The sequence below is a fragment of the Dendropsophus ebraccatus genome, chromosome 4 (assembly GCF_027789765.1).
Source record: "Dendropsophus ebraccatus isolate aDenEbr1 chromosome 4, aDenEbr1.pat, whole genome shotgun sequence".
NCBI classification, from domain to species: Eukaryota; Metazoa; Chordata; class Amphibia; order Anura; family Hylidae; genus Dendropsophus; species Dendropsophus ebraccatus.
The window spans coordinates 31,112,464-31,256,642 of NC_091457.1; the positions used below are offsets into that span (position 1 = coordinate 31,112,464).

Here is a 144,179-nt window from a genome sequence, read left to right on the forward strand (position 1 = left end):
CGGCATGTGGTGGAAAGGGTGGATAAATTACTTGGGGGGGCTGGGGATGACCCAGCTGTCGTGGTCCATGTGGGAACCAATGACAGGATACAAGGTAGGTGGAGGTCTATTAAAAATAATTTTAGAGAACTAGGTGCTAAGTTGAAGGGAAGGACCTCCAAGGTGGTATTCTCTGGAATACTGCCTGTGCCATGCGCATCGCAGGAAAGACAGCGGGAGCTTAGGGAGTTAAATGCATGGCTCAAGTCATGGTGTAGAGGAGAAGGGTTTGGGTTTTTAGAGCACTGGGCTGACTTTTCATTGGGGTACAATCTGTTTTCCGCAGATAATTTGCACCTTAATGGAAGGGGGTCCGCTGTGCTGGGGGAGAGAATCCTAGAAGGGGTGGAGGGGTTTTTAAACTAGGGATGTGGAGGGAGGACAATGTAGTATGTAATGTAGTGGCAGATAGGTTAAAGAGGGGACAGAACAATGAGGAGGGAGGAGAAGGGTCCTGTGGGGGGAGGATAAGAGCAGTGGATAGGGAGATCCATATGTTGCGGATGAACAGTGAGGATGATTGTAGCCACAGCACAGTAATAAATCCCATTTCTTATAATGAAGCGGTTAAACTCGATGGTAATATAAAGTGTATGGTTACTAATGCCAGAAGTCTAGCCAGCAAGATGGGGGAGCTAGAGGCCTTGGTTCTGGAGGAGTCCATTGATGTGGTTGGTGTGACTGAGACATGGCTGGACTCCTCACATGACTGGGCTGTCAATATTCAGGGATTTACGTTGTTCAGAAGGGACCGGGTGGGCAGAAGGGGAGGAGGAGTATGTCTGTATGTCAGAAATGATACTAAAGTGAGTGTAATAGATGCAATAGTGGGAGATGACTGTGATGATGTGGAAGCATTGTGGGTAGAACTACAGAAGGAGGAAAAGAGGGAAAAAATTATTCTTGGTGTAATCTATAGACCCCCCAACATTACTGAGGAGGTAGATGGCCAGTTGAATAGACAAATAGAGCGGGCTGCCCGGGAGGGAACAGTAGTGATAATGGGGGACCTCAACTACCCAGATATAGATTGGGGTCACGGTTCAGCTAAAACCACAAAGGGGAGGGAATTTCTTAACCTCCTGCAGGATAATTTTCTGGGCCAGTTTGTGGAGGAGCCAACTAGAAGTGATGCCTTGTTGGATCTGGTTATTTCTAACAACGCTGAGCTGGTTGGGGATGTCACTGTCCATGAACACCTGGGTAATAGTGACCACAATATAGTGACTTTTAGCTTAAAGTGTAGAAAAGAAAAGCATGTTGGGAGGGCAAAAACTCTTAATTTTAAAAGGGCCAATTTTCCTGGGTTAAGGGCAGAACTTCAGGGCATAGACTGGGAGCGGCTGCTGTCACATACGGATACAGCTAATAAATGGGAAATCTTCAAATCCACATTAAATAACTGTACTGCCAAATATATTCCTATGGGTAACAAATATAAACGGTTAAAATCCAATCCCACATGGCTTACAACCGAGGTTAGAAGGGCTATAAATGAGAAAAAAGGGGCATTCAAAAAATATAAATCAGAGGGGTCAGCTGTAGCATTTAAACATTACAAAGAAGTCAACAAAACCTGTAAAAATGTAATAAAAGCAGCAAAAATTCACAATGAAAGGCAGGTAGCTATAGATAGCAAAAGAAACCCCAAAAAATTCTTCAAATATATTAATGCAAAAAAACCAAGGTCAGAGCATGTAGGACCCCTAAATAATGGCGACGGGGAATTAATAACTGGGGATCAGGAGAAAGCTGAGTTACTTAATGGGTTCTTCAGTTCTGTATATACAAAAGAGGATGGAGCTGTGGTGGGTGGGGCCAGTACTGAGGTGGGTGGGGCCAGTGCTGCTAACACATGTAATGTACTGAACTGGTTTACTATAGATATGGTCCAAGATAAATTAAACAAACTCAATGTAACCAAAGCTCCAGGGCCTGATGGATTGCACCCCAGAGTTCTTAGGGAACTCAGTTCTGTAATTTCACTTCCCTTGTATGAAATATTCCGTGATTCTTTGCTTACTGGTATTGTGCCGAGGGACTGGCGTAAGGCAAATGTAGTGCCGATCTTCAAAAAGGGCTCTCGAACTTCCCCAGGTAACTATAGACCCGTAAGCTTAACGTCCATTGTGGGGAAACTATTTGAGGGGCTTATAAGGGACTACATCCAGGAATATGTGGTGGCTAATAGTATTATAAGTGATAACCAGCATGGTTTTACTAAGGACAGAAGCTGTCAAACCAACCTAATATGTTTCTATGAAGAGGTAAGTAGAAGCCTGGATGGCGGCGCGGCTGTGGATATAGTGTACCTGGATTTTGCAAAAGCATTTGACACAGTTCCTCATGGACGTCTGATGGGTAAGTTAAAGTCTATTGGTTTGGAAAATTTAATGTGTAACTGGATTGAAAACTGGCTTAATAATCGTACCCAGAGAGTGGTGGTCAATGATTCCTACTCCGAATGGTCCCCGGTAATAAGTGGTGTACCCCAAGGGTCAGTACTGGGCCCTCTTCTGTTTAACTTGTTTATTAATGATATTGAGAATGGAATTAACAGCAATGTTTCTATCTTTGCAGATGACACCAAGCTTTGTAGTACAGTACAGTCTATGGAGGATGTGCAGATGTTACAGGATGACTTAGACACACTGAGTGTTTGGGCGTCCACTTGGCAAATGAGGTTCAATGTGGATAAATGTAAAGTTATGCACCTGGGTACTAATAACCCACATGCATCATATGTCCTGGGGGGAGTTATTCTGGGAGAGTCACTGATGGAGAAGGATCTGGGTGTACTTGTAGATAATAGACTACAGAACAGCACACAATGTCAGTCAGCTGCTTCTAAGGCCAGCAGGATATTGTCATGCATTAAAACAGGCATGGACTCTCGGGACAGGGATATAATATTACCGCTTTATAAAGCTTTGGTGCGGCCTCATCTGGAGTATGCTGTCCAGTTTTGGAACCCGATTCATAAAAAGGATGTTCTAGAGCTGGAGAGGGTACAAAGACGGGCAACTAAACTAATAAGGGGAATGGAGCATCTTAGTTATGAGGAGAGATTAAAAGAATTACATTTGTTTAGTCTGGAGAAGAGACGTTTAAGGGGAGATATGATTAACTTATTTAAATATATAAATGGCCCCTACAAGAGATATGGGGAAAAGATGTTCCAGGTAAAACCCCCTCAAAGGACAAGAGGCCACTGCCTCCGCCTGGAGAAAAAAAGGTTCAATCTCCGGAGGCGACAAGCCTTCTTTACCATGAGAACTGTGAATCTGTGGAACAGTCTACCACAGGATCTGGTCACAGCAAAAACAGTAGAGGGCTTCAAAACAGGGCTAGACAAGTTCTTAGAGCAAAATAATATAAATGCATATGTATAGAACCTATCACCCCTCCCCCTTCCCTGTATCCATCCCCTCCTTGGTTGAACTTGATGGACATGTGTCTTTTTTCAACCGTATTAACTATGTAAGAGGTATGAAATTATCGTTGAGCTCATTTTTGATTCATATTGAAAGGTCTCTCTTGGAATCATATGTTATTTAATGTGAATTACCCTATTGCAAATCATTTCGCAACAATGTTTGATGTAATTCGGATTCTTTAAATAGGGGCCAATTAAGCCACTATCCAGTGTCTATTTCCTCTGCTACTAGTTCCTCCAATCTATATGTTGTATCCACTTCCTCAATCCATTCAGATAAAGATGGTGCTAATGTAGATCTCCACTTTCTCGCAATAATAGCTCTGGCCGCAGTTAAAAGAAAGCCCACCAGAGAGTTTTTTAAAATATGTGTTTGCCCTGATATCATGGATAGTAAGGTTTGTTTCGGGTTATTATCAATTTGTACTTCCTCTATCTTATTTTTTACTTTAATTACCTCTGTCCAAAATCTCAATACTGAAGGACATTTCCACCAGATATGGAGCATGGTGCCCCTATCTTTTTCGCATCTCCAGCACAGGTCCTTGCGTTCTGGGTTCATTATAGCCAATTTTGCCGGAACCAGATACCATCTCGATAAAATTTTAAAATTTCTTTCCTGAATTTTGCAAGAGATTGAAGTTGTATGGGCCATGTAAAAGGCCCTGGAGATTTCTTCTGAAGTGAAAGATTAATCTAGCTCCTTTTCCCAGCTCTTAATGTACTCAGGACAAGACTCTACCTCTTCTGATATCAGAAATTTGTAAATTAAAGAAATTGCTTTTGGTGTCGAAGATTCAGAGATGTACAACTCTTCAAATGGCAACAATTTCCTGTTCAATCTAAGGATATTTTTCTGTCTTTCATAAAAAGCTATTAATTGTGCGTATTGATTTTGCACTCTCTCTATCGGTAGCATATCTCTATTTTCTTTAACCCCTTAAGGACAGAGCCTGAAATGGCCTTAATGACAGAGACAAATTTTATGAATATGACCAGTGTCACTTTAGTCATTAATACCTTCGGGATGCTTTTACCTATCCGGCTGATTCTGAGATTGTTTTCTCGTGACATATTGTACTTTACATTTCTGGTAAATTGGAGTCGATACTCATAACAAATCTTTATGAAAAAAACCCAAATAATGTGAAAAAATGTGAAAAAATGCATTTTTCCAACTTTGAAACTTTTTTGCGTATACAGAAAGTGGTTATACCACATAAATTATATATTAAATAGCATTAGCAACATGTCTACTTTATGTTGGCGGCATTTATTAAACTATCTTTCATTTTTTTTAGACGATAGGAAGCTTAAAACATTAGCAGCAAATTTCCAAATTTTCTGTAAAATTTCAAAATCAGATATTTTTAGGGACCTGTTCAGGTTTAAAGTGTATTTGAGGGGCCTGTATGTTAGAAAGCCCCACAAAGCACCCCATTTCAGAAACTGCACCCCCCAAACTCTGCAAAAGCACATCCAGAAAGTGTTTTAACCCTTTAGGGGAGTCACAGAAATAAAAGCGAAGTGTGTAAGGAATTTGAAAATTTTAATTTTCTGTGCAGAGATTTTATTGTAATCCAATATTTTTCATAATTATAAACCTATTACCAGAGAAATGCACCCCAATAATTATTGCCCCGTTTCTGCAGTTTATAGAAATACCCCATATGTGACCCTATTGCGCTATTTGACGCAACCACAAGCCTCAGATATAAGGGAGCGCCTAGTGAATTTCAACGCCTCCGTTATATTTGGTCATTTTTGACTGTACCACTTCAGGTTGGCAGAGGCTCTGGGGTGTCAAAACCTAAAAAACACCCCTAAAGGGACACCATTTAGAAAACTACACCCCTCAAGGAATGTAACAAGGGGTGCGGTGAGCATCTGGACCCCACAGGTGCTTCACAGATTTTCCGAACAATATGGCGTGAAAAAAGAAAAATTTATTTTTTACACTAAAACGTTGTTCTAGCCTTCAATTTTTCATTTTCTTAAAGGGATAAGAGGCAAAAAAAGACAAAAAATGTGTAGCGCAGTTTCTCCCGAGTACAGAAATACCCCACATGTGGCGATAAAGTGCCAAGGGGGCGCAGGACGAGCCTCCAAAGGGAAGGAGCGCCAATTGGCTTTTGGAAGCTGGATTTCACTGAAAAGGATTTCAAGGGCCATGTCGCATTTACAGAGCCCTCGTGCTGCCAAGACACTGGAAACCCCCCACAAGTGATTCCATTCTGGAAACTACACCCCTCAAGGAATCTAACAAGGGGTGCAGTAAGCATATGGACCCCACTGGTGACGGGCACAAATGTGGAACAATGTGACGTGAAAGGGAAAAATTTCATTTTTTCACTTTCATGGCACAAATGTGTCCGTCATCAAGGGGTCCATATCCTCACTGCACCCCTTGTTAGATTCCCTGAGGGGTGCAGTTTCCAGAATGGGGTCACTTGTGGGGGGTTTCCAGTGTTTTGGCAGCACGAGGGCTCTGTAAATGCGACATGGCGTTCATCATCCATTCTAGCCAAATCCAACCTCCAAAATCCAAATGGCGCTCCTTCCCTTCGGAGGCTTGCCCTGCACCCACATGGCGCTTTATGTCCACATGTGGGGTATTTACGGACTCTGGGGAAATTGCTCTACACATATTGTGTGTTTTTTTCTCTTTTAACCCCTTGTGAAAATGATAAATTCAAGGCTAAACCAACATTATAGTGTAAAAAATGTAATATTTCATTTTCATGCCACATTGTTCCACATTTGTGCCCGTCACCAGTGGGGTCCATATGCTCACTACACCCCTTGTTACATTCCTTGAGGGGTGTAGTTTCCATAATGGGGTCACTTGTGGGGGGTTTCAACTGTCTTGGCAACACAGAGGCCTTTTGAATGCAACATGGCCCCTCAAAATCCATTCCATCCAAATCCAGCCTTCAAAAACGAAATGGTGCTCCTTCCCTTCGGAGGCTTACCCTGCACCCGCATGGCGCTTTATGTCCACATGTGGGGTATTTACGGACTCGGGGGAAATTGCGCTACACATTTTGTTTTTTTTCTCCTCTTTTAACCCCTTGTGAAAATGATAAATTCAAGGCTAGACCAACATTATAGTGTAAAAAATGTAATATTTCATTTTCACGCCACATTGTTCCACATTTGTGTCCGTCACCAGTGGGGTCCATATGCTCACTACACCCCTTGTTACATTCCTTGAGGGGTGCAGTTTCCATAATGGGGTCACTTGTGGGGGGTTTCAACTGTCTTGGCAACACAGGGGCCTTTTGAATGCAACATGGCCCCTCGAAATCCATTCCATCCAAATCCAGCCTTCAAAAACCAAATGGCGCTTCTTCCCTTCGGAGGCTTACCCTGCACCCGCATGGCGCTTTATGTCCACATGTGGGGTATTTCCGTACTCAGGGGAAATTGCTCTACACATTAAATGTTTTTTTTTTATCTTTTAACCCCTTGTGAAAATGAAAAAACATGACAAGATTAATAATTTAGAGTAAAAATTTTACAAAAATTACACTAAATGTTGGTCTAGCCTTGATTTTTTTCCATTTCCACAAGGGGTTAAAAAAGAAAATGAACACAAAACGTGTAGGGTAGTGTCCCCTGAGTACGAAAATACCCCACATGTGGGCATAATGTGCCATATGGGCACAGGGCAAGTCACCAAAGGGACAGAGCGCCATTTAGAGGCTGGAATGGAGGATGGAGGCCATGTCGCAATTACAAAGCTCCTGTGCTGCCAGGTCAGTAGAAACCCCCGACAAGTGACCCCATTCTGGAAACTACACCCCATAAGGAATCTAACAAGGGGTGCAGTGAGCATATGGACCCCACTGGTGACGGGCACTTACGTAGAACATGTGCCGAGAAAATAAAAAATACAATTTTTTTCATTTTCACGTCCCAAATGTGGCCGTCACCAGGGGGCCATATCCCCGCTGACCCCCTTGTTAGATTCCATATGGGGTGTAGTTTCCAGAATGGGGTCACTTGTGGGGGGTTTCTACTGTCCTGGCCGCACAGAGGCTTTGTAATTGCATCATGGCATCCTCTAATGGGAATGGCGGCCATACCTATTTAGCTGGGGAAAAAGGGACCATTCTAATTTATTTGGGGGTATTAGGCCAATTATTAGTTTATAAGGTTGAAAATGACAGGTGTCCATCAAATTCAACCTGTGTTGATCCAGAGGAAGGCAAAAAACCCTCGTAATGCAGACGACAGTAGCCTCATCACAGGGGAAAAATTCCTTCCCGAATCCATAATGGCGATCAGAATAATCCCTGAATCAACGTGACCCCTGAAATAGGAGTAAGGGACAGAATTTAGATAATGTAGAACCCCAGTGAGGTGTGGTGCGCCTTGGAGCGATCCAATATGCAGAGGCCGGGGGGATCAGGACAGGTGTCACACGGGAAAATGGTGTCCTTCCTGATCCCCCTGTTACCCCACACTCTGCACTTCTTCTGGGGTCTCCTGTTCTCCAGTGTGGGGGACGTCACCTGGAGAATGTTGTCCTGGTGCGATACGGGGTCCCTCATATCCAGAAGTGCTGGGTCCGCTCCATGGCTATTACTACTTCTGATATTTACGGATCGTGCCGCAAGCTACAGGGCAGCGAGGGACCGGAAGAGGGGGTGCTGGTATAAAAGTTATCCCCGTACAGGTGGTGGTGACCTTTATCCAGCAGTGGGAAGATCAGTTCCCGGACGATCTCCCCATTAACTCCGAGGATGGGGGGGGAGGGGGCATCTGGGGGCATCTGGGGGCTGGATTCGGCTGTCCCTTCCTACATACACTCTGGGGCTGGGTTCACACTATGTATATTTGAGGCTGTATTTGTGAGGCTGTATAGCAACCAAAACCAGGAGTGGATTGAAAACACAGAAAGGCTATGTTCACATAATGTTGTAATTGAGTGGATGGCCGTCATTTAATGGCAAATTTTTGCTGTTATTTTAAAACAACGGCTGTTATATTGAAATAATGGCAGTTATTTACCGTTATATGACGGCCATCCACTCAATTTCAACATTGTGTGAACAGATCCTTTCTGTGTTTTCAATCCACTCCTGGTTTTGGTTGCTATGAGGACCTGACTTGAGGACCAAATACTGCCTGAAGTATACAGTGTGTGAACCCAGCTTAAGGCTGGGTTCACACACTGTATACTTCAGGCAGTATTTGGTCCTCAAGTCAGGTCCTCATAGCAACCAAAACCAGGAGTGGATTGAAAACACAGAAAGGCTCTGTTCACACAATGTTGAAATTGAGTGGATGGCCGTCATATAACGGTAAATAACTGCCATTATTTCAATATAACAGCCGTTGTTTTAAAATAACAGCAAAAATTTGCCATTAAATGACGGCCATCCACTCAATTACAACATTATGTGAACATAGCCTTTCTGTGTTTTCAATCCACTCCTGGTTTTGGTTTCTATACAGCCTCACAAATACAGCCTCAAATATACATAGTGTGAACCCAGCCTTAGGGTACATGCACACTGCGGAATCGCGACAGATAACCCTTCGTGCATTCCACAGCTGGCACCCGCCGGCGGACTGATGCGGGCGCACGTCTCCACACGTGTCATAGACTCCATTCTATGCACGGGCGGATTCCGCTCTCCGTCCAACGTGTTCATTCTTTGGATGGACGACGGATTCCGCCCGTGCATAGAATGGAGTCTATGACACGGATAGAGACATGCGCCCGCATCAGTCCGCCGGCGGGTGCCAGCTGCGGAATGCACAAAGGGTTATCCTTCGCCATTCCGCAGTTTGCACGTACCCGAAATCTGTAAGTGTACCCTGAGGTACTCTCACAGAGTTTGTAGAATTTCACACCATACCGCCATCTCTTATTGGGACGGTACTGGCGGAAAAGACGTGTCTGGGGGGCAGCGTACGCTACGCTACCCCCAGACACGTCAATGGATGATGAGGATGAATGGAGGAAAGAAGGATCCCCCCCATTCATCCTCACTGGCTGTTTCGGTGTCGGAGGCAATAATAACGTATCCCTCTGACACCGAAAACACCCTGGGGGCCATCTTTATACGGGGATTGGTATATGGGGTATGTAGTGGTGTAGTGTCAAACTTTATTCAATGTAGTGTGGTGTAATGTAGTGTTTTTTACGTGTTTTTTTTACAGTAAGTATAAAAAAAAACCTACGCCAACAAAGGAGTTGCTGATAAATGCCGCACTTATGTGCGGCACTTATAAGCAGACCGTGGCAGTAGAATATAGAAAAAAAACACCCTACGCCAAAAAGGAGGAGTTGCTGATTAGCAGCGCACTTTCGTGCGATGCTGATCAACACTCAGCGGCGATAGGGTGCGGAAAATAGAAAAAAAAAAATTTGGGAAAAAAAAATAATTTTTTTTTATATTCTGAATATCCCTGTAGCGGCTGATATGTGTAATACACTTATCAGCAGCTACGGGGCAGCAGAGCGCAAAATCCGGAAAATGACGAGGCTGGAGCCGAAAATAGCCGAAAGAAGACGACGAGGACCGCCGGAAAGACCCGAAGACCGAACGGAATGACGGAGGACGCCGCGAACCCGGAAGAAGCCGATCAGGAGCCCAGGACAGGTGAGTAATGTACAAATACCTGCTCTGGACCCCTCGGCTCTCTAGCTGAGGGGTCCAGGGCAGGTATTTACTATTTTGTGGGACTCTGATCGCCGTGCCACCGGCCCGATCGCCGTGAACGGCCGGCCGGCCGTTCACGGCGATCGGGCCGGTGGCACGGCGATCAACATTACTTTTTACAGTAATGGCGGTCGGTGCCGTCCTCGGACAGCACCGACCGCCATTTTTTTCCGGGTCATCGGGTCACCGATGACCCGGAAAGGTTCCGATCGCCGCTATTGGCTGATCTGAATTGATCAGCCTATAGCGGCGATCGTAAGCATGGGGGGTGTTAACCACCCCCCGTGCCGTGAAGCTAAGATGGCCTGCTATACATTATAGCAGGCCATCTTCCCCGACCGCTGTGTGTGAACACGCAGCGATCGGGGAAACATCGGGCGTACCCATACGCCCGTTTGCGTTAAAGCCCAGGCAACGGGGGCGTATGGGTACGCCCGATGTCGTTAAGGGGTTAAAGGGAAGGTCATCTATCTGTTTTATGCCCTCTTTATTTATTAAAGCATGAAATGTAATGCCCTCCTCTACAGATATTCCTAAAAAGGAATTTCTGTGCAAAGATGGAATAAATCTAAAATTCTTACATAAAGGGATAAGTGGACCATCGGGATGAAATTGTTTTGATGACAAATGCTTAGGAGAATTTATCAGAGATACGATAGAGGCGCTAATCGGTGAAGACTGTATCGATTTAATATCTTTTAGGATTTTCTTTGGAGTCCAAAGAATAGCTGCTGGGTCGAAATTTGTAATAAACGTTTCTAAACGGACCCATAAATTTGTCTTTTTTATGTTTAAAGGCATCTAGTACCCTATTTAGGATAGCGGCTTGGTAGTAGGCTTTACAGCTCGGTAAAGCTAATCCTCCATCTAATTTGGGCCTAGTTAGAGTTGTGGTTGCTATACGGGCTGGTTTACGAGCCCATACAAATTTCTTTAAGGTTGAATTCATTCTGGATAGGTGGCATTGTTTTAGGATTACCGGTACTGCTTGAAATAAATATAATAACCGTGGGATGACATTCATTTTCAGGATATTAATCCTACCTATCCAAGAGAATTCCTTTTTCTCCCAATCTCGATAAATCATTTTTTTTTCTTCATAAGAGGATCAAAATTATCTTTAATTATTAAGTGTTGTGCAATTGTTATCTGAGTTCCAAGATAACTCAATGCGTTTGTTCTCCAATTGAAAGGAAAATTATCTACCAAATTTTTCCTACTCTCGTTTGGAATGGCAATAGTAAAGGCTTCACTTTTATTCAAGTTGAGTTTGTAATTACTATGCCTTGAGAATTCATTAATAGTGGCCAGTAGAGACGGGAGGGATATATGCGGGCGTGTAATAAATAGAAGTAGGTCGTCCGCATATGCGGAACAGACGTGATGTCTTTTCCCTATTTGGATTACTTCTAATCGCATTTAAAAGATGTTCCATGCATAATATATATAACATCGGAGAGAGGGGACATCCCTGCCGCGTACCATTTCTAATATTTATTGGGTGAGATAATGTGCCATTAATTTTGATTCTGGCTGATGGGTTGTTATAAAGAGCCATTATTTTACTAATCATGCTTGGGCCTAAACCAATTTGTTTTAATGTGGACTCTAGGAACCTCCAGTCGATTTTATCAAATGCCTTTTCGGCGTCTAAGGCAAGAAATACGGTATTAATTTTTGCGTTATGAGCGTAGCTGGCTAATTCAACTGCTCTAATTGTTTTGTCTCTTGCCTCTCTATTTTGTACAAAGCCAACTTGATCTAGGTCTATTAAAGGTTCCAGGAGTCCCATCTATTAGCTATGGCTTTCGAGTAAATTTTGGTATCTACATTTAATAAGGATATGGGTCTATAATTGTTACACGAATTGGGATCTTTGCCTTCTTTAAGTAGAACGGTGATATAGGCCTCTAAGAAAGATGGGGTAAATTTTTGTGAATCTGAAATCGAATTAAATGTTTTCAATAAATACGGAGTAACAACGTCTGGGAATAATTTATAAAATTTAGCCGTAAAGCCGTCAGGACCAGGACATTTGCCATTGGGTAAATCTTTGATAATTCCTTTAATCTCTTCAGGAGTAAAGTCTTTTTCTAATTGTGTACTGTCCTCTGGACAGTTTATATATATATATATTGTTTATATAGTCCAATAAAGTATCAGCGATTGATGATTTGTTGGTAATTGATAAAGTTTATCATAAAAATCATAAAAAGTATCAGATTTCCTCTGTTTTATGTGTAAGTACTCCCTTTGTAGTCCTAATGGAAGATATGATGTTAGATGTTCGTTTATTTTTTAGGGCATTCGCTAAAAATCTACTAGGTCTATTGTTCAACATATAAAAACTCTTACCGCAAATTTAAACCGTCTTCTTGTATTGACTATGGATAATGTCTTTAATTTTGCCTCGGGTCTCATTCAACTCTAACAACGTTTCTGTCAATAAAGATTTCTTATGGGTAGTCTCTAATTTATGTAACTTATCCAACAAATTATTAAATTTATTTGCCTTCTCTCTTTTCAATCTTGCACTGTGTGAGATTAAAATACCTCTAGCCGATGCCTTGAAAGCTTCCCACTTAAAAATATCTTTTGTAGTATCTTTTTTATGTGCCTGCTCAAAGATCTCAAATGAATTTTTTTGTGCCGCAGCACATGCTAAATCATCCAGTAATGATTCATTCAATCTCCACATCGGAGCTAGCTTTTTTTTAGGCAGGAGAGAAAAAGTAGTATGAACCGGCGCATGATCAGACAGTATTATGTTGCCTATTATTGAGTCTCTAATGGATTCTAGTGAAGAATGTGATACAAAGATGTTGTCCAATCTGCTGTAAGAGTTTGTGGGAGCAGAATAAAATGTATAATCTTTATCTGTTGGGTTTGACAACCTCCATGAATCAGACAACCTACAAAGTCCTGTCTACACAATTGTGCTGCGCAACAACAAACCCAAGGAAACCAAAAACACTTGCACAACAACTATAAATATACAAAAAGTCTTTATTGAAGCTCAATCAATTCATAAAAGCAGCTAAAATAACATATGGGATAGAACACAGAGGTCAAAACCAGAGGGGGAGAAAGACATCAGTGTGGTATTACATGAATGAATAGAAAAGAGTAGGTGGTTGCTACAATGTAATCATGTTAGAGCACTGCCATCTAGTGGTCATTACTAGTTATGGCACAAAAAAACAGGCTTCTAAAACATAGAAAGCCAATGGTGACTAAAATTACTCAAAAAGGATATTTCAAAAAATATTACAAATGCTGAGGGAAACTGGTATGTAATCCCAAAGGTAATTTTCAAAATATAGGTGGGTAGATACAGTAGTCAACCCACCATAGTATACAGAGATTATACACTTATGCCGTTCATGATATCAATACCACATAACCACCACTGAGGTCTTACCCCCCGTCCAGCACAGCAGCCCGACGTACGTTTCGCTCACTTCATCAGGAGCTAATGGACTCACTTCAGATACTGCAGCTATATATACATACATACATACAAAAACACACCTATAATAAATTGGTATCACTTACAGCGTGTGGATAATGGGCCTGAATACAACAAAATGGCGGAGAATACCGGAAGGAGAAGGTAACAAGGCCAAGGGCCAATGAATTATAAGAGGAGGGCCGAAGGTCACATGGCACCAATCAGGGACCCATATACCCGCCCACTCGACCTATGCACATCTCAAAGCCCTTCCCCTGACATGCAGAAACCACCAGCTTACATGGCGTCCATAGTCCAGCCCCCTCCCGCCTACGTCATTACGTACGGCATGGTGTACGGGAGCGTGCGTCTCATATGCGTTCCATCGGCAAACTAGATGACACGCACGGCCATGACACCGTGCGAGTCAGCTAGCGCATGCGCATTACAATCAATGAATACCGCAGCGCACCAGAATACACCGCCATAGTGGCAATGCAATACCATATCATCACGGGGATCTTATTAAATTAAACAGGTGAACACAAGAGCGATTTTAAATACACGATGCCCTGTCATCCAATCCACTTGATTACATTCCGATAATATACAATACCTTTACATAAATCTTATTTAATCATAACAGAATAAATATATAAAGTGACAAAGTGCTAGTATAATAAATCATTATTATTTATATTAGTATTAATGTTTTAATTTAATTTTAATTTTATATATATATTTTTATAATATTTTAATATATAACATACCCTCTATGTGTATAAAAAATTAACTTTGAAAAGTTTATTTAAAGTGCTGAGAAACATTATATATAATAAAATATTAATTAATTTAGTAATCAAATTACCACCTAACCTTATATACATGATTTACAATATCATATACATAATCACAAACAACCAAAAATCATTTCATTATATATACACACAAAGTGATAAAAGAAAAAGTGAAAAAGTGCCAAGTGCGCAAGTGTATCCGTGACCGAAAACCAAACCAAAGTGAAAAAATGAAAAAATAAAAATTTTATCTAAAATTCATAATGAAGTGAAGCAACCAAGCCGTGATCGGCATTGTATATCATCCAGTATCAAGTCACTATATATATTATTCGTGGTCATCCATTGCACTTTCTTCCGGACTTTTTCTTCTATACTGTTTTTATGTCCTTCGCCTGTGAAAAAACAAAAACATGAATCATATAATTTAAAATCCTTTAACCCCTTAAGGACAGAGCCAATTTCGATTTTTGCGTTTTAGTTTTTTCCTCCTTGTGCTTAAAAGGGCATAGCACTTGCATTTTTCCACCTAGAAACCCACATGAAGGATGGGGGGTTAGTTTTGTTGTGTTTGTATGTTCAACTTAAAAAAAAAGGGCACGCTTTCTGTGTGTGGAAAACTGCTAATAAAAATAATCTGATTTAAAAAAAAGAAACCCACATGAGCCCTTATTTTTTGCGTCACTAATTGTACTTTGCAATGACGGGCTGAATTTTTGCATAAAGTACACTGCGAAACCAGAAAAAAATTCAAAGTGTGGTGAAATTGAAAAAAAAAAAAAGCATTTTGTTTATTTGGGGGAAATGTGTTTTTACGCCATTCGCCCTGGGGTAAAACTGACTTGTTATATATGTTCCTCAAGTCGTTACGATTAAAACGATATGTAACATGTATAACTTATATTGTATCTGATGGCCTGTAAAAAATTTAAACCATTGTCAACAAATATACGTCACTTAAAATGGCTCCATTCCCAGGCTTATAGCGCTTTTATCCTTTGGTCTATGGGGCTGTGTGAGGTGTCATTTTTTGCGCCATGATGTGTTCTTTCTATCGGTGCCTTGATTGCGCATATATGACTTTTTGATCGCTTTTTATTACAATGTTTCTGGATTTGATGCGACCAAAAATGCACAATTTTGCACTTTGGGATTTTTTTGCGCTGACGCCATTTACCGTGCGAGATTAGGAATGTGATTAATTAATAGTTCGGGCGATTACGCACGCGGCGATAGCAAACATGTTTGTTTATTTATTTATTTACTTTTATTTATAACCTGGGAAAAGGGGGGTGATTCAGACTTTTATTAGGGGAGGGGGCTTTTTACTATTAACAACACTTTTTTTTTACTTTAACACTTATACTAGAAGCCCCCCTAGGGGACTTCTAGTATAGGTGCTTTGATCTCTCATAGAGATCTTTGCAGCATAGATATGCTGCAGAGATCCATGAGATAGGCACTCGTTTACTTCCGGCTGCTGCAGCCGGAAGTAATCGAGTGCCGAGCTGGGGACGGCGCCATCTTGGAGCGGTCCCCGGCCGGCTTCAGAAACGGAGATCGCTCCTCCGGGATAAGATCCCGGGGGAGCGATCTCCGCCACTAGACACCAGGGAACAGCTGAATCCGGTAATCGGATGCAGCTGTCATGTTTGACAGCTGCATCTGATTACTGTATTAGCGGGCACGGCGATCGGACCGTGCCCGCTAATACCTATGGTCCCTGGCTACAAGCGGCACCCGGGACCGCCGCGGTTCAGAGCGTAAATATACGCCCGATGTCGTTAAGGGGTTAATGCATTTTGTATTTTTTAAATTTCTTTACAGGCAATTTTTGTTTTACCTGTCGATGTATCCATAAGTGGGTTAAAAGGGGTGTTAAAATCTCCTCCCAAAATAATCTGGCCTTTTGAAAAACTTTGTAGCTTATCAAGCGTCTCTATAATAAATTTAGCTTGATTTTGGTTTGGGGCATATATATTTGCTAACGTAAAAGTTTCTGCGGCTATTTCACAATTAACAAAGATATACCTTGCCTCCTTACCCACTTTAAAATCCAGTAACTTATGTGGAAGGGATTTATGAAATCCTATTGATACACCTTTATTCTTTTTATTAGGAGAAGTGGCATGGTACCATATTGGAAAATATCTATTTTTCCCTAGGTCTGGAATTTTATCTGCTTTGAAATGCGTTTCTTGAAGCATAATAATGCTGGATTTTTTCTTATGTAATGAGTATAAAACGTTAGAGCGTTTCTCAGGAGTATTAAACTCATTTACATTTAGTGTAGTGATAATTATATCTGACATTATATTTATAAGATACTTACAATTAAAGGCTAGAAGGATCGAAGATGTAGCTTTCACCTCTTACTTCACTAGAAATTCTCTGTCTTGTCAAGGACTCTCTTTAGTAAAACCGCAGGGGAAGGAAACGGGTCAAGAAAACAGAGGAAAAAAGGGAACGGGGGTAAGGGGGATAAACACAGGAAAAGAAAAGAGAAAGGGTAAGTGAATACAAAAACACACACTACACAAAACTAAACTCGTGTGACAATTGTCACTAAGTCTTGAAAAAACAAGACCAACTATGGGGTGGGTTGGTACGTTGATATACGATTCACTATCATAGATGTCTTGGCCTATCCTACTTCCTGATAATATATGGAGGAATTTAGTATGCTAATAGTGATGAGGAAATACTGTTAGATCGAATAGTGAGATATTCGAATATTCGATATTCGTACGCACGAATATTCGATGAATATTAGATAAGCGTTCAAATCCCCCAGCTTCCGGTTTTACCCTCCAAATGGTCAAATAGATGTTTTTCACTAATCGAATACTTCTTCCCATAGACTTTAATGGGATTGAATATGTGATCGAATATTCGAATATCTCACTACTACTCTCAATATCTCTCAATACTACTACTATGTAGAGGTAGTATAAATTACTATCTATAAGAGAATGAAGGCAAAACAAATATAAAACTATCTTACTTTAAAGGAGAAGTCCGGCCAAAATTTATGTGGACGAAAGACCCAACCTAACACCTCTACCACAAAGAGAAAAGAAGAACCCGAGGAATCAGCAATCTGGACTCCGCTAAGAATATCATTTAACTTCCTTGTCGTTTACTGGTCGCTCTTTTTACTGTTGCTCTTTCTGTTACTTTCTGAGCAGTAATACTTTTTGACGTGTAGTATGGTTAATATAATAAAGTGGTTTTGTTAGATAAGTCTGTTAGTATGGTTTAATATAAAGTTCTGTAGATAAAAATTAGGACAACTTACCTAGTTATTGCTATAAGTGTGGATACATCTTTTAGACGTAAGATCTTAATATAACCTAATGGAGTGTTATTAGACAACGTTAAGTAACATAGAATCCTTTTATCATTTATAGTTAGGGGGGTCAGAGCTTTAACTTTTTATTGGCGAATAGCTTCTTATAGAAATGTACTTAAAGGAGAAGTCCGGCCAAAATTTATTTTTTATATGTTATTACGGATGGAAAGTTATACAATTTTCTAATGTACATTAATTATGGGTAATGCTCATATACTGCTATTTCCCTTAATTTAGTGTATCAGAAAGTGTTAGAATTATCTCTGAAGCAGTGACGTCACGACGAAAGGTGTAATTCCTATGGAGTGTCCAGCAGGGGGCGCACTATATATAGAAGTCAATGAGTACCTTTGACTTCTATATATAGTGCGCCCCTGCTGGACACTCCATTGGAATTACAATGGATGTGTATGTAAATGTAGTATACAGTGTTTTTGATTAAATACATTTATGAAATACTTTAGGGAGCAAGTGTCTTTGCTCCCCAAAGTATTCCATAAATGTAAGCAATCAGTACATAACAGTAAGCCAGCCGAACCGCCTCCGCCCGCCCTCCAGCCCGCCGCTCTGGACTACTGAACTACTACTCTCCCCACCTGCTCATAGCATGCACAGGTGATGGGAGAGTAGTAGCTGGGTTATATCGCTGAGATCGCCGCCACCGCCGCTGATGCTGCCGTGCAGGGGAGCCGCTCATCACTGTAGACATCATCCCCCTCCGCTCCCCCCTCCTGCTGCTTCCTTATACTATCTGATGGCTGATTCCCCGCCCGGCTGCCGCTTTCCGATCACAGGTGCCGGCGGCCGGGCGGGGAGTCAGCCATCAGATAGAGTAAGGAAGCAGCAGGAGGGGGGAAAAGGAGGGGGCTGGCTGCAGTGATGTGCGGCTCCCCTTCACGGCAGCATCAGCGGCGGCGAACTACTACTCTCCCCACCTGCTCATAGCATGCACAGGTGATGGGAGAGTAGTAGCTGGGTTATATCTCCGAGATCGCCGCTGATGCCGCGCAGGGGAGCCGCTCATCACTGCAGCCATCATCCCCCTCCTGCTGCTTTACTCTATCTCAGAGATATAATCCGGCTACTACTCTCCCATCACCTGCGCATGCTATGAGCAGGTGGGGAGAGTAGTAGTTCGCCGCTGATGCTGCCGTGCAGGGGAGCTGCAGGGGATCACTGCAGCCATCATCCCCCTCCGCTCCCCCCTCCGGCTGCTTCCTTACACTCCTTCCTTCCTGATGGCTGACTCCCCGCCCGGCCGCCGGCACGTGCATCGGGAAGCGGCGGCCGGGCGGAGAGTCAGCCATCAGATAGTATAAGGAAGCAGCAGGAGGGGGATGACGGCTGCAGTGATGAGCGGCTCCCCTGCACGGCAGCATCAGCGGCGGTGGCGGCAATCTCAGCGATATAACCCAGCTACTACTCTCCCATCACCTGTGCATGCTATGAGCAGGTGGGGAGAGTAGTAGTTCAGTAGTCCAGAGTGGCGGGCGTTTGTTAGCGGCGGGAGGGCGGGCGGCGGTTCGGCGGGCTTACTGTTATGTACTGATTGCTTACATTTATGGAATACTTTGGGGAGCAAGGACACTTGCTCCCTAAAGTATTTCATAAATGTATTTAATCAAAAACACTGTATACTACATTTACATACACGTCCATTGTAATTCCAATGGAGTGTCCAGCAGGGGCGCACTATATATAGAAGTCAATGGTACTCATTGACTTCTATATATAGTGCCCCCCCCTGCTGGACACTCCATAGGAATTACACCTTTCGTCGTGACGTCACTGCTTCAGAGATAATTCTAACACTTCCTGATACACTAAATTGAGGGAAATAGCAGAATATGAGCATTACCCATAATTAATGTACATTAGAAAATTTTATAACTTTCCATCCGTAATAACACATAAAAAATAAATTTTGGCCGGACTTCTCCTTTAAGTACGTTTCTATAAGAAGCTATTTGCCAATAAAAAGTTAAAGCTCTGACCCCCTAACTATAAATGATAAAAGGATTCTATGTTACTTAACGTTGTCTAATAACACTCCATTAGGTTATATTAAGATCTTACGTCTAAAAGATGTATCCACACTTATAGCAATAACTAGTTAAGTTGTCCTAATTTTTATCTACAGAACTTTATATTAAACCATACTAACAGACTTATCTAACAAAACCACTTTATTATATTAACCATACTACACGTCAAAAAGTATTACTGCTCAGTATTCTTAGCGGAGTCCAGATTGCTGATTCCTCGGGTTCTTCTTTTCTCTTTGTGGTAGAGGTGTTAGGTTGGGTCTTTCGTCCACATCTGGATTTGTGGCTCTGGGTCTTGATATGTAATAAGATGATGAGAAGATGTAATGGAAGATCACACCATTCATTTAAATAAAGGTTTTGAAGGTTTAGAGCTTTCAGAAAGTCTGGCAAGTCTTTAGGTTCCATCAGGATAAGAGTGTTCCCCCCATGTCTCACGGACAATGAAAAAGGGAATCCCCACTTATATTGTATGTTAAGTTCTTGAAGTTTTCTTATAAGAGGTCTGAGAGTAGCTCTTTTCCACAGTGTCAACAGTGATAGATCCGTATAAAGCTGAATTTTGGCTCCGTTATAGTCAATATTGTAAGTTTCCCTCGCCTTCTTCATAATTTCTTCCTTTTGAGAGTAATAATGTATTCTGCATATTGTATCTCTGGGTCTTTTTTGGATCTTTCCCTTTTTGTTTCAACGCTCTATGAACCCTATCAATCTCTATATGTTCATCTAACGGTCTTCCCAAAATTTTGTTAAATAATGAGGTAACAGCTCCATGTAAATCGGCCGATTTAATATCTTCCGGTAAGCCTCTGATCCTTTATATTATTACGACGACTTCTGTTTTCGACGTCGTCTAGTCTCAAGGTTATAATTTTTTGGGATATTTTAAGGGTCTCTGTTGTATATGTGTATTCCACCTATTTCAACCCTCTCTCTCTCTCTCTCTCTCTGGGTGCCCACCTGCTGTTTCACTAGGTGTGGGGCTTCCTTATTCTCCTGCCATGAGACTAAAATATTGTGTTCATGCCTAGGAGAAATAAGCCACTCAGAAAGAGAAGGAGAAATCCAAACCTCCTACCCCACTTGCAAAGAGGTGCATTAATTGCAACACTAGACTACCATCGTCCTTCAAGCGGAACATTTGCACGTCCTGCATAAATAAATTTATTAAAGAGGATAGATCATCTTTCTTATCTGACATAAGACAAATGATTAAAGATGAAATTAAAGGTTCTAATCCAGTCGCTCAGCCTGTGGCTACAGCTCCTGCCCCAGAACAATCCTTCCTCCTCCACGGGTTGATCCTCCAGCTCTACCGGTTGAGATTACTCCTGCAATTGTGGTACCGGGATGTTCGGGATCCTCGGTGTCTTCTGTTACATCAAAAAGACACAGGTCTCAATCTACCTCCTCTGTCTCTTAGGTCGAATCGGGCCAGATTTCTGACTCAGGAGTTCGGTCTGAGGCCTCTGACTAATTTCAGACGAATGGAGAAAACCTGAGAAGAGAATGTCAGTTCCCTCAGATATCAGGCGGCGTCTTCCCTTTGATTCTGAGGAAACTGAAGAATGGGAGGTCCCTTTGGTTGATGCCCAAGTTGCAAAAGTCTCAAAATAGACCATTATATCATTTGAAGACTCCACACAACTCCAGGATCCAATGGATCGCAAGGCGGAGAGTTTATTGAAAAAGTCCTGGGAGACAGTAACTTTTTCAATTAAAAATAATATAGCGGCTACTTTGTGGCCAGAGCATCTCATGTCTGGATTAACCAGCTAGAAGAACATCTAAGGAGCAATACTTCAAGGGAGAAGATAATTGACTCTCTTCCTCTTCTAAAAGACGCCATAGGCTTCTTAGCAGACGCCTCGGCTAAAGCTATACGCGTCGCTGCCAAGGATGGAGCCCTAATCAACTGGGCCAGACGGGCCTTATGGCTGAAAGATTGGACGGGAGATAATATCTCTAAATCCAAACTTTGTGGTCTACCCTTCAAAGGCAAGTATGTGTTTGGGTCAGCCTTGGACAAACTACTAGAAAAATCATCCGACAAGAAAAAGGCTCTCCCAGAGGAGAAACCCCAAAAGAAAATGGAGCAGACTCAACGTCCCAAATATCAGGACAAATACAAAGGGAAATCCAAGAGAGGTCGTTGGAGCTATTCTAAAGGGGACAAGAATTCTAATATTTTTTGCAAGCCTTGTGATGGAAAAGACAAACAATGACATAGCCCCAGTTGGGGGGACACTGTCCAAGTTCTGGGAGTCTTGGACAGAGATCAAAAAGAATCTATGGATTCTAGACGCAATCCGAGAAGGATACAAAATAGAATTCATCCAATCTCCTCCCAAGAAGTTCAGAATCTCCCAACAAACCTCTCTATCCCTTCAGTTGGAACTTATTCAAAGTGTCAAGAACTTGATAAGCTCCAATGTAGTGATCCCGGTCCCAGTAAAGCAACTTGGGAGGGGACACTACTCGAACCTATTTTTAGTTCCCAAGCCCAATGGGACCTACAGACTCATCATCAACTTGAAACCTGTAAACAAATGTGAGATACAGGAGGTTCAAAAAGGAGTCAATAAAAAGTACGACTCCTCCAATCCCAACAGACGCCATGATGGCGTCAATCGATTTAAGAGACTCATATTATCATGTCCTGATTCATCCGTCATCCCAAAAATACCTAAGGTTTGCCATCAAGATGGACGGGAAGGTACAACACTATCAATTCAGCGCCCTTCCTTTCGGGATTTCGTCAGCCCCACGCATATTCACCTGCTTTATGAGCGAGGTTACCTCCCATCTACATCTGCAAGGTATCAACGTGATTGCTTACCTAGACGACCTTCTTCTAGTAGCAAACTCCTTACAGAAGCTCCAAGAAGATCTATTGTTTACCAGGAACCTCCTCCTCTCCCTGGGATGGTTCCTGAACGACAAAAAAAATTGGACCTCAACCCAGGCACAGAAAAAATCTTCCTGGAAATTCTTTTGAATTCAGTAAAACAAATGTCTTTTCTTCCCTCAGAGAAAGAGAAGGCTCTCATAGAAAAGATATCTTTCTTTCGCAGGAAAAAATCATGCCGTATCAGAGAAGCTATGTCAGTTCTGGGGTCCATGACTGCATGCATTCCAGTGGTACCTTGGAGAAAGACGTATTAGTCTTACCGGTAAGACGGCTTCTCCGAAACCTTCACGACGGCACCAACACCCCCCCTGTATTGTATGTTATATTATATTAATGTATGATACTCACGTGGTGCTAAGTCTTGGTTATAATGCATTGGTGTCTGGGGGAAGGGGAGGGGCTTTTAACCTCTCACTGTGTGCTTTTCCTGTCCCTAGGGCAAGAGTTAACTCCTGTGGTGCCGTCGTGAAACAGTAAGTATTACCGGTAAGACTAATGCGTCTTTTTAATTGGAGGTAAGGTTTCTTCGTCGGAGTCGTTTGGGGTTAGATACTCTTCTGAAATATCGGATTCCTGAGGTCTTCTCTTGTGTTGTGTGGGTTTATATATTGGGCTAGAGTAATGTACTTTGTTTTTATTTTTGCCATACATATGTCCAACTTCTTCATTATATGTCTGTTCTTGGTATAGATTATCTTTTTGTGTAGAATTGCGAGCATATGTCTCTTCAGTAACAAAAACATCAGTTTTAGCTATCTGTATCTCTTTTCTGTTTGCCTCCTCTATTATGACCGCTTTTGTGGGTCTTTCTAAAACTGTCTCTCTTTGTATTTCAATATCTGCTGTTGTGTTCATACTGGTGTTATGAGGCTGCTTAAACATTTGTGGGCTACATTTGACAGTTGTTGAGCCAGTCTTTGGCACTGCACCTAATTCCCTCAGAGTCTTATGAGGCTTTCCTGCTATACCCGAATCCAAACTGGCCGCCGTTCCGGCCTTCTTGTCGGCCGGTTCCTGCTGTTTAGGTTGTGTCCTCGATAAGCTAATAACAGATTCAGGGGTCGGACGGGCTTCTGTAGGGTCACTACTCACCGCGTGTGACTCACAGACAGCTATTGGGTCTTTGTTTTCCTGCCGCTCTGGTTCTCCCTTTCGGCCTGTTAAATCCAAGATGGCTGCGCTATCTTCATTAGCGGGGCTGCAGCTGTTCTTCTCTGCTATTTCTCCTTTCTTCTTCTCTGATCCTCTGGAAAGTTGGCTCATTTTGTTCCCAGAGATTTCCTTTGTCTTTGCCTTCTTCTTTTGCTTCTTGTTATCCGACAGATCGGCGCTTTTTCCTCTCTAAGCTGAGGCCTTTGGACGAAGCTCGCTTCACACGCTGTGTATCATCTGCGTGCCAAGCCACGCCCCCAAAACAGTATATCCCATGTAAGATAATATCAGATAAAGTCCTTACTGTGGGACTCAACTTCAAAGATAAAAGATGCTTGACCATAATATGTGAAATGAAAAAATTTTTTTTTCAAAAAGTTCTTTACTTTATTCCAATATCAGCATTACAGGTAGAGAATACAGCGTGCTGTGTGGTGTTACAGGTAAAGAATAAAGTGCACTGTGTGTTGTTAGTTTCATTTTTAAAACCTCTACCTGGAGTTCCCCTTTAACTAAACTGAAGCATGAATGGACCGGTGGGGGCCGGTGAAGGAATGGGACAGGAGAAATACATTAGGTCACAATGACAAGATTTGTAAGGCCTCAGGCAGCTTGTAACAATGAAAAAAATTGGTTTCTAAAAAGTTGCCCCAATCAGGTCTCCCACTATTGTCTCATCACATCAACATTCCCTGTAGCCAGCCATACAGGGCCGTATTTACCACTAGACACCTATGGTCCGGTGCCTAGGGCAGCAGCACCAGGGAGCAGGGGAAAGAAAAAACCTTTTTTTTGTTTTTTTATTTTACTCTCCCACCTCCCCTTTAGACTTGCCAGTAAATCTGGTTTGTTTTCAAGGTAGTGGTGTTGGGAGTATGCATGTGGCGGAAACCACGCTCCCATTTCTTCCCCAGTAGTCATGTGCTGTTACCAGGATTGTTGACTATACACCTATTGGTTACCGCATGAGGGTCTGGTATCTGCTGCATGTGGTGACGTATTGTAAATGTGTGAACGCAGCCTAAGACTGATCAGATATCAATGTGATGGGGAGTAAAGATGGGGCGTCTTCAGGTTAAGTGCCTAGGGCAGCAGCAGCTGTTAATACGGCCCTGCAGCCATACCATAAAAAATGGATACAGCATGAACATACGGGGTTGGGAACCGTAAGAAGATGGGTGGCCTGACTAAACTATAATGTCAATAATAACAAAAGTTAGATCCAGTCTACCACAGTCTGTTTAAGACAAAATCCGCCTCGTAATCCTCATGTACTCAGAGGGCCATGTAAGTGGTGGCGAACAGACTCACTGAACACCATGGTAGAGAAACACAAACCGTTATGTACTCCTGTTAAGCCATCTGCCAGGAGAACTCAACAACAAAGGCAGATGGCGCACAGTTCCATTGCCAATACTGGGCCAACATGTGCTGCTTTGAGTTTTAGGCACAAAGTGGTTTTGGCATTGTTCACTCAAGACGGTCAAGCTTCAAGCCTCCCCTGGGAGAACCACTGAGAGGTCCCCTGCTGTATCATGCTAAATGGCTAAAGGGCTGGATCTGGAACGGTCTCCCAAAAAGTAGCCAGTTGGGTAGTGGGAATGCTGGTATGTTCAGGAAATTGAAAAGAGCCTCAGCTTTATCAGGGTGACGTTGCAAGAACGCCAGCAGCCGACTCACCCTGTGACCATGGTAGCAGCAGCTCCTCAGACATGCAGCCGATCTGTTGCGTGGACGCCATCTTTACTGCAGAGGCCTGTACTGCGGCTGGGCTCGGTGACCGGCAGAACTGCTCCAGACTAGGACAGAGAGACACTGACAGGGCCAAGGGCTGTGGGGTCTTCTGCACTGACCGGCAGCAGTGTCTGGGAATTACAGGAAGCTGTTAGGAGGGTCGGAATTGGAGTGGAAGGTTGTGCTGTGTGCGGAGCTTCTTTTAAACACATCCTTACAGCGCCAGGGCTAAGTGCCGCCCCATCTTTTACTAACTTCTGTTCTCCTCTTACTGCTGTATAATGTCCACCACGCTGCTAGTTCTGATCGTGAGATATAGGGGTCTTGTTCTGCAGTGTATGGGAGACATCAAAGCAAATAATTTCCACCCACTAGCATCTAAAAATTGGAAAAACTGCTGAGACCTGCAGGAAACTGGTCATAAAATAGTAATAAACTTAACACAAGAATTAATGATGTGCTGTTTTGGAAACATATGTAACTAAGGTGATATTTATTGTGGTTCTGTGCTATTACTTTTCTTTCTTTCTGTAATCTTGCTCCTAATAGGCCTCTGTGCATCATACGTGCAAAGAATAATCAGCCCATTTGCCACTGCAAGGCTGTTTCTTTTCCACTTGCTACACCCCTGAGGACATGGCCATCTTACCAATGTCCTAAACCTCTATATATACTTCTTTTTAGTGAACTTTTATTTTGTCCCCTTAGTAACCAACTCCATCTTGCCTCCATGAGGACCCGGGAAAACCTAGAAACGCGATGAAGGGTAAGGGACCACTTTGTTCAGGTTGTTTTTTTTAGGGTGATTCAAAAAGAGGTACACCAGAGTAGAGGGTCACACTTTTTAGGGCCAGTGACCTGATCCATCCAAAACAAGCAGGGGTAGTAACCCACCTTTTCACTGGATAGGGTACAACAGGGTCAGCCAGGCCCGAACCCAGGACTTGAGGCATACCATCACCTCCTTGTCAAGCTTTCTATGGATGTTACAGTTGGTTGTTTCTTCAATAAAAGGACGTTATAGTGGAAGTGCTGACTAAAGGGTTTATTTTCATACCATCCCTGCAACACCATTAATATACATAATCTGTGACTGCAACAAACATCAGGAACTGATATCATCTGGTGAGATAATCTTTTCTTTATTGTGTAGCATAGGTTATGGTGGTTGATACATCATAGTCTGTGTATCACATGGTTTGGCTTCTGGTGGCATTGTGCCAAAGTCTGGATTTGTGTTTTGTGGGAACTTTATTTCCTTTATTCTTTTTCGTCTATAAAATAAAGTAACACATTTTCATATATAAAATAAAGTAACATTTTCCAAGTCCACATAGGCCACAAAATTACAATAAACATTTCTGAAATGCATTATACATTAAGCATAAATAGAACCTTGCAAGGTGTAAGTCCTTTTACCTAAGTGCAACACAAGTTATATCCCACCTTCCCCAAACCTGTGTGAGACAGGCAGAGAGAGGGGGGGGGAGAATTCAGCCTCTGTGGGGACAATTTAAAAGTTTTATATTAAAGGTTATGTTTTAACTGTGTATACATACCATTCTGTGATGTTTGAACATGTGCTATGCTGGCTACTTCATCCATTCTCCAGGCCTGACTTACCATTCAGAACAAAGTATAACTGTCTGCCTATGCTGCGAGCAAGAACATCCAAACTGAATCAGGAACCACTAAGCAGGATTGAAAACCTCTAAAGGCATGTTCACATGGTTAGATTTTGCAATTGTTTGACACATGGATTTTTCCCCATGCAAAGACATACTGGAGAGACTTTAAGAAATGATGATGTTGTATTAAACAATAATTTTACATTTATTTCATATTCTTTAGAGACATGATCCACAAGTACAAATTTACTGATGACTAGTCAAACATGCCCTGATATAGTTGTTTTTCCTTTGCCCGGGAAGCATTGATGGTGGACTCTGCCAGTCGTAAATACCGTCTTATGTTTATATCTACACAAAAAAAAAATGGAGAAAGTTGTTTTTTTAATATCCTCATTTGCTTTATTAATGCAAAAAGAATTTATGAAATTACTAAAGAATTACAAATGTTATCATATTACTTATAATAATATTGCTAAGAGAAGTCAAGTCCATTTTTCTAAACCCCTGATTAAAGAATTGGAGAGCAAGAGTAAGATATAGAACAAGTTGAGATTGAGTAGGGCAGAGAAAATTGTACTCTCAAAATCAGTAATTCTTCCTTAAAGTGGTATTCCCCCCAAAGCTTAAAAAAATAAAATGCTCGCAAGCCTAGCTGGTCTTATTCACCAAGATCCTCTGAGTATTTTAAGCCATCTCCCGTCTTTCTAGCTGCTTCCATTCCATAGTTACAAGTTTTTAAAAAAGCCGATGTATATCCAACATGGTGCTGGCCAGAAAACTACATCTCCCATCATGCAATGCTTATGCCTGATTGGTCCATGATGTAGCAGAGCTGATATCCACAAGATATAGCAGAGTTGAGGTAGTGACATAGCAGAGTTGAGGCAGCGGCATAGCAGAGTTGAGGCAGTGACATTGCTGTGGGTGAGCAGGGTGCCGCACTGGGCGGGGCGGGCGGGTGAGCACAGGGGGTCGCACTGTCTCAGTGTACTCCTTCACTTCAGTGGGCTGGGTTGGAATCGCTAACCCAGCCCATTGAAGAGACGGAGGACACGTGGGAGTGGTGTCGGGTTGGACTGAGATTTGATGATTCTATGTGTTTGGTAAAGGTGAATGTATCTAGAGAACAGCAAAACTGTGCAGAATCCATAATAAATTGATATTGGAAAGATGTAAACCTATGGGTGGGCAACATATTAATGCAAAAATAATTTTGACTACTTTATCTATTTGTTGCTTCCCCAGTCTGGTGTCTGGTTTGAGGATGGGATTTTTAGAGCAATCTGCTCCATTTTCAATTCAGTTATATGGGGTAGAAAAAGGGTCCGTATCAGGCTGGATATCCTTCCCTGATGTTAGGCTGTATTTTCTGGCATCTCAAATTCAGTTAATTATAAGGAGGGTAAAGGTAGACTTCTTTGACATTATTATTAGTAGGGTAGAGGTCAGCCAGGTAATATAATCGAGGTACTGAAGATGGGTCTGATTGAGAGTAAGGACTGGGCTAGGAATCCATCAGCTGTATTGACTGTAAAAAGCTGGAATTACTTCAGAACAGTACTAGGGAAGGAAGGTATTTTTGATACAACCCAGATATGGTGTATTAAAAAATGGCCTGAAATTTGTAAGCTGCAGGAGTCAGAAGAGCCACAGATTTATTGGAAGAGGGCAGAATTAAAGTGACTCTGTACCCACAATCTGACCCCCCCCAAACCACTTGTACCTTCGGATAGTTGCTTTAAATCCAAGATCTGTCCTGCGGTCCGTTCGGCAGGTGATGCTGTTATTGTCCTAAAAAAACTACTTTTAAACATGAAGCCCGTGCCAAACGGGAGTATCTGTGCCCTAACTTTGCACCATCCATTTGTCCCTCCTCCCCACCCTTCTCATCATTAGGAATGCTCCAGGGAAATTGCTTCCTATTCCCCACCTGTGTCAGCCCGGCACGGAGCATGGAGAAAATGTTCCTGTGGCATTCCTAATGATGAAGAGGGTGGGGAGGAGGGACAGAGGGGTGATGCAAAGTTAGGGCACAGATACTCCCGTTTGGCACGGGCTGCAAGTTTGGCAGGTGATGCAGTTATTGTCCTAAAAAACAACTTTTAAACTTGCAGCCCGTGCCAAACGGGAGTATCTGTGCCCTAACTTTGCATCACCCCTCTGTCCCTCCTCCCCACCCTCTTCATCATTAGGAATGCCACAGGAACATTTTCTCCATGCTCCGTGCCGGGCTGACACAGGTGGGGAATAGGAAGCAATCTGCCTGGAGCATTCCTAATGATGAGAAGGGTGGGGATGAGGGACGAAGGGGTGGTGCAAAGTTAGGGCATGGATACTCCCATTTGGCACGGGCTTCAAGTTTAAAAGTTGTTTGTTTAGGACAATAACAGCATCACCTGCCGAACGGACAGCAGGACAGATCTTGGATTTAAAGCAGCTATCCGAAGGTACAAGTGGTTTGGGGGGGTCAGATTGTGGGTACAGAGTCACTTTAAATCTTGGGAAAGACTACAATTGGAGTATGGAGTATCAAAAAAAAAAAAAATACGGGCTGGAATATTGGGCCTTAAAGCAGGCTTGGGTTAAATCCAAGAAGAAATTAAAATTTCCCATCAAGAGAGGGGAATATAAGAGATTTATTTTTATCCAAGGCTGTAGAGTTGGTAAGCCGCAGCTCCGACTCGGACTCCTGCATTTTATCAGGACCGACTCTGACTCCCGACTCCAGCTCCTCCATAAATGGCCAGTCAGACACCAGGGGAGTTATTTATCACACTGGTGTACAGTAGATCTGGCTCAGCAGCTTCAGTGTAATGTCCTACATGATCCTGGAGTGACTTCTGAGTGAATAAGGAAAGAGGGAGTCAAATATTGCAGATGCTATATATATATATATTCCTATTGCACGGGGTATGTGCAGCAGGAACATATATATACAGATTGCTGACGTGAAGGGGTTATTAAGGAACATTTATAAAAACCATGTGAAAACTCAATTATAACATTTTTAAAGATTTCTTTTAAAGCTGGAGTCGGAGGCTGTACATTTTTTTCAACTCTAGCCAAAACTAGCTCTGACTCCACAGCCCTGCTTTAATATATTCCAATTTAAGGGGCATGGTTCAGGAAGACTTTGTTATTAGGAGCCAAGATAAATGGGAGAAAGACTTTGGGCCGGTGGCTCAGAATCTATAAGAACATTAATACAGTGTCTGTAAATCTTAATTACCAAGTCACTCAATTTTATATTGTACAATCGACTGTATTATGACTCAAAGTCCCTATATAAAATAAAAGGGCACGATTCTAGATGTCATAGGTGTGGTGAACTTATTTTCTAGTTCTGTAGGGATATTGAGATATATTGGAGAATTTTTGAAGTAGTGAGTAAAGAGTAGAATTTTTTTGGTTTTCTATATAAAATTAGGTTGTTACTAAGTTTATATGAGTAATGAAATTAGAAAGTAAAAATTTTTTTTGTAACCTCGGTGGCCTCTCACAGAGGTATAGAGTTAAAGGGGTATTCCCCCCAAAATCATTTTTGCTTTAATAAATTGCCCACCCATAGCTTTTCATCTTTCCAATATACATTTATTAAGGATTATACACAGTTTTGCTGTTTTCTGGGTGCACTCACTCCCTCTGGCTCCCTGCTCCTGGCCGCCTCCCTTCGAGTCGGCATCACGTGTCCTCCATCTCTTCAATGGGCAGGGTGAGTGATTATAACCCTGCCCACTGAAAAGAGGGATGACAGTCTCCCCCTGAAGAGAGACACACAGCTGGCCCATCTCCCTCTGTTGCCCCCCTCTCCATATGTTATGTGACACCCGCCGCCCCAGCCGATAGTGCCCTCAACCATGTTATACTATAACCAGTCCGACGGCTCCAGCTCCACTCCGCCACTACAAACCACCCCACCGCCGCCCCCGCTGCTGTTCTTCCTGGCCCGGGGCAGACAGCACAAGCATCCCCATCTCCCTCCACCAAAGCCTCCACCCCGCCCGCCACCGCTGCTCTCCCGCACAATCATCCCCATTCAACCCCCCTCCCCGCCCGCTACTGCTCTCCCGCACTGGTTCGGCACAATAATCCCTGTCCCAACCCCGCTGGCCACACACTGCGGCTGCTCTCTGGCACCGAAAGCGCAATCATCAACCCTCGCCAGACCGGTGCGGAAGAGCAGTAGCGGGGGCGAAGAGGGGGTGGGATGGGGATGATTGTGCTGGGCGGGGGGACCAGAACGAGAGGGCAGTGGTGCCAGACGGGGGTGGGGGATGGGGTGTGTGTGTGCTAGATGGGGATGATTGCGCTGTCAGTGCCGGAGAGCAGCGGCGGCGGTGGGTGGCGGGCGGATGGGGATGATTGAGCTGTCGTGCCGGTCTGGGGAGGGGAGAGTGGTGGCAACTGGGACACCGACAGCACAAGCAGCCAACATGCTTACATTAGTTTCCCCCACACCGCAGCGAGACCACCCCCAACCCCCATGTCAGCCTTCTACATATATCAGGTCACAGAACTTCTGTAGAACAGGTCCCAGCAAGCTGCTATTCATCCACATCAATATATCAGGTCACAGAGCTTCTGTTAAACTACAGGTCCCAACAAGCAGCGAGATCACTGCATGCTGGGAAATGTAGTTTCCTGGCCACCGCCATATTCTATATAGACGGCTTTTAGAAAAACTTTTTCTCTGGAACGGCAGCAGCTCCAAATACTCAGGGGGACTTGGTGAGTAAGACCAGCTAGGTTTGGTGGCATTTCATTTTTTAGCTCTTGGGGGGAATACCCCTTTAAATAGTGTGATTGGTAGGAGTCTGGGTCGAGTGGTCTGTCGGGTCTATGGCACGGGGAAGCTGGTCAATTCTTACGAGCAGAGAGGCACGCAAGCCCTCCCATAGACAGCCTGTATGACACTGAGGTTGGCGGGATTCTGTGGCGGAGAGATCAGTCGCGGAATTCCCCGAGTTTTACTTCATGTGAACTGGTCCTTAATGTATGGGATAATTGTAATTGATAATTGTTTATTTTATAAAGATTTTTTTTTAAATAATCAAAAGAAATAAAAAAAACAAAAAAACAAGGATGGTCAGGAAATCAGAGCTCACTATTTGGCAGCTTGTTTATGAGCTGGAAGAGTCCATGGTGTGTGGGGAACCTGTAAACACAGGGGAGATCTGTGCTGTTCTCTTTCTGGATGATTGTATCTGAGCAGCAGTGTAATGTGAAGATATTCTGTGTAATATAGAGTATAAGAAGGAGGGGCCATAAGAAATGTAGCAGTAATAGGTAATAGAAATTAAATGGGTACTCCGTCCAACAGTGAAAATCCAGTGTGTGTGGGTGGGGAGCAGTGGGAACATAATAAATAAGTCCTACTTATCAGTCCCTTTGCCCCACTGGAGCCCACTCTGAAATGCCTGCTCAACCAATCAGTGACTGAGGCGGGACACAGTTGCAGTCAATGACTGGCTGAGCGGGTAGTTCCTGTGGGGCAGTGATGAAACAGGAACTTCAGAGGTTCAGAAGCTGGGACTCTGACAGAGAGCTGATGACACTGCGCTGAGGGGGCATGGGGATAGGTAAGTAGGACTTCTTTTTTATGTCTCCTCCCCCCCCCCCACACTGATTTTTCAATGTTGCCCGGAGTACCCCTTTAACCCTTACAAGCAATAGATGTCCTTAGCTGTAAATGTTTATTCTGTTAGATAAGTCTTAACTTAGTTTATAAGTGGTCAGATCTGCCTTTATCTCTACTGGGAAGGGCTAGTCTCCTGAAAATGGTTGCTCGCCTATTATAACAGCTACAGATAATACCTCTTTAATTGAAACATGTAGACTACCAGAGGCACCAATCTTCCTTTTTACAATTTCTATAGCAAAAGAAGTGTCCCAGAATTGCGTATACCAAACTGGCTTTACCCAAATTCCTGGGAGGTTTAAAATGACCTCTTCTAAGGGGATATAATCTAGCAGCTCTCCTGAGACATGCCAAAGATTGGCTATATGACACTTGTCATTTTTCTAATCTACCCTAGAAAAGACTCTGGCGAAGGGTCACAGTCTTGGAGCACTCCTGCACAATAAATATTCTGAATTACCAGCCGATATAAAATCCAGTGTTCTTTTGAGGGAGACGATTCACGCTTGGAAAGTGGTAAGAGGACTTTACGGCTTGCCTTATAGTCTATCCAGATTTATGCCCTTATGGGATAACCACCTACTGCCACATCAGGTAAGCAAAAAACTATTTCTACAATGGAGGCAAGAAGACACAGAATAATTTGAGAGGTGGGAGGTCATCTCCTCTAGATATGGACTTGGACCCCAACATTTTTTAGTTTATGCACAAGTCAAAGACTTCTGCCTTTCCAGGGTTAGGCTTCTAGCCAAAGCAGAAAGCCCAGGAGACTTTGATAGCCTATTTGGCTCAAAAGAAAATGTAGTTACCATTTCACCAGGGTGGTTCTGGAGTTAGGGCTAAGGGTTAATATCATATGTAGGATGATTAAAGAATTAGGCTCTCGGACTATTACTGTCATAGATACAGGGCCTGTACTGAGAACGTCATTTCCCATACCATTATCCAGAGTTAAAGTTGGTTCTGGCGAGGCGAAGGACTATATGAGAGGGAAGTTGGCTCTTATTTTAATTAATAAATATATGTTCATTGTTTTTTTTTAAGAGATGCTACTCCTGCGATTGTAAGCTATGCACCTCATATATATTGTATTGAATCAATTAGCAGTACTTGATCATTCTGATTGTCATAAAAATTTATTTAAAAAAAAGAAACAAAAAACGTAGTTTATAAAGCTTTACGAAGTTATCCCCCCTTCACACTTGGTATCTCCCAGACCAGGAAAATCTCAGCAGATTTTGCTCTCTCTCTCTCTCTGCTGAAGGTAAATTCTCTTTCCTTGTAATACTAAGAAAAATCCTCCAGCTTTCTTTACAGGAATAGTTGAAAATAATCGCAAAAGTAGGAACAAAACATTCACAGGGGGTGCAGCATGGAGGGGAGGAGGCATGGCCCCCTCTTGCACCTGATTTATCATTATTTAAACCTGCTAGCAGCTGTAAAACATGCTGAAAAGCTATGCTTGCTCTGGAGCAGGTGTAGATTTTCGCAAGCCAGTAGCACATGGGGGCCAGGGCCGCATCTGCCATGAGGCGAGGTGAAGACTTCCCCTTAAAGGGGACCCTGCACAGTAAGCAGCCATGCATACAGAAGCAAAGAGATCAGCAATAGACTCCTTTATGCATATTCCTTGGTGCGCTGCGCTAATAGTGTACAACACAACGGAATATGCATACAGAAGCAGGGACTCCATTCTGACAATGGACTTCCTGCTTTTGCACTGTATGGGGCGCAGCTGCTGTCAGCTGTGTCTGTGTTCTTTTAAGTGCGCAGAGACAGCTGACAGAAGGCACAGAGCAGGAAGCGATCAGCTCTCTGCTCTGTGCCTTTCACTTCTAGATCAAAGGCTGTATTAGGCCTATGATCTAGAAGTAATCTAAAGCAGCCAGTAATGTCTTCCTGACCAAGTATGCTCCATAAGATTGGTGTGAACCCTGAACCAGGAAGCATCCAGGGGGACACAGCAGCATTGGAGCCTCTGAAGAAGTGGGCAGTGTTTTTTTTTTATGACTAAATGAGAATACAGAAGGGAGGATTATGTTTACATGAGGAGACAGGAAAGTAAGATTATAACTACTTGGGGACACAGGAGGGGGGGATTATGAATAAATGAGCAGGGGCAGTGTGTTATATTTCCCATGTATAGTGGTACGCCCGTATGATCAATCTGGGCCTATGTCTGACCTCTAGATCACTTGTATCTGGCATTGCTAGCAGTTTTTCTTTATGTAGCAAAATATTTAGTTTATACAGTTTTTCAGGACATGGTGGGTGGAGACTAGCTGCATTCACTGCACACACACCAAGAGTAGTATCTGCTTATGTTTGCCCTATTCACCTAAAAGTAGCCCCAGAATCAAGTAGGGCATTAAAAAGACATGCTGCTGAGCCAGTTCTACTTCACACCAGTTTGATAACTAAATCCCCTGGTGACTAACTGGCCATTTATCAATGAGTTTGTGCCTGATAAAATACATGAGTTGAAGCTGAAGCTTACCGACTCCACAGCCCTGACTGCAACTCAGGTCCCACTGGAGTGAGAACTGAGCTGCAGTAAATAATGACCTGCAATGATCTTGTGTGAACAAGTCTATCTTATAAAGACAAGCACCTTTCAAATGCAATAGTAGAACATAAATTGCCAATAAGGGTGCCTTCACACACACCGGATTTGGTCAGTTATTTAGATCACACGTACAGACCCGCTGCGTAGAACTTGCACAGAACTTGCATCAAACTCGCATAAAAGTAGCTGCGTTTTTTTGTGGTGTTGAACTTGCCTGTGAAAATCATGTGAAAATCAAAATTCATTATGTGAAAATCAAAGAATACACATACATTGACTTGATAGCAATCAGTATCGCTATGGATTTATGTGCGAAAAACTCACAGCGATAAATACGCAGCGAGTCTGTACGTGTGAACAGACCCTTAGGCTACAAACCCACTTGCCGGATCCGCAGACTCACTGTGGATCCCGGCCCTATACTTTCAATGACAGACAAACACGACGAAAAGGTTCTAAAGATTCCTACCTTTGGGTTGCTGGGAAGCAGCTTTTGTTAAATAATTGTGTGCTGTTGTATAGTCTTGCTGGTGATAGCTGGAGACACCAGCTCGGTATAATGCCTTCACATTAAGCGGCTGTATTTTTAGAGCCTGCAGGCTGCATTCATAAACACGATCATATCTTGGAGGTTGATTCTGTAGAAGACATGCTAAAATACAAAAAAACTCGATAAGAATTGGGAGTATGGCATCATTCACACTTGGAGACTTTATTTCTAAGTTTGATATGGTACCTGCTAAATTATTATAACAATCTGCTTGAAGATTTTTGAGATTTTCCATTTGCTGAGGTGTAAGCTCGGCTGAAGAAGGGAACAGTCCAGGCAGAGGATTAAGTAAACTGGGGTCCACACTCCGAAGCTGGAGAAGGGCACAGTGATACAAACTCACAGCCTCTCGAATGCGGTGTCCAGAGTAGCACGCATTACCCTGAGACTTGAACAAACGTGCCTGTGAGAGACGCTGTTCAACAATTTTATACTAGGATGCACAAAAAAAAAAAAAAAAAAAAAAAAAGAGGGGTATATAAATACAATTTACTTACAAGACAGTGAAGTAGATTGCTAGATACATGAAAATGACTAAAAACGTAGTAAAGAGAAGAAAAAACTAAATCACTTGAAACAAACAATCCATAATCCCCAAAATGCCATACATGAAAACACAGAGATTATTGTGGCAGAGTAGCCAATTCTGGTTTTGGGGGGGATCACTAAAATTCTTTATGTGAACCTGGCCTAATTCTGATTCTTGATGTCAACAGCAATGACAATATCTAAGGGGTTGAACAGAGAGCAAGGACTCTCCATAGATGCCATTGCATGCCAACTGTAGGCTACCCATTTTCCCATAAGAAATAACCGAAACGCAGACGCTGTATGCTAGAAGATTATGTATGAGCAGCTGTGTAATATAGAGAAGGAAAAGCCATAAGTAGTGTAGAAGTAACCTCTGTCCTCAACGGGGTGTTTTCTCTCTGGGAGAAGATTGTTTTTCTTCAGTGTGCTATGGCTGCAGCTGACTGTGTGTGTGTTAGAGAGAGGTAGAAAATAAAGGGGCATTCTGGGCAACAGTGAAAAATACGGGGGGACAGGGGGTGGTGGAATTATAAAAATCTTTTTTTACCCGTTCCCGTGCCCCTGGAGTGCAGCGTCACTGTTCATGGCCCCCCATCCTGTGATGTAACGGCCCCACTCAGAAACGCTTACTCAGCCAATCAGTGAAGGGGGAAACAGCTGTGGTCACTGACTGTCTAAGCAGGTAGCTCCTGTGGTGCCACAATGATTCAGGAGCACAGATGCCATAAGAGAGCTGATAAATCAGGCCTGTCTCTATATCACTATGGCTGACCTCTATATCACATGTATCTGGCATTGTTAGCAGTTTTCTTTTGTGTATGGTGAATATTTAGAAGCATAGAATATTGTTAGCAGGAAAAGACGACCTGGTCCATCTACTCTAGTTTTGAGTTCTTCAAAACATAGTGGCTGAAGACTAGCTGTATCCACTGCACACACACAAAAGAGGAGAATTTGCTTTATATCTTTGCCTTATTCACTCAGAAGTCACCCCAGGATACATGTAGGACATTACACAGAAGCTTCTGAGCCAGATCTACTTTACACTAGTGTGATAAATAATTCCCCTGATGTCTGATTGCCCATTTATGAAGGAGCTGGAGTCAGTCCTTGATAAAATTCACGAGTTGGAGCTGCCGCTTACCAACTTAACAGCCCTGGTATCAGTAATGAAGGGGTTAATCAGTTTGAAGGGTTATCCATGGCTACAAAAACATGGACCCTTTCTTCCAGAGACATCTCAGCTCTTGTTTGGGTGGGGTTTTGCTATTCAGTTCCACTGAAGTGAATGGAGCTTAAAAGGGTTATCCAGCGCTACAAAAACATGGCCACTTTTCCCCTTTTTTTGTCTCCAGTTTAGGTGTGGTTTGCAATTAAGCTCCATTTGCTTAAATGGAACGGAGTTCCAAACCCCACCCAATCTGGAGACAAGAGAGGGGAAAAAGTGGCCATGTTTTTGTAGCGCTGGATATCTCTTTTAAAGGGGTTATCCAGCGCTACAAATACATGGCCACTTTCCCCCTACTGTTGTCTCTAGTTTGGGTTGGGTTTTGAAACTCAGTTCCATTGAAGTAAATGGAACTTAATTGCAAACCGCACCCGAACTGGAGACAATAGTAGGGGGAAAAGTGGACATGTCTTTGTAGTGCTGGATAACCTCTTTAATTGCAAAGCACACCTAAACTGGAGACAAGAGTCATGTTGTCTCTAGAAGAAAGTGGCCATGTTTTTGTAGTGCTGGATAACTCCTTTAAAGGCCCTATTACACGGAACGATTATCGGCCGTATTTGGCCGACAATCGCCCTGTGTACTAGAAGACAACAATCAGTCGACATGAACGATGTCGGCTGATCGTTGCTGTCGTTTGTCTTTCAACATGTTGAAAGACAAACGACTGTGATAGCAGCGATCTGGTGCCATCGCTCTGTGGAACAGGAACGGCGGCAGCAGACCGCAGCTATCCTCTATGGGCTGCCCAGACGATCTAGTGATCACCCGGGCAGCCCTCCCGCGGCCCCTCCTGCACTTACCCGCTTAGTGCCGCCACGTGCAATAACTGCGCCAGCGAGCAGGGAACGAGGAACAAAGAAGCGCTGACAGCACTTGTTTGCTCCTCACAGTCGCCCCGTGTACTTTCCTTCCACACAACTCCCCAGGTGGCTGCAAACCTGCTTGTGCCAGCTGCCTGGAGCAGCTATTAAGGGGTTAATTCAAGGGTCAGAGGGAAACAGCGGTGATGGGGACAGGCACCAGAGGAGGGCTGGAAGGCGTCTGATTACCAGGAGAGCTGATCAGATAGTATTATGCTGTGTTCACACAGAACGATTATCGTTCGCACTTGAGCAATAATCGGTCCGTGTAAACACAGCAAACGATCAAGCGACGAGCGAGAAATCGTTCATTTTGATCTTTCAACATGTTCTCAAATCGTCGTTCACTAAAAATTCGCAGATCGCTTCGTGTAAACAGTCTTTCAAAGATTCACCCTATGTGAAACATGGGCTTAAGCGATCTTAAAACCGATCGCAATAACGATTTTTCTTACAAATTTTCTAACAATTTATCTAAACGCTGATATATAAAACAAGGAGTTTCTTCAAAGTCGTTAAACGATCAATTGGGTGAATTATCGCTTTGTGTAAACGCAGCACTAGGTTAAAATTAGAGGGCTTTCTACCCAGTTCAGTATTAGGATGGGGACACAAGGGTGATTATATTACCAAATCTTCCTTGTTTACCAAGTTACAATTTTTTTTTAATTGATAGCATGTCTTGAAAAAAAACTCTCAAACCAAGTTAAAGTGACTGTACCACCAGGCCCAGGCTGAAGCACTGGAGGCGGGCCGACCCACACTTAGTAGGAGGAAACCCTAGCCCCTCGATGATAGGGTTCCATTGATTTTAATGGACTCACGTCATGGAGGGGCTGGGGTTTCTTCCCAATAAGGGTGGGTCAGCCGCTTCCAGTGCTTCAGCCTGTGCCTGGTGGTACAGTCACTTTAAGGGTACAAACACACACACCGTATACGCAGATCTGCAGCAGATTTGATGGTGCAGATTTGATGCTGTGTTCAGTTGTTTAGATCTAATCTGCTGCGTATCGCAGCAGAAAATACGCTGTGTATACGGTGTGTGTGTTTGTACCCTAAGGGTACAAACACAGGGCGCGTATTTACTGCTGCGATACGCAGCAAATACGCAGCAGATTAGATCTAAATAACTGAACACAGCATCAAATCTGCTGCAGATCTGCTGCGTATACGGTGTGTGTGTGTGTGTTTGTACCCTTAGGGCCCTATTCCACCGGACGATTATCGTTCAGATTATCGTTAAATCGTTCGAATCTAAACGATAATCGTTCGGTTGAAATGCAGTAACGATTAACGGCCGAACGAGAAATCGTTGATCGCTTTATAAGACCTGGACCTATTTTTATCGTTGCTCGTTCGCAAATCGTTCGCATTGAATAAGACATCGTTCGGTCGTTCACAATAGATACGAACGCAATAGCGAAGAAATACGGAAGAAGAAACGATCGCAATTACGATCATAAGTAACGATTATCGTTCCATGGAAATGAGTGAACGTTTTCAGGTCTTTCGCAATAGCGGTCGTTTGAGATCGTTAATCGTTAACGATTATGCTAACGATAATCGTCCGGTGGAATAGGGCCCTTAGGCTCTATTACACAGTAATAAGGTCCATTTACACAGAAAGATTTTCTGACAGATTATCTGCCAAAGATTTGAAGCCAAAGACAGGAATGTATTTGAAAAGAGGAGAGATCTCAGGCTTTCTTTTATGACCTGTTCTCTGTTTATAGTCTGTTTCTGGCTTTGGCTTTAAATCTTTGGCAGATAATCTGTCAGAAAATCTTTCTGTGTAAATGAACCGTAGATCTGCCCAATCAGACAGAATATCCATTAGCCAAAGAAACAATCATCGGCTGATTGCTGTCTTTTAACATGTTGAAAAATCATCGGCCGCCGACTGTGCATTGCTACATGGCTGATGACAGCGTAAAAGAAAAACAAACAAAAAACTTTATACATACCCCTCCACACTCCCTGGTGTTCATCTAGCTTATGCCTGCTCCCCCCAGTTGCTGTAACCTCTGAGCTGGTCGCGCAAATGACAGGCCGCTCAGCCTATCACTGGCCATGGTTTCCCATCTCTGTCAGTGGTTGGCTGAGCTGCCTGAAAGGTGTAAAAACTTCAGTGACTTCAGTTCCGATCAGCTGGGAAGAGGCCATCAGGGAGCAGGGACAGGTCAAGTATACGTTTACTATTCTCTATATTTGATCGTTTGCTGTGTTTACAATAATACGATTATTGCTCAAATGCGATCGTTTAGGCGAAAATTTGAACGATAATCGTTCAGTGTAAACGCAGCATAAGAGAGACTTGTATACACACCATAGAAAGCAGCAAATTACTGTGAACATACCTATAGGCTACGAACGCACAATGTCCTTTAATGCACACGCATAAAAAAAAAAAAAAAAAAAAGGACATTGAAGGAGATTTATCAAACATGGTTTAAAGTGAAACTGGCTCAGTTGCCCCTAGCAACCAATCAGATTCCATTTTTCATTCCTCACAGACTCTTTGGAAAATTAAAGGTGGAATCTGATTGGTTGCCGGGGGCAACTGAGCCAGTTACACTTTACACCATGTTTGATAAATCTCCCCCATTGTGTGAACATAGTCTCAGGCTGCTTTCACATATGTGCTGCTCTGCCCCCCACAAGTACCATTTAGATGATTACAGGAATGAGTAAATGACTTTTAGTTTAGAAATGCACTCTGTATACCTGAACTGTTGAAATGTGAGCCCACCTCAAACACCAATGTGATAAGCTGCAGTAGAACACCATGAATGAATCCCTGAAGGGCATGCTGGGAGTTGTAGCTGCACAACGGCCGAAGAGCCACAGGTTAGGGATCCCTTTGAATTGCACGATAGTTTAGGCCTGGACTGAAAACCGATGGAGGTGTATAGCACGTGTCCAGGCGGGTAGTCACTCCCTCTCTTATAGAGACAGCATTTGGAAAAGTCAAACGCAGCTAAGCGCTCTATCTCTTTGCGAACCATGGACTCTCATAGGCAATAACTGCATATAGATGGTGTGAAGGAGTACGGCAACTACACTCTACCTGCTCAGCCATGCTGTTCCTGCCCACAGGCGGAAGCTAGTTCTGTGCCACAAGATTTAAATAACTTTATATTCTTGGCTCACGGACACTTCAACACACAACATCCGCGAGACTGAGGACCGTTTATGCAGAAAAAAACCGTTTCACATACAGCTAGTTGTTGTTTTCGCGACACATTGCTTCTATCACCGAATGTATTAAACGTAACGCAAATTTAACAAATACCATAACCTGACGAATCACACGCTGCCACGTCACTCCAATACTAAAAAAAAAAAAACCGCTGAGAAAGGGCGGCAATAATGGAAAGAGTCACCTGATACAAAGAGCCAATCATACATTGCGGCACCAAAGGGTGGGGCAGCTATCTGTTTTACCAATCACAGGGCGAAACGTTACATTGATTAGCATAAAGGGGAGGGGACTGCAAATAACGCTTGGCCACTATTGTCTGCAAATATCGTTTAGCCACATGTATCGGTTGTGTGGTGATGACTACAGAGGTAGGAACATGCACACTGCGGTAAGCATATAGCGGAGCCAAGGTCCTCTTCCGTAAGCGTACCGCCCACTTCCCTCGACTTCCGGGGCGCGGCCTTTGGACCGTAGTCCACTTCCTGTGTGTTGAGAGCACATCCGCCCTGTGTCTTTATCTGTGATCAGCGGCAACATGAGCGGCCTGGACCCGCGCAGGATGAAAGTGACGGAGCTGCGAGCCGAGCTGCAGCGTAGAGGGCTGGATTGTCGAGGACTGAAGGCCGAGTTAAGCGATCGGCTGCAGGAGGCGCTGGATTCAGAGATGCTAGGCGGAGAGGAGGAAAGAGCGCCGGGCAGCATGGAGGAGGAGACCGAGGAAGAGCGGGCGCTCGATCTTGGGGAGGGGGAGGAGGAAGAGGAAGCTGCGGCCGCCGAAGAACAGTTGGAGGATGAAGAGGAGGAGGCCGCGCGCAACGACCAGGAGCCCGAAGCCCAAGAAGAGGCTGCGTCTCCACCTGCAGAGGGCGCTGCTCAGCCGGCCGAGGAGATGGATGTGGCTCCACCTGCTGGCGATGGAGCAGGCAACCTTAATGGAGCAGCGCAGAAAGAGGAGGAGGAGGGGAAGGATGGCACAGTGAAGGCGGGAGGTAGGCACCAGCAGCCTGCCAGAAAGCACTTTAGAAAGCATAGGAGCTCAGTGGTGGTGCATTCTGGGAGTTGTTTTTCTGCTGTTGGAAAGTCAGGATGGCATGTAATTGTCATTCTGTAGGTTCAACTACATTGGGGGCCAGCCTGGAGCTTCCAGTTGTTGTAAAACTACAACTCCTATAATGACTGGAGTTGTAGTTTTGCAACAACTTAAGTGCTGCAGGTTGGGGAACAATGCCCCTTATATTGTGTATTTATAGTTACAGGACTTTTTACCTGGACTCTAATGCTGGCACCACTCTGCTTTCTAGCTGATCTCTCAGCCACTGTAGTTGCAAGATGGCTTTTTATGTCTGAGGACGTGTTAGATGGATTTATACGGCACTATTCTGACTCACAAGCCCTCCTTTTATATTTATGTCCTGATTGTGTTACAGAGGGACTGAAGGACAAAAAGGAGACGCAGTCCAAGAATGCAGGAGCCATGTGTCAGGGGGTGAAGAGGGTGCGCGAGGAAGAGCAACGGGGGCGTACATATCACGAGTACAAAGAAGAAGGCTACTTCAGTCGGTAAGATGAACAATGGGGTATATTTACTAAAATGGGCTGATTCTAATACAGTACAATACAGAGTGCATCAGATTTATTACAGTGGTGAGGTTTCTGATAAATCTAGCTCATCTTTAGGCTGTGTAGCCTTCTACATGGGCTGACTGCTGCCAGGATATGAGCCCTGATTGTCTGATACTCATTTAACCCCTTCATGACCAAAGGCAATTGATGCACGGAGGTCCAGGTCACATTGAAACAGTGTTCCTCTTCGCCCTCTAAGAGCCCTATTACCTTTATTTTTTTCCACCTACAGGGCTGGTAAGGGAATTTTTTTTTTTTTGCGACATGGATCTTTGTTTTTTTTTAGGTAGCATATTGGTGTAAAATAATTTTTGATCTGCAATCCTGTTGTTTTTTCTCCTCTTTTTGTATGTTCAGTGTAGGAATAAAACATAGCTCAGGGTGATCAGTGAAAAAAAATACAATAAAGTACTCACTCAGTCTTCATTGATACATTTCAAATATGGGGTATGTGGAGCCTCAGTTGTTGCGAGTATTGCGACATTTTGCCAGGCATCAGTCCACAGACAGCTTTTTCAGGGTATTTGCCCCTCATCAGTGTGGAGCAGGATTCTGCCTAACGGGGGCACGTATCAGGGTGGTTTGGTGATCTTGGTGAACATTTATTGGGGAGTTTTTTTAAGGCAAACTATCAGCAAGTTAGGTGAGTCTCTGGGGGCTGTAATCCGGCCCCCAGTGCTCCAAACAGCCTTACTAGACGTGGTATTAAACTATGCCCAGAATAAAGGTAATAGACTTGCCTTCATCCTCACTGCCCTTCGCGCTGTGGGGAGCTATCAGCCAGTTAGATTTGTCTAACCTGGTACTTCTCCTGTCACTAACTCCCTTAAAGGGAACCAATCACACACAAATTGGCCATAAAGATAAGGAAACGTGCTGGTACATCAGCCAGCACGCTTCCTAACCATCCCCCTGTCCCCTCCGTCCCATGAACATTCAGCCCGCAAAGTTAGTTTAATAGTGTCCCGCGCTGTATGCAAATTACCATGTAAGTAGTCAAGGTGGGCGGGCGGCTGGTCAAGTAGTCCCGGTGGGCGGGGGCTTCCTCATGTAGTCACAGGCTCCTGGGCCGCCTCCGTTGCTGTAATCACGTCCCTCCGGGCGTGTTGTAAAGCGGCTCCTGGTGACGTCACTCGGGGGGGCCGGCATTGCACGTCGGCCACGCCGACGTCTTTACTAAGCTGCGCATGCGCAGTGCAGCCTGAGAAGACGCTGCTGTACTGCGCTTGCGCGGCGTAGTACAGCAGCGGCTTCACCCACTGTACTGCGCACGCGCAGCTTAGTAAAGACGTCGGCGCGGCCGACGTGCAATGCTGGCCCCCCCCGAGTGACGTCACCAGGAGCCGCTTTACAACACGCCCGGAGGGGCGTGATTACAGCAACGGAGGCGGCCCAGGAGCCTGTGACTACATGACAAAGCCCCCGCCCACCGGGACTACTTGACCAGACACCCGCCCACCTTGACTACTTACATGGTAATTTGCATACAGCGCGGGACACTATTAAACTAACTTTGCGGGCTGAATGTTCATGGGACGGAGGGGACAGGGGGATGGTTAGGAAGCGTGCTGGCTGATGTACCAGCACGTTTCCTTATCTTTATGGCCAATTTGTGTGTGATTGGTTCCCTTTAATATAGGAAATGTCACCTGAATTACTGATTAGACTCAGATACTAAAACAAATTCTATTACAATCTGTTTCTATTTTCTTAGTGTCACTGTCATATTTTTTTTTTCCCCCAGAAATCAATAGTACAGGCGAATTTAAAGCGACTCTGTACCCACAATCTGACCCCCCCTCCCCCAACCGCTTGTACCTTCATATAGCTGCTTTTAATCCAAGATCTGTCCTGGGCTCTGTTTGGCAGGTGATGCAGTTTATGTCCTAAAATTAACTTTTCTCTTGCTGCCCCATGCCCAACGGCCGGGGTTTAGAATGTCTATGCATTAGGCTTTCACAACCTCTCTGTCCCTCCTCCCCGCCCTCCACATCATTAGTAATGCTCCAGGCAGATTGTCTCCTATTCATCAGCTGTGTGAATATGGAACATGGGCTGGATCGTTAACGCACCTGTGCTAAGTTTAGACAGGAGAAAATGTTCCAGTGGCATTCCTAATGATGAAGAGGGTGGGGAGGAGGCACGGTGGTGCAAAGTTAGGGCACAGATATTCTAAGCCCCGGCCGTTGGGCACCGGGCTGCAAGTTTTAAAAGTAGTTTTTTAGGACTAACCGCATCACCTGTCGAACAAACCCCAGGACAGATCTTGGATTAAAAGCAGCTATCCGAAGGTACAAGTGGTTTGGGGGGGGGGGGGGGTCAGACTGTGGGTACAGAGTTGCTTTAAGAAACCTTGTAATTGGGTTTACTGGGCAAATATGCCATTATCTGCATTGAAAAAGACTTTCCCCAGGTCCTCTCTCTTATTCACTGCTCATTATCAGGAAATCTCAACTCTTTTACATTAGTCTGTTCTATGGGGAGGAGGAGAGCAGAGAACAAAGGATTACATAGCCTGTTGTAAATTAACTCTATGTTGTCCTGTTTTGGTGCCTCATCTCCCTCAACCCCTCCCCTCTCCATAAGAGAACAATGAAGACGGGGGAGAGCTTCAGACTACCTTTTCATGATAAAAATGCATTTTTCGGCTAATAAACCCAATTACTACGTTTCTTAAAATCGCCTGTACTATTAATATCTGCAAAAAATATATAAACAGTGACACTATAAATTTTAACTTCTTTTCACTTTTTGTACATAGTTACTAGGGCTGCCATATTGCCTAGTCTGTTTTAAGCATTTAATGACATGCTTTACAGCAAGACACTTAGACATAGAGGGCAGTAGACACTCTGTCCCCTTCAGATGAATGTACCTAATTGAGCCTACTCTGACCTTTGAAAAAGGCATTTTTAGAGAGCTGCTATTGCCTTGTCTTGATGCGATCTATCTACTATTGTCACTTGTAGCTGCAATACTGTACAGATCACTTTACAGCAGCCTCATCTTATCACTACAGACTAGTGATGTCACGATAGCAAAATTTTGAGTTCGATACCGATACTAACCTTTTTATTTCGATACTCAATACCGGTTCGATACTTAGTAAAGTATAAAAAAAACAAAAACAAAACACAGCGGTAGAAATATTAATACCCCCTAGACAGCAAATATAATAAATCGGAAGTGTTATCTATATTCTTCAGGTCCGCACTGTTACAGTGATAACAATTTATGGACTACTTTTATTTTATGGCTTTAAAAATAAAATTTACATTTTCCAAATTTTGGTTAAAACTGTCCTATTCTAATTCAGCTATCAGGCTATGCTGGGGGTTTTAGCTCAGTCAGCCACAGGCTGGGAATACTATGAGATGCAATAGAATCTAACAGTCTGTACTTGTGATTATCACCACTATCCAGAGTCTGATACAGTAGCTGCAGCTGTCACCATCACCAGGGACTGTGCCCAGATTCTATTGTATGCACTAGCACAGCTCTGCTAAACCAGGTGCCATGATCACTGATACAGCTCTGCTAAACCAGGTGCCATGATCACTGATACAGCTCTGCTAAACCAGGTGCCATGATCACTGATACACTAGTCATTATCATTAATACAATTCTGCACTTCCAAATAGCCTTATCACTAAAACAGCTCTGCTACACCGAGCGATCAGACAGCTCTGCCGCACCCCCCACCACTAAGACAGCTCTGCCGCACCCCCCACCACTAAGACAGCTCTGCCGCACCCCCCACCACTAAGGCCCCATTCACACGTCCGTGTCAGTTTTTACTGTCAGGAAATCCTGATCAGGAGGCCTTAAATGTCATCAGGAAAGTATCAGGATTTCCTGACAGTAATCCGTTTTTACCTTCAGGAAACCATCAGGAAAAACCTTCAGGATTTCCTGATAAGAAAAATAGGACATGTATTTCTGCAAACTGGATGGTCACAGCTTTCAGAATTACAACTCCCATCATGCTTGGCTGACAGGTCATGATGGAAGTTGTACTTCTGCAGTCTGTGGTCACCCAGGTTGCAGTACATGATGGGAGTTGTACTTCTGCAACCTGGATGGCCACAGGCTGCAGAACTACAACTCCCATCATGGCCTGTCAGCAAGGCATGGTGGGAGTTGTACTTCTGCAACCTGGATGGCCACAGGCTGCAGAGGTACAATCCCAATCATGGCCTGTCAGCAGGGCATGATGGGAGTTTTAATCTCTCCTGGCCGCCGGGGGAGGTGCCGCGATTGGCCGTGGGGGTGGGGTGGGGGTGCCGCGAGTGGCCGCGGGGGGGGGGGGGGGTGATGGGTGACGCGAGTGGCCGCGGGGGGGGGGGGGGGGTGGTGAGGGGTGACGCGAGTGGCCGCGGGGGGGGGTGACGCGAGTGGCCGCGGGGGTGACGCGAGGGGTACCTGCAGACAAGGATGCGGACGAAGAGGCAGCATTAGGCCGGGGCAGAGGCGGAAGGTGAGTGGAACTCCGGACGCTTTCCTGATGTGCATCAGGAAAGCGTCCGGGGCCCGGGCGCTCCCATAGACTCCTATGGGGGCGTCCGGGCCGGATTTCCGGACGAAAATAGGACCGATTCTAAAAAATCCGGTCCTATTTTCCGGAACTGACACCCTTCCGGAAAATTCCGGAAGGGTGTCCGTGTCCAATGAAGGTCTATGCGTCCGGAAATCTGTCCGGATTTCCTGATAGGAAATCCGGGTGTTTTTTCCGGACGTGTGAAGGGGGCCTAAGACAGCTCTGCCGCACCCCCCACCACTAAGACGGCTCTGCCGCACCCCCCACCACTAAGACGGCTCTGCCGCACCCCCCACCACTAAGACGGCTCTGCCGCACCCCCCACCACTAAGACGGCTCTGCCGCACCCCCCACCACTAAGACGGCTCTGCCGCACCCCCCACCACTAAGACGGCTCTGCCGCACCCCCCACCACTAAGACGGCTCTGCCGCACCCCCCACCACTAAGACGGCTCTGCCGCTATCTGCACTAGTTACCAAGATTTGCGGAGTAAGAGAAGAGGAGGTTACACAGGATCCCACACTCTACAGCCGATCTTATCTGCTCCTCTCAGCCCCGGCCACCTCCCCCACCTGCCAGCCGGCTGGATCCTCACATGTGCTGCACATCCCTCGGCCTCCTCTCCTGGATCTCACAGACTCCCGCTCTCCCTCTTCAGCCTACCCACCTCCAGCCTTCTCCGTCCTCCTCTCCCGGACCTCCTGCTCTCCCTCTCCAGCCTTCTCCTCCTTCCTCCTCTCCCTCTCCAGCCGCCCAGATCTCCGTGCAGCTCCGGCTCCTCTGCATATCATCTCTCTGATAACAGAGTCTGGTGGAGCCGGACTCTGTTATCAGAGAGACACCAGCAGCGGGGGTCTGTTACACACAGTAACCGACCCCCGCTGTATATGGAGCGGGCTCAGGAGGGGGGTAATGCCGCTGTCAGTGTGACAGCAGCATCTATACACTTAGCTATTGCTAGTGCCGGCTATTTGAAATTGGCGCCAATGGGAGCGGAGGGAGGGACAGCAGAGGAGGAGACTGCAGAGGGCAGGGAGAGGCACATAGAGAACACGGCCGGCGCTCAGCTAGCCGCCCACTGTGTTCTCAGCTTAACTTAAAGTTTCTATACCAGGAAATCCTGTTTTTTTTGCCCGAAATTTCGATAGTAGTATCGATATTTCGGTGCATCGTGCATACCTACTGCATCTACGTCATCTCGTCGTTAGGAGAGATCAGTGTAGTTGTATTAGAAGTCCCCCTAAGTTTTACTAAGTTAAAAAAAAAAATTGTTCCTATTAGTTAAAAAAAATCCCCTCCCCTAATAAGTCACCCCCCTTCTCCCATTTTTTAAATAAAAATAAAAATCTTTGTTTGCACCAAATCCAGAAAAATTGAAACAAAACGATCAAAAAGACACATATACGCAGTCAAGGTTCCGATAGAAAGAACAGATCATGGGGCAAAAAATTACACTTCACACAGCCCCATACACCAAAGTATAAAAGCGTTATAAGTAGGGATGGTCCGAACCTGCCAAGGTTCGGGTTCGTATGAACCCGAACGCTCGGCAGCAGATTCCCGCTGTCTGCCCACTCCGTCGAGCGGGCGGATACAGCGGGAGTAACGTCTGGAAAACTGGGATACAGCCTATGGCTGTGGCTGTATCCCAGTTTTCCAGGCGGTCCTCCCGCTGGATCCGCCCGCTCCATGGAGCGGGCAGACAGCGGGAATCATTACCGAGGGTTCGGGTTCGTACGAAACCGAACTCTGTTCGGACCATCCCTGACAAGGGGGCATCCTTTACGTCTAGAGGAAACAAGGTTTCACCATTACGGAGGGATGTCTGGCTAGTCCTGTGTTTTGAGACTCTTCAATGAGGCTCCACAGGCTCTTTTGCATATTCATGTTTCCCAGGGGGCAATGCAGCTAGGATTTCACTGCATTGAGCGCTTTCGCTGGCAGTGTTATCATTTGGCTGGTCTCCCTGAGATCAGTGATCTGTTTTTCTTAAGGTTTCACCATCAGCACAGATGCAGATTCTTTACTGTAGGAGCTGAGAGACTATGGAACTTTTTGCCACATGAGGATGTCATGGCTAATTCATTAAATAAGTTCAAGGGAGGCCTGGTTGCATTTCTTGAAAAATACATTAAAAGTTATGGGCATTAGATTTCTGGTGATATGTTGATCCTGGGATTATTAATATTGCTATTGGAGTCGGGAAAGAAATAGTTTCCTTTATAGTAGCCAGCCTAGAATTTAGTCTTATAGTAGCCAGCCTTTCCCAATAATGCCCTAATAGTAGCCATCTCCCCAAGTGTCTCATATAGTAGCCAGCCCTCCTCAGTAGTCTCATATAGTAGCCAGTCCTCCCCATATTCTCTTATAAATTAGGCAGCCTTTCCCATAGTCTCTTATGTAGTAGCCATCGCTCCACAATAGTCTTTTATAGTAGCCAGCCCACCCTGTAGTCTCATATAGTAGCCAGCCCTCTATCATAGTCTCTTATATAGTAGCCAGTCCTCCCCATATGCTCTTATATAGTAGCAAGGCCTCCCCCATAGTCTCATATAGTAGTCAGCCGTCCCCGATAGTGCCTAAATAGTAGGCAGCCCTCCTCAATAGTCTCATAGTAGGAAGCCATCCCCAGTAATCTCATATAGTAGCCAGCCCTCCCCAATAGTCACTTATATAGTAACCATGGTGGGCCAGATGTAATTCAAACTCTGAATTGCCTGGCGGGCCAAAAATAATGCCACTATGGGCCAGATTTGGCCCGCGGGCCAGAGTTTGACATGACTGCTTTGGATCAACACTGTAGGGTTTCTCTAGGTTGAACCTGATAGAATTTGTCATAGTAACATAGTTAATAAGGTTGAAAGAAGACAAAAGTCCATTTAAACTCCACGATCGGTATTGATCACTGCTTTTAAAGGTTTAATGACGATGGCTATGTGACTGCCTGTCTTTATCCCTGGCTCCTAGCACATTAAAGGGGTTATCCAGCGTTAGAAAAACATGGCCAAATTCCTTCAGGGACAGGAACACTCGTCTCCAGTTCTGGTGTGGTTTGCAACGAAGCTCCATTTACTTCAATGGAACTGAGTTGGTAAACCCCACCCAAACTGGAGAGAAGAGTCTCTGGAAGAAAGTGGCCATGTTTTTCAAATGCTGGATAACCCCTTTAACCCCTTAGTGACCGCCGATACGGCTTTCTACGGCGGTCACTAATGGGCCTTATTCTGCTGCCATCAGCTTTTTACGGCGATGGCAGAGAATAAGATTGCGGGGCCGGGACGGCCCCCACCCCATCCCCCCGGCTACCGGAGGTAGCTGAGGGGTTGGGGCAGTGTGTGGGGTCCGTCCCGGCCCCCCCCCCTTACCGACGATCGCCGCTATTAACGTTATAGCGGCGGCCGTCGGTAAAGGGGATTACCGGTGCCGCCGCCACCTTTCATCTCCCCCCGCCGTGAATCTACGGCGGGGGGAGATGAAATAAGTGTATATCAGACCCCAGATCAGACCCCCCTAGTGCCCCGATAACTAACCCCCCTCCCCCGGCGGCCATCATTTCCAAGATGGCCGCCGCCATCGCTGTGAACCGACTAACGTCGGTTCACAGCGATTAAAAAGTTAAAATGAATGAAAGCCCCATGCTCTCCGCCACCGGAGGTAGCGGAGAGCATGGGGCAGTCATCGGGGACCCCCCTGTGGGGTCCCGGTACAAGCGATCAGCGGTATATACTATATACCGCTGATCGCTTGTACCATGTGCTCCTGGCACTTTTTATCCCCTGTCACCATAAATGATTGGTGACAGGGGATAAAAAGTGATGTCCCCCCACCCCCCAAGTCGCCCCTCACCCCCCCTTCCCCATATACTCACCGGAACCCACGGAGCTCCTTCCTCCTCGACGTCCTGGCTGGTTATGAAGTGCGCATGCGCTTCACAACCAGCCAAGCTCTGAAAATTTAAAGTGACAGAGACCAATTTGGTCTCTGTCACTGAACTATGATTACTGTGATAGAAAATATCACAGTAATCATAGTAATACAGTGAAAATGAATGTATAAAGTACAAAAAGTGACAAACATACAAAAAAATAAAACACACACTTTTTATTATAGTAATAATTACAGTTTACTCCCAAATTACCCCTAACCCCTCCCCAGATTACCCGTAACCACCGCACGTTGCCCGTAACCACCGCACGTTGCCCATAACCACCGCACGTTGCCCGTAACCACCGCACGTTGCCCGTAACCACCGCACGTTGCCCGTAACCACCGCACGTTGCCCGTAACCACCGCACGTTGCCCGTAACCACCGCACGTTGCCCGTAACCACCGCAAATTGCCCGTGACCCCCTCCAGATTGCCCGTAACCACCCCAAATTACATGTAACCACCCCAGATTACCTATAAGCACTTCAGTTTATCAGTAACAATCCCAGATTGTCTGTAACCCTTCCAGGTTGCACATAACCCCCCCAGGTTCCCCGTAATCATGCCAGATTACATGTAACCCCCCCCAGATTGCACGTAACCACCGCGCGTTGCCTCTGACCACGCCACGATGCCTCTGACCACCGCACGTCGCCTCTGACCACCGCACGTCGCCTCTGACCACCGCACGTCGCCTCTGACCACCGCACGTCGCCTCTGACCACCGCACGTCGCCTCTGACCACCGCACGTCGCCTCTGACCACCGCACGTCGCCTCTGACCACCGCACGTCGCCTCTGACCACCGCACGTCGCCTCTGACCACCGCACGTCGCCTCTGACCACCGCACGTCGCCTCTGACCACCGCACGTCGCCTCTGACCACCGCACGTCGCCTCTGACCACCGCACGTCGCCTCTGACCACCGCACGTCGCCTCTGACCACCGCACGTCGCCTCTGACCACCCCAAATTGCCAATGACCCCCTCCAGATTGCGGTGCCCATGTCAGATTACAGGTACCCACCCCAGATTGCCTATAAGAACTTCAGTTTATCCGTAACCACCCCACATTGCCCGTAACCACCCCACGTTGCCCGTAAGCACCCCAGATTGTCAGTAAGCACTGCAGGTTGCGCGTAACCACCCCACGTTGCCTGTAACCACCCCAGATTGTCTGTAAGCATTGCAGGTTGCCCGTAACCAGCCCACGTTGCCCGTAACCACCCCAGATTGTCTGTAAGCACTGCAGGTTGCCCGTAACCACCCCACGTTGCCCGTATCCACCCCAGATTGTCTGTAAGCACTGCAGGTTGCCCGTAACCACCCCACGTTTCCCGTAACCATCCCAGATTGTCTGTAAGCACAGCAGGTTGCCTGTAACCAGCCCACGTTGCCTGTAACCAGCCCACGTTGCCTGTAACCAGCCCACGTTGCCTGTAACCAGCCCACGTTGCCGTAACCACAGCAGGTTGCCCGTGACCACCCCACGTTGCCCATAACCACCCCACGTTGCCCGTAACCACCCCACGTTGCCTGTAACCACCCCACGTTGCCTGTAACCACAGCAGGTTGCCCGTGACCACCCCATGTTGTCCGTAACCACCCCAGATTACCTGTAACCACCTCAGGTTGCCCGTAACCACCCCTGGTTGCCCGTAACCACCCCACATTACCTGTAATCTCATTTTTTTTATTTTATTTTAGTAACTGCGCTATTCTAATAACCATTACTAGCTGCGGTTTTGCTCCTGTAAATTGGCGCTCCTTCCCTTCTGAGCCCTGCTGTGTGCCCGTACAGTGGTTTATGCCCACATATGGGGTACCGTTTTACTCAGGAGAACCTGCGTTACAGATTTTGGGGTACGTTTTCTCTCCTGTTCCTCGTCAAATTGAGAAATTTCAAACTAAACCAACATATTATTGGAAAAATTCGAGTTTTTCATTTTTACTGGCCAATTTTGAATACTTTCCTCTAATACCTGTGGGGTAAAAATGGTCACCACACACCAAGATGAATTCTTTGAGGGGTGCTCTTTCCAAAATGTGGTGACTTTTGGGGGGAATCTATTCTGCTGACACTACAGGGGCTCAGCAAACGCACCTGGCGCTCAGAAACTTCTTCAGAAAAATCTGCACTGGAAATGCTAATTGGCGCTCCTTCCCTTCTGAGCCCGGCTGTGTGCCCATGCAGTGGTTTATGCCCACATATGGGGTACCGTTCTACTCAGGAGAACCTGCTTTACATATGTTGGGGTGACATTTCTCTCCTGTTCCTCGTGAAATTGAGAAATTTCAAACTAAAGGAACATATTATTGGAAAAATTCGAGTTTTTCATTTTTACTGTCTACTTTTGAATACTTTCCTCAAATACCTGTGGGGTCAAAATGCTCACCACACCCCAAAATAAATTCTATGAGGGGTGCACTTTCCAAAATGGGGTGACTTATTGGGAGATTTTACTCTGCGGACACTACAGGGGCTCTGCAAACGCACCTGGCACTCGGAAACTTCTTCAGCAAAATCTGCATTGAAAAAGCTAATTGGCGCTCCTTCCCTTTTGAGCCCTCCTGTGTGCCCATACAGTGGTTTACGCCCACATATGGGGTACCATTGTACTCAGGAGAACCTGCGTTACAAATTTTGTGGTACTTTTTTCCTCTTTTTCCTCGTGAAATTGAGAAATTTCAAACTAAAAGAACATAATATTGGAAAAATTTGAGTTTTTCATTTTTACTGTCTACTTTTGAATACTTTCCTCTAATACCTGTGGGGTCAAAATGGTCACCACACACCAAGATGAATACTTTGAGGGGTGCACTTTCCAAAATGGAGTGACTTATGGCGAGATTTTACTCCGCTGGCACTACAGGGGCTCTGCAAACGCACCTGGCGCTCGGAAACTTCTGCAGCAAAATCTGCATTGAAAAAGCTAATTGGCGCTCCTTCCCTTCTGAGCCCTCCTGTGTGCCCATACAGTGGTTTATGCCCACATATGGGGTACCATTGTACTCAGGAGAACCTGCGTTACAAATTTTGGGGTACTTTTTTCCTCTTGTTCCTCGTGAAATTGAGAAATTTCAAACTAAACGAACATATTATTGGAAGAATTTGAGTTTTTCATTTTTACTGTCTTCTTTTGAATACTTTCCTGTAATACCTGTGGGGTCAAAATGGTCACCACACACCAAGATGAATTCTTTGAGGGGTGTACTTTCCAAAATGGGGTGACTTATGGGGGGTTTTCTCTCTGCTGACACTACAGGGGCACTACAAACGCACCTGGCGCTCAGAAACTTCTTCAGCAAAATCTGCATTGGAAAAGCTAATTGGCGCTCCCTTCCTTCTGAGCCCTGCTGTGTGCCCATACAGTGGTTTACGCCCACATATGGGGTACCGTTGTACTCAAGAGAACCTGCATTACAAATTTTGGGGTGCTTTTTGTCTCATATTCCTTGTGAAAATGAGAAACTTTAATCTAAACGTATATATTATTGGAAAATTAAAATTTTCCATTTTTTTACTGCCTAATTGTAAATACTTTCCTCCAGCCCCTGTAGGGTTAAAATGCTCATTATACCCCTAGATTAATTCTTTAAGGTGTGTAGTTTCCAAAATGGGGTCACTTATGGGGGTTGTCAGGATACCAGACTTCTAAATCCATTTAAAAAAAGAACTGGTCCCTAAAAAAATCAGTTTCACGAAAATGTGATAATTTGCTGATAAATTTCTAAGCCCCATAACACCCTAAAAAAGTAAAATATGTTTACCAAATTATGCCAGAATAAAGAAGACATATTGGTAATGTGACTTAGTAACTAATTTATGTGCTACGACTTTCTTTTTTTAGAAGCAGAGAATTTCAAAGTTCATAAAATGCAAATTTTTTTTATTTTTCATGATATTTTGATGTTTTTCACAAAAAACACACAAAGTAGTGACCAAATTTTGCCACTAACATAAAGTGCCATATGTCACGAAAAAAACAATCTCAGAATCGCTAGCATACGTTAAAGCATCACTGAGCTATAAGAGCATAAAGTGAGACAGGTCAGATTTTGAAAAATTAGCCTGGTCATTAAGGCCAAAACTAGCTGCAGCACAAAGGGGTTAATGTTGATGAATCTTTTGAACTGATGCAATCAGTCGTTGAATGACACAGGGCAAGATCACCTTGTTTGGTGTATAATCAGATCATGTAATAGGGCTGTAAGTTTAGATCAGTTATTTGTTGGGTTTATTTGCTGTAACTAAATTAGCTCAGTTCTCATAAATTGATGGCTCGATAGATTGGAGGGGCACACAGACAAGTCCTGAATTGTTTGTGCAGCTAGTTTTGGCACTTGGTCATTGCTATGAAATGAGGATGTGTGGCCAGCAGGTAATTGTTTTAACTGGCCAGAAAAAAAAAATAGATGGCTGATATCTCGCCCTGTTACATAGGGCAATGTCGGCTTGTTTTGCCCGATAATCGCCCCGTGTGACAGGCCATTAGGCCAACATAAGAAAGATTTGCTTTCTGGAAATGAATGGGCCTATTCCACGGGAGCGATAATCAGCCGAATCAGCCTGATTCGGCCGATTATCGCTCAGTGGAATAGAGAAAACTATCAGCCGATCGCGTCATCGGCTGATCGTTTATTTAGGGCCAGACCTAAAATCATCGGTCCCCCACCGTGCGTCGCTGCGGTGGTATAGCGGTGCGCGGCGGCGCCCAACAATTTGAGAAGCTCAGTATACATTACCTGCCTGGGCTTCTCCTCCTCTCAGTCTTCCTCCCCGGGTCCCGCTCGCAGCATCAGCAGCTCCGGTGCGGCCTGACTGAGCAGTCAGACCGCACAGCCAATCACTGGCCAGGACCACCGCAGCCAGTGATTGGCTGAGCGGTCTGACTGCTCAGTCAGGCCGCATCGAAGCTGATGCTACGCCGCGGGACCCGAGGAGGAAGACTGAGCTGAGAAGCCTGGACAGGTAATGTATTGCTGCACCCGCCCGCCTGTCTGAGTTTTGTCTTTTTTTAATAAAGTTTCATGGGAATTTTCCTTTGACGGGGTAGTGCGGCGTTTGACTTTTATTCACTAAATAACGCACATTACAAAGTTATACAACTTTGTAATGTGTGTTATTTAAGTGAATGGCCCCCTTCCCCATGTTCCCACCCACCCCGGAAGTGTTGGTGCATTATATTTACGTGTTCGCTTTTGACCCCAGCTGCCATCTTGTGTCGACGATGTCATGTTCGAGAGGCTGGCCGAACCACTCCAGCTGTCCCACATGCCGGCCCCCCTCTGCCGTGTCATCAGCTGCAAAAGTTAAAGGGAACCAATCAGCCCGTTTGGGCTGATATGGTTCCCTTGAGCATTGTATAAAGCACCTGGAGCGGCCCCTGCATGTACCGTCCACGGCCGCAGCAGGTGCTTTATAACGGAGAAAATGACTTTTATTTCCCGGCTCGTGACTAGATACGAGCGGGGAAGTAGTCACGGTGGGCGGCTCCCCGCTCGTATCTAGTCACTGTGCTCGGCGGGATGATTGACAGGCAGAGAGGCCAGTAACGGACCTCTGCCTGTCAATCATCCCCTCTGAGCGCGCTGACAGGCAGAGCGCAGTGACTAGATAGGAGCGGGGAACCGCCCACCGTGACTACTTCCCCGCTCGTATCTAGTCACGAGTCGGGGAATACAAGTCATTTTCTCCGTTATAAGGTACGTGCAGGGGCCGCTCCAGGTGCTTTATACAATGCTCAAGGGAACCATATCAGCTCAAACGGGCTGATTGGTTCCCTTTAAACGCCGCACTACCCCTTTAAATATAATTTTATTAAAATAAATGCATTTGAAAGCAACGGATTGGCAAAAAGAATTACTTTAAAGGGTACCTATTAGAGATGAGCCTAAGCGCTCATCAAGCGAATCGCTTTGTTTGATCAGCACACCGCTTATGGCAGGGAGCGGAGCAGTTGGGGAAGCCCGGCGGTGTGATCAGCAGAGCGCCGATCAAATGAAGAGATTCGCTTCGCTTGGTGAGCGCTTCGGCTCATCTCTAGTACCTATAGTTTGGAGACATGTCAGAGGTTTGTTTAACTGATAGGTATTAATCCCTTTAAGGATTTGATTGGGTGCTGTAATGTTGCATATCTTGGTTCTCAGCATAATTGTATATCAGATTTTAATAAAACTTAAACTGTTTTTAGATCTAAGTCCCCTGTACCTACTGAGGAGGCTGCAAACGAAGTGGAAGAAAATGTAGTGTGTCTGGATAAATGTGAGTATATCTGGTCTTCATTTTAGGTCTCTTGTATACTTACTGGTATAAAAGGGTATTTCCACCTGAGCTAGCTTGTTGTATGCTACGCATACAATAGAGCTTAACAAGCTGATCGCCGGGGGTCTGACTGCTGGACCCCCATCAATCCTGAAAATGGATAAGCGTCAATTAAATTAAGGAGGCCTCATTTCTGTAATGTAGGATAGTGGTCAAATTACCTTTACTTGGCCTTGGATACAATTATTCTGTATAAATACATTAACTGCATCCTCGGACAGCTTGATCTGTACTCTGAAGCTTTCTGCAGTCTCACAGAAAATGAATAGAGTTCAGTGTTTAACCCCTTAAAGGGAACCAATCACCTGAAAAATCAGTATGAGACCAATAATCTGTGCTAATACCCCCTCTAACACACTTTCCACACGTATATCTGTAATGTCTGCCCCTGCCCTACACACCCCAAAATCATCTTAGAACTTGTCCCGCGCTGTATGCTAATTCCTCTTAAGTAGTCACGTTCAGGCCAAGTAGTCACGGCCCGGGGGTGGGGTTTGGCTGTAATCACGCCTCTATGGGCGTCATTCCCTGCATCATCATCCGGGGAGTGGGCCTGGGCTGTGTAACTGAGATATAGCATAGCGGCTGCCTATCCCCCCTGTACTCTGTATGTCTGATCCGGCCTCTCATACAGGGAGCTGCTGCTTCACTGAGCCACTGCAGCCACTACACAAATCATTCCTCTACTGCTGGCTAGAGAAGGGTTAAAATCATTCATTCAGCGACATTCTTATTCCCCCTTTCCGTGTGTGGCCCCCTTCTCTCTCCTTACATGCTTCTGGTGCCTCTCCGCTCTGTCTTTGATGCTGTAACAGAGGCAGATGGGAAATAAGGAGTGCAGCGACGGCAGGAGGAGGAAAGGAGAGTGGAGAGGGGGGCCGCTGCTGTAACAGCAGGATGGAGCAGCGGAGAACATGAGAGAGAGAGGAGGGGGGGGGGGGGGGGAATAAGAGCGTTGCTGAATGAATGATTTTAACCCTTCTCTAGCCAGCAGCACAGGAATGGTTTTTGGGGTGGCTTAGAATCATTCATTCATGGACGCTCAGTGAAGCAGCAGCTCCCTGTATGAGAGGCCAGGTCAGACATACAGAGTACAGGGGGTATAGGCAGCCGCTATGCTATATCTCAGATACATAGCCCAGGTCCGTCCCCCGGATGATGATGCAGGGAATGATGCCCATAGAGGCGTGATTACAGGCAAACCCCGCCCCCGGGCCGTGACTACTTGGCCTGAACGTGAATACTTGAGAGGAATTGGCATATAGCGCGAGACAAGTTAAAAGTATGATTTTGGGGTGTGTGGGGCAGGGGCAGACGTTACAGATATGTGTGGAAAGTGTGTTAGAGGGGGTATTAGCACAGATTATTGGCCTCATACTGACTTTTTAGGTGATTGTTCCCTTTAAGGACAGCCTGAAAAGGCCTTAAAGTGTCACTGTCGTGAAATTTTTTTTTGCAGAAATCAATAGTCCAGGCGATTTTAAGAAACTTTGTAATTGGGTTTATTATCCGAAAAATGCATTTTTATCATGAAAAAGCAGTTTGAAGCTCTCCCCCTGTCTTCATTGTTCTCCTATGGAGAGAGCTAAAGAAAAGACCAAAACAGGACAACAAAGAGTTAATCTACAAATACCTCACGGGATATCTCTTGTGACAGTCACCAGTGACCTGTCTGAGCTCGGATTACAGCTGTCACCCAGCTCTGTGCCTGTAATCCTCTGTTATCTGCTTTCTGCTGCCGGCTAACTCCCTCCTTCCTCCTCCCCCCTCCCCTCTCCCTAGAACAGACAGGGTACGTCTCCTGCAACAAGTCACAATTTTCAGATTTTTCAGAGTGGATGAAAAAGAGGAAGGGGGGGGGGACCTGGGAAAAGGCTTTTTACATGCAGATAATGGCAGATTTGGCTAATAAACCCAATTACAAAGTTTCTTAAAATCGCCTGGACTATTGATTTCTGCAAAAAAAAAAAATATGACAGTGACTCTTTAAGGACAGAGACAAATTTTATGAATATGACCTGTGTTACTTTATTTATTAATGCAAAAGGACGCTGGTTGACCTCAGGGAGATCAACCAAAACACCGCAGAGACACCATCACGTGTCTCAACGTCAGTGTATTCTAGAACATTGCCCCCTGGGAAATCGAATATGCAAAAGAACACTGCAGAGACACCATCACATGTCTCGACGTCAGTGAACTAGCCAGACCTTCCCTCCGGGAAGGAACAACCAAGCCAAAGCGTTCTCCAGTCAAGGAAACCACCTCAGCAAGGTATCCATCCACAGACAGCTGTTTCGGGGTTTTTTGCCACGTGATGGTGTCTCTGCGGTGTTTTGGTTGATCTCCCTGAGGTCAACCAGCGTCCTTTTGCATGCACATACTAGTCATTGCTCCCACTAGCCAGAAACCTACTCCACACTGATGAGGGGCAAAAACCCCGAAACAGCTGTCTGTGGATGGATACCTTGCTGAGGTGGTTTCCTTGACTGGAGAACGCTTTGGCTTGGTTGTTCCTTCCCGGAGGGAAGGTCTGGCTAGTTCACTGACGTCGAGACATGTGATGGTGTCTCTGCAGTGTTCTTTTGCATACTTTATTTATTAATAACTTGGGAGTGCTTTTACCTTTCCGGCTGATTCTGAGATTTTCTCGTGACATATGGTACTTTACATTTCTGGTAAATTGTAGTCGATACTTATAACGAATCTTTATGAAAGAAAAAAACTAAATAACATGAAAAATTGTGAAAAAAAAAAAAAAAAAAAAGCATTTTTCCAACTTTGAAACTTTTCTGCTTATACAGAAAATGGTTATGTCACATAAATTATATATTAAATAGCATTAGCAACATGTCTACTTTATGTTGGCGGCATTTATTAAACGCTTTCATTTTTTTTTAGACATAGAAAGCATAAAACATTAGCAGCAATTTTCCAAATTTTCAGTAAAATTTCAAAATCAGATATTTTTAGGGACCTAATCAGGTTTAAAGTGTATTTAAGGGGAGTGTATATTAGAAAGCCCCACAACGCACCCCATTTCAGAAACTGCACCCCCCCCCAAACTCTGCAAAAGCACATCCAAAGTGTTTTAACCCTTTAGGGGAGTCACAGAAATAAAAGCAGTGTGTAAGAAATTTGAAAATTTTTATTTTCTGTGCAGAGATTTTGTTGTAATCCAATATCTTCCATAATGTAAACCTATTACCAGAGAAATGCACCCCAATATTGATTGCCCCGTTTCTGCAGTTTAGGGAAATAGCGCAATAGGTCCACATATGGGGTATTTGACGTAACCACAAGCCTCCAATATAGAGAAGCACCTAGTGAATTTCAACGCCTCCGTTATATTTGGTCATTTTTGACTGTACCACTTCAGGTTGGCAGAGGCTCTGGGGTGCCAAAACATAAAAAACACCCCTAAAGGGACACCATTTAGAAAAGTACACCCCTCAAGGAATCTAACAAGGGGTGCAGTGAGCATATGTGGAACAATGTGACGTGAAAGGGAAAACTATCATTTTTTCACTTTCACGGCACATGTGCCCGTCGTCAAGGGGTCCATATCCTCCCTGCACCCCTTGTTAGATTCCTTGAGGGGTGTAGTTTCCATAATGGGGTCACTTGTGGGGGGGTTTTCACTGTCTTGGCAGCACGAATGCTCTGTAAATGCAACATGGCGTTATCACCCATTCTGGCAAAATCCAGCCTCCAAAATCCAAATGGCGCTCCTGCCCTTCGGAGGCTTGCCCTGCGCCCACATGGCGCTTTATGTCCACATGTGGGGTATTTACAGACTCTGGGGAAATTGCTCTACACATTTTCTCCCCTCCCCCCTCTTTTAACCCCTTGTGAAAATGAAAAAATTAAGACAAGATCAATGATTTAGTTTAAAAATAAAAATTTTTTTACACTAAATGTTGGTTTAGCCTTGATTTTTTTTTTCTATTTCCACAAGGGGTTAAAAAAGAAAATAAACACAAAACGTGTAAGGTAATTCCCCGAGAGTACGAAAATACCCCACATGTAGGCATAATGTGCCATATGGGCACAGGGCAAGCCACCAAAGGGATAAAGCGCCATTTAGAGGCTGGAATGGAGGATGGCGGCCATGTCGCAATTACAAAGCTCCTGTGCTGCCACACAGTAGAAACCCCCCACAAGTGACCTAATTCTGGAAACTACACCCCTCAAGGAATCTAACAAGGCGTACAGTGAGCATATGGACCCCATATGGTGACTGGCACATATGTAGAACATGTGCTGTGAAAATAAAAAAAAAATACAATTGTTTTCATTTTCACGGCACAAATGTGCCAGTCACCAGGGGGCCATATCCCAGCTGCCCCCCTTGTTAATTCCTTATGGGGTGTAGTTTCAGAACGGGGTCACTTATGGGGTTTTTTTTACCATCCTGGCAGCACAAGGGCGTTGTAATTGCATCATGGCAAGCCTCTAATGGGAATGGCGGCCATATCTATTTAGTTGGGGAAAAGGACAATTTTTAATTTATTTAGGGGTATTAGGCCAATTATTAGTTTATAAGGTTTAACCTCTTAGGACATATGACGTACCCCTACGTCATATGTCCTCACTTGCACTTCAAAGCGGGGCCGCGCGGCGGCCCCGCTTTGAAGTGCCGCGATCCCAGGTGCCGCGAGTAGCCCGGGACCGCCGCTATTAGCGGGCACGGTCTGATCGCCGTGCCCGCTAATTAGCTAATCGGAGGCAGCTGTCAAAGTTGACAGCTGCCTCCGATTACCGGAGGCAACGTTTCCCTGGTGTCTAGTGGGGGAGATCGCTCCTCCGGGACCTTGTCCCGGAGGAGCGATCTCCGTTACTGATGCCGGCCGGGGACGCGTCCAAGATGGCGCCGTCCCCGGCTCGGCACTCGTTTGTTTCCGGCTGCAGCAGCCGAAAGCAAACGAGTGCCGATCTCATGGATCTCTGCAGCATATCTATGCTGCAGAGATCTCTATGAGAGATCAAAGTATATATACTAGAAGTCCCCCAGGGGGGCTTCTAGTATATGTGTAAAAAAAAAAAAAAGTGTTGTTAATAGTAAAAAGCCCCCTCCCCTAATAAAAGTCTGAATCACCCCCCTTTTCCCAGGTTTTAAATAAAAGTAAACAAATAAATAAATAAATAAACATGTTTGCTATCGCCGCGTGCGTAATCGCCCGAACTATTAATTAATCACATTCCTGATCTCGTACGGTAAACGGCGTCAGCGTAAAAAAATCCCAAAGTGCAAAATTGCGCATTTTTGGTCGCATCAAATCCAGAAAAAATGTAATATAAAGCGATCAAAAAGTCGTATATGCGCAATCAAGGTACCGATAGAAAGATCACATCACGGCGCAAAAAATGACACCTCGCACAGCCCCATAGACCAAAGGATAAAAGTGCTATAAGCCTGGGAATGGAGCGATTTTAAGGAACGTATATTGGTTAACAACGGTTTGAATTTTTTACAGGCCATCAGATACAATATAAGTTATACATGTTATATATCGTTTTAATCGTAACGACTTGAGGAACATGCATAACAAGTCAGTTTTACCCCAGGGCGAATGGCGTAAAAACACATTTCCCCCAAATAAAAGAAATGCGTTTTTTTTTTCAATTTCACCACACTTTGAATTTTTTTCTGGTTTCGCAGTGTACTTTATGCAAAAATTCAGCCTGTAATTGCAAAGTACAATTAGTGACGCAAAAAATAAGGGGTCATGTGGGTTTCTAGGTGGAAAAATGCAAGTGCTATGACCTTTTAAACACAAGGAGGAAAAACCGAAAACGTAAAAACGAAAATGGGCCATGTCCTTAAAGGGTTAAAAAGACAGGAGTCCATCAATGCAAGAAACCCTCGTGAGGCAGACGACAGTAGCCTCATCATTGGGAAAAAATTTGTTCCAGACTCCAAAATCCCTGGATCAACGTGACCCCTTAAATAGGAATAAGGGGCAGAATTTAGAAAATGTTGAACTCCAATGGCCTTGAAGCGATCTTGTATGCGGAGGCCAGGGTGATTAGAACAGGTGTCGCACTGGAAAATGGTGTCCTTCCTGATCCCCCTGTTACGGAACACTCTGCACTTCTTCTGGGGTCTCCTGTTTTCCAGTGTGCGGGACTTAACCTGGAAAATGTTGCCCTGGTGCGATACGGGGTCCTTCATATCCAGAAGCGCTGGGTCCGCTCCATGGCTGCTAAATATCAGGGCTTTATTACTGCTTCTGATATTTTCGGATCGTGTCACAAGCTACAGTAGCTCGGGCAGTGAGGGACCGAAAGAGTAGGTGCTGGTATAAAAGTTACTCCTGTATGGGTGGGAACCTTTATTCAGCAGTGGGAAGATCAATTCCCAAACGGATCTTCCCACTAACTCAGAGAATGGGGGGGCATTCTGGGGGCTGGATTCGGGTGTCCCTTGCTTCATACACTCTAAGGGTACTGCTGAATGGCGAGGATAACCATTTATGCATTCCGCCGGCGGACTGATGCAGGTGTGCGTCCGCCCTCTGTCCAAAGAATGAACGCATAAAAAGACAAAAAACAAAATTGGGAGAAAAAAACTACTTTTTACCCCAAAGCAACTGATCAGTGTATAAAATACACTGATCATCCGCTAAGGGGCAGTAGAGTAAAGCTGACTAAGATGGATGAAGATTTCAGAATTTAGACGACGAGAGAGCCCGAAGACCTGACTGGAGCAGACGGAAGAAGAGGATGCCGCAGACCGCCGATCTTCCCTCCGGACGCCGGGATCAGGTGAGTATAGTGCACCTACACTATACACACCTGTTCTGCACCCCTCAGATACCTAGCTGAGGGGTGCAGAACATGGGGACACTGTTTTTTAACTACTTGATTGCTGTGTGTGCAGTACTGGCCGGCCCATCACGGCGAACGTGAGGGTGGCACCTCTGACAGCACCAATCGCCGTTGCTTTCCGTGCCGGGTTTTAAGTCGATATCGGCTGATCTGAATTGATCAGCCTATAGCAGCGATCGTCGGCATGGGGGGGGGGGGGGGGCGACTAGCGGAGATGGCCTGCTATACATTATTGCAGGCCATCTTCCCCGAGCGTAAATGTACGCCCAATAGCGATAAAGCCCACCCTGCGGGGGCTTACATTTACGCCCGATGTTAAGGGGTTAAAGGTGTTGGCGGCCTAATAGAGAATTAATGCAGTGTTGGCCTTAAGCTGGGATGCATTCTTAAATGGCAACAAAGTCTTTTTGACTATTTTAGTTACTTGCACATGAACTTTGGGGATATTTGACCAGAGCTAGATTGTGTGTCATCAAATACTAATCTGGATTTAAACTCTTTAGGAATTTATAATACTTTCTCAGGTTCCTTCCATTCAGACAAAACTAGGTCTCTCATGTTTTGGTCTATAGGTAAGCTTTTTTTTTTTTTTTTTTGATCAGCATACATGGCATCTTGTGCCGAGAGGGGTTGTTCAGTGTCGTCTAACTCCATCACAGACCTTATTACTTTAATAAGCGCATCAAAATCTTCTGAGGAAAAACAAAACTTCCCAACCTCCATATGGGCGCTTTTTCGGGAAGTTTTGCCCAACTCGGGTTTATAATCACTATCTGTACCAGAATCGGAGTTAGAAATTATATAAGCTTTACGCTTCCTGACTGGGTGTATGTTTAGGAGAAGCAGGCACACCAGGCAGACTTGGGCTGAGTAGAGGGAATCTTAACCCCTTAACGACCTAGGGCGTAAATGTACGCCCCTGCGTCGCTAGGGGAGTTCAGAGGGGGGCTTTGTAGTGACTTTGTATATACTGTAGCAGTGCAGAGTCTGTACGTACTGTGGCAATTTCCATGATGTACGTGTGCTGGCAATGGTGCAATGCCTTAGTCTATACAGGCACTGCCAGCTTCAGTGTGTCTGTGTGTGTATGGTACTGCGGGCAAGAGTAGGGATAGATTTAGCCTACAGTTGAGATTTTATTTTTTAGCCCTTTTGCCCTGCTTTATTATAGAGAGGTAAATGTCATCTATTAGAAGCATCATCCCAGCTAGTGCTATTAACCAAGTAAAAATAACAAACTAAATTTCTGCAGTTTGGTCCGCCCAAACAGGATTTGCTAAAAGGGCGTGTCATAAAAGGGCCCAGTCCTGCCCAAAAACCATAGTAACAGCACATAGGAGCAAGAGACAGAATAAAAAAGTCTTACCAGATTAAAAAGGAACAGGCTCTGCAAAAATTTGGCGCCAATACTGCACTGCAACTGTCAAACTTCTAACGCACGCACCTCCAGAACTAGGCCACAGGAGCACTCTAATAGTGCCTGAGGGCCCACAGTGACTTCATGCTCCCTTGCAATAACTCTGGGAGCAGGGACTGGAGGCACCCAGAGGATGTGACAGATTCAGCACAGGCTACTGGAGGGATCCACAGTTCGCTCCCAACACTCGTCCTGGGATCTGTGATTTAGGTCAGGATGGATAATCTAAGGCCAACTTCAGCCTACGCATGGACCGCCCTTACAGACTAATGTCCAATGTCGCTTCATTAGTATAATTAATTTCATTTAGAAAAAACATTACAAATTGCAAATTATTTCATACATCACGCGATGTTTATCTAGACAGATGAATATTCAAACCTGTGACAATTTCTTCACTTGGTTCCTGGAATGTTTTGCATTGTTTGTATGTTTTAACCCTTAAAGTTAATGTACCATCAGGTACATTCACTTTAAGTGTTGCATATGAATCTGACAAAGAGGGGAAGCCGGTGCCATGTTTTTGTTTTGAACCGTGGCCCTTTTCCCGCGCACAACGCCGGTCTGCTGATGAGCACTGGCCCGTGCTGAAGGCGGGTAAGTCGGACAGTCCGCAGTGGGAGGAAACCACCGTCCCTCTAGGACACGGCTCAATTTTATGCCAATGGAGCTGCGTGATAGAGGGGCAGGGGTTTGCTTCAGCCCGGGCTGGTGCTTGGTAATAGACCAGCGCCGTACACGGAAACAGGGACGCGGTTCAAAAAAAAGGACCCCCGGCACCAGCTTACCTGTGCTGGCGCCATTCTATTCATATACAACACTTCAAGCAAATGTACTTGATGGTACATTTGCTTTAAAGGGGTTATCCAGCGCTACAAAAACATAGCCGCTTTTCCCCCTACTGTTGTCTCCAGTTCAGATGTGGTTTGCAATTAAGTTCTATTTACTTCAATGGAACTGAGTTTCAAAACCCCACCCAAGCTGGAGACAACAGTAGGGGGAAAGTGGGGGAATGTTTGTGTAGCGCTGGATAACCCCTTTAAATATATAACTATATGTGCCTTATCACCTGTGCACGATATATCCAGTTCACCTTATTATAGGTAGCGGCAGTGTAGTAGATACCCCTACTGTTCTGGGGCTTTTCTTTTACAAGTGAATTCCAAAAATAATAAAGCTCTCCTGACTGGGACTGAGGCGGCAACAGAGGGCACTACATCACAACTACACTGCTCAAAAAAAATAAAGGGAACACTTAAACACCACAATATAACTCCAAGTAAATCAAACTGTCCACCAAGGTTTGTTGTGTCTGTCAGTGTAGTGTCCAGAGGACACTAGGAGACGTGCAGGAGGGCAACAGCCCAGCAACAGGACCGCTGCCTCTGCCTTTGTGCAAGGAGGAACCGGAAAAGCACTACCAGGGCCCTGCAAAATGACCTCCAGCAGGCCACAAATGTGCATGTGTCTGCACTCAGGATGTGTCTGCACAAGGAGGATGGTATGAGGGCCCAACGTCCACAGATGGGGGGTTGTGCTCACAGCCCAACACCGTGCAGGCCGCTTGCCAGAGAACACCAGGATTGGCAAATTCACCACTGGCAGCCTGTGCTCTTCACAGATGAAAGCAGGTTCAAACTGAGCATGTGATAGACGTGGCAGTCTGGACGCTGTGAAGATCGTTCTGCTGCCTGCAACATCCTTCAGCATATTCACAGATTTGGCAGTGGGTTAGTGATGGTGTTGGGTGGCATTTCTTTGGAGGGCTGCACACGTGCTCACCAGATGTAGACTGGCTGCTATTAGGTACAGAGATGAGATCCCCAGACCCTTTGTGAGACCATATGCTGGTGATGTTGGCCCTGGGTTCCTCCAAATGCAGGACAATGCTAAACCTCATGTGGCTGGTGTGTCAGCAGTCTCTGCAAGATAAGGCATTGAAGCTATGGACTGCCCGCCCATTCCACAGACCTTAATCCGATTGGAGCACATCTGGGACATCCATGTCTAGCTCAATCTACAAACATCACATTGCACCACACTGTCCAGGAATTGGCAGATGCTTTAGTCCAGGTCTGGGAGGAGATCCTTCAGGAGACCATCCACATCCTCATCAGGAGGATGCCCAGGCGTTGTAGGGAAGTCATACAGGGACATGGAGACCACACACCATACTGAACCTTATTTTGACTTGTTTTAAGGACAATACATAAAAGTTGGGTTAGCCTGTAGTGTGTTTTTCCACTTCCCGCCTCTGTTTCTCTCCTTAACCACCTCCTTTGGCCTTTCACAACTAACCAACGCTCCTATTAGAGCACAACATACTCTTTCTGGATCACTAATATCTGCCCCCTCTTGACCCTCCCTTCCCTTAAATTTACAAAAATCTGCGTGGCATTAACACTCAACTCAGACTCCCTACATTCCTCACAGTCTCTAATCTCATTCCTCACCTGCCCAAACATGGCCGCCAAACACTACCCCAACACCCTGAAAAGTACCCTAGACTCCGTAGCTCCCCCTACACTCTGCACACCCTGCCACAGATGGCAGCAGCCCTGGCACATGCTGGAAACTTGCTTTCTTTGGCGGTGCTCTAGGACTGCTGAACGTCTGTGGAGGAAATCTAGAACTTCAGCGGATTTCTTACATTACAAATTCATTCTCAGAACATACTAATCTGCCCTTCACCTTGCCAAACAAGCTTACTTCACCTCTCATCTCCTCACTGTCAAACAACCCAAAGCGCCTTTTCGCTACCTTTAACTCTCCTCTTAAGCCCAAAGTTCAGACACCCATGACTACTGAAGATCTGGCTTCCTACTTCAAACCAAAATTGACCCTATCCGCTCTGACATCTCCCACTCCCTCATGGCTCTCAGCTTTTGACCAAGTGACAGAGGAAGAAGTATCCAAGCTCCTTTCCTCAGGTCCTACTACCTGCCCTAGTGACCCCATTCCCTCACACCTCCTCCAGTCTCTCTCTCCTGCTGTCACAACTCGCCTCACTAAAATATTCAACTTCTCACTCTCTTCTGGTATCTTTCCCTCCTCTATTCTACTTTTATTATAACCCCACTGGAAAAACCTTTCCAGCCAACTATCGACCTGTCTCTAATCTGCCTTTTATCTCTAAACTCCTAGAACGTCTGGTCTTCTCTCGCGTAACCCACTATCTCTCATAACTCTCTTCTTGACCCTCTACAGTCTGGTTTCTGATTCCTTCACTCCACTGAAACTGCTCTCACCAAGGTGTCAAACGACCTCAAGGACTCTGTTCTCTCCTGGTTCTCTTCCTACCTCTCTGACCTCTCCTTCAGTGTATCCTTCTCTGGCTCTACTTCTTCTCCCTTACCTCTTACTGTTGGGGTTCTCCTCCTCTTCTACCTCTATACAGCACCCATCGGACAGACCATCGGGAGGTTTGGTCTTCAATACCATCTTTATGCTGATGACACCCAGCTATATATGTCGTCCTTTGACATCACCCCTGCATTCCTACAAAATACCAGTGACTGTCTATCTGCTCTCTCTAACACTATGACCTCTCTATTTCTCAAACTCAACCTTTCTAAAACTGAACTTCTTGTATTCCCTCCGTCCAACCATCCTAAACCTGACAACTCACTATCAGTCTGTGGTACTAGCATCACTCCTGTGCATCAAGCTTTGTGTCTGGGGGTTATTCTGGACTTACATCTATCTTTTACTCCCTATGTCCAAGCTCTTGCACGCTCCTGTCATCTATACCTCAAAAACATCTCCAGAATCCGCCCATTTCTGACCAGTGACACAGCTTTGACTCTTACTGTCACCCTGATCCATTCCCGTCTTGACTATTGTAACTCCCTACTATCGGTCTTCCTTTCTCTAAGCTCTCACCTCTCCAGTCTATCCTGAATGCAGCAGCCAGGCTTATCTTCCTCTCCATCCGTTACACTGATGTCTCTCATCTGTGCCAGTCACTGCACTGGTTACCCTTTAAGTCCAGAATTCACTTCAAACTCCTCACCCATAAAGCTCTCCACAACTCTGCCCCTCCATACATCTCCCTCATGTCAAACTATCATCCTCCCCGTGTTCTGCGTTCTGCCAATGATCTCACCCTAACATCTTCTATAATCAGAACCTCACACTCCCGCCTCCAAGACTTCTCTCGTGCTGCACCAGTTCTCTGGAATGCCCTACCCAAAAAACCTCAGACTGATAATCGATACTCAGTTTCAACCGTGCCCTGAAGACTGATCTTTTCAGGCTTACTTATAACATTCCCTAAACTTGTTTCCCCTTCTGTTGTCTCCTCACTGTCTATTAGGTCTTTGACAGTTCTATGCACTTTATACTTTTTACCTGTAACAAGACATTGGCGTGTAACTGGCTTGTCCAGCTTCTCCTATGTACAATGACTGGCCCAGTGGCAAATAAAGCACTTGTGCCTCGTGTTACCCCCAGTTTGTAGTCTGTACGGTATTGCGAGCAGGTGTCAAATCTGTGTTGCATTGTCAGCAGTTATTCCTTTTCATGTACCCTTTTAAAATTAGTGCCACAGATGCTCACAAATGTTGTTTTTGACATTTGGGGGCTTTTCTAACACATGCTCCATTATATATTCCTGTATTGGGATTTCACCCCTACTTGTAGCCTATTGAGCCTGGCTGATGATTATGGTGCTTTGCATGTTGGTTTTGTCTAGTAATTTAATAGTGTCCCTTCTCTGGTTTTAGCTACCTGTGATCTACAGTTTAAAATGGATAAGGATCAGTTTGGTGGGCGACCTCTGTTCTCTGAGAAATTCCCATCTCTGTGGTCAGGATCTCGAGCCACTCATGGAGTGACAAAGGGGAAGGCCTTTTTTGAAGTCAAGGTGAGAATTTTTCTTAATGGTCATACACCTCTTGAGTGGAGTTTTTAATTTTATATTAACGTACATGTACTTGGTGTTATAAACCACCAACAAAAATGAGCATACTTTCCTTTACCAAAAATGTTAATCTTTTATTGATAAAACCATGATTAGACAAAAGTTTACATAAAAAAAGGAGGGAGGGAGGGATGATAACAGTACAAAAGACCAGGTAGCAAAACCGAATTTGGATATAAGACTAATGATGAAGATAATACATTCATGATTAAGGGATAGTACATGAAGCCAGGGCTAGTCAAACAATACAAAAAGTCTCAGTTTATACTACAAGTGTATTGCCACTAAATCAGCATGCAAACAGACACAACCGAGACTTGGTAAACATCATACTCATTATTGCCGTAAGCCCAAAGTTTTAGAACAATGCATCATGAATCATGGCTAAAGTGTCAAGTCTTACCCATACTGCTGTTCACCTGGTGTACCCTGACGCGCGTTTCGAAGGTGACCTCTTTATCAAGGGGCATGATTTACTGCATGTGCTCGCTATACTTATAGTCGAGTCCCTAATGAGGTATCCATAGGCTCCGGAACACCGGCGCTTGCTTCCGGTCATTGGCTGGCAATGCAACATCCGCCCAGGCACTCAGTAGCCGTACGCATGCCCAGATGGTAATATCCTCACACATGCGTACGGCCACTATTGAGGCCATGCCGGTGTGAACTCCGCCTGCCCCGCCCCAAGCAAGCACACTCCTTAAACCAAAATATATAAAAGAAGAAATAGAAGGGAGATACCACCAGGGGAACCGATTACTATAGTAAAGACCAAAATGTATCAATACAAAAATAAACCATATGAAATAAATTAAAATATCCCAATTCGATAGTGTATGCATGATAAATACATAATTAAGACTACCCATAAATGTCAGATCGTGATAACTAAAAAAATGTGATAAACACTTTCACATATCTTTGTAGTTATCACGATCTGCCGATACACTTGCAGTATAGACTCGCTGAGACTTTTTTTATTGTTTGACTAGCCCTTTCTCATGTACTATCATTTAATCATGTAATCATGAATGTATCTTCATAATTAGTCTTGTATCCCAATTCTGTTTTGCTCCCTGGTCTTTTGTACTGTTATCATTATTATTAGATAAGAGATTTATATGACTACGTGATATTTCCCCGCACCTGGAACTATTTTTGGTATTAATGTACTTGGTGTTGCATTGAATCTATGGTAAGCAGACTTTCTCTTGGCTGATGCATTTGTATGTTTATTGACTTAATTTGATGCGCCATTGATAATGGGCGCGTAGTGTTAATGATCCACCATCTTGGCAGATTATAGGGAGGCTGAAGGCCCTTTTAGACGGGCTAACACACACGTTAGTGAACAAAAATCTTGGTGATTAGCACTGGCTTTCACACTTATCTTTGTGCGTTTACACAAAGATTTATCTGACAGATTTTGGAAGCCAAAGCCAGGAATGGATTTGAAAAGAGGATAGATCCCAGTCTTTCCTTTATGACCTGATCCCTGTTTATAGTCTGTTCCTGGTTTTGGCTTCAAAGATCTGTCAGATAAATCTGTCTGTGTAAACGCACCATAAGGGCCCTATTACACAGAGCGATAATCGGCCGCATTGGCCCGATTCAAAAATTATTGATCCATGTGATAGACTATGATCAGCCATCAGCCATGATCGGCTGACCTAAAATCATCAGCCACGCATCGCTATTACATGTAGCGATGTGCGGCTGGTGGCTGACTATTCAACAGTTTGCGTCACCTGCCCATGTTCCCCTTTTTGCTTGTACTCGGCTTCCTACTGAGTCCTGCATGCTGCAGTTTCAGAGCGGCCTGTCTGAGGTGACAGGCCACTCGGCTAATCACAGGCCGCAGCAGACCCGCCCAGTGATCGTTAGCGGTCATCAGGCAATGTATTAGGCCCGAGCGCTGATATAGTAGATTGTGTACAGTATTGATTGGGCTTTGGCCCACGTAGTAGGACCCCCAACTCTGTAATTGTTGGCTGTACATCAGCTGTTTACTCAGGGGAATATGTAGTCAAAAATGATAACTACATAGCCTCGCAAGATTCAGTCAGCCAAAGAATGAGTATTTAATTCTGATTCCACCTTTACACAGGTGAAACAAGCTTTCCTAGGAATGTTTATCTGCCAGATTTTTATTTTTATTTTATTTTTTAGAAAATCATTTTTTTTGTAATAGTGGTAAATCTTTTTGAGCCAAAGCCAGAAGTGGATATAAAGGAAGAACTTATCCCTCCGGCTCAATCCACTTCTAGTTGTGGCTGTGTGTCGAAAGGTAATAGTAGCTTGTATAGTACTTTATCTTCCCTGTTGGTAGTATGAATGACCACTTTCTGATGGATCCTCTCCAAAAATATGTGGTCTCTGGTTGGTTGTTGCTAACACTTAAGGCCAAAAGTCTTAATTTTTTCTTTTTATAGGTGACTGAAAATCTCCCTGTGAAGGAAGGCAGTACAGAGTCTCCCTTGCTACGTGTGGGCTGGTCTGTGATCCGCTCTGCTCCTCAGCTGGGTAATTGCATCATTACTGATTCCCCTCTGTTTAAAGCTGAGCACTACATGTAAGGGGCCATTCACACATCCACAAAATATGGTCTGCACATGGACTATTAACTGGACTGGACATCCCAACTCAAAACTTCATGATTTATTACGATGCCAGGAGCTTTGAAATAGTTAAAGGTGCAAACACACACCGGCTCTGCAGCAGATTTAACACTGTGAAATCCGCAGCAGATCCCTTGCTGGCCTTTTTGGATTAGACATACTCGCAGCGGGATTGACATCCTAACCCCTGCCGACCGGAGCATACGTTACCTGCTCCACTCTCCGGCTTGCTTTAGGGGTTCCCAGCTGGACCTCCCACTCAGCCAATCAGTGCACTGCCCCGCTGCCGCCACTGATTGGCTGAGCTGGATGTCCAGACGCAAATTTGCAACGTGAAATCCGCTTTAGATCCGGTGTGTGTATTTGTACCCTAAAGGGGTTTTGACACCGATTGACTTACATTTACTTTGCTTCATAACAGGTATTTAACCCCTTAACGACAAAGGGCGTATAGGTACGCCCTATTGCCGGTAAGGGCGTTCAGAGCGGGGCCGCACGGTGACCCCGCTCTGAACCGCGGCGGTCCCGGGTGCCGCTTGTAGCCCGGGACCGTAGGTATTAGCGGGCACGGTCTGATCGCCGTGCCCGCTAATACAGTAATCAGATGCAGCTGTCAAACATGACAGCTGCATCCGATTACCGGATCCAGCGTCTCCCTGGTGTCTAGTGGCGGAGATCGCTCCTCCGGGATGTTATCCCGGAGGAGCGATCTCAGTTTCTGAAGCCGGCCGGGGACCGCTCCAAGATGGTGCCGTCCCCGGCTCGGCACTCGTTTACTTCCGGCTGCAGCAGCCGGAAGTAAACGAGTGCCTATCTCATGGATCTCTGCAGCATATCTATGCTGCAGAGATCTCAATGAGAGATCAAAGTGTATATACTAGAAGTCCCCCAGGGGGGCTTCTAGTATATGTGTAAAAAAAAAAATATAGTGTTGTCAATAAAAAGCCCCCTCCCCTAATAAAAGTCTGAATCACCCCCCTTTTCCCAGGTTATAAATAAAAGTAAACAAATAAATAAATAAACAAACATGTTTGCTATCGCCGCGTGCGTAATCGCCTGAACTATTAATTATAAATCACATTCCTGATCTCGTACGGTGAACGGCGTAAGTGCAAAATTGCGCATTTTTGGTCGCATCAAATCCAGAAAAATTGTAATAAAAAGCGATCAAAAAGTCGTATATGTGCAATCAAGGTACCGATAGAAAGATCACATCATGGCGCAAGAAATAACACCTGACACAGCCCCATAGACCAAAGGATAAAAGCGCTATAAGCCTGGGAATGGAGCGGTTTTAAGTGACATATATTTGTTGACAATGGTTTGAATTTTTTACAGGCCATCAGATACAATATAAGTTATACATGTTATATATCGTTTTAATCGTAACTACTTGAGGAACGTGCATAACAAGTCAATTTTACCCCAGGGCGAATGGCGTAAAAACACATTTCCCCCAAATAAACAAAATGCGTTTTTTTTTCCAATTTCACCACACTTTGAATTTTTTTTCTGGTTTCGCAGTGTACTTTATGCAAAAATTCAGCCTGTCATTGCAAAGTACAATTAGTGATGCAAAAAATAAGGGCTCATGTGGGTTTCTAGGTGTAAAAATGCAAGTGCTATGGCCTTTGATGCACAAGGAGGAAAAAACGAAAACGCAAAAATCGAAATAGGCTCTGTCCTTAAGGGGTTAAACCTAATTCCTGATTCAATATATTTTATTGAAAATTTTTCCATTTTTACAAAGATATAAAATGTATAAAAAGTATAAGATATAGAATTAACCTAATTCCAATGTATATTCTATTAAAATAATCTTTCCCTGTAAAGATAAATACCATTCATAACAGGAATGGTGCCTCCTGCTGTTGCTAGTAAAGGATCCTCTGTCCCCTGCAAAGATAGAAATAAAGCTTTTAATTCCATCCTCTTTATCATTAATAAACAAGTTAAGCAATAGAGGCCCCAGTACTGGCACGCTCTGGGTATGATCAGTAAGCCAGTTTTCAATCCAGTTACAAATTAAACTTTCTAAACCCATAGACTATAATTTACCCATCGGACGCCCATGAGGGGCTGTGTCAAACGCTTTTGCAAAATCCAGGTACACAGCTACCAGGCTTCTACTCACCTCTTCATAAAAACTTATTAGGTTGGTTTGATAACTTCTGTCCTTTTTATAAAGCCATGCAGGTTATCACGTATGCTATTAACCCCTATATATTCCTGTATGTAGTCTCTTATAAGCCCCTCAAATAGTTTCCACACAGTGGACAATAAGCTTACTGGTCTATAGTTACCTGGGGAAGTCCTAGAGCCCTTTTTCCTTACTCCAGTTCCTTCGGCACAGTACCAGGCCCTGTTTTGTTTGGAATAGAGATACACAATTGATTATTACTTACACCACTCCACTGTATGAATTAACGGCCTCTTACATCCCAGCTACGTGAACTAATGGCCTCCAGTATCTTTATCCCATGAATAAACTGCCTCCTACATTCCTTTTACTTGAATTTACGGCATTTCACATCATTAAAGCGACTCTGTACCCACAATCTGATTCCCCCAAACAGCTTGTACCTTCAGGTAGCTGCTTTTAATCCAAGATCTGTCCTGGGGTCCGTTCGGCAGGTGATGCAATTAATGTAATAAACTTTTAAACTGGCAGCCCCGTGCCCTTTGGTTGTGGATTACATTGTGTATGCATTAGGCTGGCACAACCTCTGTCCCTCCTCCTCATCATTCGGAAATGCTCCAGGCAGATTGCCTCCTATTCATAAACTGTGTGAGCCCGGCACATGGGCTGGATCATTAAGGCACCTGTGTATTTTTCACTGCAGAGGAATAGGAAATATGGTGAAGAGGGTGGGGAGGAGGGACAGAGTGGTGTGCTAGCCTAATGCATACACAAACTAAGCCATGGCCAAAGGGCACAGGGCTGCCAGTTTAAAAGTTGTTTTTATGACAATAACTGCATCACCTGCTGAACAGACCACAGGACAAATCTTGGATTAAAAGCCGCTATCTGAAGGTACAAGTGGTTTGGTGGGGTCAGATTGTGGGTACAGAGTCGATTTAAGAGTAGATACAAAGTACAACACTAGTGAAACGGACTGTCTATACTGATGCAACTGTGGGGAACACTTTTTGATCAGCGTTTCTCGGGCGGGGCTCTGTGCCTTTTTAAGCAGTTTATGATATCTATCTCTATATCAAATTATTTAACTGAGTATTTCACACTTTAAATTACCTTCTTGTTATATAAGCATTATCAAAAATGATCATGTGGTAACATACCCTCGTTACCCTCATCATTTTTGCAATATTCTAATACCTAACGAGGAGGACCTTTACTTGCTTTTCTCAGTTTTCACTGCTCATCTGCAATAATTCAATTGCTCTTATCCTTCCCCCACAGGTTCCTCCCTCCTCCCACCTCAGTGTTCTGCCCCCTCTCTAACCTATCAGCCATTTTATTATTTACTTCACTGTCTTTGTCTTCTCTCCACCTCCTGGTTTAAAAACCCCTCCACCCCTACTAGGATTCTCTCTCCCAGCCCAGTGAACCCCCTTTCCTTCAGGTGCAATTTATGATTTGAAAACAGATTGTACTCCAATAAAAAAGCCAGTGCTCTAAAAACCCAAACCCTTCTCCCCTACACCATAACTTAAGACATGCATGTAGCACCCTAAGCTCCTGCTTTTTCTCCTGCGATGTGCATGGCACAGGCAGTGTTCCAGAGAATATAACCCTGGAGCGTCACCTCAGCTTGGCACCTAGTTCTCCAAAATTCTTAATGGATCTTTACCTACCTTGTGTTCTGTTGGTTCCCACGTTGACAATGACAGCTGGGTCTTCCCCAGTCCCCCTAAGTAATTTGTCCATCCTTTCAACCACATGCTGAACCCTGGCACCAGGGAGACGGCAAGCCTTTTGGTTTAGGTGGTCTTGGCAACAAATTATTCTGTCCTGATTATAGAATTCCCTACAACAAGTAGGCTGTCTTGGCCTACTTAACAATACCATCCCTCCCACTACTAGTTGGACTGGTCTTCCGGCTGTTAGGGAGAACAGAATCCACTAATTTGCCATTTCTGGCTTTGATGCCCTTGCTCACTGTTGTGGCTTGCTGCTCACAGTGAATATTGAAGCTTGATTTAAGCACCTGAGATCAATTAACCCCACCCCTTGGTGCAAAGCAGACGAGAGGAAAAAAAAACCAGAAGCTGTATTCGGGTGCCTTCACACATACCGACTCGCAGCAGAAATCTCGCTGTGAGTTTTGCAGCGAGATCCTCTACGAGCTAAGGTCCTGGCAGGCCCCTGTGACTACATTCTCGCAGCGGTCTGAAATACCGCTGCGAGTATGTAATGCAGCCGCCCCCTTAATCAGCTCCCACAATGTCTCTATACATTACCTGTCTTCTTGCTGCACGGGGTCCCAGCTTCCTGCTCTCCCACCCAGCCAATCAGTGGCTGCGGCTGGGCAACACACTGATTGGCTAGGCGGGAGAGCAGGAATTCGGGACCCCGTGCAGCAAGGAGACAGGTGATGTATATACAAACCTCGCGGGAGCCTGTTAAGGGACTGCTGCAGAGGCAGTCACTGGCCTGCCAGGACCTTAGCTCGTAGCGGATCTCGCTGCAAAACAATTCAAGTCGGTATGTGTGAAGTCACCCTTAGGCCGCATTTATACTTTCTGTGCGCTGTGCTGTAATGACAGAGCCACGCATAGCTGTACAGTTCCCCTGCTCCCAGCAGCATCAGAGCAGCAGAGATGCTGAGGGTACTCCGACACACGTGTCCCACGTCCGTGTTCTGTGCATGTGAATGCGGCCTAAGTTTTGATTTGATGGCGCTGATTTGAATTTGCAGCAGATTTGATGGTCCAGATTTGCTGTTGCTTCCCCCCCATCATCTGGGCGGTAAGAGGCTGCTGAGGGCAATGACGTCCGTTCACCTCCCCAGTTCCAGTGCAGGCCCGGCCGCTTCCTGGTCTCTGACGCGTACCGTTTGAAGTCCGCTCAGCCAGTCAGTGACTGAGGCGGGATTCCACCTCTGTCACTGACTGGATGAGCGGACTTGAAACTTCACGTCTCAAGTCTGCGTCAAAGACCAGGAAGCTGCTGGGCAGCGGGGAACAGAGCACTGCGATACAGGACTCACCGCTGGAACCCCTTTAACATTGACTTGCAGGCACAATCAGGTGTGCCTGCAAATTAATTAGCCATTTACTTCAATGTAATGTGCGTCCGCCGCCACACGTTATGTTGTGTGAACAGCTATTATTTGCTATTATTTCCATACGCTGTTCACTGAACAGCGTCCTGAAATAGGCAGGTGCATTATTTTAATGCCCATTCTAAAGAACAGGCGTTTACATAACGATGTGTGAACACAGCAGATGGCATTGCATTGGCTTCAATGCAATGCTGCCCCTGCAGTTAAGAACAGACACTGATTTCATTGCAATGTGGGTTGTCATTTTTTGCACCGTAATCTGTGCTTTCTATCGGTACCTTGATTGCGTAAATGCGACTTTTTTAGTCACTTTTTAATTACAAATTTTCTGGATTTGGTATGACAAAAAATGAGCAATTGGGCACTTTGGGGGGATTTCTGTGCTTACGCCGTTTACCGTGCAAAATCAGAAATGTGATAATTTAATAGTTCGTGGGATTACACAGGTGGTGATACCAAATATGTTTGTTTTTTATTTATAAAATGGGAAAAGGGGGGTGACTTAAATTTTTATTAGGGGAGGTGATATATATATATATATTTTTTTTTTCACACCGTAATTAGAAGTGGGAGACTTCTATACACACAGCACTGGTTTATCATAGAGATCAATTCTGTGTATATAATACAGCACTGATTCATTAGATCAGTGCTGTATTACTCTGGTCTGCTGCAGACCAGAGTACAGAGTAGCAGTAAATCCCCATAGAAAAACTATTTTAAGTGCTGCGGAATCAGTTGACTCGATATAAATAAAAGCATTATTATTATTTCCTGCTCTTGACAGTTCCTGTTATGTCAGCAGTTAGCACTGTCAGACTGAAAAGAAAACCGCATTTCCTGCAGGACATACAAGATTTTCGCTAAATAACACCATTAACTCCACTTATTCAAAGCAACTTAGCAGAAAGCCCTAACATGGGGTGATATTTAGACGCGAGTGGGGGAAGCAGTGGGAGGGGCTTACCGGACGATCTTTAGATCGTCCATGTGGCCCATAGAAGATAGCGGCGGTCTCTCAGCATGTTTTTTAAACATGGTGATCGACAACGATCAGCCAACATCGTGCTGGTCATTGCCTTTTAGCTTGGTATATACACTTAACGAGTAACTGTTGGTAATCTGCCAAGTATGGACAATAATCACTTTGTGTAATAGTACCCTAAAAAATAGGCTAAGAAAGGGTAAAAAAAAACACTATGGGCAGCTGTTTTCATATGAGTAGTGTTAAAATTGTGATGGGTATTTCAATCCCCCCCCCCCCCCCCCCCCCCCCCCCCCCCCAATTTTTTTAAACTATTTTGTGGCAGAACCCTTTTAAATATTCACACTACAGTTTTGACACTGAATTCTGGTAATGGCAGTTTTGAGGCCCGGTCTGCAGTATACAGTCTGTACATGGGCAGTATATTGCGGATATGTGAAAGGCCCCTTACTCTCTCCTTTTGAACTTCTGTTTACCCCTCTTGTGTTTCTATTTACCCCTCTTGTGTTTCTAATGTCTTACAGGTGAGGATGACTTGTCCTATGCTTATGATGGTCGTGGGCTCAAGGTCACCAGTTCACATTTTGAGTCTTATGGAGAATCATTTGAAGTCAATGATGTGGTTGGCTGTCTGGCTGTAAGTTCCCCTTTTTACCTTTAGGGTTCGTTTACACATACATGATCTGCAGCAGATTTAAGGCTATCAATGTAACTAAATGGCTGAACATGACTATTAAAGTGACTCTGTATCCCCCAACCCACCCCACCAAATTGCTAGGATCATCTGTTTGATGATAGTAAATCCTTTACTAGTCATTTTTTTTCCCTAAATGTGCCTTGGTTAGAGCAAAATAAATATCTTTCAAACTTTCAGCACTGTAACATACTGCCGTGGCCTAGAGTGTCTGTGCCCCAGGTCTGCGATGCCTCTCCTATCTTTCTCCCCACCCTCCTTTTTCATTAGGAACGCCCCCAGGTAGCATTTCTGTCCACTGCTAATCTAAACCGTGCACATGTGTCGCTATGGCAAATGTGCACTGTTCAGACAGGTGATGAATAGAACAATCATGCCTGGGGCATTCCTAATGATGATGAGGGTGGGGAGGAAGAAAGGAGAAGCGTTGCAGACCTGGGGCATAGAAACTCATGCTAGTACGACACAGTGCTGCAAGTTTAAAAGATAATTTTTTGCTGTAACCAAGGCACCAGGCACATTTTAAAAGTCACCATCGGTATGGGTACAGTGTTTCCTTGAAAATAAGACAGAGCCTTATATTAACTTTTCCTTCCCAAAGAGGCAATTTGTCTTATTTTCGGGGGATGTTTTTTTCCTTTTTACCCAGACGCCCTATGACAGCACCCCTGGAGAGGACCTCCCACCGCATGACAGGAAACCTGAGAAGATAAAAGTTAACACACCTCTCCACACCTTCAGTTCAGGTTTCCTGTCCTGCGGATAGGAGGCCTCAGAAGAGTCCATCCTGGGTAAAGATTGATACACTCCATACCTTCGACTGCAGGTCCCCCGTCGCTGTTGTGGGGCTCCCTGTAGGCAGAAGTCTGTCTACGGACAGCAGCCAGATAAGTCTGGGATGAAGTCCCCGGAGGGTGCAGGGAAGCTCCTGCGGTTCCCGGGAGCCGCTGCTTGTTGGTGGGGGTCTTCCGGGGGCTATGGTCTGGGTAGGCCGTGTTCATCCCACCAGCCAGCTCACATGGGCACGGAGCCGCCATGTATCCGGAGTCGTGGTCACTTCCGGATCACGTGAGGGCGTGCGTACACATGCAGGATGACGTCAGACGCTGCGTTACTCGTCCATGTGACCAGTGGGAACGCGGCGCCGCAAGATGACATCACCCACCGGGACCAGCACCTGCGGAATAGGGGGTACCAGGCGTTAAAAGGCCAGGAGCCCCTCAGCACCGCATCCATGCTCCTAAAGCGTCCAGGAGGAGCACTCACCCAGCCAGCCTAGCGTTATCCTGGGGTAACAGCCTGCCTTAGCCGACAGCATGTCTGAGAGTTCGGGCAAGAGAGAGCGAGGACGCCATGAGAGATCATCCAGATCTTCCAGGGAACACCCGGATAGCCCGGTACCTGAGGGATTAGCATTACTAATTATGCTATATGAATTGTTATTCTTATAGGTGTCTGATAGATCCCATAGGAAGAGATCATCTAAACACCACCATAAAGAGTGAGGGGACTGTGGGAATATGCTGCCAGATGATTACACTAGATCCCTTTGCCAATATTGTGTGGATAAATTGGTGGCTCGGGAAGCTTCTTCCCTGGCGGATAATTTAAAACAAGTGGTCAGGGATGAAGTGCAGCTCTCCCTAAGAAATCTAGGGTTGGATAAACCAGCGTCGGAGCCCCCACTTGTTGCTCCTGTGTTTTCATTATCCTCTTAACCGGTTATGGCACCTAGTGAGGATCAGGAGGAGGGAGAAGTACAACTTATTTCCTCTAATGATGATGATCAGAAACAACCCTCTAGTTCTAAAACTCTTCCCCACAGAGGACTCCGAACAACTGATTAAAGCGATCAGAGCATCCATAAAGATAGTAGGAGGAGGTTTCTGTGTCACCTGAAGATGCACAATACGAGGGGTTAGCACCCAGGAAGGCACGTACCTTCTCACTGCACAAGAGTATAAAGGCTTTAATTGACAAAGGGTGGCAAAACCCAGATCGCAAATTCTTCATTCCCCGCTATTATAAAAGAAAATATCCTTTTGACGAGGGGGAATGTAGCTCGTGGAATAAAGCCCCAGCTATTAATGCACCTGTGGCTAAAATAGCCAGAAAGAATAGCCTTCCCTTTGACTATCTTGGAACCCTTTCTGATCCCATGGACAAAGTCTGACTATTTTTCCCAAAGAACCTGGGAGGCAGTACAGGTGCATTAAGGACCTGCGAATGTGGTTAGCTAGTCTAAAAACTCAACTAACTAAAGAACAGGATACCACTAAAGTGCTTAAGGATTTGCCAGTTATGTCAAAGGCCGCAGACTTCCTAGCAGATGCCTCTACAGATGCTATTAAGATGTCAGCAAAGGTGGCGGCACTATCTAATTTAGCAAGAAGAGCACTTTGGCTCAAGTCATGGAAGGGGGATGTTGCAGCAAAGGGGAAACTATGTGCTATTCCATGCAATGGTGAATTGTTGTTTGGCCCTGCCTTATGGTCCTTTTAGACGGAACAATTATGGTTCGAATTTGCACGATAACTATCGCATTTGAGTGATAATCGTTCCGTGTAAACACAGTGAACGATCAATCGATGAGCAAGAAATCGTTCATTTTGATCTTTCAACATGTTCTCAAATAGTCGTTGATCGTTCGCAAAAAATTCGCAGATCGTTCAGTGTAAACAGTCTTTCAACGATTTCACCTGTGTGAGATAGGCTTAAACTATTGCAAAATGATTGAAAAACGATTTTTCCGTACAATGTATCGTTCCATCTAAATGCTGATCGTTATAAAAAAACACATCGTTCATTCAAAACCGTTAATCGTGCGATCGGGCGAATTATCGCTCCATCTAAAAGGACCATTAGACTCTCTCTTAGAAAAAGCGTCAGACAAGAAGAAATTCCCAGCTCCCCCCAAACAGGACTCTGGGAGAAGACAGTTCAAAAGGTCCTTTCGTTCAAACCAAGATAACAGGAAGTTTAAGGTCCCAGGAAAGGGCAGAGGATTCCTGTTTAATTCAAAAGATAAGTCCAAACCCCCTCAACAATGACAGGATGCCGGTGGGGGGACCCCTGTCTTTTTTGCACAGGCCTGGAGGGACATATGTCCCAGTCCTTGGGTTCTAAATTAAATCTCCTCTGATCCTTTTCTGGAATTCAGGAGCATACCAGCAGATAGGTTGTTTCCCACCAGGATCTTGTCAGATCAGACAAAACAATCAATTATAGAGGAGAAAGTTTTGTCGATGATGTCTAGGAAAGAACGTCCTAATCCCGGTTCCTCTGTCACAACACCAGCAGGGGTTTTACTCCCTGCTGTTCCTCGTAAAAAAACTGAATTGCTCTTACAGAGTCATCATAAATCTGAAAGGTCTCAACAAATTCTTACAGTACAAGAAATTCCGTATGAAGACCTTGAAGTCCACAATAAATCTATTGTTTCCACACTGCGTCGTGGCGTCCATAGACTTGGAGGACGCATATTATAATGTCCCCATCTATCCGATACATCAAAAACTTCTCAGAGTGGCAGTTTCTCTCCTCACCTTCACGACGGCACCATAGGAGGATGGGTTGTACCCTAGGGACAGGAAAAAGCATGAGAGGTTAAAAGCCCCTCCCCTTCCCTCCAGCACCAGTGCTTTTTCCTGTCCTGCTAGGGCAGACACGAGAGGGGGGGATCCGCGTGAAGATGAGGAGTGATCCCCCAAGAAGAAAGAATTAAGGCGAGGGGTCGATCGGGGCCTATGGTCTCCTTCCTCCTCCGCCCCTTGCCTGAGAAGGTCCGGCGTCTCCAGAGACCTCGCTCCAGAACCCAGGTATGGTGCGCATGCGGCCGCATTTGACAGTGCGAGAGGTCCTCCGGGCTGCTCTCCTACTGCTACGGGGGTCCGGCAACTTCCAGATGTAAGCCGCAGTCTCGGCCTTCAAACCGGAAATACGTCAGCCGGACCACATTCTAAGCGCACACCGGAAGCCGCGTCACTGCACTTCCGGTCTGGCGCCATCTTTAAAAGGACAGCGCGAGCGGAACGAATCGTCTGCATGAAGATGGATTCCTCCGCTTCAGAGAAGACTACCTCGGCGGTAACCGTGAGTAACCCCCATTCAGTCACGCTTCCGTGTGCCGATCTCTGCATAACTCTGTGCGCTTCCAATGCCAACTCTGCATCTGGGGCCTGCTGGGATTCCGGTATACACCACACCTGGTTCACTCCCGTTATACATAGTCACCAGGGGATAACGTTATGTACTTATGCACATATATCTGGGTGTATAGAGGGATTCAAATTACTATACTCAATAGATTCTTGGCTCTCATATTTATTTTAGGAGACTTAAGAATCTACTGCAACTACTTCTGCAGGGAAAAAGGTAAAAATTAAAAGCAAAACACCTGCGAAGTTATGTGTATCCTGCAATTGCAGGATCCCATCCAATTACAAAAAGAACATTTGTGCAGGATGTATTGGGGACATTATTAAAAAAGATAGATCTTCCTTCCTGGAAGACATCAGGAAGATGATGAAGGACGAAATAGCGGCATCCTTGGCCAAAGAGCCAACTATGCCTGCCCAGGAGATCCCTTCTACTGCACCTCATCCCATCGCTTCCCCTGCATCTCTGCCGGTGGAACCTATTATCAGGGATACCACCCCTGCTATTCCTCAGCCCAGAGAATCTAAATCCCTAGCACCAGCTTCCATTGAATCAGAGTCAGCTATGTCCGTAGCTTCCTCTTCTAAAAGAAAGAGACACTCTTCAGACTCATCTTGTGAATCTGGCCAGATCCCTGAGTCCCTGGATCTGATGTCAGACGAGACAGAGTATAAAGAGGAGCATAAAAAATGTTTTCCTCTGATCACACCCTGCCACTTCTTAAAGCAGTTAGGAGTGCCCTTGGATTTGAAGAAATTCAAGAGGAGATACCGGCAAAGGACCAAATGTTTCAGGGACTTAGACCAAAGAAAAAATTGATCTTTCCTGTACATGACACATTCCAGGCCCTAATTATGGACGAATGGTCCGACCCAGAGAAAAGGTTACAGATCCCGGGCGAGATCAAAAGACGTCTCCCATTTGGTGAGGAAGATACGGATAGCTGGGGAGAAATCCCGTTAATCGATGCCCAAATGGCTAAGGTGACAAAAAAGACCCTTTTAGCATTTGAGGATTCTTCACAGCTTAAAGACCCAATGGATCGCAAAGCTGAGAGCTTACTCAGGAGATCCTGGGAGACAGCTGCATATTCTATTAAAAATATCGCATCCACCTGTGTAGCAAGAGCTCTGCACCTATCGATAGGGCAACTAGAGGAACACCTGAACAGTGACTGTTCTAGGGAGAAAATCATTAACTCTCTACCTCTATTGAAAGACGCAACAGCTTTCCTTTCAGACGCTACTGCAGAATCTGTAAGATTCGCTGCAAAAGACGGGGCCTTGACAAACACCGCACGTAGAGCCCTTTGGCTAAAAAACTGGACGGGAGACTCCACATCTAAGGCTAAACTGTGGAATCCCTTTTAAAGGAAAATATGTGTTCGGTTCTGCCTTGGATACAATTATTGAGAAAAGCGCAGATAAGGCCATTCCAGAGAGTAAAACTCCACAGAGGAAAGAACAATTTAAAAAGCCCAGATACCAAGACCAAGGCAAAGGTAAAGGGGGTCGCTGGAGCTATCCAAAAGGGGGCAAAGGGAAAAATATTTTTTACAGCCCTAAGGCCTCCTAGGATAAGCAATGACGCTTGTCCCGTAGGGGGGAGACTGTCGGAATATTCAAAAGCCTGGAACAGTATCACAGACAACAGCTAGATCTTAAATATTATCAAAGAAGGGTACCAAATAGAATTAACTTACCCTCCTCCAGAAAGATTTGTCATCTCCCGACAGTCTCCAGGTCCCCTACAAACAGAGATGGTGACGAGCGTACTCAATCTCCATCGCATGAATGTCATTTCCCCTGTTCCCCGAGAAGAAAGGGGATTAGGCCATTACTCAAGCCTTTTTCTAGTAAAAAAGCCAAATGGAACATACCGGTTGATAATAAATCTGAAGCCGCTAAACAAATATGTAAAAATATATAAAGTTCAAAATGGAGTCGATAAAATCTACTACTCCCCTTATAGCCAAGAACGCCTGGATGATCTCTCTGGACCTCCAAGACGCACATTATCATGTGCCAATTCACCCACAATCTCAGAAGCTTCTGAGATTCTCACTGACAATAAACAAAAAGGTATGCCACTTTCAATTCAGGGCCCTTCCCTTCGGGATATCATCGGCGCCCAGGATTTTCAGCAACATCATGTCAGAGGTAGTGTCACACCTACACATACGAGGAATAAACATGGTGCCATATCTAGACGATCTGCTGATAATAGCAGAGTCACAAGGAAAGATCCTACAGGATTTGGAGACCACCCAAAATCTACTCCAGTCTCTAGGGTGGATTATAAATATAAAAAAGTCAGATTTAATACCATCCCCCAGAAAATTTTTTCTGGGGATCCTCTTGCATTCCGACCTCCAAATGTCATTCCTCCTGGAAGAAAAGATAGTAAAATTAATGGAAAAAATTCGGAAATTCAAAGTAAAGTCACTTCCTTCTGTCAGAGAAGCAATGTCCGTACTGGGTTCTATGACAGCTTGCATCCCGGCAGTACCCTGGAGTCAAGCTCACTCCAGATCCCTACAGGCTCAAATATTAAAAAAACGGGACAAGAGACCCAGGGGCCTCGAAAGGACCTTTGTCCTTACTCCCCAGGTCAGGTCTTCGCTGAGCTGGTGGCTTACAAGACGAAACCTGGAGAAGGGAACAGAGTGGAACCCCCAAATGAAACAAGTAGTGAAGACAGACGCAAGTCAGTTGGGTTGGGGTGCCTAGGTAGGGACGAAGATCTTTCAGGGTGTATGGGACCAAGAAACCCTGAAACAGTCTTCAAATGTGAAGGAATTAAAAGCAGTTCAGATATCCTTGATATCTGCTCTAAATATCCTGAAGGGGGCTCACGTGAATATCCTTTCAGACAACGTTACAACCGTAGCCCACCTTCGACATCAAGGCAGTGCAAAAAACAACAGATTATGGAAAATCTCTCAACAAATATTCTCCTGGGCCGAGATTCATCTGTTATCTCTTTCAGCAACACACCTGAGAGGAACAGAGAACATACATGCAGATTTTCTCAGCAGGAACAAAATCCACCCGGGCGAATGGTGCTTAAAGACCCAATTTTTCCTTCAACTAGTGGAACGCTGGGGCAAACCCCAGATAGATCTGTTTGCCACCAGACAGAATCGCAAAGTAGAAAAATTCTTTTCTCTAAATCCTGCAGATCACCCTACCGGAGTAGATGCGCTAACACAGAGATGGCGCTTCAAGATGGCATATGGGTTTCCACCAATCCCATTAATACCCAGAGTGCTCCAGAAGATACGGGAAGAAAACCTAAAAATAATACTGATCGTCCCGTATTGGCCGAGGAGAGGTTGGTTTGGCCTTCTAAAGTCTCTGGCCTAGGAAGAACCGATCCTTCTCCCTCAGTCTCCAGACTTACTGTTCCAGGGCCCAATAGTACACCCGGAACCTCAGAAATTCCATCTATCTGCTTGGATCCTGAAGAGTCAATGTTAAGGAGTAGAGGATTATCAGAGACAGTAATCTCTACTCTGATGAAAAGCAGGAAAAGGGTAACAGCAGCTATCTACCTTAAGGTGTGGAAAGTCTTTTCCTCCTGGTGTCAAACTCCTCCTCCTTTTCCAGCAGAACCCAATGTTTCCCAAATACTAGACTTTTTGCAATCAGGGCTATCAAAAGGTCTTAAACCTGCCACACTAAAAGTCCTGGTTTCTGCACTCTCAGCGATCTACGATACAGACTTAGCGAATCACCGATGGATTAAAAGGTTCATTCGCGCTGCCTCGAGGATAAATCCAACAGTCCAAAACATACATCCACCCTGGGATCTAAATGTTGTATTAGAAGGACTTACAGGAACTCCTTTTGAACCCATAGATGAGACAAATCTGAAGTTCCTCTCCTATAAAACCGTCTTCCTGGTGGCTATCTGCTCAGCTAGAAGAATAGGTGAAATACAGGCCTTAACTATACGACAACCCTATTGTACGATCTCAGAGGATCGTATAGTTCTGAAGACGGATCCCTCATTTCTACCTAAAGTGGTTTCCAACTTCCACAAGTCCCAGGATGTCATACTCCCCTCTTTTTGTCCAAACCCCAAAAATCACATAGAGAGGAAATTTCAGACCTTAGACGTCCGAAGACTAGTCCTGAAATATATTGAGACAACCGCCCCATGGCGGATAGATGAAAATCTCTTCCTACAATTTCAGGGGAAAAATAAGGGGAAGAAATCATCAAAAAGTACTATTGCAAGATGGATAAGGAACGCCATTTCACAGGCATACTAATCACAGAATCTTCCATCTCCTATTAATATACGAGCCCATTCTACAAGATCAGTATCGACCACCTGGGCTGAAAGAGCATCTGTATCTATAGAACAGATCTGCAGAGCAGCGACATGGTCGTCTCCCCACACATTTATGAGACACTACCGGCTACAACTAAAAGTAACGAAGACCTGTCCTTCGGACGCAGGGTTCTTCAGGCTGTAGTCCCTCCCTAAGGTAATTGTTGGTATTACTCCTATGGTGCCGTCGTGAAGGTGAGGAGAGAAAATAGGATTAGTCCTTACCGGTAAGCCGGTTTCTTCGAACCTTCACGACTGCACCAGTTACCCTCCCTAGTATTATATATATAATGTATGATACTCACGTGGTGCTAAGGTACTGTTACAAAGACACTGGTGCTGGAGGGAAGGGGAGGGGCTTTTAACCTCTCGTGCTTTTTCCTGTCCCTAGGGTACAACCCATCCTCCTATTGCCGTCGTGAAGGTTCGAAGAAACCGGCTTACCGGTAAGGACTAATCCTATTTTCCACACTGCGTCGTGGCGTCCATAGACTTGGAGGACGCATATTATAATGTCCCCATCTATCCGATACATCAAAAACTTCTCAGAGTGGCAGTTTGCATATACAGGGAAATGGTCTCACCTACAATACAAGGCTCTGCCATTTGGAGTCTCTCAGACGCTAAGAGCTTTCACCCAAGATTGTTACGGACATGGCCTCTTACATCCGGAAACAGGACATCCTCTTTATACCATACCTAGACGACTTCCTGCTGATAGCAGGCTCGATACCTCATCTTCAATCTCCGATCCAACTAGTGTCAGATATTGTCAGAAAGCTAGAGTGGAACATAAACCTAAAGAAATCAAACTTATGCCCCTCCAGGCAGTGTGTATTTCTGGGCACTCTGTTGAACTCAACAAGAAAAACAACTATCCCTCCTCCAAAGAGAGAGGTCGTCATCAGGAGAGCAGAAGAACTGTTTCTTTGCCACAGACTGGTGTTAAGGCAGGCAATGTCAGTATTGGGTCTTCTTACTTCCTGTATCCAATCAGTTCTCTGGGCCCAGGCCAGAACCAGAGCCTTGCAGTGGGACATTCTTCAGGCTTGGAACGGCAGTCAGCAAACGTTAAACCAAACCTTCCAGTTATCTTCTTAGGATAAGTCGTCTTTGGTGGATGAACCCCAAAAATCTAGAGAGGGGAGTAAGATGGTCTCCTACGCAAAAGCTAAAGTCGACGACGGATGCCAGCCCGTGGGGGTGGGGAGCGCACCTGGACAAGACCTTTACCCAGGGCAGTTGGCCTCCTCATCTCAGACAACAAACTTTCAATTTCAAAGAACTGTACGCAATCTTTCAAGCCCTACAGGACTTAGTCCATTTAGTGTCCTTCAGAGATGTATTAGTATACTCAGACAACACCACCGCAGTCTCTTATATAAACAAGAAGGGGGGGAACACGCTGCCAGACCCTCCTGCAAGTATCTTCCCAGATATTTCAATTTGCAGAGCAACACCTTCTATCCCTAACAGCGGTTCATCTCAAAGTAGACCAGAACATCCAGGCAGACTTTTTCTGAGCAGAGTGAAAATAACTCAGAGTGGTCTCTCAACAAGACTGTGTTTCTGCAGATCGTGAACAGGTTCGGCGCACCAACAGTAGACCTGTTCGCCACCAGAGCCAACAAAAAATGTTTTACACCCTCAGCCCAGGAGACTACCCAGCAGCTCTAGACGCTCTCTCCCAGAACTGGAGCGAAGAGAGAGGTTACGCCTTTCCTCCTCTCAACCTGATTCCCAGGGTATTGAGGAAGATAATGGAAGTCAAAGCCCTGGTCATCCTCATAGCTTCGTTTTGGCCAAAAAGACCATGGTTCACGCTGCTGAGAAAGTTGTCAATCGCCCAGCCGTGGATCCTGCCGGATAAAGATCTCCTCTCCCAGGGCCCAGTACAGCACCCAGTCTGCCCACACTTGCACTTGACTGCATGGATGCTGAAAGGCTAATCCTAAGAGGTAGGAGACTCTCAGACGAAGTCATAAATCGATGCTAGCAAGTAGGAAGGAAGTTACTACTATCTATTTAAGAACATGGAGGACCTACTTGAAGTTTTCCCAGGGAAAGCAAGACCCCTTAGGAGAGTCTAACATTCCTTTAATTCTCAGTTTCCTTTAGGCAGGGCTGGATAAGAATTTGAAACCCAGCACCCTTAAAGTTCAAATTTCAGCACTGAGTACATTTCTAAACTGTGAACTGGCAGATAACTTTTTAGTGAAGAGATTCATCACAGGGGCAGTCAGGTTAAACCCATCGGTTAGAGTTACTATTCCCCCGTGGGATTTAAACTTTGTTCTAGAGGCCTTAACTAAACCACCATTTGCCCAGTTAGTCCTTGTTACTAAAGTTACTAACCATTAAACTCCCCTTTTTTAGCCATTACTTCTGCTAGGAGAGTTAGTGAACTCCAGGCCTTATCGGCCTTTCCTCCTCATACCCTTGTCCTGGAAGATAGGGTAGTTATGAAAACTTTGCCATCCTTTCTTCCTAAAGTCGTCGGTTCCATAAGAACTAGAATATCATTCTCCCGTCCTTCTGTAACAACCCCAAAAATGATAAAGAAAGGGCCTTTCACAACTTGGATGTCAGGAGATCCTTGATACATTACTTAGACTCTACCAAGGAATTTAGGAAATCAGAGAACCTATTAATTGTTCTCAGGCAGGAACAAAGGTACTTTAGCCTCTAGACCAACTGTTAGCAGGTGGATTAAGGATACAATTTCATTGGCCTATACTTCTCAGGGGAAAGAGCCGCCAGCATACTTCTCCGCACACTCCAAGGGCAGTAGCCACATCTTAGGCAGAGAAAGCAGACGCCTCTCTAGATCAGATCTGTAGGGCTGCAACATGGTCTTCCCCTCATACTTTCCTACGTCACAATAGGCTTCAATTAAATCCTTTTTTTGACCTGTCCTTTGGCTGTAAGTCTCTTTCTGCTGTTGTCCCAAAAGCCCCATTACTCGCTTATCCTCCAGGGGTGCTGTCATAGGGCGTCTGGGTAAAACCAGTTTCCCTAAGCCCATGACAGCACCCCTCCGGTATACCCACCCTACTGATCTTACTTTACCTTACTCTTTCTATTTTTCTATGTTACATTTATGATATGATATATTTTATTTTCTCCGCTTGAGTACTTTTATATGAACTGAAAGTGTGGAGAGGTGTGCCAACTCTTATCTTCTCAGGTTTCCTGTCATGCGGTGGGAGGTCCTCTCCAGGGGTGCTGTCATGGGCTTACGGAAACATCATTATCGTAATTCGTAATTAATATCGTAATTAAGTAATTCAGTTTTTTCTCTGGAGCGGCACCAGACAAGCACGTTGAGGAAGAGGGGTGAGCAGTACGGGAGGGAGAGACAATCATGGGGAGGGAGGTGGTGGACGACCTTACTTTCGGGTTGGGGGTGCCTTACTTTGGGCTACTTGGTAGATTAGTTGGGGTGTCTTATTTAAGGAAGATGCCTTATTTTCGGCAAAACACGATATGTGCACACTACGGAATATGGGCTGCGCAGCCTTTGCTTGAACTTCCGCCATTCAATTCTTGGGGCAGACCGCGGAATTTACCAACGAATACCATTTAGTCTATGGGACGGATGGGAGCACGACCTCCGCTTGAAGTCTCTGTTTATTCCGTCATAGAGAGATAGATAATAGATAATTCCGGCGGGCCAGGAGCGGGATGCAGCGCTGCATGACCATCGGGATCGGCAGGTATAGCTTCTTTATTTTGTTACCTTTTTGCATGTAATGAATATTTTCTATTTTCAGACATAAAACTAGCAGGTTTAATCTGCTGTCATGTTTTAGAGCACTAGATTTTCTTTTTTTTTTACTTTCTCTTCCTTGTGTTTAGAAAGCAATTTTTTATAAGACTTTATTTTGCAATAAAATATGCTGCAAGACTGATACAAAAAAATATTTGGGAGGTAAAAGGGGGGGGGGAAGGTAAAGCTATTTTTTAAATTTCTGGTAAATTTCAGTTTTGTGACACTTGCTGTGTGGTAAAACTGACATGTTGACTATATTCAAGTCAGTACAATTAAAATGGTATTCAATTTATGACTTATTTTATTTTACTAAAAAGTAGTGGATGGCCGTCATTTAATTGCAAATTACTGTTAATTTAAAACAACCTTATTTTCCATTAAATGACGGCCATCCACTAACTTTCAACAGTGTGTAAACATTGCCTTTCTGTGTTTTTTAATCCACTCCTGGTTTTGGTTGCAAAATACTGAACAAAAATATTGTGTAAACCTAGCCTTAACATTTTTATTGTCTATAGGGCTGTGTGAGGTATGTTTGTATGTGACTTTTGGATCATTTTTTAAAAATAAATACAATTTACAATCTACAGATGACTTCAAGCGTAACTGTCATTTCAGGGTCATTTTTTTGAAAACATTAAATATCAACAGTACAAGCGATTTTAACCCCTTAACGACATCGGGCGTAAACTTGCGCCCTGGTACTTGGCGCATCAGGGCGTAAATTTACGCCCGATGTTTCCCCGATCGCTGCGTGTTCGCACACAGCGGTCGGGGAAGATGGCCTGCTATAAATCATAGCAGGCCATCGTAGCTTCACGGCACGGGGGGTGGTTAACACCCCCCGTGCTTACGATCGCCGCTATAGGCTGATCAATTCAGATCAGCCAATAGCGGCGATCGGAACCTTTCCGGGTCATCGGCGACCCGATGACCCGGAAAAAAATGGCGGTCGGTGCTGTCCGAGGACGGCACCGACCGCCATTACTGTAAAAAGTAATGGTGATGGCCGGCCGTTCACGGCGATCGGGCCGGTGGCACGGCGATCAGAGTCCCACAAAATGGTAAATACCTGCCCTGGACCCCTCAGCTAGGTAGCCGAGGGGTCCAGAGCAGGTATTTGTACATTACTCACCTGTCCCGGGCTCCTGATCGGCGTCTTCCGGGTTCGCGGCATCCTCGTCTTCGTTCGGGTCTTCGGCTTCTTCCGTGACGTCACGTTCGGCTTCTCTCGGCTATTTTCGGCTCTTTCCGTATTTTGCGCTCTGCTGCCCTCTAGCGGCTGATATGTGTAATACACTTATCAGCAGCTACAGGGATGTTCAGAATTTAGAATTATTTTTTTTTATTTTTTATTTTTTTCAAATTTTTTTTTCTCTATTTTCCGCACCCTATCGCCGCTGAGTGTTGATCAGCATCGCACGAAAGTGCGCTGCTAATCAGCAACTCCTCCTTTTTGGCGTAGGGTGTTTTTTTTTCTATATTCTACTGCCACAGTCTGCTAATAAGTGCCGCACATAAGTGCGGCATTTATCAGCAACTGCTTTGTTGGCGTAGGTTTTTTTTTTATACTTACTGTAAAAAAACACGTAAAAAACACTACATTACACCACACTACATTGAATAAAGTTTGACACTACACCACTACATACCCCATATACCAATCCCCATATAAAGATGGCTCCCAGGGTGTTTTCGGTGTCAGAGGTATACGTTATTATTACCTCCGACACCGAAACAGCCAGTGAGGATGAATGGGGGGGATCCTTCTTTCCTCCATTCATCCTCATCCTCCTCATCATCCTGTGACGTGTCTGGGGGTAGCGTAGCGTACGCTGCCCCCCAGACACGTCTTTTCCGCCAGTACCGTCCCAATAAGAGATGACGGTATGGCGTGAAATTCTACACACTCTGTGACAGTACCTCTGGGTACACTTACAGATTTCGGGTACGTGCACACTGCGGAATGGCGAAGGATAACCCTTTGTGCATTCCGCAGCTGGCACCCACCGGCGGACTGATGCGGGCGCGTGTCTCCACCCGTGTCATAGACTCCATTCTATGCACGGGCGGATTCCATCGTCCATCCAAAGAATGAACACGTTGGACGGAGAGCGGAATCCGCCCGTGCATAGAATGGAGTCTATGACACGGGTGGAGACGTGCGCCTGCATCACTCCGCCGGCGGGTGCCAACTGCGGAATGCACGAAGGGTTATCTGTCGCTATTCCGCAGTGTGCATGTACCCTTAGAGTGTATGTAGGAAGGGACACCCGAATGCAGCCCCCAGATGCCCCCTCCCCCCCCATCCTCGGAGTTAGTGGGAAGATCGTCCGGGAACTGATCTTCCCACTGCTGGATAAAGGTCACCACCTGTACGGGGATAACTTTTATACCAGCACCCCCTCTTCTGGTCCCTCGCTGCCCGAGCTACTGTAGCTTGCGGCATGATCCGAACATATCAGAAGTAGTAATAGCGCCCTAATATTTAGCAGCCATGGAGCGGACCCAGCGCTTCTGGATATGAGGGACCCCGTATCGCACCAGGGCAACATTTTCCAGGTGACGTCCCCCACACTGGAAAACAGGAGACCCCAGAAGAACTGCAGAGTGTGGCGTAACAGGGGGATCAGGAAGGACGCCATTTTCCAGTGTGACACCTGTCCTGATCACCCCGGCCTCTGCATACTGGATCGCTTCAGGGCGTACCACACGTCATTGGGGTTCTACATTATCTAAATTCTGTCCCTTATTCCTATTTCAGGGGTCACGTTGATCCGGGGATTATTCTGATCGCCATTATGGAGTCGGGAAGGAATTTTTCCCCTGTGATGAGGCTACTGTCGTCTGCCTTACGAGGGTTTTTTTTTGCCTTCCTCTGGATCAACACAGGTTGAATTTGATGGACACCTGTCATTTTCAACCTTATAAACTAATAATTGGCCTAATACCCCCAAATAAATTAGAATTGTCCCTTTTCCACAGCTAAGTAGGTATGGCCGCCATTCCCATTAGAGGATGCCATGATTACAAAGCCTCTGTGCGGCCAGGACAGTAGAAACCCCCCACAAGTGACCCCATTCTGGAAACTACACCCCATAAGGAATCTAAGAAGGGGGGCAGCGGGGATATGGCCCCCTGGTGACGGCCACATTTAGGACGTGAAAATGAAAAAAAATTTATTTTTTATTTTCTCGGCACATGTTCTACGTAAGTGCCCGTCACCAGTGGGGTCCATATGCTCACTGCACCCCTTGTTAGATTCCTTATGGGGTGTAGTTTCCAGAATGGGGTCACTTGTCGGGGGTTTCTACTGTCCTGGCAGCACAGGAGCTTTGTAATTGCGACATGGCCTCCATCCTCCATTCCAGCCTCTAAATGGCGCTCTGTCCCTTTGGTGACTTGCCCTGTGCCCATATGGCACATTATGCCCACATGTGGGGTATTTTCGTACTCAGGGGACACTACCCTACACGTTTTGTGTTCATTTTCTTTTTTAACCCCTTGTGGAAATGGAAAAAAATCAAGGCTAGACCAACATTTAGTGTAATTTTTGTAAAATTTTTACTCTAAATCATTAATCTTGTCATGTTTTTTCATTTTCACAAGGGGTTAAAAGATAAATAAAACATTTAATGTGTAGAGCAATTTTCCCTGAGTACGGAAATACCCCACATGTGGACATAAAGCGCCATGCGGGTGCAGGGAAAGCCTCCGAAGGGAAGAAGCGCCATTTGGTTTTTGAAGGCTGGATTTGGATGGAATGGATTTCGAGGGGCCATGTTGCATTCAAAAGGCCCCTGTGTTGCCAAGACAGTTGAAACCCCCCACAAGTGACCCCATTATGGAAACTGCACCCCTCAAGGAATGTAACAAGGGGTGTAGTGAGCATATGGACCCCACTGCTGACGCTGTGGCGTGAAAATGAAATATTACATTTTTTACATTATAATGTTGGTTTAGCCTTGAATATATCATTTTCACAAGGGGTTAAAAGAGAAAAAAACACACAATATGTGTAGAGCAATTTCCCCCGAGTCCGTAAATACCCCACATGTGGACATAAAGCGCCATGTGGGCGCAGGGCTAGCCTCCGAAGGGAAGGAGCGCCATTTGGATTTTGGAGGTTGGATTTGGCTAGAATGGATGATGAACGCCATGTCGCATTTACAGAGCCCTCGTGCTGCCAAAACACTGGAAACCCCCCACAAGTGACCCCATTCTGGAAACTGCACCCCTCAAGGAATCTAACAAGGGGTGCAGTGAGGATATGGACCCCTTGATGACGGACACATTTGTGCCATGAAAGTGAAAAAAATGAAATTTTTCCCTTTCACGTCACATTGTTCCACATTTGTGCCCGTCACCAGTGGGGTCCATACGCTCACTGCACCCCTTGTTAGATTCCTTGAGGGGTGTAGTTTCCAGAATGGAATCACTTGTGGGGGGTTTCCAGTGTCTTGGCAGCACGAGGGCTCTGTAAATGCGACATGGCCCTTGAAATCATTTTCAGTGAAATTCAGCTTCCAAAAGCCAATTGGCGCTCCTTCCCTTTTGGAGGCTCGTCCTGCGCCCCCTTGGCACTTTATCGCCACATGTGGGGTATTTCCGTACTCGGGAGAAACTGCGCTACACATTTTTTGTCTTTTTTTGCCTCTTATCCCTTTAAGAAAATGAAAAATTGAAGGCTAGAACAACGTTTTAGTGTAAAAAATAAATTTTTCTTTTTTCACGCCATATTGTTCGGAAAATCTGTGAAGCACCTGTGGGGTCCAGATGCTCACCGCACCCCTTGTTACATTCCTTGAGGGGTGTAGTTTTCTAAATGGTGTCCCTTTAGGGGTGTTTTTTAGGTTTTGACACCCCAGAGCCTCTGCCAACCTGAAGTGGTACAGTCAAAAATGACCAAATATAACGGAGGCGTTGAAATTCACTAGGCGCTCCCTTATATCTGAGGCTTGTGGTTGCGTCAAATAGCGCAATAGGGCCACATATGGGGTATTTCTATAAACTGCAGAAACGGGGCAATAATTATTGGGGTGCATTTCTCTGGTAATAGGTTTATAATTATGAAAAATATTGGATTACAATAAAATCTCTGCACAGAAAATTAAAATTTTCAAATTCCTTACACACTTAGCTTTTATTTCTGTGACTCCCCTAAAGGGTTAAAACACTTTCTGGATGTGCTTTTGCAGAGTTTGGGGGGTGCAGTTTCTGAAATGGGGTGCTTTGTGGGGCTTTCTAACATACAGGCCCCTCAAATACACTTTAAATCTGAACAGGTCCCTAAAAATATCTGATTTTGAAATTTTACTGAAAATTTGGAAATTTGCTGCTAATGTTTTAAGCTTCCTATCGTCTAAAAAAAAATGAAAGATAGTTTAATAAATGCCGCCAACATAAAGTAGACATGTTGCTAATGCTATTTAATATATAATTTATGTGGTATAACCACTTTCTGTATACGCAAAGAAGTTTCAAAGTTGGAAAAATGCATTTTTTCACATTTTTTCACATTTATTTGGGTTTTTTTCATAAAGATTTGTTATGAGTATCGACTCCAATTTACCAGATATGTAAAGTACAATATGTCACGAGAAAACAATCTCAGAATCAGCCGGATAGGTAAAAGCATCCCGAAGTTATTAATGACTAAAGTGACACTGGTCATATTCATAAAATTTGTCTCTGTCATTAAGGCCATTTCAGGCTCTGTCCTTAAGGGGTTAAGAAACTCTGTAATAGGTTTTATGTACTAAAAGAGTTTCCTTCTGTACTGAAAAAGCGATCTCTCAGTCCCCCCCCCTCACATGAGATGAAGCAGGATTTCTGTGTCCGTTATGTGGCTATGGAGAGGGGAGGGGCTGTTAGGAGTGACTGAGCACGGAGGATTTCTGCAAAGGGCAACACCCTGCAATCTTCTCTCAGTAAGTTCATAGATAAGAACTGACCTTTCTGACACCTGAATTTAGCGTTTTAGGTGCCCAGACAGTCTACAAACAGCTGACCTTCATGTCACCTCTTCCTGCTCCCTCATCTCCCTCAGCCCCTCCCCCTTCATAGGCTTACAATGGAGAGAGCAGAACCAGTCCCAGTCTTCACTGGCTTCTCTGTAATGAAGAAGTGTTTGCCTGATAATGCACAGATAAAAAGTCAGGGGTGGAGGCTGGGAGATTGCTTCTTGAGTACAGAAGGAGGCTTTTTTTGGCTGATGAAACCTATTACAGAGTTTCTTAATCGCTTATACTACGGATTTCTGCAATAAAAAAAAAATGACAGTTACGCTTTCAAGCTCTTCTATACCCATGCTCATTTAGCTTGGACCAGTGTGAGATTGTAAGTGTAAATTTGGAAAATGGCTGTAAGCCATTGCCAGACATTCTTTGGATTCCACCTTGATGAAATTTTATGAAGTGAACAAAAATGTGCAAAAAGGAAGGAGATGTGTTTAAAAGGCTAAATGTTACAATGTGCCTAACATTCTTTTATCATCCCCTCTTCTGTACAGAACCTAGACACTGACCCAGTGGAGATATCCTTTTTGAAAAATGGCACTGAACTGGCTCAAGCTTTTGCTGTGGGCAGAAGTATTTTGGGGGAGCAAGCACTACTGCCCCATATCATGTGCAAAGGCTGCACTTTCCAGGTGAACTTTGGCCAAAGGGAAGAACCGTGGCACCTACCACCAGATGGTTTCTCATTTATGAAAGACTTTCATTCAGGGGACTTGACAAGGACACCTCTTCCACCTACAACTACAGAAGAGTGTGAGGTATGCAGCATAATGTCACAGCCAGCCAATCATAAGTCAGTGCTGTGTCTTGGTGGTAGAAGACTGCAGGGTGTGCATTCAAAAATTGTAGTTTTTGTCTGGGCAACCAGCTCTGAGCAGTTTAACCTGTGAATCCAGTGTTTTCTTTGGTCACAAAGTGCAGGTAGCTGTCCCCTCTTCCTGCTTACTCATCCCCCTCTGCCCCTTCTCCTCCCCATAGACCAGTGCTTCTCAAACAGTGAGGCGGGCCTTACCAGTGAGGCGCCCCCTAGTTGTTGGTGAGGCCCAGCTGGGGAACCAGTTTTCACAAAGTAACTATGATCTGTACAGTCCTTTTTGCTGTTTGAAAAAAATCTCAATTTTAGCAACATTATTAATTTATTTTGTACTTTCTTTATTGGTATATAGAGCTTGGAAGATGGGTGAAAGGTAGCCCTAGCATTATTTTCAGCTTTTAAATGGATTTTCACCACAGATGGTGAGGCCCAGGCATAGTCTTGGTCAGTCTAGTGAGGCCCAGGCATTGCCTTGGTCTGTTGGGTGAGGCTAAAAAGACTAAAAAGAGAAGTGCAAACCAGTCTGTCTTCTCTGATGTAGATGTCTTTTTCTGAATAATTAACAGCTATGTGGGGGAGGAGGTTAGCCGCGTGTGTTCAGAAAGAAGCTTTTGTCTTAAGAAAACCCATTACAGATTTTTATATTATATATATATATATATATATATATATATATATATATATATATATATATATATATATATATATATTTATATATATATATATATTTTTTATATATATATATATATTAGCTTGTACTATTTCTGCAAAGATGATTTAAATGACCGTTACACTTAAAAGGCATTAGATAAACATGCCCACTTCCAGAGACACTCCAGTCTCCAGTTCAGGTGTGGTTTGCAACTAAGCTCCAATTACTTCAGTGGCTCTGAGTTAAAAACCCCCACCCAAACTGGAGACAAGAGTCCGTGGAATAAAGTGGCCACGTTTTTCCAACTCTGGATAATCCCTTTAAGCTTTAACCATGCCAATCAACAATGCTTAATTTTCTCATGTCAGGTTTTCCCAAAGATTAGTTTATAGTTGATGGTCCCTGCTATGTGGTTAGCTTGTTGTCAGCGTGCTATTCGACTAGACTAGACATTGTCAAAAGCATAGAACTCTTTAGAGAGTATATCAGATCCCCCTGACTAGTCTATTTTTAGTAAATACTTGCATTTATCAGAATTCTTTTTTTTTTTTTTTTAAACGGTTTTAGGTTTTACTGATGATCGGTCTTCCAGGCACTGGCAAAACCACTTGGGCCAAAAAACATAGAGACGACAACCCAGAGAAGCGATTTCAGCATCTTTCAACAGAAGCATTAATTGCACAGTTAAAAGTATGTATAGAATTAGTTTTTATGCAACTCCACACATTGGCCCAGATTTATCAAAGGGTGTAAAATATATACACTGGTGTAAACTGCCCACTGCAACCAATCGCAGCTACTCTCTCTTTTACAAAAGCTGAGCTGTGATTGTATGCTATGAACTGTTTACACTGGGGTATATTTTACATCTTAATTTCCCCCATTTTATGTAGATGAATTTGTGCCTTACAGGCTAACTTAAGACCATAAGACCAGCTTTCCACATGCTGGCCTGAAGTGGGCTCCCCCTGCAGGCATAAATTGTAGTAAGTTCAGTGTTGGGCACCACTGTCCCAAACCATGCGCCAAGCCCCAATCACTCTAGTAGTTTGCACAAAAAGTTGCTTTGTATTCTGCTAGATTTCAAACAATGCAATGCTGTGGGATACATTTGTACATAGTAGTAAAACTAAAAGGGAACTTCGGCCGAAATGAAAAATCTGCAGCCAGCAGAGTGCAGGAACATAACGAAACTACATACTCGCCCCTGTGCCCTCACAATGCTGCATCACATACTTCTTGACTGCCACCAGGCTACAGTTTATCCCTTGCTCTGGTGTCCTCATGACCCGGCGGGAGGGGCCCGTTTAGTCTGTCAGTGACAACCCAGGCATAAGCCTGGGTCTTATTGTTTTTAAGAGCAAGAGATCCAGGAGTGCTAAGGCAGCACTGTGGGGGCACAGGTTTCTTTTATTTTTTTTGCACTCCTGCCTGCAACTGATTTGTCATCTTGGCCAGAGTTCTCCTTCATTGGTTCCAAATGGGGTTCCAGGTGTCTTATTTAAAGGAAATCTGTCAGCTCCTGTGCCCTACCTAAGGTGCTGACAGTGTGCTGTAGCTGGCAGTCCCCTTGTGAGCATGGTACCTTTTGGTAATTTATTCGTGCAGTGGGGTATAAGAAACCTCAGGTCTACAACTGTAATGAAGAGTCAAACAGAAGTTCTTTGTGCCACACCTTACCACTCCTTCCTCCTCCCTCTTCATGAATATTCAATGCTGCCCGGTCTCCTGCTCGCTCAGCTTTCAGCCCGTGTCTCTGATTGCAAATCAGTCCTCTGTATGCAGTTTGTCTGAAAGAAACACACAGATATAGTTGAATCTTTGAAACCGAATGTGTTGGAGCTGCGGTCTATGGATAACTCCCCTGTCTAGAGACCTGCCAGCAGTTCATTCTTTTGTTCAAATCCCCGATGGAAATTAAATATAGGTCTTTTTTTTTTTTTTTTTCATTATTATATCATTTTTTTAAAGTGACTGTACCACCTGGCCCAGGCTGAAGCACTGGAGGCGGGCCGACCCACCCCCACTGGAAAGAAACGCCAGCCCCTCCATGACGTGACTCCATTAGAATTAATGGAACCCTATCAGAGAGGGGCTAGGGTTTCCTCCCACTAGGGATGGGTCGGCCCACCTCCAGTGTTTCAGCCTGGCCCTGTTGGTACGGTCACTTTAAGGCTATGTTCACACACAGTATTTTGGGTCAGTATTTTGCAACTAAAACCAGGAAGGGATTGAAAATGGAGGCTATGTTCACACTGTTGGTATTGAGTGGATGGCCGCCATTTAATGGCAAATAAATGCTGTTTTGAAATAACGGATCTTTGCCATTAAATGGCGGGCTTTCACTCAATACCAACAGTGTGTGAACATAGTCTTTCTGTGTTTTCAATCTACTCCTGAAGGCATGATTCGGTGCAGAGGGGGGTTTCCGATTCGGTAGTGTGAATGCGGCCTGCCTTCGGTTTCTGGCTTGTTGAAAATGTGTAACAAACAAAAGCATTTGTTTTTGATTTTCTGTTTCGATGCAAGGCTTTTAATTAAAATCAGAGCCACCTCTGGAATGCTACGTGCACATGGAGCAAAAGGAATTCGCCGCCGCGGAATGCTGCTAGCCTCCCTGTCATAATGACAGTCTATGGGAGGCTCGCACACGTCCTCTCTCCGCGCTGAAGAATGAATATGTTCATTCTTCAGCGCTGGGAAGAGGCACGCGAGCCTCCCATAGACATTATGGGAGGCTCATTATGACATGGAGGCTGGTGGCATTATGCAGCGCAGAATTCCACCACTTTTGCTCAGTGTGCACGGCGTCTAAGAGCCAGTTAACACTGAGGTATCAGCGAAGAAAGTGTTGCCGCTGAATCCTTAAGAAATCCCGCACGGAATTTGAGGAAAGTGTTCCGCAAATTCATTTTGCGATTTAATCAAATGCATTTATTTTTCCGATTCCGCGCCTACTCCGCCCTTAATTTCTGAGCAGTAACTCACTGCTCAATTCATTTCAATTGGATTCCGCCAGAAGAATTGACATGTCAATTCTTCTGGCGGAAAGCTGATCCTCCGCGGAAAATTCTGTGCAGAAATTCTGCTGTGTAAACTGCAGAGCGCAAATTCCATTGAACCCTTTGGAATTTGCAGTGAGGAATTGGCGCTGAAATTCAGCGCTGATTCCTCAGTGTGAACTGGCCCTAATGGTAAAGTAATCCTCTAGTCTGGCTTGTTTCCTCTTTACAGACAGCTGGTCCAGACACCCCAGAGCAGGACCACAAATTAAAGGATCATCTTGTGCAAGTAGCAACGCAATGTCTTATCCGTCTGGTACCAGTGGCTGCACGGAGAAAGGGGAATTACATTATTGATCAGGTGAGAGATCAGGAATCATTGGTTGTGGATATTTTAAGGCCATTGCTTTGTGACTTTTATCCTTTTTAATTTGTGTTACAGTGCACAGTATATAGCTCGGCTCAGCGAAGGAAAATGCACTGTTTTAAGGGGTTTCAGCGCAAAGCAGTTGTGCTAGTTCTCAAAGTTGAGGAATGGAAGAAAAGATTGGAGTCTCGTAAGGAGATTGAGGGGGAGATTGTTCCTGACTATGTGCTCCTGGAAATGAAAGGTATTTGATAACTACCATTGTAACTGCTTTGGTAGACTTGCATAGATTCTTACATCTTTATTTCTTCAGCCAACTTTGTAATACCTACAAAGGGTGACTTTCTCGAAGAAGTTATCTATGCGGAGCTTGGCCAAGAAGAAGCAGATTCTTTGGTAGCTGAAGCTAAAAAGGAAGCTCGCCAAAAGCTACCTACCAACGATAAGAGAGGCAACCGTATGCAAAAGCGGGCCCGTACAGATCGAGGCAGAGGTGGTGGTGGTAAGTCATAATTCAATTCCTGAACTAATGTGTTAATGACTCTACTTGACAAATCACTTGCTCTCCTCCTCAGGGAACTACCAGCAACAAAGAAACTTCAACAATCGAATGTTCATGCACCACTCCAGGCCGCAACCCTATCATCAGCAGCCACCACGTCAATACTGGGGACCCCAAAGAGGGGTAAGTTGTTAGTACTTGAACTGATACCAGGTTAGCTGCATTGTAGGTTTAAGTTTTGGGGGGGAAGTTACCAAGCTATATGACAGTTTTCTGCCATACAAAAGCTGCAAATTATTTTGGGCAAGCCATAGTTCTCTGAACCACTTGCAATTTTTTGTGTTTCTGTGCTCCCCATGACACAAGTGAGAGGGACCCTGCAGATTTACCCTAAATTATGCTTGTGTGTTTATTTTACTTAAGACGCACATCTTAATTCCTTTTTTTTTCATTTGTAGTGCATTAGGCTGAAGAGCTCTGTTTACCTTTAAAAAAAGGTGGAGAGTGGGCATTAAAAGGCAGACTTAATATTTACATGTGTATTTTTGTAAAAGGCATAATGTGATCTCTTAAATATAGCTTTAAGGCCTTCTCTGGCCGGTTTCCAGCTGCCAGGCGTGGTAGGGGAATCTGAAACCAGTTAAAGGGAGTTGCACAATTTGTGTAACTTCTCTTGACTTTAATGAGTGGCTATGGCATATGCGCATTCCACATTAAAGTCACTGTGTTTAGCTTCCTGGCCACCCCTACCGGCTGCAAACAAAAGGCACTATCTCTTTAAATATTTATTTGTTTATTTTTCTCTCCTCCTAATGATATTTCAGGGATATCAGAATTTCTATGATCGATATTCTGACCAGCAAAATAGATACTATGGACAACAGAACTATAGACCACAGAATCGGGGGGTAAGTTTATTCCATCAAACTACATGCCACTCCTGACAGTGGGGCACATCAGCTTCAGTAGTTGTCAACCAAACATCTGATGATCCCCACATACACATGAAAACTTGCCATGTGGCGATTTTCACCACGAAGACAAACTGGTTGGGAGACAACCATACGTGTTAGACAGTTGTCCAGTGCCACAGCAAACAGTGGGTTTAGTGTGGAACAATGTGCCGTAAAAATTAGAAATAACTTTTTTTTAGATTAAGATGTTGGTCTAGCCTTGAACTTTTCATGTTTATAAGGGGTTAACAGAGGAAAAAAATAAACTACACGTAGAGCAATTTCCCCCGAGTATGGAAATATCCCACATGGACATAGAGCGGGAGCAGGGAACGCCCCGAAAGTAAGGAGAACAATTTGGATTTTGGAAGTGGGATTTGGCCGGAATGTTTGACGAAAGCACAATTCCCCTGTACTGCCAAAACAGTGGAACCCTCCCCCCACACAAACACATGACCCCATTATGGAAACTATACCCCTCAAGGAATGTAACAAGAGGTATTATGAGCATGTGGACCTCACTGGTGACAGGCACAATTTGCTGTGAAAATAAAAAATATTTTTTATTAAAATGATGGTCTAGCCTTAAAGGGGTACTCCGGACCAGCTGTATAATCCGTATCTGGCCGGGGAGGGGGTGGAAATAGATGGCTCTGGTGACTTGCCTCCCCGGTTCCATTGCCTGCTCCGGCTCGGCCTGCCCCATACTCCCGTCCCGCGGCCGCTTCCTGGACTGATCTGCGGCTTGAGATGTGACTTCTCAAGGCAGCTCAGCCAATCAGCGGTTGTAGCGGAATCCCACTTCGGCTGCTGAATGGCTGAACTGCCTTGAGACATCACGCCTCAAGCCGCAGCTCAATCCAGGAAGTGGCCACGGGGCGGCGGGAGCTGGATCTGGAACTAGGGAGGTAAGTCACCGGAGCCTTCTATTTCCACCCCCTCCCCGGCCAGATACGGATTATACAGCTGGCCCGGAGTACCTCTTTAAATTTTTTATGTTCACAATGGGGTTAAGAGGGAAAGGGCTGCCCAGGAACAACTCGGGGAACATCATTTGAGGAAGCAGAAGTTTCCGGAGGCTTTTCTCCAAACAAAAGAATTTTTTATTTTCTCTTGGTACTCCAAATATTACCATGGTAGCCAGCCTTCCAGTAAAGGACAAATGAGTTATAATGTGACAAGATATACTGCCAGTTTCTTGTACCAAACATTACCCTTTCGCATGGCACTATAGGGCTTTAAAATATGATCGTTAAGATCTATCCCTCCCTTAATCTTATATGCTTGTACGCACACAGGCTTCATTGTAGATGATTTGAAACATTTAAGTGAATACAGGAGTGCAGCTGGCATTATGAATAGTTGTCAACAAGCAGACATCTTTTTTTTTTTTTGGTCTCTATCTGAGACAAAAGACCTTCATACAGCATTGCCTTGCTTTCGCCAATTTGCAGGGTTTGGCTGATGAGGGTCTTGGGAAGGTTCCTCTTGGGGTTTTTGGAACATCCAACACACAACAGTTTATTTAATTATTTTTTTGTTTAGAAGACATTTGAACAGGGGTACACTTGTGTACCAGTTGTCAAAGTACACGTTGTACCCCTTATCAGACAGTGGGTGCAGTAGGTCCCAGACTATTTTTCCAGTTGTTAGGGAGGATAGACATTCTGGGGGCTGTGTATTGTGATCCTTCCCTTTGCAAACCTGAAAAGCCTGTGTGTATCCGGTCTCAGATTCACATAGCTTATATAGCTTAGTGCAGTGCCTGGCGCACATATTAGGCAAATACTGCCAAAACTTAAGCCTGCCCTTAAAGTGCACAAGGGGCTAATCAATTTTCTTTTTGGGGGTTGTAAACTTTTGAGAAATATTTTTGATAAAATATTAACCAGGAACCTAATTTTAAGAGTATATCGAATTATGGGTCATCCTGGGGTGGACATTGGGAGTTATCTATAAAATGGAAAAATTTATGAATGGCTTCAAATCTAGCTCTGGTCATTGTATTCTGGTACAAAGTACAGTGGTACAAGATGTCTGTGGACCAGTACGATCTTTAGGCTTTTTAGTGAGACCCATGTTCAGTATCTATCAATCCCCAGTATATTAAAGAGTTCTTCACAGCTAGTCTGATGCCACTTATTAGGCCCCATTCACACGTCCGTGTCAGTTTTTACTGTCAGGAAATCCTGATCAGGAGACCTCAAATGTCATCAGGAAAGTATCAGGATTTCCTGACAGTAATCCGTTTTTACCATCAGGAAACCATCAGGAAAAACCTTCAGGATTTCCTGATGAGATAATATGGTCTAGTATGCCAACATAAATCACAGGTACCCACACAGCCCCTAGTGTACCTGGATGGCCACAGGCTGCAGAACTACAACTCCCATCATGGCCTGTCAGCAAGGCGGCTGCACCGCACTCTGGCCAGCCAGCCCTGTAGTACCGGCACAGTGTGCGGTGCAGCGCCGGGGTGGGGGGGAGGGTTGCGGGTGATCGGCCGGCGCCCAGTCCCCTGGTAAGGTCCGGGCTCTGGCCAGAGTGCAGGTGCGGGTCCGGGGCTGGCTCTCTATTCGGAATCGCGGGCACTTTCCTGATATACATCAGGAAAATGCCCGTGATTCCGGTGCTCCCATAGACTTCTATGGGGGCGTCCGTGCCGGATTTCCGGACGAAAATAGGACAGGATCTAAAAAATCCGGTCCTATTTTCCGGAACGGACACCCTTCCGGATTTTTCCGTGTCTAATGTTAGCCTATGAGTCCGGAAATCCGTCCGGATTTCCTGATAGGAAATCCGGACAGATTTTCCGGACGTGTGAAGGGGGCCTTAGACAGAGCATGAAAGGAGTTGGGGTCTGTAGAAATAAACTGCTGCGAATAATGGTTAGTCCACCATAAGCTGAACCAAATCATCATGTAAAAAAATCCCATTGCAGACAGCCCTTCTGTCTGCACATTAGAAGGTGATTAGAAGTGGCATGTTCAGGGTCAGGCAGAACCTGGGCACTAACCCTTCTGCGACTGAGAAGGTCCATCACTGTCACGGGAGGAGGACGAGTCCATGAAATCCAGCTCTTCCTTGCTCGCTGTGTCTGTATCTGATGTTATCATGGCATGGCCTTTTCAGCGTTGTAAAGTCTTTCTGTCATTATACAAATAGGGGTGTGTGTGTGTCTGTATTTTTTTAGATTTACATAAAACACTAAACTTACTACTGTTTGTTACAAATACAAATATTACAAACGCTTACAGTGATGGACTGACAAGATAAGGATCGGCAACTGAAACTTAAACCCTACTACACCAACTGACACTATCTGACAAGCAGACACTGACAACTGATGCGACTAATTGACGGTGATGGGTTATATCTGGTGGACCGACAAGTTGACATAATAAATTAACAACTAAAGCTGACTGACAGTGGCAGCTGACACGAAAAACTAATGGTGCGTTTACACAGATTTATCTGGCAGATTATGGAAGCCAAAGCCAGGAATGGATTTGAAAAGAGGAAAAATCTCAGTCTTTCCTTTATGACCTATTCCGTTTATAGTCTGTTCCTGGCTTTGGCTGAAAAAAAAAAATAAATCTGTCAAATGTGTCTGTGTAAACACACCATTATGCTGACTGACTGTGACAAATTGACACTCACTGATAACTCAAATTTTTTTTTTGTAATTTCTGACAAAAAGCTGACAGGATGAAGTAACTCTGAGTAATTGACAGCTGACAGAATGAAATAGCGTTGATTAAAAGCTGACAGGATGAACTGACGTTGACTAGCTGACAGAATCAATTAAGGGGGGATTTCCTTCTCTCTCCCGCCCCCCCCCCCCAAAGAGCTTGTTTTACGCCGAAGATTTTCTCCTCATACTGTCTGAGCCCTTTACTACCTTACCTAATCTTCATGCCCTGTTGCATAGATTTGGGACGTTATCAGGCTATAAGGTTAATCCTTTAAAATCAGAGGCCATGCCCCTTAACATTCCGAATTCCATGATCCCACAATTAAGCACCGGCTTTAAGTTCCGTTGGACCTCTGATTTTAAGAAACTTTGTTATTGGGTTTATTAGGCAAATATGCCATTATCTGCATTTAAAAAGACTTTTCCCAGGTCCCCCCTCCCTCCTCTCTCATCCACTGCTCATTATCAGGAAATCTTGACTGATTTACATCAGTCGTGCTCTGTCTGTTCTATCAAGGGGGGAGGAGGAAGGAGGGATATTAGTCGGCAGCAGAAAGCAGAGAACAAAGGATTACACAGTGGGATTACAGAGAGAGGTCAGTGCTGACTTCAGAGGAGATAGCCCGGTGATGTAGCTGTAAATTAACTTTGTTGTCCTGTTTTGGTGCCTCATCTCCCTCCTCCCCTCTCCATAGAGAACAATGAAGACGGAGGGGAGCTTCAAACTGCTAATAAACCCAATTACAAAGTTTCTTAACCCCTTAAAGTGGTAGTGCGGCGCTAAAAAATTATTCACAGAATAACACATTACAAAGTTATACAACTTTGTAATGTATGTTATGTCTGTGAATCGCCCCCTTCCTGTGTCCAACCACCCCCGCCCATGTACCCGGAAGTGTGTGGTGCATTATACATTACCTGATCCGTGTCGAGGCCGTCCGCCATCTTGTGCCAAACGTTATCTTTGGACGGACAGCCGAATCGCTGTCTCCGCCCCCCGCCCCCCCCTCCCCTCCCCCTCAGCCACGTCACAACTGTGCTCAGCCGTGATTGGCTGAGCACAGTTATGCTCAGCCAATCGCGGCTGATGACGTTGCCGCGTCACGGATCAGGTATGTATAATGCACCACACACTTCCGGGTACACGGGCGGGGGTGGTGGGACACTGGGAAGGGGGCGATTCACAGACATAACATACATTACAAAGTTGTATAACTTTGTAATGTGTGTTATTCTGTGAATAATTTTTTACCGCTGCACTACCCCTTTAAGGTCAAAGCCAATTTTCGTTTTATGTTTAAAATTCCATAGTGCTTGCATTTTTTCACCTAGAGACTTATATAAGCGCTTATTTTTTGCAACACCAATTGTACTTTGCAATGACAGGCATTACTTTTCCATAAATTATGCTGTGAAACCGGAAAAAAATCATTTGCGCTGTCAAATTGAAAAAAAAAAGAATTAGTCTTTACGCTGTTTGCCCTATGGTAAAACTGACTTGTTATGCATGTTCCTCAAGTCGTTACGATTACAACGATATGTAACATGTATAACTTTTATATTACGAGATGGCTTTTAAAAAAATTCAAACCATGGTTAACAAATATATGTTCCTTAAAATCGCTCCATTCCCAGGTTTATAACGCTTTTATCCTTTGGTCTATGGGGCTGTGTCAGGTGTCATTTTTTGCGCCATGATGTGTTCTTTCTATCGGTACCTTGATTGCGCATAGACGACTTTTTGATCACTTTTTATTAAATTTTTTTCTCGATTTTATGCGACCAAAAATGCGCAAATTTTGCACTTTGGAATTTTTTTGTGCTAATGCCGTTTACCGTACGAGATCAGGAATGTGATAATTTAATAGTTCGGGCGATTACGTGCGCGGCGATACCAAATGTTTTTGTTAATTTATATTTATAAAATGGGAAAAGGGGGTGATTTGGACTTTTATTAGGGGAGCGGATTTTTTTATTTAAAAAAACTTTTTTTTTTAACATGAACTAGAAGTCCCCCTGGGGGACGTGTGTGTGTGTGTGTGTACACAGCAAAGATCAAATAGATCGGTCATAGATTGCTTTGGCCTGCTGCAGGCCACAGCAATCTATTGCCGAGCCGGGATCAGCGTCATTGCGACGCTGAGGCCCGGCACGGGCAGAAGAACTGTCAGGTTTGACAGCTGCATTGAAGTGCTTAATTAGCCGGCGAGGCATCGGGACCCGCGCCCGCTAATAGAGGCGCTCCCCGGCTGCACATATCAGCCGGGAGCAGCGCCGTTCAGAACACCCCCCGCGGCACCATGACATACCAGATACGTCATGGGTGGCTAAGGGGTTAAAATCACCTGTACTATTGATTTCTGCAAAAAAAATAAATAAATTTAAACCGTGACACTTTAAAGTCAGACTGTTTTTGATGTCTATAAAAACTGAAAGATTTCAATAAAAATTAGTTAAAAAAAAAACTCCCAAATTTAACTGGTCTTACTCACCAAGTACCCCCTGAGTATTTTGTGCTGTTTCCTGTCCTAGCTGCAGCCATTGTTTTTTTTCTAAAAGTCTATTAATATCCAAGATGGTGCTGGCCAGGAAACTACATTTGCCATCATGCATCTCCCTGATTGATCCGTTCATATACCGCCCCCCTTAGCTTTCTTTCCTGCAGCAGCACAATTTTTTTCATACATTTACATTGTCACAGTCCATGAATACTATCCCCCCAAACTTCAGTTCTGCTTTGTGTACGTGTCCCCACTGTAAGATTCAGTGCAGTTTCCCAGTACACACGGCACACACATCACAAATCTGAGCTAATCTTTGGTGCCTGGACATTGCCATTCTTGACAGTAAGCATGGGAAACCAGTCAGTAACTGTACGTCCTGGAGCAGAAGGTTATCTGTCTCCAGGATGTACAGTTACATTCTCATACAGGAAGGGGTTAAAACCCTTTACAGCAGGGACACATACACTATTCTACTGCACTGGGCATGGGCAGTAATGTAATCGGTTACTTTTGATAATAGTTGCAGAAGGCTATAACCACACAGATTTATAGAAAAATAAGGGAGGGAACTCTAGGAGCACTCCAAATATCTTAAGCTTTTCCCTTTCTCTGTTAAGACCATTCTCTCCATTCTATTGGTAGCGTATTTGTTTTTCTGCTTGTGTTTTTGGTAAGACTACTTTGTATTGTATATGATAATATATCTTTTAAGGTTATTACAAAGGCTCATTGTATCTGTATGATATTGTAAACATACAATCCTTTGTTGCCTGTGTATGTTCAAATATTACACAAGCCACTAATAAAATATCGTTAAAAAAAAAAAAAGAAAAATAAGGGATTTGTTACGTAGAATTATACTTAGCTGCAGTTACAGATGGTACAGATGCATAGTTGTTTCATCCACAATGAAATGGGGAGCCCCATTGTATATTATGCTCTTATATACACCCATTTCCTTTGATGACCACCAGGGTGCTGGGCAACTTCCTTCCATGGTCTCAGCTGAGGCTGACTAGAAGCTACATTCCCCTGGCTTTTGTAGTAAGTTTGGGTGGGGGGTGATGTGCTTTTTGAATTGTCTATGTAGACCACTGATGACCATGAATGGAAGTTTCCTAGGCCGTGTACATATTTACCAAGCACAATTGGCACATGGTTTTACAACTACAGCTACAAGGTTTTGACAGCTGGACAACAACCGCAACAACCGCATCCTCCAATGTTGACACTACTGGGGAGGCTTATGGGCGAACAGTTGACGTAGGTGTAAAAGTTGACATGAACATATTGACAATTACAAAAGGGAATAGGTATACATATGGGTTCCCACACACGACTACAATGAGTTTCATACATCTAGCCATACAAGGCCAGCTTAAAAAAATTTATATATATAACATTACAACAATACATTCCTTATTATCACATCAATAAGACACCTTAATTTTCTGAAATAAACGCAAGCGGTAACTGGGACATGTATAGCTGGCATGAAGGGGTTAAGAAGGAATTGGCCAACAACTTAAAACATATCAACCTTTGCCACCCTCCTAAACATTTCACACAGAATAGGATGCATGCATAGAGAGTTCATACCAGGAATGCACAGCACTGTAATCTTTATCTGGTATCTTACAGTTAATACAAATATTCTCCCCATACTCATGTTGAATCTATTGTAGTATAGAGCTTGGTATAAAGAGAAAAAAGTTCTGTAAAACGCATTTAAAATGCAAAAAAGTTAAATATATTGCTATGTTGTGCATGCCCATTTAGAATCAAGTTTTTATTTTTTCTTTACTTGTACTTGGACGTGGTGTAAATGATACATAAAGTACATTACTGACTAAATGGGTCTAAACTCCACTATAATATATGAGCAGAAATGTGCTAGTAAAAATACACTAACCGGCCACTTTATTAGGTACACCATGCTAGTAACTGGTTGGACCCCCTTTTGCCTTCAGAACTGCCTCAATTCTTGGTGCCATAGATACAACAAGGTGCTGGAAACATTCCTCAGAGATCTTGGTCCATATTGACATGATGGCATCACACAGTTGCCGCAGATTTGTCGGCTGCACATCCATGATGCGACTCTCCCGTTCCACCACATCCCAAAGATGCTCTATTGGATTGAGATCTGGTGACTGTGGAGGCCATTTGAGTACAGTGAACTCATTGTCATGTTCAAGAAACCAGTCTGAGATGATTTTAGCTTTATGACATGGCGCATTATCCTGCTGAAAGTAGCCATCAGATGTTGGGTCCATTGTGGTCATAAAGGGATGGACATGGTCAGCAACAATACTCAGGTAGGCTGTGGCGTTGCAACGATGCTCAATTGGTACCAAGGGGCCCAAAGAGTGCCAAGAAAATATTCCCCACACCATGACACCACCACCACCAGCCTGAACCGTTGATACAAGGCAGGATGGATCCATGCTTTCATGTTGTTGACGCCAAATTCTGACCCTACCATCCGAATGTGGCAGCAGAAATCGAGACTCATCAGACCAGGCAACGTTTTTCCAATCTTCTACTGTCCAATTTCGATGAGCTTGTGCAAATTGTAGCCTCAGTTTCCTGTTCTTAGCTGAAAGGAGAGGCACCCGGTGTGGTCTTCTGCTGCTGTAGCCCATCTGCCTCAAAGTTGGACGTACTGTGCGTTTAGAGATGCTCTTCTGCCTACCTTGGTTGTAACGGTTGGCTATTTGAGTCACTGTTGCCTTTCTATCAGCTCGAACCAGTCTGCCCATTCTCCTCTGACCTCTGGCATCAACAAGGCATTTCCGCCCACAGAACTGCTGCTCACTGGATGTTTTTTCTTTTTCGGACCATTCTCTGTAAACCCTAGAGATTGTTGTGCGTGAAAATCCCAGTAGATCAGCAGTTTCTGAAATACTCAGACCAGCCCTTCTGGCACCAGCAACCATGCCAACCATGCCACGTTCAAAGGCCCTCAAATCACCTTTCTTCTCCATACTGATGCTCTGTTTGAACTGCAGGAGATTGTCTTGACCATGTCTACATGCCTAAATGCACTGAGTTGCCGCCATGTGATTGGCTGATTAGAAATTAAGTGGTAACGTGCAGTTGGACAGGTGTACCTAATAAAGTGGCCGGTGAGTGTATATACAGTGGTGCCTTGGATTACAAGCATAATTCGTTCCGGGACCATGCTTGTAATCCAAATCTACTCTTAAACCAAAGCAAATTGTCCAATAAGAAGTCACGGATATGCAGACAATTTGTTCTTTGTTCTTTTATTCTGAAGAACATGTAGAACAGATGAGACAAACAATGAGAAACAGCTGAATGTCATATAAGTTACTGTACAGTATAGCAATCAGCATGTGAGGTGTACAGAATGAAGATACAACAGGCTAGAATAGAGAAGCAGGGCTGCTGTCAGATGTCTTTGTGGTCACATGACAGCAATGGGGAAGGGGTGTGTATTCAGCATGGACCAATCGATGAGAATCACAGAGCTGTGCAGAAGGACAGTGACCGAAACTTTATATACAGCAGTTTGAATGCCTGGGTGTGCAGGCACATTATAGCAGCAGTGTGTATTATAGTAGGAATAGAGAGGATGGGAAACACAAGGTCTGACAAAGACTGCAGGAATCATGAAGGAATGAGCCAGGCATATGTGGGCACATAAACGCAGTGCTCTCTGTCCCGGGAGAGAGGGGTTACAGCTATGAAGAGATTACCTCCACAGTCCTGTCCCCTGATGTAAGCCCCAGCCTGAAGTGGATTTGCCATGATTTGGAAGGTGAGGGAAACTTCCTGGGTCAGAGAACAGTGCTGTAGTTCAGCGCTTCTCAATTCCAGTCCTCAGGCCTCACCAACAGGTCATGTTTTGAGGATATCCCATACAAAGGACACCTGTGATAATACCTGATGCACTGAGTATAATTATCTCCCCTGTGACATACTAAGGAAAACATGACCTGTTGGTGAGGCCTGAGGACTGGAATTGAGAAGCACTGCTGTAGGTCACCCTGTGCATGCCATGCCCCCTTCCCCGCTCCTGCTTCCACCCAGTACAGGGAGCTCCTAAATCTAAGCAATGCTCTTAAACCAAGTTACAATTTTGAAAAACCGTGAGCTCTTCTTGCAAAACACTCTTAAACCAAGGTACCACTGTGCTTCATATTTAATGGCTATACGTAAATGTATAAATATAATGCCCAATATGGTTTATATCCATATTATATCCAGCATAGGGAAGTTCTTACATGTAGGACAGTGGTGTCAGACTCTGGCCCTCCACCTGTTGCAAAACTACAATTCCCATCATGCCCGGACAGCCATGCACCTGCAGGCGAAATGAACATGAACATTTTACTGATGTTTTATGACAAAATATTTTGCAGTGTGGGAGCCCTTATTTATACCCTTTTTTGTGCTCTTACTTGTAACTGCTGATTTAATGTCATCTAACATCAGAATTGGTACATGTTAAATTATAATTTTTATAATTTCCCTGACTACTTGGTATTATTTACTGCATGTTGTCAGTTGTAAACAATTTATTGGTTTCGAAAGTGCAAACTAGGTAGTGCACTCGTCACTCTCTACCTGATCCATGTAGAGTAAGGTTAAGCTTACACCTCCTGTATATGTTGTCAGTTGTGCTTTGACTTGATTTTTTTTTTTTAGTAATAATGTGCTCATGCTTTCTTTTCGGTGCTATCCAACAAACCATAATAGTTTGGTATCTTCACTTGCATAACACTTGCTAGGCGATATACAACTGAAAAACGAAACAGATTCTATCTTTAGGGCCAAAATCTATACCTGTTGCACTGTATGAATGGCTCCCTTAATGTAACTCCTAAATGATATTTTTTTTTCAAAAACTAGGCCCTTAGCATTAATTTAATTTCCTAGAATGGGTCTTGGTTTTATTTTTTATTTTTTTTCTACAATTACAAGTAAATTTGCTATGTAACTATATCACTTCTGTCAAACATAATTAATTTTTTTGTCAGTCTAACAATGTTGAGCAGTTTTTTTGTCCTCCCCCCCCCCCCCCCCCCCCACAATACTGCAGATGTAACAGTACAGTTTATTCATAATTTTGTCCATAGCTTCACTAATAATACCAAATCTTTAGACAAAGCAAGGCCCAATTTAAATGTGGTTGCCATCTACAGACTTGGCACTGGCACCCTGCATGGTTCTGAAGAACTTGGCTTACTCTAGAACTCTATGATTGAACTTTGGTTGAGTGCAAATGTGTATTAAACTGGCTAGACAAAATTCCTCTACCTTTAGAAACTTTAATATTTTTTCTTTTTTCTCCTTTTCAGCAATGGCAAAACTACAATGACAGGTCGCAATATTGGGATTATTATGGCTACCGTGGATATCGGTGAAGGAAGTCATAACATAGAGAAAGGCAGCACGGGGAGCTTGGATTGTATATTTTTCCTTATCTCTTATTTTTTTTTTTTTTTTTTTTCTACATTAAATACAAAAAAAAAAAAAAGTGAAAGTGCAGCGCATGTAAAGGGTCATAGACTTGATCTCCTTCCGATATGTTTAAGTTTTGTTTTGTTTTTTGTTTTTCTGTCAAGCTTAGAAAACCTTGTGAGGTTTATTGCAGAAATCCTCCCTCCTAGGACATCTTGTGGCAGGCACCTTATTGAGTGTCCCAATTGGAGAGCTCCGTCCTGCCCTGCATCCTCCTGCTTAGCTGGGAGTATTATGCAGTAATTTTTACGTCTCTCATTATAATCCTGTAACCTTTTTAATTTTTATGCCAAGAAACGTTTTTAAGAAATAAAAATTTGTGTGATGTAATTTCTACTGTTTTGTTGTGGGAGAGCGGGTAACTCACATCTGTATGTTGGGGCGGTCTATCCCTCCCTCCCTGCTGCTCCTCGCTTTCATCATTGTAGAGTAAATAGAAAATCCACCATAATTTAAGCATTTAGTGCCCAGTGGAGTTAAATGCTTTAAAGGGGTTGTCCGGCGATAAAAAATTATTCACAGAATAACACACATTACAAAGTTATACAACTTTGTAATGTATGTTATGTCTGTGAATGGCCCCCTTCCCCGTGTCCCCCCACCCCCCACCCGTGTACTTGGAAGTGTGGTGCGCTATACATACCTGTCACGTGCCGACCACGGTCTCCGATCCTCAGCAGTGACGTCTTCTTCGGGCGGCCAGAGGATCTTCCTGAGTGCTGGCCGCCCTCTGCAGCGTCATCCGAAGCTCAGCCGCGATTGGCTGAGCATAACTGTGCTCAGCCAATCGCGGCTGATGACGCGGCCACGTCATCGGCTGCGATTGGCTGAGCACAGTTATGCTCAGCCAATCGCGGCTGAGCTTCGGATGACGCTGCAGAGGGCGGCCAGCACTCGGGAAGATCCGCTGGCCGCCTGAAGAAGACGTCACTGCTGAGGATCGGAGACCGTGGTCGGCACGTGACAGGTATGTATAGCGCACCACACTTCCAAGTACACGGGTGGGGGGTGGGGGGACACGGGGAAGGGGGCCATTCACAGACATAACATACATTACAAAGTTGTATAACTTTGTAATGTGTGTTATTCTGTGAATAATTTTTTATCGCCGGACAACCCCTTTAACATTTCCTTCCCCTACTTGCTTAGTAATGCTAAAAGCTCTTCACTGCTTCAGACAGTGATGTGGTATTAACTGAGCTGCCACTGCCTAAATGGTGCTTCCATACTGCGACAAGTCCTTAGGCACATGATTAATACAGTTCATTACTTGTACCTCATAAAGATAGTCAATAAAAAAATTTCCATTGCACACAGCGCAAACAGTATTGAGTATATAGTATGTAAACAAGAAGTGTAAGTGAAGAATTTATGAAAATCATGTTAATAAATGGCTGCTAAAAATATCCAAAAAAAAGTCAATAAAACCAATGTGTACAGAGGTAATCAAACATTAGATGCTTCCAACAGGTAAAGCCTCACAAAGTCTGTGCACCTACTTAAACAGTTTGTTTTGCCACAGTTACTACTAGGAGGTGCCTAGATGCAATGGTGCATTTACACAGACAGATTTATCTGACAGATCTTTGAAGCCAAATCCAGGAACAGACTATAAACAGATCAGGTCATAAAGGAAAGACTGGGATCGATCATTTTTAAATCCATTCCTGGCTTTGGCTTCCAAAATCTTTTAGATAAATCTTTGTGTAAACGCACCCTTACAATTGAGGGATCCAAAAAATGGAGGGTTTATTAAAGAGCGCCTGGGATGCTTCTGCAGCCTCTCTTAACCCATAGCTGCACCAGGACGTTACTGAACGTCCTCGTGCCGCTATGGGAGTTCAGAGGGGGGTCGCGCGGCGCATGTAGCCCGGGATCGTGGCTATTAGTGGGCACGGTCCGATCGCCGTGCCCGCTAATTAAGTACTTAGAAGCAGCTGTCAAAGTTGACAGCTGCTTCTAAATACTTGCTCATATCCATTCCTGGTGGCGATTGCGGGGGGGCGATCCCCGCATCCATCCTGGGGGGGGGGGGGGGGGGGGGGGCGATCCCCGCATCCATCCCCGCATCCATCCCGGGTCGGGGTCTGCGCCGTAATGGCGCTGATCCCGGCTCGGCATTCTATTGCTTTTGGCTGCTGCAGCCAAAAGCAATAGAACACTGATCTCATGGATTCATGCAGTATAACTATACTGCATGGATCTCTATGAGAGATCAGAGTGCATATACTAGAAGTCCCCCAGGGGGGCTTCTAGTATATGTGTAAAGTAAAAGAAAAATGTATTTTTAAGAACACAAAATCCCCTCCCCTAATAAAAGTCTGAATCACCCCCCTTTCCCCATTTTATAAATAAAAATAAATAAATAAATTGATAAACAAACATGTTTGCTATCGCCGCATGCGTAATCGCCCGAACTAATAATTAATCACATTCCTGATCTCACACGGTAAACGGCGTCAGCGCAAAAAAATCCCAAAGTGCAAAATTGCGCATTTTTGGTCGCATCAAATCCAGAATAATTGTAATAAAAAGCGATCAAAAAGTCATATATGCGCAATCAAGGTACCGATAGAAAAAATGACACCTCACACAGACCCATAGACCAAAGGATAAAAGCGCTATAAGCCTGGGAATGGAGCGATTTTAAGGAACATATATTTTCTTTAAAAGGTTTTAATTTTTTACAAGCCATCAAATCAAATAAAAGTTATACATGTTACATATTGTTGTAATCGTAACAACTTAAGGAACATATAAAACGAGTCAGTTTTACCCCAGGGCGAACGGAGTAAAAACAACCCCCCCCAAATAAAAAAAAAAACATTTTTTTTCCAATTTCACCACACATATAATTTTTTTCTGGTTTCCCGGCACATTTTAGGCAAAAATTACATCTGCCATAGCAATGTACAATTAGTTGCGCAAAAAATAAGGGCTCATTTGGGTCTCTAGGTGGAAAAATGCAGGCGCTATGGCCTTATATACACGAGGAGGGAAAAACAAAAACGCAAAAATGAAAACTGGCTGTGTCCCCTAAGGGTTAATCCAAACATTGCGGCCAATAGTGTGGCTAGGTGTCTATTTGTTTGGCTTCTGCAACCTGAAGCCCACCTAGAAAATAAAATGCATAAAGAAGAAATTTTGAGTTCTATCCCCATGCTAAAATTGGCTAGCATTCCTGGTGGATGTGTCTGCTGAATCCCTTAGACTCTGTCAAGTCTGCAGCCATCTCCAACTCTGTAAGGAGAGTCCTAAGGTTAAAGGGGTTATCCAGCGCTGCAAAAACATGGCCACTTTTCCCCCTACTGTTGTCTCCAGTTCAGGTGCAGTTTGCAATTAAGCACCATTTACTTCAATGGAACGGAGTCTCAAAACCCCACCCAAACTGGAGACAACAGTAGGGGGAAAGTGGTTATGTTTTTGTAGCGCCGGATAACCCCTTTAAAAAGCTGGCAGGGCGACACTGGTTCTAAAAATAGATTGTCAGGAGGATCGCAGCAGGAGGTCCTGACATGCAAAGCATACCAGGATCCACAGACACTGTACGGCTACTATCAGGAATAATGTAGCTGTCCTGGATTGCGGGGTAGCGGTTGAAGAAACTCAGGAGGATTGCAGTAGGAGTTCCTGACATGCAGAAGCTTCCTGGATCAACAGAGTCTGTACGGCTACTATAGTGCTCCGCTCGTATGGCTAATGGAGGTGTAGTGTTAAAGATGACAGGGTTTTATTCATATAAAAATGGATAACCAGTTTCAAAGGTACTTTTTAAAACATAATAAAACTCATGAACAATAAAGGTATTCATTTGCTAATAATGGTCTCACCCCTAGAAATATCATTATTTTAAACTTGGAACCATACATGAGTAAAATGGGAATTAGGATTAGGGATGAGCGAACCGTAACAAACCAGATTCGGTACAAACTTTGCAAAAAGTTCGGTTAGTCACCAAACTTTGAGAAAGTTCGTAACGAATCTGGTTAAAATAACAATAACATTTGAAAATCACAAATAAAATCACAGAATAGACAAATCCAATACATCTTTAGAAAGTGATGCAAACACCTCTGGAATGCATCTGGAAAAGCAGGGAAGCAGTATTATACGGGACAGTATTACCGGGGTTAGCGATCCCCGGCGATAATGCTGACTCCTCTAATATTTAATTAATAAAAAAATTTCATTCTAAAAAAGCTATTTTTGTTGTTCAATAGCTTTACTAAACCTAATCAATGCTTTTGCAATTAAATATACTGTTAATAAAAAATAAATATATAAATAAGTGTGTAATATATATATTATACAGTATATTTAATTGAAAAAAATCATTGATTCATTTTAATTATGCTATTGAACAACACAAATAGCTTTCTAAGGACAAAAATGTGCTTTAAATATTAACAATTACAGGAACCTGTATTAAAGCCGGCAATTCCTATTGCCGATAATACAGTTAAATGTAATACTTAATTGATAATTTACTTTAATTAAAACAGCAAATGTTTCTTCTAATATTGCTATTTTTTTTATCACAATAGCAAAATTAGAAGAAACATTTAGACTTATTACACAATCACGACCTAGAGGACAGACCTTAGTTTTTAATATGACTAAATTAACTTACATTCAATATACCACTATTAGAATGTCAAGTTTATATTGTATTTATAATTAAAACATTAAAAACAACATGATTGAATCATTCATAAATTATTTGAAGTAAAAATAAAACTAATACTGCATAAGGAGTCATATACCAGGGGAATTAATTGCTACTAGTAAATGAAGACAAGTAGTCTTGTTACTTGCAATTCGGAAGTATAACTCCCATCATGGTAGTCAGTGTAGGCAAATGATGGGAATGTAGTCCCAAATCAGCAAATTCATTCAGAACAGCACAGGATTAGAACGGTCTGATTTGTAGCAGTTATGTTGGTAAAGTTTCTGGCAGTAACTGGCAGTAAAAAGCAAATTTCTCCACCTTCTCCCATGGGCGCATTGATTATAAATCTCCCTCATTATCCTCTCAATAAGGATAAGGCCCTCTACCAATTCCAGGATTAAGGGTACAAACCCACACACCGTATACACAGCAGATACGCAGCAAATACACAGCAGATTTGTTGGGGCAGATTTGATGCTGTGTTCAGTTATTTAGATCTAATCTGCTGCGTGTTTGCTGCGTATTTGCTGCGTATCGCAGCAGTAAATACGCTGCATATACGGTGTGTGGGTTTATACCCTTAAAGAATTTGACAATTGTGTTCTTTATTTCACTTAGTATGGGATTTCCAAGGGTATTTTCACACCAGGTGTCAAAGAAATAAATAGGTGTCAGCCTCACACAGCTATAACCCAAACTATGTATTAATTACATATGCATGATGTGTATTTTAAAGAACTGTTCACATTTCCACCAAATATTGGATATAATTCCCTTATTGGATATTAAATCCCTTTATTGGTGTATGGGATCTATGACATACTGATGTGCTCATTGTCTCCTTATCTCTAAACTGAATATAGTTAGTATATCACAGTAAGAAGACAGTGATAGGCACCATTCAAAAAACATACAGTAATACACGTGGAAAAGTAGAAAGTGTTTATAAGTAAATCCGATTCTATTAAATATAAGAAGAGCCACTTATGTGAGAAGCCATACACATGCTGAATGCATGAATGGGGAAAATGTTCTATATTTCAAATCCTACATTGTATTTCACTCCAATCAATTATTGATTCTACTATCAAGCCACCCTCAATATAGGTCTTATGTATTGCTTTACACTGTACTACCATCATGAGCTCGCGTGTATATCAAACACCACAACACCTATGTTCATTACACATTAACTACTGGTCAGATTAACTGATGCCACATATTATCAACTAAGGTTATACTCTACACACACCCACATACCATATACACCCTCAATTATACAGTCTGTTACAGACCCCCATAGCCTATAATCACAACACACATCTGGGACAATACCCAGATTGGTGTGTTGTTTGTACAAACCTCACATTCGCAATACATTTTAAATCATACATTCCTCCCAAAACACAAATGAATTATAAATCTGAACATTCTCTCCTCACCTTCACGATGGCACCATAGGAGGATAATTTGTACCCTAGGGACAGGAAAAAGCACGAGAGGTTAAAAGCCCCTTCCCATCCTCCCAAAACCAGTGCTTTTTCCTGTCCCACTTGGGCAGGCACGAGAGGGAGGGGATCTGAGTGAAGGCGATGAGAGATCCCCTCTACCATTACTACTACTTCTGCCTTTTTTATTACTTGCTGCGGGGCTTTTTGCTTCCTTCCTCCCCAAAATGGTCCGGTAGCAAGCTTCAGCTGGAGCTGCTCTGTCGTTCCGCGGAACCTCGTGCTGTCTCCAGGGACACCGGATGAGACTCCACTACCGGAAGGGTAAGTGGATGTCTCCCAACATGTTGGGACGCCAGGTACAGGCCTAGGACCTGACGTCTGTACGGAGTGACGCACTTCTGGTCGGCGTCCTCACGCCGGGAGTGACGCACTTCCGGTCGGCGTCCTCACGCCGGGAGTGACGCACTTCCGGTCAGCGTCCTCACGCCGGAGGTGACGTCACACGCCGTGCGTACCGGAAGTGGCGCGTCGGAGAGTCCGCGCGCTACATTCAAAACGCCGGTGACAGTGGATCGGATCGTCTCTGCTCAGCGATGGATCCCTCCACGTCTGACAAGGCTGCTGCTGCGGTAACAGTGAGTACTGACTTGTCCCCAGCCACTTCCGTGTGCAAAACTCTGCAATCCTGCACGCTTCCAATGCAAGCTCTGCATGTTATGTTTGGGTTCTCTCTGGAATCATGTTACATGTGCTCCACTGTATAATCTTATTGTTCCCACATATTCGGTGTCCGTAAATTATTATCATACTACTATCACCGGGGCTGGGGTTTCCGCTGATTATAGTAACATCACTGGACTAAAATTTATTAATTCTCCTTAGGAGACTAAAGAATCTACTTCTACTCTCAAAAAGGAGAAACCAAGAATTCCTGTTAGAAGATGTGTGTCTTGCAACAACAAATTACCATCTAACTGCAGGAAAAATATTTGTCCCTCATGTATCGGTGATTTTATTAAAAAAGACAGAGCTTCTTTCCTTGAGGACATTAGGGAGATGATGAAAGACGAGATCGCCACATCTTTGGCTAATCTCCCTCCTCCTCTTCCTCCACCCCTCATAACTTCTCCACCACCTCCTGCTATGCCTCAGAGCCCCACACCTACCCCTCCAGTCCAGCAGCCCATAGCGGAAGAAATTCCCATAGCAGAGTTGGTCGCTAGTTATCCAGTCTCTGTTTCCGCTTCTGAAGGGTCAATCGCATCCACTTCCAGGAAGCGTAAAAGACATTCTTCGGCATCTTCCTGTGAATCAGGACAGATCTCAGAAGATATAGAAATTGATGAAGGATCTGAACAAAAGGAGGAAATAAAGAAATATTTCTTTTCTTCAGACCATACTTCCGCCCTCCTCACAGCAGTCAGAGACGCTTTGGGAATGGAAGAGGTGCAGGAAGAAGTAGCGCCCAAAGATAAAATGTTCAGGGGCTTAAAAGCAAAGAAAAAAAATTAGTCTTCCCGGTTCATGAGACCTTACAATCTCTAATAACCGACGAATGGAGGGAACCAGAGAAAAGACTTCAGGTTCCTGGTGAAATTAAAAGGCGTCTCCCCTTAGGAGGACATAAGCAAATGGGGGGAAATCCCGAAAATTGATGCACAGGTAGCAAAAACTACAAAAAAATCCATCTTACCCTTTGAGGATTCTTCCCAACTAAAAGAACCTATGGATAGGAAGGCCGAGAGCCTCCTTAGACGTTCATGGGAGACAGTTTTGTACTAAAAAAATAACATTGCTGCCACCTGTGTTGCTAGAGCTCTCCATGTGTGGATTGAGCAATTGAATGGCCACTTAAACAACAAATGCCCTAGACAGAAAATAATTGACTCTTTACCCCTGTTAAAAGATGCCACTGCCTTCTTAGCGGACGCCACAGCAGAATCTATTAGATTTGCCGCCAAAGATGGCGCTTTAACTAATGCAGCTCGCCGGGCACTTTGGCTAAAAAATTGGACAGGGGACAACACCGCAAAATCCAACCTATGCAGTATACCATTTGAAGGGGAATATGTCTTTGGTGCTCCTCTCGATAAAATTATTGAAAAGACAGCAGACAAGAAACAAGCTCTACCTGAAGAGAAAAACACAACAAAAAAACAACAATACAAAAGACCTAAATTCCAGGAGAATTATCGTGGTAAAGGGAAGACAGGCCGCTGGAGCTATTCAAAAGGAGGCAAGGGGAGGAATATTTTTTTCCAACCCAAAACCTCCCAGGACAAACAGTGACATTTGTCCTGTAGGGGGAAGACTGCAGGGTTTTTCAGAAGCGTGGGGCTCTATTACCCAGAACACCTGGGTAATGGATATCATCAAAAAGGTATACCAAATAGAATTTACTCCCCCCCCCCCCCCCACGAAGATTCACAATATCCAGACAGTCTTCAAATTCCCTACAAACAGAGCTGGTAGAGAATGTACGAAAGCTACACCACATGGAAGTCATCTCTTCAGTTCCTCTAAAAGAAAGAAAATCGGGTCATTACTTGAATCTATTTCTTGTAAAAAAACAAAAACAAACGGCACCTTTCGCCTAATTATAAACTTAAAACCTCTAAATCAATTTGTGAAATATGCAAGGTTCAAGATGGAGTCTATAAAATCCACCACTCCTCTAATAGGGTCAAATGCATGGATGGCCTCCATAGACCTCCAAGACGCGTATTATCATGTCCCCAATACATCCCCAGTCTCAAAAATTCCTGAGATTTGCGATACAAATAAACAAAAGGATTTGCCACTTCCAGTTCAGAGCTCTCCCGTTCGGGATTTCGCCTGCCCCACGAATATTTACCAATGTGATGTCAGAGGCTGTGTCTTTTCTCCATCTACAGGGAGTAAATGTAGTGGCTTACCTGGACGACTTACTGATAATCACAGATTCTCAGGCGAAACTCCATCAGGATCTGCAAACAACCCGTTGCCTACTATCGTCACTGGGTTGGATCGTCAACAAAAACAAATGGGACCTGGTGCCATCTCCCAGGTAAGTATTCTTAGAAATACTCTTAGACTACAATCTTCAGATGCCTTTTCTCCCGGAAGAAAAGATCCTAAAGCTCCTGTCAAAGATCAGGAAATTCAGGAACAGTCCTCTGTCTCCCATAAGAGAAGCCATGTCAGTGCTGGGGTCAATGACCTCATGCATACCAGCAGTTCCATGGAGTCAGGCTCATTCCCGAGTCTTACAGGCCCAGATACTAAAAGTCTGGAACAAAAGACCGTCAGGGCTAGACAAAAAGTTAGCCCTCACTCCTCAGGTGAAACAATCACTACGCTGGTGGCTCAGTCGAGCAAACCTCGAGAAAGGAGTACAGTGGAATCCTCATCCCAAGGTAATCCTGAAAACAGACGCAAGTCAGACAGGATGGGGGGCTCAAACAGGGACTCATTTCTTTCAGGGAATATGGGAACCAGACGACAGGAGAGTCTCCTTAAACCTCAGGGAGCTGAGAGCGGTTCAGTATTCCCTTCTGGCAGCTCAAAACATCCTAAACGGGGTACCCGTTCACATACTGTCAGACAACATTACGACAGTAGCCCACCTAAGACACCAGGGGAGCGCAAAACACAACCGTCTGTGGTCGGTCTCTCAACAGATTCTCTCCTGGGCGGAATCACATCTCCTGTCTCTATCGGCAACTCACCTAAAAGGGACAGAAAACACGGAAGCAGATTTCCTCAGCCGCAACCAGATTCATCCGGGAGAATGGTGTCTAAAAGAGCAAGTATTTCATCAACTAGTGGATCGTTGGGGACTCCCCGAAATCGATTTGTTTGCCTAAAAAAAAAACAGGAAGGTAGAGAACTTTTACTCCCTGAACCCAGCCGATCATCCAACGGCAATAGATGCGCTAACTCAAACCTGGAATGTAAAGTTAGCATACGCATTCCCTCCAATACCTCTAATACCCAGAGTGCTACAGAAGGTCAGAGACCAGAGGTCAAAAGTCATCCTTATAGTCAGGGCCGGCGTCAGCACCAGGCATACTCGAGCAAGGGGCCCACAGTGCATCAAGGAGCCCCCCGGCACTTGCCCACGCCATTTCTTCCCCTCTCCCTCCCCTCTAATTGCACTCACACACTGACACACATCGCACTGTGTGCAGGTGGTGAGCGCACACATCATTACCTGAGGCTGTGGGGGGGGATGAGCCGGGCGCAGGGATGAGGGGGGCGCTGGTGAGCCACTGGCTCCTCCAGGCCTCAGTCTCTCAGCGTCGGACCAGAGGAGAGGGGGCGGGGCTCACTGCACGGCAGCCTGTAGAGGCCAAACAGCAGGTCAGGGCCCAGAAGCCTCCCCACAGTGCTGCCTGTGCTGTGCTTCCCTGCCCCCTCCTGTATTCCTGGGTCTCCTGACCCCTCCACAGCGGCCCAGGCAGAGGGAGAAGTTGTAACAGGACTGACAGATACAGAGGTGAGTGTATGTGTGACTGAGTATACATGCATATCTGTGCAAGTCTGTATGCAGGTGTTGTGTGTGTGTGTGTGTGTGTGTGTGTGTGTGTGTAAATCTGTATGGTAGTGTTGTGTGTGTAAGTCTATGCAGGTGTTGTGTATGAGTATCTGTCTATGTGTGCTGGGAGTAGGAAGGTAGGGTCACCTGTGGCATATCTGCTGCAGTGGATTTATTGAAGATTTTCCCCTTTACTTTCCATGTGGGAGTCACAATAGGCAATAAATCCACTGTTGTATTGCTATTTTTTTCTGTTAAAATGTTTTCCAGGACTCCGTAGGGCAGCATCCAACTTCTGTACCCACATATCTATCTCTCCATTTAGTGTAGGTGATCAGCAGTGTATTATATTAAGTATATAATACACTGCTGATCACCTACACAGAATGGAGATTCATATATATATATATATATATATATATATATATATATATATACATACATACATACACACACACTCATACAGGAGGGGGATAATAAGTATATAAACACTGCTGTATACCTACACAGAGTGGGGAGATATATACTGTACACACTCATACAGGAGGGGGATAATAAGTATATAATACACTGCTGTATACCTACACAGAATGGGGAGATATATACTGTACACACTCATACAGGAGGATAATAAGTATATAATACACTGCTGTATACCTACACAGAATGGGGAGATATATACACTCATACAGGAGGGGGATAATAAGTATATAATACACTACTGTATACCTACACAGAATGGGGGGGGGGGTATATATACACACTCATACTGGAGTAGGGATAATAAGTATATAGTACACTGCTGATCACCTACACACAATGGAGATATATATATATATATATATATATATATATATATATATATATATACATACACACACACACACACTCATACAGGAGGGGGATAATAAGTATATAATACACTGCTGTATACTATATATCTCCATTCTGTGTAGGTGATCAGCAGTGTATTATATACTTATTATCCTCCTGTATGAGTGTATATATATCTCCCCATTCTGTGTAGGTATACATCAGTGTATTATATACTTATTATCCTCCTCCTGTATGACTGTTTATATGTATCTCCCCATTCTGTGTAGGTATACAGCAGTGTATTATATACTTATATACACACTCATACAGGAGGAGGATAATAAGTATATAATACACTGATGTATACCTACACAGAATGGAGAGATACACACACACACATACATACAGGAGGATAATAAGTATATAATACACTGCTGTATACCTACACAGAATTGAGAGATATATACACACTCATACAGGAGGAGGATAATAAGTATATAATACATTGCTGCCACCTGTGTTGCTAGAGCTCTCCATGTGTGGATTGAGCAATTGAATGGCCACTTAAACAACAAATGCCCTAGACAGAAAATAATTGACTCTTTACCCCTGTTAAAAGATGCCACTGCCTTCTTAGCGGACGCCACAGCAGAATCTATTAGATTTGCCGCCAAAGATGGCGCTTTAACTAATGCAGCTCGCCGGGCACTTTGGCTAAAAAATTGGACAGGGGACAACACCGCAAAATCCAACCTATGCAGTATACCATTTGAAGGGGAATATGTCTTTGGTGCTCCTCTCGATAAAATTATTGAAAAGACAGCAGACAAGAAACAAGCTCTACCTGAAGAGAAAAACACAACAAAAAAACAACAATACAAAAGACCTAAATTCCAGGAGAATTATCGTGGTAAAGGGAAGACAGGCCGCTGGAGCTATTCAAAAGGAGGCAAGGGGAGGAATATTTTTTTCCAACCCAAAACCTCCCAGGACAAACAGTGACATTTGTCCTGTAGGGGGAAGACTGCAGGGTTTTTCAGAAGCGTGGGGCTCTATTACCCAGAACACCTGGGTAATGGATATCATCAAAAAGGTATACCAAATAGAATTTACTCCCCCCCCCCCCCCCCCCCCCCACGAAGATTCACAATATCCAGACAGTCTTCAAATTCCCTACAAACAGAGCTGGTAGAGAATGTACGAAAGCTACACCACATGGAAGTCATCTCTTCAGTTCCTCTAAAAGAAAGAAAATCGGGTCATTACTTGAATCTATTTCTTGTAAAAAAACAAACGGCACCTTTCGCCTAATTATAAACTTAAAACCTCTAAATCAATTTGTGAAATATGCAAGGTTCAAGATGGAGTCTATAAAATCCACCACTCCTCTAATAGGGTCAAATGCATGGATGGCCTCCATAGACCTCCAAGACGCGTATTATCATGTCCCCAATACATCCCCAGTCTCAAAAATTCCTAAGATTTGCGATACAAATAAACAAAAGGATTTGCCACTTCCAGTTCAGAGCTCTCCCGTTCGGGATTTCGCCTGCCCCACGAATATTTACCAATGTGATGTCAGAGGCTGTGTCTTTTCTCCATCTACAGGGAGTAAATGTAGTGGCTTACCTGGACGACTTACTGATAATCACAGATTCTCAGGCGAAACTCCATCAGGATCTGCAAACAACCCGTTGCCTACTATCGTCACTGGGTTGGATCGTCAACAAAAACAAATGGGACCTGGTGCCATCTCCCAGGTAAGTATTCTTAGAAATACTCTTAGACTACAATCTTCAGATGCCTTTTCTCCCGGAAGAAAAGATCCTAAAGCTCCTGTCAAAGATCAGGAAATTCAGGAACAGTCCTCTGTCTCCCATAAGAGAAGCCATGTCAGTGCTGGGGTCAATGACCTCATGCATACCAGCAGTTCCATGGAGTCAGGCTCATTCCCGAGTCTTACAGGCCCAGATACTAAAAGTCTGGAACAAAAGACCGTCAGGGCTAGACAAAAAGTTAGCCCTCACTCCTCAGGTGAAACAATCACTACGCTGGTGGCTCAGTCGAGCAAACCTCGAGAAAGGAGTACAGTGGAATCCTCATCCCAAGGTAATCCTGAAAACAGACGCAAGTCAGACAGGATGGGGGGCTCAAACAGGGACTCATTTCTTTCAGGGAATATGGGAACCAGACGACAGGAGAGTCTCCTTAAACCTCAGGGAGCTGAGAGCGGTTCAGTATTCCCTTCTGGCAGCTCAAAACATCCTAAACGGGGTACCCGTTCACATACTGTCAGACAACATTACGACAGTAGCCCACCTAAGACACCAGGGGAGCGCAAAACACAACCGTCTGTGGTCGGTCTCTCAACAGATTCTCTCCTGGGCGGAATCACATCTCCTGTCTCTATCGGCAACTCACCTAAAAGGGACAGAAAACACGGAAGCAGATTTCCTCAGCCGCAACCAGATTCATCCGGGAGAATGGTGTCTAAAAGAGCAAGTATTTCATCAACTAGTGGATCGTTGGGGACTCCCCGAAATCGATTTGTTTGCCTAAAAAAAAAACAGGAAGGTAGAGAACTTTTACTCCCTGAACCCAGCCGATCATCCAACGGCAATAGATGCGCTAACTCAAACCTGGAATGTAAAGTTAGCATACGCATTCCCTCCAATACCTCTAATACCCAGAGTGCTACAGAAGGTCAGAGACCAGAGGTCAAAAGTCATCCTTATAGTCAGGGCCGGCGTCAGCACCAGGCATACTCGAGCAAGGGGCCCACAGTGCATCAAGGAGCCCCCCGGCACTTGCCCACGCCATTTCTTCCCCTCTCCCTCCCCTCTAATTGCACTCACACACTGACACACATCGCACTGTGTGCAGGTGGTGAGCGCACACATCATTACCTGAGGCTGTGGGGGGGATGAGCCGGGCGCAGGGATGAGGGGGGCGCTGGTGAGCCACTGGCTCCTCCAGGCCTCAGTCTCTCAGCGTCGGACCAGAGAAGAGGGGGCGGGGCTCACTGCACGGCAGCCTGTAGAGGCCAAACAGCAGGTCAGGGCCCAGAAGCCTCCCCACAGTGCTGCCTGTGCTGTGCTTCCCTGCCCCCTCCTGTATTCCTGGGTCTCCTGACCCCTCCACAGCGGCCCAGGCAGAGGGAGAAGTTGTAACAGGACTGACAGATACAGAGGTGAGTGTATGTGTGACTGAGTATACATGCATATCTGTGCAAGTCTGTATGCAGGTGTTGTGTGTGTGTGTGTGTGTGTGTGTGTAAATCTGTATGGTAGTGTTGTGTGTGTAAGTCTATGCAGGTGTTGTGTATGAGTATCTGTCTATGTGTGCTGGGAGTAGGAAGGTAGGGTCACCTGTGGCATATCTGCTGCAGTGGATTTATTGAAGATTTTCCCCTTTACTTTCCATGTGGGAGTCACAATAGGCAATAAATCCACTGTTGTATTGCTATTTTTTTCTGTTAAAATGTTTTCCAGGACTCCGTAGGGCAGCATCCAACTTCTGTACCCACATATCTATCTCTCCATTTAGTGTAGGTGATCAGCAGTGTATTATATTAAGTATATAATACACTGCTGATCACCTACACAGAATGGAGATTCATATATATATATATATATATATATATATATATATATATATATATATATATACATACACACACACTCATACAGGAGGGGGATAATAAGTATATAAACACTGCTGTATACCTACACAGAATGGGGAGATATATACTGTACACACTCATACAGGAGGGGGATAATAAGTATATAATACACTGCTGTATACCTACACAGAATGGGGAGATATATACTGTACACACTCATACAGGAGGATAATAAGTATATAATACACTGCTGTATACCTACACAGAATGGGGAGATATATACACTCATACAGGAGGGGGATAATAAGTATATAATACACTACTGTATACCTACACAGAATGGGGGGGGGGGTATATATACACACTCATACTGGAGTAGGGATAATAAGTATATAGTACACTGCTGATCACCTACACACAATGGAGATATATATATATATATATATATATATATATATATATATATATATAGAGATACACACACACACACACACACACACACACTCATACAGGAGGGGGATAATAAGTATATAATACACTGCTGTATACTATATATCTCCATTCTGTGTAGGTGATCAGCAGTGTATTATATACTTATTATCCTCCTGTATGAGTGTATATATATCTCCCCATTCTGTGTAGGTATACATCAGTGTATTATATACTTATTATCCTCCTCCTGTATGACTGTTTATATGTATCTCCCCATTCTGTGTAGGTATACAGCAGTGTATTATATACTTATATACACACTCATACAGGAGGAGGATAATAAGTATATAATACACTGATGTATACCTACACAGAATGGAGAGATACACACACACACATACATACAGGAGGATAATAAGTATATAATACACTGCTGTATACCTACACAGAATTGAGAGATATATACACACTCATACAGGAGGAGGATAATAAGTATATAATACACTGCTGTATACCTACACAGAATGGGGAGATATATACACACTCATACAGGAGGAGGATAATATCTCCCCATTCTGTGTAGGTATACAGCAGTGTATTATATACTTATTATCCTCCTGTATGAGTGTGTATATATCTCTCAATTCTGTGTAGGTATACAGCAGGGGGTATATAATACACAGCTGTATACCTACACAGAATAGAGGATAAAAAGTATATAATACACAGTTGTATACCTACACAGAATGCAGAGATAGAGACCCTCTAACAGTGATGCCACATGATTTACTATACAAAGGGGCCCGCTGAGGCTCTGTCGCCCAAGGGCCCACCAAAACCTGGAGCCGGCCCTGCTCATAGTCCCGTACTGGCCAAAAAGAAGCTGGTTCGGACTTCTAAAGACCTTAGCCTTAAAAAACCCGGTCCTCCTTCCACACCAAACAGACCTTCTGTTTCAGGGCCCGATATTCCACCCGGATCCAGTGAAGCTACATCTCTCGGCATGGATCCTGAGAGGTCAATGTTAAGAAGCCAGGGCCTTTCTGAAAGTGTAATAACAACACTGATGAAAAGCAGGAAACAGGTAACAAACTCCATCTATTTGAAAGTCTGGAAAGTTTTTTCTACATGGTGCAAAACTCCGCCTCCTTTTCCTGCTGAACCTAACATATCTCAGATACTGGATTTCTTACAGGCTGGACTATCCAAGGGTCTCAAGCCTGCGACCTTAAAGGACAAGTGCCATGAAAAACCTTTTCCCAGTAATTGACGCACATTACAAAGTTATATAACTCTGTAATGTGCTTCAATCACCTTCTGCCTCCCTTCCCTGTCTTTTCCCCTATCCACCCCCCACCAGGAAGTGTCCTAACTCACACAGACCTTATTACTGTCGTCACCGTCACCAGGCAGCTCCTTCTTGTGAGGATGAGTCATCAGCAGGAGGGCTGCTCTAGGTCCTGTTACACCAGCCTCCCCCTCCCCTCCTTGTCAGGTGACTCTGCTTGCTCAGCTTATCTTCTCTAGTGACATGACTCCTTCACTGAGTCCACGGCAGCAGGAGAGAGGGTATAAGGGGAGGGGGGAGCTGCCTATGTGCCGGAGTCAGTCTGAGGGAAGATAAGCAAGTGAGATGTGACAAGTGATGGCTTGCAGTTCAGCCAATGGGAGCTGAGCAAGCCTGTCACCTGACAAGGCAGGGGAGGGGGGAGGCTGGTGTAACAGGAGAAGGAGCCGAGAGAAGAGCTTGGTGACGGTGACGACAGTAATCAGGTCTGTGTGAGTTTCTTACACTTCCTGGTGGGGGGTGGAGGGGGGAAAAGGCAGGGAAGGGAGGCAGATAGGTGATTGAAGCATATTACAGAGTTATATAACTTTGTAATGTGCTTCAATTACTGGGAAAAAGTTTTTCATGCCACTTGTCTTTTAAAGGTACAGGTTTCGGCTCTATCTGCCATATATGACAAAAATCTAGCCGAACACCGATGGATAAAGAGATTCATCAAAGCAGCCTCCAGAATTAATCCTAGACCTCAGATTATTCATCCAGCATGGGATTTAAATGTGGTCTTAGAGGGCCTAACAAGCGAAAAATTTGAGCCCATTTCTGAACTTAACAATAGACTCCTCTCTAATAAGGCCCCGTTCCCACTGAGGAAAGGTAGCGGAATTCCCCGACGGAATTGTCCGCCGCGGAATGCCGTTAGCCTCCTGCTCATAATGGGAGTCTATGGGAGGTGCGCGCTCCTGCCCTGTCCGCGCTGAAGAATGAACATGTTCATTCTTCAGCGCGTACAGAGCAGGAGCGCGCGCCTCCCATAGACTCCCATTATGAGCGGGAGGCTAACGGCATTCCGCGGCGGACAATTCCGTCGCGGAATTCCGCTACCTTTCCTCAGTGGGAACGGGGCCTTACAAGACTGCCTTCTTAGTGGCCCTTTGCTCTGCAAGACAGGTGAGTGAGATCCAGGCCCTAACTATCCGTAAGCCCTATTGCATGATCTCTGAAGATCGTATAATAAAAACAGACCCCTCGTTCCTACCTAAAGTGGTTACAGAGTTCCACAAGTCCCAGGACATCATCCTGCCTTCTTTTTGCCCAGATCCTAAAAACAATCTGGAGGAAAAATTCCATACTCTGGATGTAAAAAGAGCAGTACTCCAATACATCAAAACTACAGCTCCCTGGAGAATAGATCAAAGCTTGTTTGTACAATTCCAGGGCAAAAATAAAGGCAAAAAGGTATCAAAGAGTACCATCGACAGATGGATAAGGAATGCTATAACAGAGGCTTACAGAGCTCAGAACCTTCCTTCTTCAATCAATATCAGGGCACACTCTACAAGATCAGTCTCCACCTCATGGGCAGAGAGGGCCTCTGCCTCTCTTGAACAAATCTGCAGGGCAGCGACTTGGTCGTCTCCCCATACGTTCATCAGACATTATAGACTACTACTACAGTTAAGCGAAGACCTGACCTTCGGCAGGAAAGTTCTTCAGGCTGTTGTCCTTCCCTAAGATTAATGGTTGGTATTACTCCTATGGTGCCGTCGTGAAGGTGAGGAGAGAAAATAGGATTAGTCCTTACCGGTAAGCCGGATTCTTCGAACCTTCACGACGGCACCAATATCCCTCCCTAGTATTGTATGAAAATATGATACTCACGTGGTGCTAAAATGACTGTTATAAAGGCACTGGTGTTGGGAGGAAGAGGAGGGGCTTTTAACCTCTCGTGCTTTTTCCTGTCCCTAGGGTACAACCTATCCTCCTATGGTGCCGTCGTGAAGGTTCGAAGAAACCGGCTTACCGGTTAGGACTAATCCTATTTTCATATACAGTGGTGCCTTGGAGCATAATTCGTTCCGGGGCCGTGCTTGTAATCCAAATCCACTCTTAAACCAAAGCAAATTTTCCCATAAGAAATCACTGATATGCAGACAATTGGTTCCACACCCCAAAAATAATGATTTATTATTCTGAATAACATGTAAAACAGATGAAACAAACATTCAGAAACAGCTGAATATGTGATATTATAAGTTACTGTACAGTATTGGAGAGGATGGGAAACACAAGGGCGGACAGAGACTGCAGGGAGCATGAAAGAATGAGCAGAGCAGATGTGGGCACTGTATAGCAGCACTCTCTGTCCGGGGACAGAAGGGTTACAGCTATGGAGAAATTACCTCCACAGTCCTGTCCCCTGATGTAAGCCCCAGCCTGAAGTGGATCTACCATGATTTGGAAGGTGAGTTAAGACTTCTTGGGTCAGAGTACAGAGCTGTAGACCCCGCTATGCAGACCATGCCCCTCCTCCACTCGCGCTCCAACCCAGTACAGGGAGCTCTTAAACCAAAGCAATGCTCTTAAACCAAGTCACAATTTTGAAAAACTGTGAGCTCTTAAACCAAAATGCTCTTAAACCAAGTTACTCTTAAACCAAGGTACCACTATATATATATATATATATATATATATATATATATATATACACCCTACATATTTATAGTGTTTGGATTCCAAACATACCCCTAAACCTTAGTTCAGAGACATTCATTCTATAAATCAAACGCCAAATAGCGCTGGAGGCGCTTGCCAGCCACCAAGGATAACGCTGGGCAGGAACCCCCAAACACCACAAAAGAAACAAGGGTATGTTTCGCAAAGGTGCAATCCAAAGTAAGAAATGATACAAAAGTAGTTTTTTAAATATTACCAATAAGTACATATAACAACACAAAGACTGGCAGAGGAATAGAAATCCCTACACATTAAAAACAATTAAAATCCCCCAAAAAGAAGAGGGAAAACATGGTGGGACCCAAACAATATAGGGGACCCCCAGGTCAGCACACGGTCCTATAATGCAACTCAAATCTCCCTCAACACTATTACATGGTAAGCAGTGGCGTCGCTAGGCTGAATCATTTGGGGCCCCAGCCCCGAATGATTTCAGCCTAGCCCCGAAAGTCTTTTTGATCCCGCCAGCGCTGAAATAACAGCAGCCGGGGCCTGTAATAGATCACTATCAGAGGCTCCAGGCTGCTGTTACTTCAGCGCTGGCGAGCCGCGGGAGCGGGATCGGCCGGCATCACTTCCGGATGCCTCGTGACGTCACCCCGCTCTTCATTGGACGGAGGACGCTGCACGCTCTGGCCTGCCTGCGCTCCAGGGACGTCACAGCCGGCTGTAGCGGGGCCAAGCTTCTGCCCCGCCGCGCTCCTCCACCTCAGGCTGCAGCTCGGGGTGAGTATTGTAACCCCCGGGGGGGGTTCTGGGGCTGGCAGTGTAGTGTGTGATTCCAGGTGGGGGAGTGTGTGGGGAATAGTATTGGCGCCCGGGGGGGCGGGGTCTGGAAGTGTGTGGGGATGGTGACCAGGTAGTACTCTGTGTGTGTGTGTATGGGGGCTCAGATGGGGGTTAGTAGTGTGTGTGTGTGTGTGTAAGGGGGGTTAGATGGGGGTAGTAGTGTGTGTGTGTATGGGGCTCAGATGGGGGTAGTAGTGTGTGTATGGGGAGGTCAGATGGGGGTAGTAGTGTATGTATGGGGGCTCAGATGGGGGTAGTAGTGTGTGTGTGTGTATGGGGCTCAGATGGGGGTAGTAGTGTGTGTATGGGGAGGTCAGATGGGGGTAGTAGTGTATGTATGGGGGCTCAGATGGGGGTAGTAGTGTATGTATGGGGGCTCAGATGGGGGTAGTAGTGTGTGTGTGTGTGTGTGTATGAGGGGCTCAGATGGGGGTAGTAGTGTGTGTGTGTGTGTATGGGGGGCTCAGATGGGGGTTAGTAGTGTGTGTATGTGGGGGTTAGATGGGAGTAGTAGTGTGTGTATGGGGGCTCAGATGGGGGTAGTAGTGTATGTATGGGGGCTCAGATGGGGGTAGTAGTGTGTGTGTGTGTATGGGGGGCTCAGATGGGAGTAGTAGTGTGTGTATGTGGGGGTTAGATGGGAGTAGTAGTGTGTGTATGGGGGCTCAGATGGGGGTAGTAGTGTATGTATGGGGGCTCAGATGGGGGTAGTAGTGTGTGTGTGTGTGTATGGGGGGCTCAGATGGGGGTTAGTAGTGTGTGTATGTGGGGGTTAGATGGGAGTAGTAGTGTGTGTATGGGGGCTCAGATGGGGGTAGTAGTGTATGTATGGGGGCTCAGATGGGGGTAGTAGTGTATGTATGGGGGCTCAGATGGGGGTAGTAGTGTGTGTGTGTGTGTGTGTGTGTGTGTATGGGGGGCTCAGATGGGGGTTAGTAGTGTGTGTATGGGGGGGTTAGATGGGGGTAGTAGTGTGTGTATGGGGGCTCAGATGGGGGTAGTAGTGTATGTGTGATTCCAGGTGGGGGAGTGTGTGGGGAATAGTATTGGCGCCAGGGGGGGGCGGGGGTCTGGCAGTGTGTGGGGATGGTGACCAGGTAGTACTCTGTGTGTGTGTGTGTGTGTGTGTGTGTGTATGGGGGCTCAGATGGGGGTTAGTAGTGTGTGTGTGTGTGTGTGTGTGTGTGTGTGATGGGGGTTAGATGGGGGTAGTAGTGTGTGTATGGGGGCTCATATGGGGGTAGTAGTGTGTGTGTGTGTGTGTATGGGGCTCAGATGGGGGTAGTAGTGTGTGTATGGGGGGTCAGATTGGGGTAGTAGTGTGTGTATGGGGATTTGATGGGGGTAGTAGTCTGTAGGGGGGTCAGGTGGGGGTAGTGTGTGGGGGAAGTGTGTGTGTGTGTGTGTGTGTGTGTAGGGGGGGGGGGGGTCAGGTGGGATAGTGTGTGTAGGGGGCAGGTTTATTGTAGGCAGAGGGGGAACTTTATTACTATGGTGGGTACAGTAGGTGCTATATTACTATATAGAGGGCACAGCAGTGGGGGCATTTTTACTATGGGGGACACAGCAGGATCATTATTACTATATTTGGGTGCACAGCATGGACACTATTACTGTATGGAGGCACAGCAGGGGACATTATTACTATATGAGGGGCACAGCAGTTGGCATTACTACTAGATTGGGGCACAGCAGAAAGCATTATTACTATATTGAGGCACAGCAGGAGACATTATTACTATATTGAGGCACAGCAGGGGACATTATTACTATATGGGGGCACAGCAGGAGGCATTATTACTATATGGAGGGCAAAGCAGGAGGCATTATTACTATATGGAGGGCAAAGCAGGAGACATTATTACTATATGGGAGCACAGCAGGGGACAATATTACTATATGAGATCATAGCAGGGGACATTACTATATGTAGGTACAGTAGAGGCATTTAACAATGTGGGATGGCACAGCAGGGAGCATTATTACTATATTTGGGTGCACAGCGGGGGTATTCTATACGGGAATAATGCACAGCAGGGGGTATTCTATATGGGGATGCTGCACAGCAGGGGGGTTATTCTGTATAAGGAAGGATGCTGAGCAGGGGGGCTATACTATTTGGAGGCACAGTTGAGGCCTATAATTTATGCAGACACAGAGGGAAGGGGGGCTACAACTATGTGGGGGTAGAGAGAAGGCTTATATTATGTGAGCACAGCTAGGGCATATAGGGCACAGAGGAGACCTAATTTCTGTGTGTGCTGGAGCAAGGAGCCTAAAATGTTTTTCCTGGCAGATTCTGGAGAGAAGGGTTATGGCTGGGGCCGAATGGAAAAGAAAGAGAAAAGTGAGCGAATCTGATCAGAGAAGACGTCAACTGTGAGTCACAATTTCAAATACTAGCCTATGTGATCATCTGTTTAAAAGAAAGTTATACACACACACACACACATTATATATATATATATATATATATATCGCGTGTGTGTAACGTCACTGCAGAAATCAACTCAGGGGGCCCGTGCCCCGGATGTTTTAAGACCCTAGCAACGCCCCTGATGGTAAGTACACAACATAATAATAAATGTGTCATAACCACAGACAAAAATGTATACATGTGTCAAGTGAATGGTGTCTAGGCAAAGAAAATGGTGAACAATACATCAAAATCAAATGAAATTAAACCATCATAAAACCACATTACCAAAAGGAGAGGGAGAGGTGCGACCCGTGGCGACCACTGATGCCCCACCTACTCCCCTACCGGACCTGATTCAGCTGGAGACCGGTAACGCCGTAAGGATGAGAGGTGTATACTACACCAAATCCTTTTTCAATACAAGTAGCGATCTGAAAGACACTCACCGATACCCTGCATAAAGTAACGAGCTAAAGAGCTACAGAGTGGCACTCTACATAAAGAAGCGAATGCAGTTAGCGCTAACCATCACTATAATGTGCTCATAATATCATTGCTCTTATGAATTATACTAACTTATGTGTTACCACTTGATTAAAACAGTGATACAATGTTCCTCTAATATTTATGCACAGCAAAATCTTGTAACAAGAAAGAATTACCGGCATGTTACCACCCAACATCAGACACTGATGAGTAACTTCAGCTGTTTGGATTAATGTAATCTTATGAATTGCCGGAATGTCCAGGTTATATCCCCCCCCCAGGCGGCAGTAAGCCCCGCCCCCGAAATCGAAGCGGGCTATACAGGGGGCGGGGCTTATCACGGCATTCCGGGACTGCTGGCAACTGCGGAGGAAGACTCAGCAGGTAACCCGCAGCCCATAGCATCAACCACCCCCCTCCCCTCCCCATGGAGATCACACTGCATCTGACCCAGCAAGGAAGGGGGCACTTAACCCCCTTCCTTGCTGATGCAGGTGCAGTGCCAGAACAGTCTGGTCCCCAGGGGCATAAGCCCCTGGGGACCAAACTGCAACTTCTCTGCCGGGATTTCAAATTTCCCGCTCAGAAGCAGACTGCTTTCTGCTTCTGGGTAGGAAAACCTGTAGGCACTGCTGCATCACTACTTAACCCTTTACACTCCCTGGACCAGGTGCACTGCACCCGACCCACAGAGCATACCGGCTCCACATTATAGGTGGTGAAATACACCACCTCTCGTGTGGAGTGAGTTTGCGACCCATGTGTGACTATTTTAGATAGTCGCACATGATAAATCATCTCTACTTTCAGCGTAAACTGAAGTAGGCATGATCAGTGTATGTCTGGGAAAAGTAGCAAAATTTTTAGCAGCTAAGCGGCTACTCAAAATTTTGCGACTTTTCTATGCCAAAGAAATGGATTAAATTGTTAATAAATCTCCCCCAGTGTATCTAAATTGAGTATAAACAATGACTGATTGTAAACAGTAATTAAGCCATTATAAATATAGAAGCAATTCAAAAGATTGGAACTAATTCATAAAATTGGAGACAATTCATAAGATTAGAAGCAATTCATAAGATTACATTAATCCAAACAGCTGAATTTAATCATCAGTGTCTGATGTTGGGTGGTAACATGCCGGTAATTCTTTCTTGTTACAAGATTTTGCTGTGCATAAATATTATAGGAACATTGTATCACTGTTTTATCCAAGTGGTAACACATAAGTTAGTATAATTCATAAGAGCAATGATATTATGAGCCCATTATAGTGTGATGGTTAGCGCTAACTGCATTCGCTTCTTTATGTAGAGTGTCACTCTGTAGCTTTTTAGATCGTTAATTTATGCAGGGTATCGGTTAGTGTCTCTTTCAGATCACTACTTGTATTGAAAAAGGATTTGGTGTAGTACACACCTCTCACCCTTCCGGCGTTACCGATCTCAAGCTGAATCCGGTCCGGTAGGGGGGTTTCTGCTCAGCGTTATCCTTGGTGGCTGGCAAGCACCTCCAGTGCTATTTGGCGTTTGATTTATAGAATGGATGTCTCGCGACATCTAAGTGTGTAATTATAAGGAAAAAGATAGTAAGTGTGTCATGAATAACGCATTTCAACTAAGGTTTAGGGGTATGTTGGGAATCCATACACCATAAGGCCGGGTTCAGACTATGTAAGTGTGCGGCTGTATATGCGGCTGTAATTGTGCGGCGGTATTTTTGGTGGTTCGTGTGTATGCTTGGAAGTATAGGATATGCGGCTGTCAAGGGCACACTCCGTATGAGTTTCCGGCCTGATTGTATCCGGGTCCGTAAAAAATTAGCAAGACCATTATTTCCGGCCCGAAAAGGTCCAAGTCGGCCGTAGGAAGTAACATTTGTCCCAGACGGAACCTCTGATTACACCCGGATAAATCCGGATTCTGATTAGAATAATTGATCAATGCGTCACGCCCCTTGAGTTTACAAGGCCCAAGTGAATGGGCTTCAATAGGTGACCTCCTTTAGATGTCCCGATCTGGAGCTATGGCATGACGAGTAGCGGAGCATGGTGGTGCCCGTCGTGGGCGACGTGGTTCCTGGCAGAGGGACATTGATGTTCCCCGGCTTATCGCAGAGGTAAATGTTATAGAAAAATTATACTACTAATTATATTTGTATTTTTGTATCAAAATAGGATTTATACTCTCTCTCTGTGTCTCTCTCTATCTATCTATCTATCTATCTATCTATCTATCTATCTATCTATCTATCTATCTATCTATCTCTCTATATATATATATAGAATATATAATATATTTTTATATTTGTGTAAAAAAAAAATAATATATATATATATGTTTATATATATATATTATGTTGTAAATGTAATAAATGTATATATTTGGTTGGCAATTCACACGGTCGTCTCGGCCAAGAAACCCGCACCTAAGCCACATGTAAGACACATGAATATAATTACTATTAGTCGTGTGGAATATCTGCGGATTTGTTATGCGAGACGGGCGTGTGAATGTGGCCTTAGCAAAAAGTTCAAAATAGATTATTAACTTCGCAAACAATCAGCATATTGTAGCGTGTTTCCTTATATGCTCTAGTATTTATTTAGCGAAAAAAAAAAATATTAGGGTACAAACCCACTTGACGTATTTGTTGCGCGAATCAGTCTAAAAATACGCAGGCAAAACGCAGGTTGGTTTTATGCGATTGTCTTGCGTTAAAATACGCAACTGCGTATCTTTGAAGCGTTAAGCTACATGCGTTTTTCGCACAGATTGTTAACAACTAAAGCTTTGCATTAAAGTTTGTTGATGTGTGTGATAAGGGTGGAATAAAGATTTGTTTAAAAAAACGCACCTTTTCTGACTGAACTAATTGGGCAAAGGTATTCTGAGGTGAAAAGGATCCCAGATTTTCATTGAGAAGTGTGGAAATGTCGACTAGGCAGCCAATTCGTCTTAGACGACCATATTTAAATTTACTTTTGCACCTGGCCTTAAGGCTGGCTAGACGGCACGAAGAGGTATAAATATTAAACCATAACGTACAGTTAAAACATGGTGGGGTTCATGAGGTAAATCATTCTGGTGGGTAGAGATTGAGAAACATATTTCTCACACATTGCTTAAAAGGACTATTATTTTACATTGGTTGTTAGAGGAGCAAACGAGCGCTTGTAGAGCTCATTTGCTCTTCGTTCCCCGCTCGCTGCTGCCGCTATACAACGCGGCTGCAGCGAGCGGGTGAGTGCGGGAGGGAGCTGCGGGGGGCTGTTGGGAGAATCACTGATGGTCCGGCCAGCCCATAGGATATAGCAGCATCTGCTGCAGACGCTCCTATTTAACGGAGCGACGGCAGCAGATCGCTGCTATATCAGTCGCTTGTTTTTTAACATTTTAAAAAACAAACGACTGTAATGATCAGCGGACCTGAACATTGTCGGCTGATTGTTGCAGTTCATTCCACGGGACGAGTATCGTCTGTTGCGACCGATATCAGTCAAATACAGATAATAATTGTTCCATGGAATAGGGCCTTAAGGCATAGCTTCAGGCACACTACAGATGGGATTCTACAATCCTGAGAGGCTACTGGTATAGTCAGTGGCGGATTAAATGTACCCTGGGCCCCGTGCTGTCCACCCAACCTTGCCCCCCCCCCCCCCGGGGTCAATCTACCCACATTATATTCTGCTACGGCCCCCCCCCCCACCCCTGTCCCCTATAAACACTGCCTGCCTCCCCTCCCTGCTGGCCCCAATAAACATAAT

At 44.5% G+C, this 144,179-nt stretch overlaps 2 protein-coding genes across 5 annotated transcripts; one reads left to right on the forward strand and one right to left on the reverse strand.

Moving 5' to 3' along the window:
• Positions 1–26,653: 26,653 nt before the first annotated feature.
• TTC9C (tetratricopeptide repeat domain 9C) lies at positions 26,654–42,766 on the reverse strand. Of its 3 annotated transcripts, none has more exons than XM_069965432.1 (4): positions 41,894–42,766; positions 36,166–36,412; positions 35,899–36,081; positions 26,654–27,573 (listed from the first exon to the last, which is right to left on the reverse strand). In XM_069965432.1, the coding sequence occupies exons 1-4, from the start codon at positions 41,894–41,896 to the stop codon at positions 27,479–27,481; spliced, it is 528 nt and encodes a 175-aa protein (XP_069821533.1). In that variant the 5' UTR covers positions 41,897–42,766; the 3' UTR covers positions 26,654–27,478. The 3 variants fall into 3 exon arrangements, with proteins under 3 accessions (XP_069821533.1, XP_069821532.1, XP_069821531.1); XM_069965431.1 differs by lacking the exon at positions 41,894–42,766 and adding an exon at positions 41,669–41,885; XM_069965430.1 differs by lacking the exon at positions 41,894–42,766 and adding an exon at positions 41,326–41,662.
• On the forward strand, positions 42,205–117,519 carry HNRNPUL2 (heterogeneous nuclear ribonucleoprotein U like 2). 2 transcript variants are annotated; one of them, XM_069965428.1, is made up of 14 exons: positions 42,207–42,792; positions 43,231–43,363; positions 58,084–58,154; positions 71,187–71,326; positions 73,816–73,906; positions 80,757–80,869; positions 99,706–99,969; positions 101,245–101,367; positions 103,912–104,040; positions 104,122–104,290; positions 104,360–104,548; positions 104,622–104,731; positions 105,373–105,456; positions 117,027–117,519. In XM_069965428.1, the coding sequence occupies exons 1-14, from the start codon at positions 42,339–42,341 to the stop codon at positions 117,090–117,092; spliced, it is 2,136 nt and encodes a 711-aa protein (XP_069821529.1). In that variant the 5' UTR covers positions 42,207–42,338; the 3' UTR covers positions 117,093–117,519. The 2 variants fall into 2 exon arrangements, with proteins under 2 accessions (XP_069821530.1, XP_069821529.1); XM_069965429.1 differs by lacking the exon at positions 105,373–105,456 and having other exon boundaries at positions 42,205–42,792.
• Positions 117,520–144,179: the final 26,660 nt, after the last annotated feature.

Coding starts and splice junctions, on each gene's coding strand:
- TTC9C (XM_069965430.1), bottom strand. CDS start 41,409: ATGCCCTTCAGGGATTCATTCATGGTGTTCTACTGCAGCTTATCACAT. Junction 36,413..41,325: donor CTCACATTTCAACAGTTCAG/GTATACAGAGTG, acceptor TGTGCATCCTAG/TATAAAATTGTTGAACAGCG. Junction 27,574..35,898: donor TGCTTCCCAGCAACCCAAAG/GTAGGAATCTTT, acceptor TTTTTTGTGTAG/ATATAAACATAAGACGGTAT.
- HNRNPUL2 (XM_069965428.1), top strand. CDS start 42,339: ATGAGCGGCCTGGACCCGCGCAGGATGAAAGTGACGGAGCTGCGAGCC. Junction 43,364..58,083: donor GAAGAAGGCTACTTCAGTCG/GTAAGATGAACA, acceptor AACTGTTTTTAG/ATCTAAGTCCCCTGTACCTA. Junction 104,732..105,372: donor ACTGGGGACCCCAAAGAGGG/GTAAGTTGTTAG, acceptor ATGATATTTCAG/GGATATCAGAATTTCTATGA.